Source organism: Callithrix jacchus, chromosome 8 (genome assembly GCF_049354715.1).
Source record: "Callithrix jacchus isolate 240 chromosome 8, calJac240_pri, whole genome shotgun sequence".
Taxonomy (NCBI): domain Eukaryota; kingdom Metazoa; phylum Chordata; class Mammalia; order Primates; family Cebidae; genus Callithrix; species Callithrix jacchus.
This window is the reverse complement of record NC_133509.1, coordinates 86,561,879-86,706,057: the sequence shown is the minus strand read 5'-3', so window position 1 is coordinate 86,706,057 and position 144,179 is coordinate 86,561,879. Positions and strand designations below refer to the sequence as shown.

Here is a 144,179-nt window from a genome sequence, read left to right as displayed (position 1 = left end):
CAAGTTGCCACTCTCTTCCATTTCTTGGTCATCATCCAACCCATCCTCCTTCAGCTCAGCCTCATAAAGCATTCCGAGTTTCTGTCCCTTCTACATTATTTGTTACATGCAGTCCCCAAATTAGGTTAATCTTTGTACCATATTTCTTTGTAAAATTATTTTATCTTAGTTTCTTTTTTTTAAGTTCTGGGGTACATGTGCAGGATGTGCAGGTTTGTTACATAGGGAAATGTTGCACCATATTTCTTATGCACGAATAACCTCACAGGAATGGCCCCCTGGAGATGACCAAGCAAGTGGCTTCCTTCCCCCTCCCCTAATCTCAGCTCCCGTGGCATTTCTTCCTTTTTCTCTCTCCTAATCTTCTCTGAGCTGACATGGAGACTGCTCACCTCTGCCCTGTGGGCATGGTTTGCTTTAGTTCTTATCTCACCACAGCATAGCTTGGCACGAGGGGAAGGAGAGGGAACTGGAGACAGTAAACGTCAAGGGCTCTCCTCTGCCTCTGCCTCCCTGGTGTCCCATACCAGGTCCTGTCTTCTTGCACCCTCAGGTCTCCACTTCCTCACTGTGGGTGATAGAGGGACCCCCCTGGTAACCTTTGTTTTCAGCTTTCTCTCAAATATCCAGGTCTGCCACGTCATCATGAGGTGTGAAAAGGGCCATTGCTAGAGCATCTGTTTGTGGATTTCATCTTTCTCTATGAGATTTCGATGAAAACAGAACGAGGTGCAGAGGAGAGCCTTGTAATTCCAGGTTGGCCTCCCTTTATTATCATAGATGAAGTAGAACCTTTTTCAATGAAAGCTTACTCTGAGGATAGAAAAGTGAGAGAAAAGCTCTGTGCTTATCACATGTTCCCTAATGGGAAGGTAGCCAAAGTTTTGACAGGCAGCCAAGCCCTGGGGCCACTGGGAGACAAGGGTAGCAGGGTTACACCCCAGAGTTAAGCAGAGACCCCGTTCTCAGCCTTTCTCATAATGACAATTCCCCCCCCCGCAGCTTTTAGTCACTAAAGAATCAAATACACTTTAGATCTAGAAGTGAATGCAGAAGTGTGGCTGTAAAAGAATGCTACTGCCACCTCAACAACAACAACAACAAATTTTCCTCCCAGCCTAACGTAGGTGGGTCCCGCCAGTGGTCCTGGTGGTCGACCACTGGGGGGCAGAAGAGGATAAAAGTTTTCCTTAGAAGGCGCCTTGTGGAAGGGAGTCATTGGTCTCCCTGGCGCTTTTCCAATTCTCTCTCTGTGATCTCTTTGAGGCTCTCAGAGGAGGTTTTAGAGGAAATTACAGTTTGATCTTCCGGGCAGGAAGGTTATGTAGAGCACTGGTCCTCAAATGCGGTCCTCAGATTCCTGGGGGATCCCTGAGACATTTTCAGGGGTCCTGGAAGTCAAACTATTTTCAGAATAATACCAAGATAGTGTCTTTTTTTCCCTGGGTTGATACCTGCACCAATGGTGCAAAAGTGATGATTAAATCTGCTGGTAGCTCAGCACAAATCAAGGTACTGGCACGAAACTCTTCTAACAGTCCTTGTATTCTTCACTATCACACATTCGCAGATATATATATATATATATATATATATATATATATATATATATATATATTTTTTTTTTTTTTTTTAAAAAGCCAGTTTCACCTAGGAATGGCCTTGATCAAGTGGTCAAAGTTACTGATTTTGTCAAATCTTGACCCTTGGATTTATTTCCTTTTACTAGTCAATGTGACAGAGGGGCGTGCACGCAGAACAGTTTTGCTGCTTACTGAAGTATAATAGTTATTCTAAGGAAAATCACTTCTGCAGCATATACAAGATTTCCCCCCTTTTGGGGAACACCATTTTTACTTTAAAAAAAAAAAGCTGAAAAAGTGACTGACAGACAAATTATGGTTTTTCAGACTTCAATATTTGGCAGATATTTTCTCAAAAAATAAAGTGAACTTATCCCTTTAAGGAAAACCAACTACAGTGTGTGTGTCAATGACAAATTTTGACCTTTCAAGCAAAACTTGGAAATCAGAAAAGTTGTATCTACCACAGTGAGCATCACAAGTTCTCCATATCTGAAGATTTTTCTGATCAATCTGATGGTGATATTAATAAATTTGATATTTTATATATTATATAATTAAATATGTCAAAGTGTCAATGATTTGCATAACTCGGCGAATGACTATTTTACCCTACACATAGTGAAAGAGCTATCCAAAATGTAAGATAATAAATGGATTTTAATATAACAGAGTACAAAAATTCATTGATATGGTTTCAGATTCCATATTACAACTAATCTTTTAATAACTAACATTTGGGGAGTTTTTTTTTTAATTAACCATAAAAATATCTGAAAAGCTGTCAAAATGTCCCATCTTTTTCCAGCTACTTATCTGTGTGAGGCTGGATTTTCTTATGTCAATCGAAACACTATATTATAGCCTACTGATATATGAGACTCTGTTAACCACTAACCACTAATTCTACCATGTTTTGAATAAACATTCAGGAAAGTAAGTGTCTTGATTTGTTCCCCTGTCATTTAATTACTGCAGATAAACATGACTTCCTCCTTTGTCTACAAATGCTCTTCTTTTGAAAACAAAATATCTTGACCAGGATAGTTTTACTAGGTGACCTATGCTTTGCTAACAGCAATATGATCATATCTCTTGTATTGCAAATGTTTTTAGTTTACAAATACTACACATACATTCCACTCAAATACCCTGAAGGAACTGAAGTCAAGATGGGATTTGCCCAAGGTTGTGTAGTAAACAGCAGCAGTGTCACTAAAACTCTGTTTTTATGACTCAAGGTCATTTGCTGCCCCACGACACTGTTTGATCTAGAAAGTGGCTCCCTCTAGGCAGTTTGCCAGAAGAGGGGGAGAAGAAATTAAAGAGGCCAGATAACTTTACATTTGGTAAAAAACAAATCTGTCAGCTGGGCCCTGTCGGTGGCTCACTCCTGTAATCCCAGCAGTTTGGGAGGCTGAGGTGGGCGGATCACCCAAGGTCAGGAGTTCAAGACTAGCGTGGTGAACATGGTGAAACCCTGCCTCTACTAAAAAAAAGTATATATATATACACACACACACACACACACACAAATTAGCTGGGCATGGTGGCAGGTGCCTTAAATCCCAGCTACTCAGGAGGCTGAGGCAGGAGACTTGCTTGAACCCAGGAGGCAGAGATTGCAGTGAGCCAAGATTGCACCATTGCACTCCAGCCTGGGCGATAGAGCAAGACTGTCAAAAAAAAACTGTCTCTCTTAGGCAGGAGTGAAGAGGGTGAGATTCTTGTGTGTGGTAGGTCATTGGTCTGAACTACATACCAACAATCAGATTCTTTTTTTTTTTAAGATAGGGTCTCTCTCTTTTACACAGGCTGGAGTGCAGTGGCACGATTTGAACTCACCGCAGCCTCGACCTCCCAAGCTCAAGTGATCCTCCCACCTCAGCCTCTGAGTAGCTGGGACAACAGATGCCATACCACCACCCTGGCGAATTTTTGCAATTTTTGTAGCGATGGGGTTTAGCCATGTTGCCCAGGTTAGCCTCTTAACTTCTAGACCCAAGAGATCTGCCCACCTTGGTCTCCTGAAGTGTTAGGATTAAGGGCATCAGTTGCACCTAGATAAACAATTCAGATTCTTTTTCAGACAGTCTCGCTCTGTCACGCAGGCTAGAGTGCAGTGGTGCAATCTCGGCTCACTCCAACCTCTGCCTCCTGGGTTGAAGCAATTCTTGTGCCTCAGACTCTCGAGTAGCTGGGATTACAGGCGTCCGCCACCACACCCGGCTAACTGTGTGTGTGTGTGTGTGTGTGTGTGTGTGTGTGTGTGTGTGTATTTATTTATAGTAGAAACGGGGTTCCACCATGTTGGCCAGGCTGGTCTCGAATTCCTGGCCTCAAGTGATCCGCCTGCCTCGGCCTCCCAAAGTGCTGGGATTACAGGCGTGAACCACCATACCTGGCACATTTGTTACATCTTTGTTTCAAGTATTAGTAGACAAGTGGGACAACATCAAGGGTGGGAAGCTGTACATAGAGTGAAAAAGGCGATTGATTCTTCAGGAGTTAAGGAGTAGTTTGCAGAATCTGTCACCAGCGTCTCTTCCTTGTATTCTGTTTTCCCGTTTCACACATCTCTTTCCTAAAGAGTTGGCAACTTTAACAATATTTACATTTGCATGGCCCCTCTCAATTTTCAAAGTATTTTCACAATTATTGTCCACTAAGCCTCAGACAGAGCATTCCCCTCTGTGAGGACAGCTCACAGAGTAGGTGCTATTGGCTCCTGGTGCCTTGGCAAGAGAAGTGTTTCAGGAGATATGAGAGCTCATTCTAGCCTAGTCTGGGTGATGAGCTGGTAGTATGGGGAGAACCTACCCCCACTCAGCCGCCCACAGCACCAGCACCACCCTCCACATGGAGAAGAGGAAGCACCAGAACCCAATGGTCCCCCAGACAAAAAGTCCCCAGAGTTTCTGATTCAGTCAGTTAAGGGTGGGGCCTGGGGATGTTCATTTCTATCATGTTCCCAACAGATACTACTGGTCTGGGAACTACACTTTGAGAACCATCGCTTTAATTCATACCATATGTTTGAAGAATTGGCCCACAAACTTGTTGTATATTAGGTGACACCTGATAAAAGAAAAACATCTGAATTGAATTTAAAGAAGTTTAATTGAGCAATGAACAATTCACGAATGGGGCAGCCCCCAGAATCAAGGCAGATTCACAGAGACTCCAGCGCAGCCACGTGGTGGAAGAAGATATATAGACAAAAAAAAAAGGGAAGTGATGTACAGAAACCGGAAATGAGGTGCAGAACAGCTGGGTTGGTTACAGCTCGGCATTTGCCTTATTTGAACACAGTCTAAACACTCAGCAGAGTGTGAGTGGTTGAAGCATGGCCGCTGGGATTGGCCAAGACTCAGCTAGTGTTACAGGTGCATACTCCTAAGTTAGGTTCTCAATCTTGTCTATTAAGCTAGGTTATAGTTCATCCACAAGGACTCAAACATGGAAGAATGGAATCCTCCTCAGGCCATAATTATTTTGCTTTAACACCCCTCTGTCCATGAAGGAGCCCACAAAGAGCCCTTTCATGAAGAGCTTGTTTTGCTGATGAGGAAGATGAATAGGAATAAGTGATTGTCAAGGTCATGCTGATAGAAATTTGGTAGAGTCTGAAATAGGCCCATGGTATTCTGATTCCTAACTGAGGGTGGTTCCTAAGGCTATTAGTCTTTCATAACTTTCTTTAATAGCAGACAGGGATGATTAGCAATTGTTATTTGAGAAGTGCCTAAGAGTTGATGCCTGGGTTGGCCCTTGCATTCATAACAGTGAAAGTTAACCCATCCCATCTTTTTTTTTGAGACAGAATCTTACTCTGTCACCCAGGCTGGAGTGCAGTGGTCTGATCTCGGCTCACCACAACCTCCACCTCCTGAGTTCAAGCGATTGTCCTGCCTCAGCCTCCCGAGTAGCTGGGAATACAGGCACGCACCACTGTGTCCGGCTAATTTTTTTTTTTTTTTGTATTTTTAGTAGAGATGGGGTTTCACATGTTGGCCAGGCTGGTATCAATCTCTTGACCTTGCGAGCCACCGTACCCGGCCCCCCATCACAACTATTTTATGGTCAGGGTCCCAGATTTAATTCACCTTTTTATCCCTGCAACAACCTACACAGTGTTTCCTACAGTCTAGGTGTATCAATAATACATGTTGGCTGAGCACAGTGACTCACAACTGTAATTTCAGCGCTTTGGGAAACTGAGGCAGGAAGATTGCTTGAGATCAGGAGTTTGAGTCTAGCCTGGGCAACAAAGCGAGCCCCCATCTCTAAAAAATAAGTAAATACATCTTTAGTTGAACCTTTTGCTGAGCATGACCTAATAGCAAAGAAAAAAGAATCCTCCCTATTTTTATACATGACACATTATAGAAGATAAAAATGTCCTTCAGTGTACCCAAGATCATTAAGGATAGAAGTACATAAAACAGTGGCCAGGTGTGGTGGCTCACACCTGTAATCCCAGCACTTTGGGAGGCGGAGGCAGGTGGAACACAATGTCAGGAGTTCAAGACCAGCCTGACCAAGATGGTGAAAACCCTGTCTCTACTAAAAAATTTTTAAAAATTAGCTGGGCGTGGCAGCGCGTGCCTGTAATCCCAGCTACTTAGGAGGCTGAGGCAGTAGAATCACTTGAACCTGGGAGGTGGAGGTGGAGGTTAGCCAAAATTGCGCCACTGTACTCCAGCCTGGATGACAGGGCAAGACTCTGTCTCAAAAAAGAAAAAAGTACATAAAACATTAAATTTCAGTTCTTCAGAATTATATCCCTAAACGCTGTTGGGTTTCCAAAGATAGTGGATTTCAACACAATTTGATTTTTAAAAATGATGTTTACACTAAACAACTGTGCTGGGGTTGTAAGTAAGATCTGGTTTCTGATTTGCAGGAATTTACTGTCTAGTGGGAAGAAGCAGAATGCTTGTAATTAACTACAGTATTACATGAAATAGAATGTGATACCTGTCAAAATAGAGATCTACAGTACAAAGAGACAAAAAGGTGAGAGTTGGCTTTCACTTAGGAGAATGAATGAAGCATTTGTGGAGGAAATGGGTATCTGAACAGGGCCTCTAAAGGGTAGGTGGATCTTGCCTGTTAAAGAGAAGGAATCTTCTGGGCAGAGAAAATCACATGGGAAAAGAGACAGGCAGGCACAGAGCTCACTTAGGAGCAGCTACTTTTCCATATGGACTGGGCAGGGCACACCAGTGAAGTATGAAATTCAACTAGAATGTCACTGGGAACGGCCAAGGTGGAGAACTATGGAATAGTTTTGAGCCAGGGGAGATATGATCAGGGCTGTGCTGCAGAGAAGGTGGCTGCAGCAGGGAGCAGTGTGGAGGACTGAGGGAAGTGATGAGAAGAGAGAGGTGAAGAGTTGGAAGCCAGTAAGAAGGACACTTCAGAATGTGACATGAGTGAGAGAGTGGGTTTGGGGTCCTCTGTGGCAAACTTCATTTTGAAACAGTTTCACTCACTAGCCCTGCAATTTAGGCTTTAAAATAAGACTGTCTTTGGACTTTGATTTTCTCACCTGTGAAAGGAGAGGGTGGATGCTAGCTAAAGTCGGCCATCTCTGAGGGTCTGTGATTCTGAGCATCTTTTCTGTCATCTGCTGCAAATCCAATTCTAGATGGCTGAGATCACTTTCTTATCCTTAAAATTTGCTAACATGAATTTGGTGCCGTTTGCGATTGGAAATCCCACTGATACGGCCATGATTTGGGGCAGGATTGGGAAGATGAAATTATTGAGTTGATTTTATTCGAATTTGCCTTACTGAAAACTTATTTCAGTTATACCAACTTTTCAAGCATGGCTGAAAAGACAAAATGTATCTTGTTAATTTTTCTAACTCAAAGGACAGGAAGTATGTTTCCAACTCTGAACATGTGGTAGGTTACTTAGGTTACTTCTTATAAACACAAGGGTTTTACATCAGGGGCAGAGGCCAGATTTCATGACTATAACTGGAAATCTTAGGGAACAGATGAATCATATAACCCATCACTTCGACTGGAAAGCAAATGTAACCTACTATTAGAGTTTATCTCAAAATGCTTTGGGAAATCTCAGGGAGCTGGAGGCACCCTTAGTTCAAGCCATGTGTGGGATGTGATGGTCTGGCAGACTCCAGCCAAAAGACCAAATATTACCTTTTGTTCTTTCCTGGTGGGTGGGAAGACTATGGACAACAATGATCTGGCCATGGGGAAGATTCAGTGGAATAAAAACGAATTATCACTGGCCACCAGGAAGCACCAGGAACTCTCTAAATAGAAGGAGTCCTCACATATCTTGGGTGGGTGAGGTAAAACAATAGCTGGTGGGGAAGACAGCCGTCGAAAGGGACACTCAGCTTTACTGAGGCTCACAACCATGGTGAAGGAACTAACCAAAAGAAATATGAACTTTCTGCTGCCCCAAATTTCAAAAGAAATCACTTTGGGGCTGGTTTCCTGTAGTGTCCCGTAGGGAGGTCTTTTTTTTTTTTTTCCCTGAGCAGTCCTTGGTGATTTCCTCATCAGCTGCCCCAGCTCTCTAGTATCCACTATGAGCAATGTCATCTGCATAAAAATGTGGAGAATGTAACCAGCTATTCACTCCATGTCCAAAAGGCCTCTGTGATCTATGAGGCTGCACGTGCATCCTGTTGCACAAAGAGCCTCCAACCAGAAGCCTGGAGCATTAATTGCTGCACTAGGAAGGAGGGTGGAGGGACATCTGCAGCCCAGTTCAGGTCCTCAGCTGTGGCTTTGAGGGAATTGTAGGCACACTCTGTTAGTTGCTAGACCCTGGAACATAGGATTTTAGCTGGATTCTTTCTTGCTTTCTTGTGCTTTTTAAATAATTTTAATTAATTAATTAATTTTTGTTTTTTGAGATGGAGTCTTGCTCTGTTGCCCAGGCTGGAGTGCAGTGGCACAATCTCAGCTCACTGCAACCTCTGCCTCCTGGGTTCAAGCAATTCTCCTGCCTCAGCCCCACAAGTAGCTGGTACTAAAGGCACACACCACCTTTTAAAACCATCCTTATAGCTCTGCATTTATTTTTGTCCTCTTTAATGTTCCTAAATAAAGTCTTTCTTTAACCTTTAAAAATTAAGGATATTTTCAAACATGGAAAAATTAGAGAGGATAGTATAATGAACCTATGGCACCTAACTTTGATATCTGACCAATTTGCTTCACTTATTTCCCTTCCAATTTTTTTTTTAGTTGTGTTAAAACACATCTCAATTATCACGTCATCTGTAAAATCTGCAAAACATATTGGTAGCAGATCAGGAGTTTTAATAAATAACAGTACTACTATTATATATAACAAAACTGGTAATTTTTTCATCTCATGTAAAACTCAGTGATCCACTTTCTTAATTGTCTAAAATAGAGTATCTTTTTTGAAACTGGCTTGAGTTGGAAACCAAATAAGATCTACGCAAAATACACATTAGTTCCTCCTAGTCATTTGTAGAAGAAATCAGATAAGTTCTGTAGAATTTCCCATAACCTAGCTTTGGCTTTTTGCATTCTTGTGGTGTTTTCCCAAGGAGCCCTTTTGTCCTGATGGTGGTCTTTCAATACCATTTCCCAGTTTTTTATGATTACAGAGTTTTTACTTATTTGATTTTATATTCATATCTTATTGCTCCTATGCTGAAAAGCTCAGTTTCTATATTAACATAATTACTTATCAACTTTAGCTTTCAACAGATATGTAGCTTAAAAATAATAGATTACTTACAGTAAGACTGCTTGAACATAGGTTAAGGTTTCTTTGCAATAATTCATGGAGGCATTATCTATTTTTACATCCCTAAGGATATTTACTATGGTTCCTTTTTGCACTGATGTTTTCCTTTATTTTATTTCTTGTTTCTGTTTTCACTTTTCAGGCATTGGTATACCTTGGCTGTTGCTTCAAATATAAATGATTCTAAAACATCAGAATAACTAGTAACAGTAAAATTACTGAAATAAGCACATAAGATCAAATACATTAAGTAAAAAATTTATAATCTAACATTTGAATTGAAAATATCACTATAAACTCATTTTTATCTTTTAAAATAAATTTTAAAATGCATATTTCATTGCTCTGTCCCTTGAAAAAGTCTAAAAGGAATGACAACTCAGTAGTAATTAACACAATAAACATCCAGATTGTGGTTTTCAAATTCTATTCCCCACTAACGGGAACTAGAGCTCTTTGGAAAAATGCCTGATTCAAAGTCGAGGGCAGAAATTAAAAAGTGAGTCTGGGACATTGTTTTGTGTCAAAGAAGAAACAAGCCTTTCAAAACGGGGCTGTAGTTATCCAGTGGGTTCTTCCTGCCCACTACAGAGACAAAACCCATTCACTGAGACCACAGTATTGAGGTAAAGAAGGAGTTAAATTAATATGAGGCGAGCCATGTAGAAGAACTGGAGTTATCATTCAAATACGTCTCCTAAAGGCTTGGAGGTTAGAGTTTTTCAAGGATAGGTTGGTGGATATGAGGCTTAAGAATGGGAAATGTTGATTAGTTGGGGATGCAGTCATAGGGGTCTGGAAAATGGTCCTCATGTGCTGAGTCAACCTCCGGATGGGGGGCCACAGGACCAGTTGAGTCATGAGTCTTGGTCTAGGTAGGGTTAGTCAGTTGCCATAAATGTAAAAGTCTAAAAACATCTCAAAAGGCCAATCTTAGGTTCTACAATAGTGATGTTTTCTACAGGAGTAATTGGAGAAGTTCGAAATCTTGTGACCTCTGGAACAACGTCTGGTTGTTGTTTAACTATGCCTATCTCTTACCAGAATTCAGGCCCTTCTCATAATCCTAATCTGGTGGTCTTCCATTATTTTTACAAAGGCAGTTTAGTTTTGGGAATGGCTGTTATCATCCTTGCTTTAAGGTTAAACTATAAACTAAAATCCTCCCAAAGTTAGCTTGGCCTATGCCCAGAAATGACAGCTTGGAGGCTGGAAGAAAGACGGGGTCACCTATGCCAGATTTCTCTTACTGTCATAACTCGGTAAAGGCAGTTTTAGGGTCTTATCAAAGAGACACAAGAACTGCCATTAAGGGGCTCCCACTGGTCAAACATGGGATAATCTGAGTGTGAGGAAGAATTAAAACACATCAGAAACCTAAAAACTCATGAGTATATAATGACTTTTAAAATTCTTCCTTGGTCATCTTTGGAGGTTGCTAAAATTATTCAAAAATGTATTGAAAAGGGAAATATAAAGGCCTTATTCTGCCTTTCTTGTATGTACTGTATTTCAGGGTAACTACACTGTTGATGAGGGAAAACTCTTTGTAGGATAATTCCAACCAATAAATGCAGAAGAAATGATAGAATTAGAAAATCATTGGCTAATACAGGTTAAAAGTTGATGAAGAACTTGATAATGGAAATATTATACTTCTCTCATCTAAACCCACTCACCAATCTTGGTATCATTAAAAGTACAACTGGGCCATGTAATGATGCTGTGCAGTAGAAAAAACATACCACCACTTAGGAAGTATTCTTGCCTAGAACTTTTATCAAGCCAGTAGGTTTAACTACCAGTTTACAGAAAACAAAAGAAATAGAACGATTTAAATAAGACGATGATGATGCAATAAACCAAATCCTGAATGAGATATTTTACAAACCAAAGGATCCAGTTTCTCCAAAAAATAATTACATAAAAAGGGAGGGATAAATTTTTGGAGAATAAAAGATACTTAAGAGACGGAATAACGAATGTGTAGACCTAGTTTGGATCCTGATTTAAACAGACCTACTATAAAATATGTCTTTGAGATAATCAGAGAAATTTGCACATAGACTTAGTATTCAGTTACATAAAGAAGTTATCTTAAGTTGTATTACTGTCATAATGGCATGATTGCCAGTTTTTTTAAAAGTTCTTATTAGTAAAAGATGAATACATATTGAAGTATTTACTGGTGAGTTGATATGATATCCAGGATTTGCTTTAAAATACTCCAGAAAAAAAAATAGGAAGAGAAGAGGTAAAAAAAGGAATGAGAATCGCGTTTTTAAAATGGCAGACTGTTGATTAATTGTTGAAATGGGGTAATAAGTACCTGCGAGTTCATTGTACTATTCTATTTCTAAGTTTGCAAATGTCTATTTAAAAAAAATAAATAAAAAGGTTTTCAGAAATAAAGAAAATAGTAAATTTTGGGTAAATAATTAAAAAACTAAACTATAAATAAGCATAATTTAAAAAACAATGAAAAACTAAATCTTAGTAATCATAAGGTAGGCAAAAAAGGAAACTGAATATTCAAAAATAATTTAAATGAGAAAAATTATCTCATGAAGTAACCATCTTGTCTATACGATGATTTATCTGTATATTGTCACTACCAATTATCTAGAACCCAGGAACCCTCTTTTCCATATGACTCTGATGGTACACAGACAAATTCCAAGTTTTTGGACTTCTTCAAGGTGTTCCTTCTGTTTACATTTGTAATGTCATCACCACTTAATCCATGCCATTATGAAATTTCCCCATGATTAATATGATTTATGGATTTCAGTTTGTTTAATATGGCAACATATTACATTTCCTTTTCCTGATGACACTAAAGGAGGCACCCAAATTGTGTTTGAATCACAGTGTAGGCTGGAGTACAACTCATTCCTTCCAAGCTGGGCTGTATCCTCTCCATTGGTGGATCCTGGCTTTGTCACTCCATCCCCAACACCAAATTAGGAACTCACTTTTCACTCAAGCCTATTACTTATTACAGTGACCAACCATCTACTTACTACAGTGCCTATATGCAGAAATGAATTTTTCAGTTTATGAAAGCAAGCCCATTTCACTACATAGCTGACAACTAGCCTGATTCAAGAATTCCAACTCTCCCAGTACAGACTTCTCTTCAGAGGCAAATGCTGGGGGTTGGGGCAGGGCGGGAACGACTGAGCCTTGTACTCTGCCCTAAAGGTCAGCAGATTGAATGTGGCCTTGTGTGTGTTGTGAATGTACAGTACATGACATCATGCATATTCAGTGGGCTTTTCCAACCGCCAGTCTCACTAATGATCAAAATTTCTTTTTAGAAAGGCACCTCTCTAAAAAGAGGCTTTTGAGATTATTTGACCATCTTGGTACTCTTACCTCCTTTTCTGTCTTAGCCATCCTGACTTGCTCCTTTTTCTCTCTCCTTTCCTCTGTTTTCTCCTCCTCTCCCGCTGTCTCCTCTGCTTGCCTTTTCTCTCTTTTCCTTTCCCCTTCCCTCCCCTGTCCTCCCCTCCCTCTTCCTTCCTCCCTTTTTTCCTTTCCATTTTCCGTACATTAAAAGAATAGAGATACCGGACCTCACCTCTCAATTTTAGGTGGGTAAATTTAAACCTATACCACTTTCACACAATTTCCAATTCTATACCTTCCATAGACTCTCAGATATTTACTTATTTTCAATTTTTATTTATTTATTTTCTGAGATGGGGTCTTCTCTCTGTTACCCAGGCTGGAGTGCAATGGCGCGATTTTGGCTTACTGCAGCCTCCACCTCTCAGGTTCAAGCAATTCTCTTGTCTCAGCCTCCCAAGTAAGTAGCTGGGATCAGAGGCACGCACCACCATGTTTGGCTAATTTTTGTAATTTTAATAGAGATGGGGTTTCACCATGTTGGCTAGGCTGGTTTCAAACTTCTGACCACAGGTAATCCACCCGCCATGGCCTCCCAAAGTGCTAGAATTACAGGCGTGAGCCACTGCGCCAAACCAACTGTGGGATATTTATACTCATATATCCCATTATTAAATCCAAAGTATTAGGTCGGTGCAAAAGTAATTACGGTTTCTGCCACTGAAAGAAATGGCAATTTCTTTAATTAATTTGCATCAACCCTAATAAAACTTAACTCCCAAAAAGATTCCCCTCCCTTTTCTTTGACTTTGTAGATGACTTCCTTTCTCCAGACTTGGAGCCATGTAGTCATCGTTAATTATTTCCTTAATCATTTTTTTGAGCTAGGCAATGAATTCCGTCCCTTCAACCTTTGAAACACATCCTAGCCCATTCCTCCCTCCATTTTTGCCAGCACCATGGTGGTCTGGGCCCTTGTCATGTGAATTATAATAATGGGCCCCATCATGCTTCTGCCCTCTATACAGTTTTTTTCTTGGGTCTCCTGGGCCCACCTTCGGCTGGATGATTCTCACTTGAACACTGCTTACCTTGCCTTGATACACCTAAAACCTGTGAATATCTAACTAAACCTCCTCTGCAGGAACCCATAGCCTTAGGCTGGCATTTGAAACTTTTCTTTCTTTTTCAGTTTGGACTCCTTTCCCTTTTATTAAAGTCCAAGTTATCATTACATGGTTTCGTATTCAGTAAAGGAAAACTTGTTCAAATAAGGTAATATGTTATCATCAGTATTTCCAGGTGACTGTTTATACTTAAAGTAGCAGCATCAATAAATCCTTGAAAAGCCCATCCATGAGGTTTACACTGTCAAGCCTCAGTTCCTGTGGAGTGGAGATGCCCAATTCATTTAAAGTTGGTCTAAGTTCCTGAATGAAATAGGAGCAGATTTTCTTATGAGGTCCAGCTTTGTCCTTAACAACCTCTAAAATGCAAACTGTACTAGCAAAACCACTTAACTGTCTGAATGCTCACAAAGCGGCATCAGTGATTTGGGTTCTGGAACCAGATCATAGCCAACAAGTGTTTTCACCCCTTTATGCAATGCCCAGGCATCGATTTCTGGCTTGTTGAAGTATATTACCTAGTGAGCTTCAAATTCCTCATGTGTCTCATGTGACCATGGGAATAGCAGCGAACTGACTGGACAGCCACGGCCGGGCGGGGGTTGCAGTGGGTGGGGTGTAAGAGGCATCCAGGGCCAGAGAGCTGTCCCCAGTAAGATGGTGATGGTGGTGTGCAGGCTGAGGCTGGAGAGAGGTCGAGCGTGAGCTTGTGGGCTGCTCTGGAGCTGGGGGGGTTGAAACTTTTCTTAATCACTTCCACCTGATCTGCCCAACCTTCTCACCATTCAGGAGAGTTTCTTCCTGACTCTGTATACATAACTTTCATTTTGTGTCCAGACTTCTTGCGTTTTCATTCCCTGTTAGGATGCCACTCTGCCTTCTTCCCACCCTATCTAGGACCTTTCCATTCTCCAAGTCCATATGAAAGCCCTCTTCCTCCAGAAGGGATTTATGGATGAAACAACTAGATATCTGGTTTTGCTTTAAAGTAATCTGGTGGGCAACGGAAAAGAGTGTGAGAGCTATAAGTGAGGCAACCTCAGCCATGTGTTGATGTGTTAGCTATATGGAGGCTCACTATCCCATTATCTCTACTTTTGTATTTGCTTGAAATCTTCCATAATGAAAAGGTTTTGTGTTTGTTTGTTGTTTTTTTTTTTTTTTAATGAAGGAAAGAAATTAGAAGTGTGGCTATGAAACCTGATGTTCTTTTTTTTTTGAGATGGAGTTTCGCTCTTGTTACCCAGGCTGGAGTGCACTGGCACGATCTCGGCTCCGCACGATCTCGGCTCGGCGCGATCTCGGCTCACAGCAGTCTCTGCCTCTTGGGTTCAGGCAATTCTCCTGCCTCAGCCTCCTGAGTAGCTGGGATTACAGGCACGCGCCACCATGCCCAGCTAATTTTTTGTATTTTTAGTAGAGATGGGGTTTCACCATGTTGACCAGGATGGTCTCGATCTCTTGAAACCTGATGTTCTATACCAGCAGGACTCAGCAGCTGGGGAGGATTCCAGCAGAATGGAAAATTGGTCTTAGGAGGGGTGGGAAAGAGGAGGCTGGCAGCCAAGTAATTTCCTGTGAAATGGACTCCACAAGCGTGAGGATTTGCCTCCATTCGGTTTATTGCTGCACCCAGCATATGGAATATTCCTGCCCCTCCGTAGTATGTACTGAGTTTATAGAGTGAATCGATGAATCTACAAATCAAGGTAGGCCTGAGAATATCCTGCAAATCCATTCTGTGGGAGAGGAGAGAAAATGACCATGTTTCTACTGGGCCCTAAATTTGCTCAGTGTGCCGCAAAAGTATCGATAAAGGTATCAGACAGCTCATCCATTCCAGAGGTCATCATTGTGTGCATCCCTTGCTTTCCATGAGGATAAGGCAGAGAACAAAGAAGTCTCTGCCCTCTGGGCTTATACACTAGTGGAGATACAGATAAGAAAACCCATTGTTAAAGCCTATTGTCTGAGGGATAAATGCAGGGTGAGGTACTTAGTGCTACGGGAGTACAGAAGAAGCTTCCCCAACTCTGGAAGCATGGGAAGCTTCCCAGAGCTGAAACCTGTTGGCTTTGTGAAAAGGGGAGGGAAAGCTTGGAGAGGAACAAATGGAAGAAGTTTGCTATGGGTGGGTTATTGAACAAAGGGGATGGGGTGGGGTGGTGGTTGAGATAAGACGAGACAAAAAGGCAGGAGCCAGATACTACAGGGTCTTGTAGGTCGTTTCAAAGAATGCGACTCTTTTCAGGCTACAGGGAGATGTTTAAAGTTTGGAGCAGCTGCAGTGAAAGATCTCTTTGGCTAACGTGTGAAGAATACATGGGCGGGTGAGAAGAGGGGAGCCTGGAGACTGCAAGAAGAGTTAGAAAGTGGTTGCACTGGTTCTAGAGAGATGAGGGGAAATTGACCTGTAAATTGAATGGGATACATAAATTTTAGGGTGGATAATAAGGTCCCTTTTCAAATTAGAAAATGAGGAAATGAAATAGATATCTATTTGTATGGGTATAACTCACTCTAACACAAGTTCTTTCTCCCAAATAGCTTTTATTGGGAAAATAAAGAAATGTCTTTAAAATTCTTCTACTGTATAGAGAGTGCCTGACTTAGGGAAGGAGGCAGTGAGGAGAAGGGAAAAGAATGGTGGCCTGAGAACTAGGAAACCAGGATTCAGTCTTGAAGTGCCGTTCTGATTGCTCCACTGCCTTTGTGTTATTATCCATAAGTTCTTCCATTTCTTTATGTTTATGTTTATGTTTCTTGATTGTGGGCTCATCTTTGTGGCTGAGATTTCCTGTTAGACTCTTTCCATCTGTTTGCATGGTCTTTTTGGGAGAGACAAGAATTGCCCTTATGATTTGCATTCTGACTTGCTTTCAGGAAGAGGGAGGATAGGATGTGTCACCTGGCAGGGCCATTTAGTGGTTGCTCTGTTGGGTGTTCGTACTCCCCACTCCTTCCTAAGGTCACCGGCCACCTGTTACCCTGTCTCTGACCTAGTGTGGCCCGGAGGCAGACTACCCATCACTGCTGTCTGGTAGCTGCTGTTTTCACATCTACACCCTGTCGTTTGCCTCGGACCCCTTTCTGCTCCAAGTGTATACAGCCTCCAGGCATAGCCCACCTTTCTCATTGGTCTCCTATAAGGTTGGCCTTTCCAGGCCAACCTTCTTGGGCACAATGGCTTATGCCTGTAATCCCAACACTTTGGGAGGCTGAGGCAGGCTGTCACCTGAGACAGGAGTTTGGGACCAGCCTGGGCAAAATGGAAAAACCCCATCTCTACAAAAAAATTAGCTGGGCATGGTAGCACTCACCTGTGGACCCAGCTACTTGGGAGACTGAGGTGGGAGGATTACCTATGACAGTACTACTGCACTCCAGCCTGGGTGACAGAGCAAGACCCTGAAGAAAGAAAGAGAAGAAAAAGAGAGTAAGAGAGAGAAAAAGAAAGGAAGGAAGGAAGGAAGGAAGGAAGGAAGGAAGGAAGGAAGGAAGGAAGGAAGGAAGGAAGGAAGGAAAGAAGCTGTGGCTTATCCCTGTAATCCCAGCATTTTGGTAGGCCAAAGTGGGCAGATCACTTGAGGTCAGGAGTTCAAGACCAGCATGGTCAACATGGTGAAACCCTGTCTCTACTAAAAATACAAAAATTACACTGGCGTAGTCCTAGCTACTTGAGAGGCTGAGGCAAGAGAATCACTTGAACCCAGGAGGTGAAGGTTGCAGTGAGCTGAGATCATACCACTGCACTCCATCCTGGGCAACAGAGCAAGACTCCTTCTCAAGAAAAGAAAAAGCAACCTCTCCAATTTTTATTCCTTAAATTATCTATAGCCAAATTCTTAATCTAGTTTTTAAGTACAGCTATTTCTAGAAATTTGGAGGAAACTACAGCTTGTACATGGTCTACCATTTTGAAATAAAAGTCTCAGTTCTGGCTAGACTAGCCAGATATCTCAGAAACCAACCCTCTGATGGTCATTGGGATTAGTGTCTATTCACCATTTTGCTGTAAGCAACATAAAGAGAGGGTGTGCAAAGTTTAGAAGAAAAGACAATTTATTTTCTTAAAGCTGATTTCTTGTTAATGCCTAAGTGGGAAGTAAGAAGTTTACATCCAACTGAATACAGTTTTGGTCATTGGGAAATGGGTCAATAAAACACACTCAATTGTCAAAAAAGTATCTCTAGTTGCATTTTGGAGTTTGGAATTATCTAATCCCCCAAATGACAACATTTCAGACTCCTGGGTTTGGCAGGGCCGCTCTTCTAGGCTGAGAAGCAGTTTGGTTCCAGGCAGCTGGAGGACTGAAGGACATCTGAGTCCAATCCAAGTGTGGAGGAGAAAAGCTTGAGAAGCATGTAGCCAGGTACATGGCCACAGCTGGGCAGAGGGCAGTCCTCCAGGGCAAGCCCCACTCTTTGGGGCTTTTGTCAGTGCAGAGAGAATTTGGAGGGCTCTGGGATTCTCCTTAGGCTCTGATGGTGAAATGGAATTTGGTCTTTGATCCTTTGGGGAGGGGCAGGCTCTGTTGAGAGAGATTCCAAGGAGAGCATCTCTATTTCATAGAAGGTGGAAAAAATGATTAGTCCTGAACAATTACAAACTCTTGTTTTTCCTTCTTTTTTCTTTCCCTCTTTTCTTCTTTCTTTCTCTTTCTTTTCTTCCTTCTATCTCTCTCTCTCTTTTTGTTTCTTTTGGATAAATGTGTCAGTCTACTCAGGTTCACTGTAAATAGAAATTAATGATTTAAGAAATCATTACTTTGCTTCCCTTCAAGAAGCTGTATAAAGAGATTCAGAACACTTAGTCATTTTTAAATGTGTGTGGTCTACACAAGGGTGGGCAATTGGACCTGCAGGGATTAATTAGGATGCTTAAACAATGTATTCACCTTGTCATATGTTTTTGTAAAATTTGTAAAAGTAAAACCAAGATCCCTTTCTACACCGACTTCCCCTCCATCAACATCCCTCCATATCATGTAGCATTTAGTGGCCCAGGGAACTTTGGGATGTGGCCAAAGGGATTTTAAATTAGGAATATATTTCATTTGGGTTTAATATATTTATGATATACTAAAAAATACAGTCACGCATTGATTAATGAGCATATGATGTTCTGAGAAATGCATCAGTAGACAATTTCTTTCTTATATGGACATTACCCAGTGGTGTACTTACACAAACCTAGGGGGTATATATAGCCTATTGCTCCTAGGCTACCGACCTGTAGAGCATGTTTCTGCACTGCAGGCAACTGTAATACTGAACACTGCAGGGAACTGTGACATAATAGTAAGTATTTGTGTATGTAAACGTATCCAAACAGAAAAGGTGCAATAAAATGTGGTATAATGGATTAGAAAATGATATATCTTGATAGGACACTTACGATGAATGGGGCTTGCAGGACTAGAAGTCCTCTGGGTGAGTCAGTGAGTGAGTGGTGGGCGGGTGTGAAGGCCTAGGACGTGACTGTACACCACTGCAGACTTTATAAACACCGCACACATAGGTTACACTCAACTGATAAAATAATACTTTTCTTGCTTCAATAATGAATTAACCTTTGCTTACTATGACTTTTCTACGTTGTAATTTTTTAATTTTTAAAAATTTTGAGTCTTTCATAATAACACAGCTTAAAAGACACATTGCATAGTTGTATGAAAATATTTTCTTTCTTTATATTCTTATCTATACAATTTCTGGTACTTTTTTTTTTTTTTTTTACTTTTTAAACTTTTCTGTTAAAAACTAAGATACAGACACATTAACCTAGGCCTACACAATGCCAGGAGCATTAAAACCACTGTTTTTCACCTTCATATCTTATTCAACTGGAAAGTCTTTAGGGTCAATACGTACTGGAAGCTGTCATTTCCTCTGGTAATAATGCTTTCTCTGGAATACCTTGGACCTGCTGGTTTTACGGTTAACTTGTTTTTAAACAAGTAGAAGGAGTACACTCTAAAGTTATGATAAAGAGTATAGTATAGTAAGTACATAAAATAGTGATAGAGTCATTATCATTATCAAGTATTACATACTATATGTAATTGCATGTGCTGTACTTTCACATGACCGGCAATGCACTAGGTTTGTTTACACCAGCATCACCTCGCCCATATGAGTAATGCATTGCTCTATGACATTATGATGGCTATGATGTCAATAGGAATTTTCCAGCTTCATTACAATCTTTTTTTTTTTTTTTTGAGTCTTGCTTTACTGCCCAGGCTGGAGTCCAGTGGTATGATCTGGGCTCAATGCAAACTCCACTTCCTGGGTTCAAGCGATTCTCCTGCCTCAGCTTCCCGACTAGCTTACATTGGAGGCATGTGCTACTATGCCTGACTAATTTTTGTATTTTCAGTAGAGATGGTGTTTCACCATGTTGGCCATGGTTGGTCAGGCTGGTCTCAAACTCCTGACCTCAAGTGATCTGCCCTTCTCAGCATCCCAAAGTTCTGGGATTACAGGTGTGAGACACTGCACCCAGCCAGCTTCATTATAATTTTATAGAAGCAGCATTGTGAATGCAGTCCTTCCTGGACTGAAATGCTGTTATGCAGCACATGACTGTATATATTTTGTTTCAGCCCCTGGTTCCTGGCAGTGGCTCCTAATACCATTGGAATCTCTGGAGTGAAAAGAGTGTCTTTTGCAAATGAATAAGATGACTGGTGGTTGGGGGCCTGTAAACAGCCCTTCTCCCGTACCTCAACCTATATATCTCTCCCATTTTTCTTTTGTCTGTATACTTTGCAACATTCTTTATAATAAACAAGCAGGTGTGTTTCTCTGAGTTCTGTGAGCTGTTCTAGCAAATTAGTTGAACCTGCAGAAGGGGTCTTGGGAACCCCGATTTTCAGCTGGTTGGTCAGAAGCACAAGTAAAACAACTGAGGGCTTGCAACTGGCATCTGAGGTGAGGGGAAGCCCTGTGGAACTTCACAATTGGCATATGGGATCTGATACTCTCTCCAGGTAGATAGCATCGGAGTGGAACTGGGAGAGGACACCCAGCTAACGTCTGCTGGAGAACTGGCTGGTGTGTGGAATCTGGTTTTATAAGTATTGTATTGAGTGGTATGTGAAAGTAGAAAACACACTTCATTTTTCTTTCATCTTTATAATATTTACATAGTTTTCAGGCACTTCTGGGTATAGCTATTTTTAGCTATTTGAATGTAGGAAATGCTTCCAAGAATGCCTCTCACTTTTTAAAACAATCGAGAGATAACTCACATACCGTAAAATTGACTTTTAACGTATATAATCTGGTGGTTTTAGTATATTCAAAAGGTTGTGCAACGATCACAACTAATTCTAGAGCACTGTCATTACCCTACAAAGAATGTCATTAGTGGTCACTTCCCATTTTTCCCTCCCCCACTACCAGCTTCTATCTCTTAATCTACTCTTATTTTTTGTCTCTATGGACATGCCTATAATGGACTTTTCATATAAATAGAACTTTTCACATAAATAGGTGCGGTGGCTCATGCCTGCAATCCCAGCACTTGGCGGGCAGAGGCAGGCAGATCACATGAGGCCATGAGTTTGAGACCAGCTTGGGCTACATGGTGAAACCCCATCTCTACTAAAACTGCAAAAATTAGCCAGATGTGGTAGTGCATGTCTGTAATCCCAGCTACTCGAGAGGCTGAGGCATGAGAATCCCTTGAACCCAGGAGGTGGAGCTTGTAGTGAACCCAGATTGTGCCATTACACTCCAGCCTGCATAACAGAGCAAGCCCTATTGTGTCTGGCTTCTTTCTCTTAGCATATTTTCAAGATTCATTTATGATATATCATCAGTCAATACTTCATTCCTTTTTAAAGTTGAATAATAGTCCATTTTGTTTCTCCATTCATCAGTTGATGGACACTTGGGTTGTTTCCAGAAATAGGCTCTCTGACCAACATGTTAACTAATCCAATGAGAAGGTCTAGGGCCAGAGGGAGTATCATACTACGAACAAGGCCCAGGGTGCCTGATGTCAGAAGTATGAGGGCTGTGGAGAAAGAACGAGTTTGAAATACCTAGAGTCAGAAACTGTCATGATGGAAGAATGACTGAATCTATCTTTTCTCTCTATAGAAAATGAAATTACAAAATTATTAAGTGAAGAGATTATCAAAATATTTGCAGTTCTCAAATGTAGGAAAACATTATAGAGGTGTCAGATGTGTCAGTTAAGATATCTTTTCTGGATTTTAATATATTTTTGGTAATTATCAGTCTTTGTGTGTAACTTATGGTTTCTCTTTCTTTTCCCTTTTTTTTTTTTTTTTTTTTGAGATGGAGTTTCACTCTGGTTGCCCAGGCTGGAGTTCAATGGCATGATCTTGGCTCACCTCAACCTCTGCCTCCTAGATTCAAGTGATTCTCCTATCTCAGCCTCCTGAGTAGCTGAGATTACAGGCATGCACCACCATGCCTGGCTAATTTTGCATTTTTTTTTTTTAAGTTGAGACAGGGTTTCTCCATGTTGGTCAGGCTGGTCTCAAACCTCAGGTGATCTGCCCCCACCTCAGCCTCCCAAAATGCTGGGATTACAGGCCTGAGCCAATGTGCCTGGCTTATCTTCCTATTCTTAATAAACACTTTTTTAATCTAATTTATATTTGTAATTTTGCATTATTTTTCTTTTTTTTCTTTGCTCACATTTAATTTTTATTTTGATTTTTCTAATGCTGCACAACACAGTCTTTATTTCATTTGTTTCTTTTATTTCATTTTGTTTGTTTGTTTGCTGCTGTTATTTTATTTATTTTTACTGAAAGTGAGAGGGAACTTTTGTGGCCTTTTTTCTTCCTTTTTCTTTTTCATCTATATAAAAGCCCCTCAAAACCAGGATCCACCTTGCTTTCAGGCAACAGTTTCAACCCACTTTCCTTGTGGTAATACTCAGTGGCACTTAAAAACTTTGTGAGGGGTTTCATCTTTGGAAATTACATGGCAAGCTGCTCATTTCATTGCTTTCCATTCTTTTATTGTAAGTCATTTTCTTTCTCAGCTTGAAGCACTTTCAGGAAAAACTAGCTCATGCAACACCTTCATTAAATGTGTAATATCTTGCAGCATTGCTATGGTTGATTGAATATTATTCAGCAAAAATTCCCTCTCTCTACTTCCCTTCCCTTTAGAGTAGAGCCTACTTCCTCATCCTTCTGACACTGGGCTTGGCCATGTGTCTTGCTTTGGCCAGTGGAAACTAGACAGAGAAGATCATGGTGGCAGTTTGAGCACTCTTCAGGGTCTTCTCTTGTCTACCCTATTGGGAACTCATGCTCTGGTAGCTGGTGAGTCTTCATTGCGAGTTCCAGAAGAAGATACACAGGAGAGACCTATATCTTGAATCCAATATTCAGCATAAAGAAGAGACACTGCTGCTGACCTGAAGACCATGAGCAAGAAATAATCATTTGTTATTCTGAGCCACTGAGACCTGGGGGTTGTCTTAAACCTAGTAGAATTGCAGCAGGGGCTGACTACTACAGTGATACATTTCTAACCTGAACAGCAGAACTAACAGCACTTAACCTCCCATGAGGCAGCTAAGCTTGAACCCAAAGCTCAAACTTCCAAGATCTCTGACAGCAGCTCTCAATACAGTACCTTTGCAGGTTCCCACTTTAGCATCCTTCCACCTTACAGGGAAAACTATGTCTGGGAAAACGTCCTGTCTCCTTTCCCTTCCTCCTTCTGCCATAATTATAAATGCAAGGTAGTTCATGGTTTCTAATCTCTATAATCGTATTTTTGTCACGGCAGTTAATCTCCTTCCAGGTGCAGCCCACTACACTTCCCCTAATAAATCCTCTATTCTTTAGCTTCAGTTTGGCAACCCAATCAAGCGTCTAAAAATATCTGGAGGATTCTTTGACCAAGCAGTTACATTTTCAGAAATTTAGCCTGAAGGAATACTCATGCAAATATATAATATATATGAGGTTATAAAATAAAAGAAACAACCTAAGTGTCCAACCACAGAAAATTTATTAAATAAATAAGGTGTAATGGAACACTCACATTGCATCATTAAGAGTGATACAGTAAAAATGTATCACTTGACAGAAAGGAGAGGGTTGTCAAGAGGAATGCATAGTATAAATTCATTTGTGAACAAAAAAGTGTATATTATATATATATATATATATATATATATTTAGAAGGATATATGCTGATTTTGTAGAGTTGTTATATCTAGTTGTTAGAATTATGGGTCATCTTTATTTATTTCATTTTGCTTATGTTTTTCTTCTTTTAAAATCATATTTTCTAAAATGCCACATTTAGCTTTTGTAATAAAAAGTAAACAGAAAGATGTATTGTTACTTTTGCCCCTCACAACTATTTTAGATGAATAAAGAGGGTTTCTTATTATGAAGCTGTCTACTTTTTTAGAGAAGTCATTTCAAATCCAGTGTTCCCTATCTGAAATAAACAGCAGTAAAGAAACAAAATTAGGCCAGGCTCCGTGCCTCTCACCTGTAATCCCAGCACTTGGGGAGGCTAAGGTGGGAAGATGGATCACTTGAGCTCAGGAGTTTGTGACCAGCCTGGGCAACATGGTGAAACCCCATCTCTACAAAAAATACAAAAGCTTAACCGGGCAAGATGGCATGCCCCTGTAGTCCAGCTACTCTGGAGGGCTGAGGTGGGAGGATTGCTTGAGCTCAGAAGGCAGAGGTTGCAATGATCTCTGATTGTGCCACTGCATTCCAGCCTGGGCAATGGAGCAAGACTCTCTCAAAAAAAAAGAAAACGAAAAAAAGGAAATAAATAAAATGAAAAGATAAAATATAAGGAAAGAACTATAACAGTACAAATAACTTGAGATAAAATGGTTAAACAATCCAAAGTTTTAAAAGATCACAGAGTAAGACTGTGCTGTGTCTAAACAAAGGTGGTGAAGGCCAAGAGAGCTGGACTTTTTACAGCAGGAGCTTCCTAACCGGGCTGAGGAACTCTGGAAAGCAACAGACCCACAGGCTGGACCACTGGGAATCAGAACAGGTAAACTAGTGGAGTGCTGGAAGGGCTCTGGATCTCTTTCCGGCTTGGTATTCAGTGACATCAGGCTGGTAACTTAAAATCAGCTACAGTGAGAGTACTGACAACATAAAAATCAGCAAATGCTGCAAATCAGGACTCTCTTTTCCATGGAGAATCGATTGTTAAACATTTACATGAGACAAACCATATAAACCTTCCAGGGAATAATCCAGGAACCATCAGAATCCTGGCAGAAATTCAAAGTTATACAAACACCCTCCCCAATGGCTTCTCCTCACTGACCCCACCCACCACAGTGCCGGAGGACTCCCACCAAGCCCACCTCCCCAAGCCCTGCTCTTTATGCCCCAGTAAAAGCTCCTCAGGGGCTCTGAATCAGGGCCAAAAATAGGGTACATTCTCAAGGAGAAGCAAAATAATGAATACAAAAATGACTTCCACCCTGCACCGGCCATGCCGCTTCAACTCTCTATCCCTTTGAACTTACAAGGAAAATATAAAGGGAATTTAAAGTGCTCTTCATGGCACTTGAACTTGTAGAAGAGTCCATCTATCTAACTTCCTCTGTGTTTTTTCTCTAACATCCGTAGCTCTATCTTGAGTGGAACCACAGATGTTCTCTTGTTACTTTTGTTGTTGTTGAATATCTGGAAAAACAGCTCAGCTTTCAAAGTAGAATTGTTATAATAATTCCAATTAGAATATAAAATCTTTTGCTTTTTCCAAGTCATCAACTCTTCCTGCATTATCATAAATTCTGTAACTCGACCTACTTCTCTCCCCATCTTGACTGCACTCTTCTTATAAAGTAGGTTCAAGTGATTCCTTCTTCTGATTGGGTTTTGGTAGGAAGAGGGAAAGAGGGTGGGGGTAGAGAGATGAGTAGGCAGCTATGATAAAATAACACCCCATTTCATTGTCCACTTGACATGGTTCTCATGTTTTATGCTGGTGTCTGTAAGTCTTGCATCTCTGTATGACTCTGTCAGTGGTATCTGTTTAACATCTACCTTTTTTTTTTTGAGACAGTCTCGCTCTGTTGCCCAGGCTAGAGTGCAGTGGTGCAATCTCAGCTCACTGCAACCTCTGCCTCCTGGGTTCAAGCTATTCTCCTGCCTCAGCCTGCCACCGTGCCTGGCTAATATTTTTTTGAATTTTTAGTAGAGATGGGGTTTCACTATGTTAGCCAGGATGGTTTCGATCTCCAGACCTTGTGATCTGCCCACCTCGGCCTCCCAAAGTGTAGGGATTATGGGCCTGAGCCACTGCACCTGGCCTAACGTCTACTTTTTAGCATCCACTTTTAAGAACAATTGAAGGGAGGAAGAGGGGAAGGGTTGAAAAACTAACTATTGGGTACTATGCTCAGTGCCTGGGTGAGGGATTAATCATACCTGAACCTCAGCATCACACAGTGTTCCCAAGTAACAAACCTGAACATGTACCTCCTGAATCTCAAACAAAAGTTGTAATTATTTAAAAAAAATAACAATTAAATATTTAATGTAATGACTATTGTATGTAGAGAGAAACAAGAAAAAGAAGCACCAGGTTTGGGGCAATATCTTTTTTAAAAAAAGAAATTGTACTTTGGTGAAAAGCAATGCTTTAATAAAACTATCCATGCATATCAAAGAAAATTTAGGATACATAGAAGCATTAAAAAAAAAAATAGAAATCACCGGAGTCCCATCATCCAGCCACAATGGCTGTCTCCATTTTGATCTGATTCTGTCTTATAACTATTCATGCATGCAAACCATTATTCAAATGTAGAGAAGGTATAAAAAACAGCTTTTTGGGGAAAAAAAGTCTGACTTGTTCTATTTGGCCTAGGCAATGTATTTTTAATTTAAAATAGATCTTGACATGCAAAAATTAAGAGATGTCACATTAAATCTAGACACAGGGTTTTTCTTGAAAAACTGAACCTACATTCCGAAATGACTGGAGTCGAGGAAAGGTGACCACTCTCAGAGAGGGACATGCTTGCCAATTTGCTGTAATCTCATTGTCCCATTGTAGTTTATTTTATTTGTTTATGCTACCTGCTTGGCTGGTGCAGGTATTTATGTTTGATGCCCCTGTTGAGTTTTCCTTTTGTTTTTAATCCTTGCACTCTTTCTATGTATGCGACTTTATATTCAGGTGCTTTCTCTGAGCAATCTATTGATCATGTTGCCATATGTCGCCCCCTGATTATACCATTGTACCTGGTAGTACATATCAAGTATTTAAAAGTATAAAGAGGAACATAACTATCATTTGGAATATTTTCTTCCAATTGCAAATATCTTTTTAAGTGGTGGAAATAATACAGCACACAATCTTGTATCCAGCCTTTTCAGTTTATTGTATTATAAACATGCTACTCTTCAAATACATACAATGTTGCTAAGTCCTTTCCCCACAGTTGGATACTTAGATTATCCTTTTTTCCATTTTTTTTTTTTTTGAGGTGGAGTCTCACTCTGTCACTCAGGCTGGAGTACAGTGGCGCGATCTCAGCTCACTCCAACCTCCACCTCCTGGGTTCAAGTGATTGTCCTGCCTTGGCCTCCCAAGTAGCTGGGATTATAGGCATGCAACACCATGCCTGGCTAGTTGTTTTGTTTTTTTTAATTTTTAGTATAGACAGGGTTTTACCATGTTGGCCACTCTGGCCTTAAATTCCTGACTTCAAGTGATCTGCCTGCCTCAACCTCCCAAAGTGCTAGGATTACAGGTGTGACCCACTGCGCCCAGCCTAGATTATAATTATGCTATGGTGAATATTTCTGTGCTGCAGGATTTTTTTCTATATTAAAGATTTTTCTCCTAAGATATATTCCAAAAATGGGCTATGCAGTTGAAGAATGCAAACGATTTTAAGGCTTTTGATGCATGTTGTCAAATTGTATCCTAAAAGGTTATCCAGTGTTCTGATTTGCATGCCCACCTGCATTGTGTGAGAGTATGTTTCAGGACACATTGACAGAATTAACTATATATATGTACACACACACATATATACGCACATCTAGTTATGATTGTATATAATGAAAACACATATGTATATATGTGTTACTGATTTGATACAGAATATGGTACCTTCTGGGTTTAGCTTGCAGTCTTTTCCGCTCCAAAAACCCAACCTTGCCCTTTGAAAGGACCAGAACAGCAAGGATGGAGACTCACTAATTCAAAAGGATGGCCATAACAATGCAGGTAGAGGCAAGTGTGGGGGCAAAAACCCAGAATCCCCCACGTTAGACAGAACCAGAGGCAGAGGCTGGGAGCAGAGACACCTGAGGACAGGATGAGGCAAAGAATTCGGGGCCTCAAAAGTCAGTCCTGAGCAAACCAGGAAGGTTCACATCACAGTCTACGATCCAGACCTCACAGCTAAACCCAAAATAGCTAAACCCACAGGATCCAGATTTCTCATCTTCTAGTGTACAACATTGTCAGGTCTTAAGTCCTAATGAGGCTTATAGTCTGGGAGGCCACTTTAAAATTTCTGCCACAGGCAATTTCTTTTTCACTATCAGCTCTTTCTCCCTAGTTCATTCCATCAGCTTGAAATTCCTCTTGGAAAAGGATTTGTCCAGAACCAAATGTCTTGAATAGAATTCATTTCTTCAACTCACAGAAGCACGTAACCAGTCTAGAAACTAAGTACCACAGACCTGGACTGCCAGCCTGCATTAAAACTACCCAAAAGAGGAAGGAGAATGCCACGTGGCCCATTAGACTGGTGCCAAGGACAACCTAAAAAGTGGCCAGTGCTCACTGCCTAGAGCTATTTATTATCAACGTGGAGTGAAAAATCTCTTCACATTTTTTTTTTGTGAACACTTTGTGAAGTCAATGTTTGAAGGGAAAAGGGAAGTATGAGTATCTGAAACCTCATGTGAATAAATGAGTATACTTAGCTACAGCCATCTGTAATCAAACTTGAAGAGAACAGTTGTTCCTAGATAGAATATGGAATCTTTTTCATTAAAGGCATTTTTATTCCTTTCCACCTCTGGGTTTTTGGATTTGATACTAGTGTTTTTATTGCCTGGTAAACTGATTTGGGGAGGATGAGAGTTAGAGCTGTCTCTTACCAGAATTATGTTAATATAGGTATTGATCTCTACATCAGGGTTAGCAAATCTAGCCAAATTCTAGCCTGTGTTTGTACAGTCTGTCAACTAAGAATAGTTGTTAGATGTTTGGAAGGTTGAAAAAAATCAAAAGGAAATTTTTTTTACATGTAAAATGATATAAAATTCAAGTTTTAGTGTCCCTAAGTCAAGCTGTTTTGGAACACAGCCATGCCCTTTTCCTTATGGATTCTCTGCGGCTGCTTTTGTGCTACAATAGTAGAGTTGAATAGTTGCAAACGAGATCATACAGCCCGCAAAACAAAAAATATTTATTCTCTGCCTTTACAGAAAAAATGTGCTGACCCCTGCTCTAATACATTTAGAGTCAGAGCCTTATGTAACTTAACACCCTTACCAGGGTTTCTATCGTGACGGGAAGATACAAGAGAAAGACATTCATGTGACTTGAAATTAACTATTGAGCTTATGTTTGTTAAATTTGTAGATGCTGTTAAATCAAGCAGGATGAAGACAATTGTTAATGGAGTGTCAGAAAAGGAATTAAAAATGAAGATGATAAATGATTAAGTTTAAGTGAGCATTTAGGATCTAAAATGAAATGCGACTGATACAAAATGAGGAAAGCCAGAGAGTAAGTATGGCATTAATATTCTGATGAATGTTGTCAACTTGTGTTAAATAGCAGTATCACATCCTCAAGAGAGGGAAACCTGAGCAAGCTGTGGGACTTTGCTCAACACTGAGGTTGCTCTTCTTGGTTTGTGTTGACTCATTAGTTAATCTCAGCGTTGGTGTCCAGATTTTGGACCTCCATGCTCTAGAGAAACTTGAAGCTGAGAGTCCCACAAGGACATAAGTGGGGAGAAATAGATACATGAAAAATGGTCAAATGTGCTGGTATTTAAACATCAAAGCCATTATGGAACAAGGACTGGATGTGAAAAGGCTTATTTTCTAATACCTGGCCTTTCCATCTTCCAGCCATGCACTTTAATCCCTTTAGGCTTCCTTATCTATGAAACAGATAATATCTCTTTAAGTGATTCTTGAAGGAATTAAATGAGATACTATGAAAAGAGCTTTGTAAACTCTCAAGCTCACTGTGCAAATGGGAGATACTGTTGTTTTTGGAAAGCCATGCTTTGATAATGAATACCTTTAGTACTGAAGAATTCTCCCAGACAGTTGTGGAGTTTGTGCACTGCACAAAGGGTTGCAGCCAGGAAGGCCAATGGGGCCTTGCAAAATGGCTCTGGCTCAGGCTGGATTCATCTGGAGGAGAAGCACTTTCTTCTCAAACTAAGGGATCGTTTGCTTGTAAGAACATGTACCCACCTAGAGGAGGTATCTTTCTCCTTCATTCTTATAAAGGTGCTGGGTAGGTTTTACACATTTACATATAAACATACAGCAGTGTTATATATCTCAATGATAATCAAACATTAGACTACTTGAATAATAATAGAATGCCCATTTTTGCAAAATCTTTTAAGACAAAATGGAAAACGCCCTCAGTGTCTGCCAGTTAAATGTCTACTTAATACTCCTGGTTCTCTGATTCTGCCATTCATCCTGAGATTAAAAGACACACAGGCTTCTAAATGGCTTCCCTGTGCTTCACTCACAAGGAAATAAAACTTTCTTTTTCTTTTTCTTATTATACTTTAAGTTCTGGGATACATGTGCAGAATGTGCAGGTTTGTTACATAGGTATACATGTGCCATGGTGGTTTGCTGCACCCATCAACCCATCATCTATATTAGGTATTTCTCCTAACGCTATCCATCCCCTAGCCTCCCACCCCCACTAGCCCTCCCCTAGCCCCCGACTCCTGACAGGCCCCTATGTATGATGTTCTCCTCCCTGTGTCCATGTATTCTCATTGTTCAACTCCCACTTATGAGTGAGAACATGCAGTGTTTGGTTTTCTGTTCTTGTGTCAGTTTGCTGAAAATGATGGTTTCCAGCTTCATCCATGTCCCTGCAAAGGACATGAACTCATCCTTTTTTATAGCTGCATAGTATTCCATGGTGTATATGTGCCACATTTTCTTTATCCAGCCTATCATCAATAGGCATTTAGGTTGGTTCCAAGTCTTTGCTATTGTGAACAGTGCTGCAATAAACATATGTGTGCATGTGTCTTTATAGTAGAATTATTTATAATCCTTTGGGTGTATACCCAGTAATGAGATTGCTGGGTCAAATGGTATTTCTATTTGCAGATCTTTGAGGAATCACTACCGTGTCTTCCACAGTGGTTGAACTAATTTACACTCCCACCAGCAGTGTAAAAGCATTTCCTTTTTTTTTTCCATTCATAAAACTTTTATTCCATTTATATGAATTTAATATATGTGTTCTTAACAGTTTCTCTTGGATTGTTCATGAAAATTTCATAAGATGTTAAACAAAACTAGCCATCACTTCAAGTTATTTCCCTGTTAACTATTTTTACAGCACATGTGTGTTATGCAATTATCAAAAAAAATCACAAAAGCAAAAAACCTAAAAAAGTTAAATATATGGGTTTTTGTTTCACTGCTGTGCTTGATATACATGAAATAATGAATACCAAGCAATTCATTTTTACTACATCTTTTCTTTTACATTTGTTCTTGGGTTGTCTAAAACATTTAAATAAAAATAAAATGAGTGTAGCAAAAATAATGAAAGCTAGCAGGAGGTAACTTTACAAATAATGGAATGTGAACTGTTTCTGCCCTTATCCAGAGTAAAATGGGTCACAACTTTGTCTAAAGGAAGACTTCTGCAGCTGTAGTATTGAGTATTCCACAGATAGACATGGTTTAACATTTGGTACCCATGGGATATCTGTTTCCACCACAGTCTTGTAAGGGCTCCAGACCTTAAAGTACCCACAATTACTACACCTGTGACTGGAACCAATGATCCCTTTTACTCCCCACCAGGACAAACCAAAATGTAGGCAGTTTTCTTTGCTTAGACATGGAAGCAGTTTTAACACTGGTCCTTGTGAAGCCACAATGTACCAAACGTACTATGTCAAACATTTATAACTTGTATAAAAATTTCACATCCCCATATTGGCCACTTCAAGATGAAAACAGATTAACCCCCTAAATGTTACTGGATCTATTCCCTTAATATTAAACATTAAAACCACATGGGAAATATAGAAATTCAAAAGAAGTAACGTAAACCTGTCATAAATTATAAACTATTTCTCCACATCCTCTCCAGCATCTGCTGTCTCCTGTTTTTTGTGTTTTTTTTGAGACAGAGTTTCGCTCTTGTTACCCAGGCTGGAGTGCAATGGCGCAATCTCGGCTCACCACAACCTCCGCCTCCTGGGTTCAAGCAATTCTCCTGCCTCAGCCTCCTGAGTAGCTGGGATTACAGGCCTGCGCTACCATGCCCAGCTAATTTTTTTTTTTGTATTTTTAGTAGAGACAGGGTTTTCACCATGTTGACCAGGATGGTCTCAATCTCTTGACCTCGTGATCCACCCGCCTCAGACTCCCAAAGTGCTGCGATTACAGGCTTGAGTCACCGCGCCCGGCCTGTCTCCTGGTTTTTTAATGATCACCATTCTAACTGGTGTGAGATGGTATCTCAGTGTGGTTTTGATTTATATTTCTTTAATAACCAGTGATGATGAGCGTTTTTTTGTATGTTTGTTGGTTGCATAAATGTCTTCTTTAGAGAAATGTCTGTTCATATCCCTCGCCCACTTTTTGATGTTTTTTTTTTCTTGTAAATTTGTTAAAAGTTTCTTTGTCTTAAATTTGTATTTATCCAAACATCAAACTGCATTGTATTATCGATGGGGTGGTGAATATAAGTAAGAAGAAAAATAGATAGGGAATATTTGAAACTTTTTGGAGTCTTCATAAATGTTTTGTGTTCTGTGCATATATCTTATTTGCAAAATTTTCCTAATGTTTATTGATTAAGCTATTCAGCTTCTTAGTCTAGTCCATAAGAAGTGCTTCCTGCCTTAGCACGAGGCTGAGTGATATAATCTGTAGGCACTGGTCGTGATAATGCTGCCTGTTCTGAACTAGGAGTTGAAATAAAAGCCAACAGATGAGCTATTGGCTTGAGCCAGATATAACTTCCAATGACCTGGCATGTTGATTTCCCTTCCACTTACAGAAAGGCTGTGGAAATTGTTGCTGAATATTTCTGGGCTGAAATAATGGCTTCCCTCACAAATACTTTGTGCAGAGGACTGTACTTTCAACACATTTTTGCAAAGCAATGACCTTGTTTTCTGTCTGACTTTGCACCATAGAGAACTGTCTGTTTTTTTCAGTAATAGCAAATGGCTTACAAACTAAATACTGCTTAAAATCCATGTGAGATCTGATGGGAATATCGAACACTTTTAATATAGTATAGTTTATATTATAAGTACCTTTCTATATTACGTAATCTTTTATTAACCCTTGTAATAACTCTGAGAGACACAGACAAATATAAGCGCTGTTTAACAGATGAAGGCATACAGTTGAAAATAAGTTAGATAATGAATTCAGGATCACACAATAAGTCAGTAACTAAATTAGGTTTGACCCATTGCTCTTGGTCAGTTTCTTTTTGGGCTACTGACTCTGAATAACAGAAAAAAGTGGCTTATTTTTGGCTATTCTGAAAGATGAACAAGCAGATATCACCATCAGATCACATTAGATGTTCAATTATATTAATTCAGTCAACCTCCTTGCTGCTGCATATCCTAATATCACATGCTTTAAAAATTATTTTCAGGGGCTCAGAGTACTGCATAGAATAAGATGGGAAGATCTTGACCTGCTTTTAATTGTTCTTCATTTCCCTGGATTTAGACCTCTAAAGGATGTTTTCATTCCATTATCAGCCAAATAACCCCCCACGCCCCAAACATACTAAGTGTCTGCCATTGAGAAATTTACAATTAAGTCAGGAAGGCTGATTTTACATATTCAAAATGGAAAATACAAATGTAATGCCATTATCTAAAACTGGTGTTTTTAGTGCCAGTATCTACAACTGTGGTCTCTTTAATGAGCCTATCTAAGTCTTGATGGCAATTGACTGCAAAATATTCAATCTTTTCCAAAGCCTCTCTTCTTAAATCGATCTTGAAATTCCCAGAGATGCACACTTGTGTCCAAGACACAGTCTTGGTAATTGAAGCAACAGTGAGTGACAAAGCCAGGGTTCTGAGCTCCTGGTTCTGACCGCCTCATAGTGGTGTCTCTGCTTGGCTTATGAAGCACTGCTTGCCCTGCATGGTCACCACTACGGCCACACATGTGGCCACCACCAAGATGCCAGCTGAGCTGTTCTGTCCAATTGCTGAGAATACTTCTATGTTGTCCTTTATCTGTGCAAATGAGGAAAACCTATTTATTCAACAAATTCTTATTGAGCATCATTATAATACATCTAGGCAGACTGAAGTTTCAATGGCAAACAAGGCAAAGTTCTTCTTCTCATGAAACTTAGATTTCTAGTGTGGTAGAGAGACAAAAAACAAGCACACAAGCCTTGTTTGTGTCAAAACAAAATCTTGTCAAGGCGTGGTGGCTCCTACCTGTAATCCCAGCCCTTTGGGAGGCCAAGATGGGAGGATCGCTTGAGCCCAGGAGCTTGAGACTAGCTTGGGCAACATAGTACAACCCTGTCTCTACAAAAAAAAAATTTTTTTAATAGCTAGGCATGGTGGCATGTGTCTGTAGTTCCAGCTACTTGGGATACTGAGCTGGGAGGATCACTTGAGCCCAGGAGTTTGAGTCATGGCATTGCATTCCAGCCTGGCTGAACTCATGAGACCCTGTCTTAATAAAGAAAAAAAAATCTTAAAGAAGCAAAATTTACCATGAGGGCCCCAGTCTGTTTTTGTGCAGTGTCATCAATAAAAGGCAGAGAAATACACACATGTATGAAAATAATTACATATACCAAAAGAACATTGGAACCGATTTTTTCCTCTATGGCTCTTTTATTTATCTGTTTTTAATTTTATAGATACATAATAATAGATGTACTGAAATAATAGACATACTGATTAGGCCTAGGCTAACTAAAAATTAAATGCAAATTAATTTTAGTTCACCTAGGGCTAATCACGAGAATATGCTCAAGGATTGGTTTGATCAGTTTTAATTGAGTAAAAGACTTTTATCCCTTTTATTGATTGTTTTTGATGTATTTACTTAGGAAAAATAAAATGCATTAAATATCAGACTTCATATTCCCTGACCAGTAAATAGTCTTGGGAAATTTTATTATTTAGGATAATTTTCGCCACCAAATTTATACTAACCACTTGAACTCAAGGTAGAATATATACACACACACACACACACACACACACACACACACACACACACACTGCTTTTTTGATTTCTCTATTGTCAGAGATAAATTGTGGATGAGACATCGTATGTTCGAGAATCCTAGTGTAAAACAATGAAATACACTGTACTGAACCACTCTTGATAGGTTACCGTGTCAAGCTCTCAATAAAATGTAAACACATGAAAAAAAATGGCTTTGACTAATTGGGAAAACTAGATTACCAGTCCAAAGAACAGATCACATTTTGGTATGATAAGGACAAGAACTCTGTCATTATTTGAAAGGAAGAGACTGAGGTAATATCCACTGAGGTACTGTTTAATGAGATAGATACTAATACAAATATAATATTAATAGGTCTAATTTTGAATGATAAAAATCCCTGGGAGAGTTTTAAAAATCATGCAGTGATTCCTGCATAGCTTTATGAGAAAATGATTGAACCACAGTTTGCATAATTAGGCTTATATTCCCTTATTTCCTGATGTCCTTGGATTCCTCTGGGGCTCTGAGAAATGTCAATAACAGCAGTTAATTGGTGGGGACCTATCATCCCATTAAAGTATATGGATGTGTCAACGTTGGAATATACATTTTAGTGAGTTTCGAGAATGTATATCAAATCTAATACTTAGCAAGATTGGTAGTTACTGAAATTCCTTGAGAAAGACAAATTCAGTTCAGAGAATTTTACAGGAAAATAAGCAGTTAAAATGAGAGCAAAAGGATTAACACAAAAGGAAAGAGGGAAAGAACAAAGAGAGAAACAATAAAACCTAAAACCAGTTATAAATCCTTTGACGTAAACACAGATGTTGATCTAAAGGTATTGAAAGAAAACTGTCTACACCTAATGTAATCTTTTTCATCTCTGGAGAATTGGGAAGGAACCTGAGGATTTCCAGAACTTGTCTGCTTCTAGAGGGTTTTCAGTGAGCCTTTGGGTCAGATGTACAATGGTGCGGTGTCAGATCCAAACTGAGGATCCTAAGCATGTTTACTGGGAAGCATATATCGACAGTGTGTGTTGTGGAACTTCAGAGTAGTATTTGTGGTTAAGAGTACCTAAAATGGCCCTTTTCAGTGTAATTTTGAGGCTTTCATTGGGGTCATTGCATTCAATGACGGGTCCGTTTGAATGTATTTGGTCATTTATATCATGTGGTGAATCCAGCAAGGTACCTTTTGAAGGCACGGTTCACATCTATTGGATTTATGACTACATGTCCTCCTCATCATGTCTCACAAGACCAGAATATTCCAAATGATATTGGATATCTGTCAGAGGGAGAGTCAAGTTGATCTCACGGGGCTTTAGGTAGCAATTTTGTACAGTGAGAATTTATAGAGATTTTGAAAAAAACCATTAAGTGGAAAACAGGGACAGTTTTGATTATAAAATACCATTAACTCATTTTATATTCTTAGGGCTTCAGAAATAATAAGACATAGTTTTTAAAAAAATTATATAAAATTTTCTGTATTATGATTATTAGAGATAAGGCAAGATTTGGTCACCTATTGAATCTCTCAGCTAAAATTTTTTTTCCATCCATAGTTTTGTAAAGTCTGAACCAATTTCACCCTGATTTTGTCCCCCTTTTTTGGGTATATAGGTATAAAACATAAGCCCTATAGACAGGGCTTGGAAAGACATTAAATGGTTTGAGAAAATTTTGCAATTGTCATTATATTTATATAATGTAAATACATAGTTATATTTGAATAAGTCTATTGTATTATGAAATCAAATTGAACAACTGTCTTTTAACGGCAGTAACACCATTAAGAACTGTATATTTTGGCCGGGTGTGGTGGCTCACATCTGTAATCCCAGCACTTTGGGAGGCCGAGGCGGGTGGATCACAAGGTCAGGAGTTGGAGACCAGCCTGACCAACATGGTGAAACCTCGTCTCTACTAAAAATACAAAAATTAGCTGGGTGTGGTGGCACACGCCTGTAATCCCAGCTACTTAGGAGGCTGAGGCAGGAGAATTGCCTGAACCTGGGAGGTGGAGGTTGCAGTGAGCCAAGATCGTGCCACTGTACTCCAGCCTGGGTGACAGAGTGAGATTTCGTCTCAAAAGAAAAAAAAAAAGAATTGTACATTTTGTATAATACAGTTGACCCTTGAACAACACTAGGGTTGGGGGGCTGACCCTCTCCACAGTTGAAACTTTGGACTCCCCCAAAATTACTAATAGTCTAGTTGATCAGAAGACTCACCAATAATATAAACATAATTTGTATGTTACATGTATTATATACCATATTCTTACAATAAAGCTAAAGAAAATATTATTAAGAAAATCAAAAGAAAAACCTATTTACTATTTATTAAATGGAAGTAGATCATCACAAAGGTCTTTATCCTCATCATTTTCATGTTGAGCAGGCAGATGAAGAGAAGGAAGAAGAAGGATTGCTTCTGATTGTCTCTGGAGTGGCAGATGCAGAAGAAACTGTGTGTAAGTGGACCCATGCAGTTCAACGCTTGTGGTTCAAGGGTCAACTGCAGTTGGCTGGTGTGTTTTCTTTTAGAATAAGCTTTAGTCTTAATTATTGAGATTTTCTTTAGATGGTAGATTGCTTCCAATAAGTAAACAATATCCTTTACAAATTTTTGATTGAGGTGCCCACAGAAGTTAGAAAAAATCCTTTGTTTTTTTAAACTAATATGTCAAAATCATAAACATGAATTTAGTAGACCTTCTTAATTGTAGCATATGTGAAAAGAAAAAGTTATTGGTAATAGAATATTTAGAATATATTGTTTCAACAGCAGAGTATACATTGATTATTCTTAAGATATGTGCAACCACCAAATAGAATCATATTAGGATTACCATCAGGGTTGAATGTCAGTCAAAACAGAACAGGGCATGTTTAGAGTGGTTGTTGAACATTGTGAGAGTCATCTAAATTAGGAAGCGAAGTTAGGGTTTTTGGGTTTAGATCAGAGCAGCATTTGATCAATGTTTAGGAAGCAGACAACACAAAAATTGTATAGGTGACAATCAGCTGGCTTATATGTGCTAGTCAGTGCTAGGATTCCTGCAGCAGATAAACAACGTGGATAAGCCTTAGATGAGGGCTCAGGAGGAACAGTAAAGTAGGCAACGGGTTCATGATAAATTTCTAGTTTTTAGTAAGTACTCTTAAAATTAGCATTGTCTTTAATGTACGAGTTGTGAAAAGCGTTTAGCATAGTTAGAAATATCCAAAGTAAGGGGTTGGTCTAGTTTTCACTTAAGAAAGAAAAATACTGACTTGGCTTCTGGATCCCCAAGTCAGGCATTGACATACTTATTTCAGTCATTCATAGAGTTGATAAAGCTAACTAAAGTATGAATTTCATTAAATATACCGTATTATTTTTGTATCTCTCCTTTCATTAGGTTAGGAGATAAATCTTTCTCTTTGCCTGGGGACCATCTGGAAAGCCTCAAAGATAGTTCAGATGTAAAAGAATCTTAACATTTAAAAAATACTCACATTTTGGGCTTAAATTTAGGAAAGACCAAACAAGGGAGTTTATAGGCATTGGGAGGTACTTTAGGAATAATGATCCAGCATCTATATGATGAGTTGTAATGGGGAAAGTCTACAGCCAAGGAAGATAGTTAGGAAAATGTTGCAATGGTCTAGGCATGAGGTGATGAGGGCCTGAACCAGAATCTGGCATTGAGAATAGAAAGGAAGGGGCACACTTGTAGCAGTAAATGAAATGAGGACTGGTCAGATTAGTGACTTCCTAAGAGAGAAGGCAAAGAAGAAGCCAAAGATGACTTCTGGCTTTTCAGTCCCCAGTCATTGGGAAGAATAGGGGAACCCTGAGCTGAAATAAGGATATAGTGTGGTACAGCTAAAGTAGAAAATTTAAGGAGAAAAGTCGGGTATAACCTTATAAAGGAGGAAATAGAAGGAAATATATGTGTGTTTCTACTCATTCATTCATTCACTATACCACCTCATTCCATAATGAATCTGAAACCATTTATAAAATTACATAGAATATAAATAGATGAGAGAATTGGTAAATGAGAAAAATAAACATAGAAAAAATCAAATCCAGATGTGATATTAGCACATTGTTTTGCACACTGTAGATTCTCTATGCATGTTACTGGAGTTATGGTGTCAATTTGGCTGTAAATTTCTTAATGACCTGTGCAGACACAGAAGCACAACCCATAGAGGATTGCCAGTATCTATAAAAATGAATCTGCTGTTCAGCAGGAGCATAGGTTTTCATGCTCCTGAAACCTGTGTATTTTCTTTTGCTCACAGAAAGGGGACACAATGATATAACAGATGACATGCTTTCTTGTCTAACAAATCCTACAGGGGTGTGATGGAGCAAATTTATAATGTTTAATATATGAATGTCACCAGCCTTTCCCACTCCCCCACACCTCAAGAGTATTTTGGCTTTGCTCACTCCATTTCTTCTCCTCCACCATTTGAAGAAAGCTCTGCCTTTGTGGATTTTTTTTTTTTTCTGGATTTTGTTGATGACTAATTGGGAAGAAAGGGAAAGAGATTGAACTAAGGTTGGGAGAGGGGCCCTTTAAAGAGTTTTTGGAGGAGAATTTGGCTTGGAAGAGTCAGGAGGCATGAAAAAAGTACAAAGAGAATAAAATAACTTTAAGAAACATTTACAATATTGGCTATATGTCTCTCTCACAGTGTTTGAAAATACTAGTCAGGGATTGCATTATTTTGACATCTTAGCTGGTTACTGGAGTTTTTTTCTTGGGCATGGGCACCACTCTAAGACAGAAGGATGGGGGTCCTAGACTCATGATGAATGTATGAGGGGGCTGAATAGCCAGGTTGAAGAGTAGACCTATGGTGCCATAATCTAACTGTGTGCTAGACTTAACCTACCACTGCAGATATGACCGGACAGCGCCACTTCATTGTAATGGTTAGCCAAGAGCACAACAGTTGGTCTTGAAACTTAGGAACAAGGGCCAGTCAGACTTAAGACTTTATCCACTTGGAGCTGCAAGCTAAGGGATAATGCACTGGCACGTGTTCACTAAATAGAGGTTGTTTTATTAGAAACCAAAGAAAACAAAACAAGATCTCTCAAGAAATGGCCTACTTGAAATTGGTTTCCATGTTAATATATTTGAATACTTTCTCAAGAAAACCCCAAGAGGCACAGGCCAGAACCCCACTCTGCATGTCTGGTATTGTCCTAGTGGCACATTAAATAAGATATTTTTTCAGGTATAGACATTTCTTTGTGAGGGCTGCAAGTCATACATGCTCCTAGTCTCTCCTTCCCCTGGCTTCACTCTTCCTCAAAGAAGATTCTAGCTTTGCTGTTTAGTTTTTCCTCTTCCCTTACTTTCTAAGCAGGATCCTGTGGTTAGTAGACTAGTTCTTCTGGGTTTTATGATGAAGAATTGGTAGGAAAGGAGGTGGGTGGTATGATGGTTAATTTTACATGTCAGTGTGACTAGCTAAGGGATGCCCACATAACTGATAAAAGGGAGTTTCTGCATGTGTCTGTGAGGGTGTTTCTGGAAGAGATTGGCATTGAAATAAGCAGACTGGATAAAGAAGATCCCCTTACCAATATAGGTAGCCATCATCCAATCCATGGAGGGACTGATGAGAAGAAAAAGGCAGAGGAAGGGCACGTTTTTTCTCTGTCTAAACTGGGACATCCATCTTCTGCTTCCCTTGGGCATCAGCACTCCTGTTTCTCAGGCCTTCAGACTTGGACTGAATTACACCACTGGCTTTCCTGGTTCTCTGGCTTATAGGCAATGGATGTGGAACTTCTCAGCTCCCATAATTGCTTGAGCCAATTCTCATAATAAATATCTCTCTCTTCTCTCTCTTCTCTCTTCTCTTTCTCTCTCTCTCTCTCTCTCTCTCTCTCTCTCTCTCTCTCTCTCTCTCTCTCTCTCTCTGTTTTGTTCTCTCTCTATAGAAACAGAACCAATAGATTATCTATATCTACATCTATCTAAAAATATGGAAATTCTATTTCTCCGGAGAACCTTGGCTCATATAGGTGGCAAAAGAAAATGGGTGGGCAGGTTAGGACAAGTCAGGAATTATCCCAGAGATTTGGGAGTTGAGAGACTCTGAAGGAAGTGTAGGGTATGATAGTTGAACACATGTGGCTTTTCTTTCTGGTATTTTCATTTATTACTTTTTACAATGTTGGGCCGTGCGCGGTGGCTCACGCCTGTAATCCCAGCACTTTGGGAGGCTAAGGCGGAAGGCGGGTGGATCACGAGGTCAAGAGATCGAGACCATCCTGGTCAACATGGTGAAACCCCGTCTCTACTAAAAATACAAGAAATTAGCTGGGCACGGTGGCGCGTGCCTGTAATCCCAGCTACTCAGGAGGCTGAGGCAGGAGAATTGCCTGAACCCAGGAGGCAGAGGTTGCAGTGAGCCGAGATCGCGCCATTGCACTCCAGCCTGGGTAACAAGAGCGAAACACTGTCTCAAAACAAACAAACAAACAAACAAAAAAACCAAAAACCGTAGATGTGAAGAGTTCCAGTCACTTTGCGGACTGGGAAAAATTACATTGGGAAGGAAGTTAAAAAAAAAAAAACACAAAAAACCATCTGAGCTGCAGACACAGGTAACTAACAAGCTGTGCAACCTCGGAAAAAAGTTAACCTCTTGGGGTTCTGTCAGGGGAACAAAGTACAATTGTAACATCGTCTGTCTTTCCGCTTCCAAGCAATGAGGCAGTGGTGGTGCAGCTCATGGTATGGTGTGCCAGGGAAATTCTATGTATGAATGAAGGGGCAGCTGCCCACAGAGAATCTTGTATTTTACCCTGCTCTTGGGTACATCGAATGCGTTATGTGCTCTTGGTAGTCCTTCCAGCAAAAGGAGGAGACAGATAGTAGGGATAAAGAGGAGGTGGTGGAATTTCCCCGATACTGGAGGACCTTCCAGGGGCCATTCCTTCTATATCCTTCCTTCATCTGCTAGGGGTGTGGCTTCCAGGCTCCATCATGTCTGCTCTCTTTCTTTCCTGCTGCATATTTTGCATGGCCTGGCAACAGACTGAGAAATGAATGGCTGGCCTTTCCCCTACCTGCCTAGTTGGATTGCCTTGAACTACTGCAAGGGACCAGAGGCATCTACAGGAGGATGACCAGCTCCTCCCTCAATGACAAGGGAACTGAATGGGGCAGCTTGGGAATGGACAAAGAATTCATCCCTGTGGTTTGGGCTATTCCTGCCATATGGCAAAGAGGACCTCAGGCCTAGGTCTTCCATTCACATGCCTCTGAGCTACAGATTTATATATTTGAGCATTCGCTATTTCTCTGTGTTCTGTGCCCTGGGCTATTTTGAAGGCTATTAAATTGCAGGTTTTTAGCTACATTTAAAAAACAACAACAACAACAAAGAAACAAAAAGGATGAAGGTTTTAAGATATTCAAAGGAGGAAGATTCTCTTTTAGGCATTGTATCCAATTCTTTTCCCTAGGGGGAAGACTGCTGTTGAGGCAGGGTGGGGTGGGTTCAAAAAGCTTGTAGCATGTTCTGGAATTGGGCCCAACATTGTTGAAAAATGCTCAGAGGAGATTCCCAGAGCACTTGGATTTTTGGCTTTAAAACTGTCTTTGTTTAGATGTTTAAATTTGTTTAAATATTTTCTCAAACAGAAACAATAAAAGAACCCGAATAGAATTTTTTCCCCATAAAAAAAAATTCTTTCCTAACCTATGCTGTCAAGTTCACTCTACAATCATATTCAGGTTCTTCATTAGTACCATTCCAGAGAAGTGAAATATAGAGGACACACCTCAGACTTAAATTACTCCAGACTGTCTACCAGCAATAATAGTAACCACTGTCATCCACTACTTGACATGAGTATTTGCTAGGTCCTGGTCTAAGTGTTTCAAATACCTTACACCACTTACTCTTTCCAACAGGACTTCAAGTACCCCATCTTACAGTTGAGGAACTAGAGAATCAGAAGACTGGAAGAGCTTCTCTAGGAGGTGCTATAAGTACCAGAGCTTAGATGCGAACCTTGATTTCTTTAACTTTAGACCTGATTTCCATCAGTGGTGTTCTGGGGAATATTTAACAATCAGCTCTCTGGGTAGGGAAGGGGAGGCTTGCTTTACAGTGTTTGCTGGTTTCCCATGGTGTAAATATTCCCATCATGGCTGATTCAAACTACCAACTTGACTTCACTGAACACCGAATTGCAAAGAAATTCACAAAACTGACTCTGGCTGGTATCAGATGCCTCTAGCAAACACTCTACCTTCCATATTGTTACCAAATACATTTGGAGCCTGGAACAGCTGGTGTCATCTACTGTTTGGTGGAACGTCCACAGTCCCTCTAATATTTGTGTCTCCATACACTCGTTCTTGCAGGGCATCCTTTTGGAACACTGCTGCTGAGCACTTAATCCAGTCAGGCACAGCCTCAGAGATTTCCTGGGAATTTCCTCCCTTAATTTTCTAGACAGCCATTTTGAGGAGACAGCTCATATTTTTCAAATTTCACAAAATGAGGAAATATGGGCTCAGAGAAGATAAGTGAGTCGATGAAAGTCACACAGCACACACTTGAGGAAGATGTGGCTAGACTAAGGCTAGACCTAAGTGTACAACCCCTGTAGGTGATGAAATTTTCCAGAGGGACCGAGGAATGAATAGGAGTTGGAGAGAAGTAATGTTAGTCAAGTAAGATTGGAAAGATTGGACACAGATGAAATGTTATCTACATAATGCCAAAAAATAATACATCAGTCGCCTATATCTGGGTAATAGCAAATGTCAGAAGGATTAGCTGTGTTTTTACTTTTTAATCTGGATATTCTGAGTAAAGCAATCATAGTACAGTAGAAAGAATATGGAGGGATCCAAGGGTCTGGATTTGAGCCCATCTTCAGTCACTGCTTATGCATCCTTAGCCACTTGGATGTGTCATTTGACCCCACCTGGCTTTCACTGCCTCATCCCTAAAATGGTTGAACAGGCTGGGCATGGTAGCTCACGCCTGTAATCCCAACACTTTGAGAGGCTGAGGCAGGAGGATTGCCTGAGCTCAGAGTTTGAGATCAGCCTAGTGAACACAGTGAGCCCCATCTCTGCTAAAATAAAAAATTAGCTGGGCCTGGTGATGCACACTTGTAGTCCTGGCTACTTGGAAGGCCAAAGGGAGAAGACTGCTTGAGTCCAGGAGTGTGAGGCTGCAGTGACCCATAATCACACCACTGCACTCCAGCCTGGGTAACAGAGTGAGACTCTGTTTCTTAAAAAAAAAAAAAAGAAAGAAAGAAAAGAAATGGTTGAACAAGTGCCAACTGAGACAATGTAAGGGAATGGAGTTTATGATTTATGCTCCACGTGTTATAATATTAAGTTTTGGGTTTGAACGGACACAGCTGAATGAAAGGAACTTCTTTTCTTCATAGCCATTGAGCTTTAGAAAAAATGTTAAGAGTTCAGAATTAGCTCAGTTTACTTTGTACTATGGGGGTTTATGATTTTTAAAATTATGTCTGATTTTTTAAATTTTCAAGGGCTTTACAAATGTGTCCTAAATAATTGTTTTTCCTGGAACTGAGAAGTTGTAAACTTTTGGATGAGAGTCAGTCTCCAGGAGAACTCGTTCCAGTGGTTTTATTGTTTTTTAGATTTTTTTTGGTTCTTGTTGATGTTCAGGTTAAGATGGACAACTGCCCAAATCCAGATGAACTAAAGTCTTGCCCCTTGGCACTGTCATCCAAAATTTACTCTGTATGGAAATGGTAGGCACATCTCACCACAAGCTTATGAAAGTTTTCTCATATAACAACACATGCAAATCACAGGCAATATTGGGTTAAGACTTGACATTTAAGGAATTAAATCTTCTACATTCTCCTTTGACCAGAAGGAATGTTGAGAAAGAAAAGATGGTTCTGTTTCTGCATAGATGTGACAAAGTCTGAGACTTGCAAAAGAGCTTAAGTAGTACAACTTGTGTGAGAAGAGTTCTTTGGGTGCAGTTAGTATAAACAAAGGGTCCTTGGCATGAACAGAGAACTAAGCAGCTGCAAAAGATTTGCTTAGAAAACCAAAAGATTAAATACTCTTAAAAGAAAAGAGAGAGAGGAAATACCCACTAAGGTCTCTGATATTTCCTTTTTCTTTTCTAACTCTGTATAGCCTTCTAGGATTAAATATGCTTATCTATGCTAAAAAGGCCAAAAAAAATTCTACTTAAGAATGAACATTGTCAGTATTTCCCCGTTATCTCTAAATTTAAGTAAGCATAGAGACCTAAGTTTAAGTTACTAGAAAGAAATAAAATAAATAAAAAAGAGGACACTGATAGTACTTTGACTCCCATGAGAAAATTATGAGGGTCAATAGGAGTGATTGATGCAAAAAGAAATTGCCTTTAAATGAAATAATTTAAAGTACATACCATAATCAGTTTGCTTACTATGGAAAACCCAGAGGAACAATAATACAGTGTCATAAATTTTGGGTGTTCTCGTTATTTCTCACAATAAAGCAGTTACTCATATTCCAAGTTTCTTAAAATAGTAACATAAAATTAACTGGAACTTATTTCATATTTCCACATAATTCAACTGATCAGACTTCTCTAAAGTAGTCCTTATTGCTGCAATGCAATTTTCAGCTCAAATCTGGGATATATACAATGCATCACTTCATCATGAAGTTTGTATAACTTCACATGTTACTGGAATATATTTGAAATACAACTGCTATTACATTGAAACATATGAAATTGTCAAAATGAAACATTTGACCTAAAAACAGCAAATTGATGTTTTACTGGGAAATACAATGTGATAGACAGTTGAATAAAGCATACAACTGAATACAGGCTTACCTCATTCTATCAGGCTTCATTTTACTGAGCTCCACAGGTACTATGTTTTTACAAATTGAGGGTTTGTGGCAACCCTGCTGTGGGCAAGTTTATTGGTGCCATTTTTTTTTAACAGCATGTGTTCATTTTGGGTCTCTGTGTCATGTTTTGGTAACAACCAATATTTCAAACTTTTTCACTTTTGTTACATCTATTATAGTGGTCTATGATCAGTGAGCTTTGATGTTCCTACTGGAATTGTTTTGGGGTTCCACAAACTGCATCCATATAAGACAGCAAACTTAATGGATAAATGGGTGTGTGTTCTGGCTGCTCCACCAACAGGTCATTTCTCTATTTCTCTCCCTCTCCTTGGGCCTCCCTATTCCTTGGGACACAGGTATATTGCAATTAGGCCAGTTCATAACCTACAATGGCCTCTAACTGTTCAGGTGAAAGGAAGTGTCTATCACTTTAAATTAAAAGATAGAAATGGAAGTTTAGTGAATAAGGCATGTCAAAAGCCAAGATAGGCTAAAGCTAGGCATTTTGTGCCAAACAGTTAACCAAACTGTGAACGCAAAGAATGGTTCTTGAAAGAAATTGAAAGTGCTACCCAGTGAACACATGAATGATAAGGAAGCAAAACAACTTTATTGTCCGTATGGAGACAGTTATAGTGATCTAGATATAAGGTCAAACCAGCTATAACATTCCCCTAAGCTAAAATCTAAGCCAGATCAATATCCTAACTCTCTTCAATTCTGTGAAGCCTGAGAGAGGTGAGGAAGCTGCAGAAGAAATGGTGGAAGCTAGCAGAGATTAGTTTATGAGGCTTAAAGAAAGAAGCTGTTCCTTTAACATAAAGTGCAAGGTGAAGCAGTTAAGTGCTGATGTGGAAGCTGCAGCAAGCTATCAAGAAGATTTAGCGAAGATCATTGATGATGGTGGCTACACTAAAAATAGATTTTCAGTGTAGACAAAAGAACCTAATACTGGAAGAAGATGTTACCTAAGACTTTCCTAGCTCTTGAGAAGTCAATCCTGACTTCAAAGTTTCAAAGGGCAGGCTGATTCTCTTGTTAGGGGCCAAACCAGCTGGTGACTTTATGTTGAAGCCAATGCTCCTTTAGCATTCCCCAAATCCTAGAGCTCTTAAGAAGTATGCTAAATTTACTCTGCCTGTGCTTGACAAGTGGAGCAACGAAGCCTAGATATCTGTTTTCAGCATGGTTTACTGAATATTTTAAGCCCACTGTTGAGACCTAGTGCTCAGAAAAAAAGATTTGTTTCAAAATATTGCTGCTCAGTGACAAGGAACCTAGTCACCCAAGAGCGCTAATGAAGATATACAAGGAAATGAATGTTGTTTTCATGCCTGTGAACACAATAGCCATTCTGCACTCCATAGAACAAGGAAACATTTTGACTTTCAAGTTTTATGATTTAAGAAATACATTTCCTAAGGCGATAACTGCTATAGATAGTGATTCATCTGATGGATCTGAGTAGATTAAATTTAAAACCTTCTGGAGCTGGGCGTGGTGACTCATGCCTGTAATCCCAGCACTTTGGGAGGCCAAGGCGGGTGGATCACCTGAGGTCGGGAGTTCAAGACTAGCCTGGCCAACATGGAGAAACCCTGTCTCTACTAAAAATACAAAATTATCCGGGTGTGTTGGCACATGGCTGTAATCCCAGATACTGGGGAGGCAGAGGCAGGAGAATCGCTTGAACCTCGGAGGCAGAGGTTGTGGTGAGCCGAGATCATGTCATTGCACTCCAGCCTGGGCAAAAATAGTAAAACTCTGTCTCAAAATAAATAAATAAATAAAATAAAATAAAACCTTATGGAAAGTATTCACCATTTTAGACGCCATTAAGAACATTTGTGATTCGTGGGAAAAGGTCAAAATATCAACATTAACAGGAATTTGGAAGAAGTCGATTCCAGCCCTCACGGATGACTTTAAGGAGCTCAAGACTTCAGTGGAGGAAGGAGCAGCAGATGTGGTGGAAATAGCACCACATCTAGAACTAGAATTAGAACATCTCGGATTCTAGAACTAGAGTTAAAAGGTGAGCCTGAAGATGTGACTGAATTTCTGCAACCTCATGATAAAACTTCAGTGGATGAGGAGTTAGCTCTTATGGATGAACAAAGAAAGTAGTCTCTTCGGATGGACTCTAATCCTGGTGAAAATGCAGTAAATATCATTGAAAACGGATTTAGAATATTCCGTTAACTTAGTTGATAAATCAGCAGCAGGGTTTGAGAGGACTGATTCCAATTTTGAAAGGCATTCTATTGTGCATAAAATGCTATCAAACTACCTCACATGCTTCAGAGAAATCTTTTGTGAAAGGAAGAGTCAATCAATGCGGCAAACTTCATTGTTGTCGTATTTTAAAAAATTGCCACAGCCACTCTAACCTTCAGGAACCCTCACCCTGATTAGTTAGCAGCCCATGGAGATAAGACCCTCCCTCAGCAAAAAGACATAACTCGCTGAAGTCTCTGATGGCTATCAGTAGATTTTAGCAATAAAGTATTTTTTTAATTTTAATAAATTTATGGTCACAAGTTAAAACAATGAAGTATTTTTAAGTTGAGGTATGTATATTGTTTTTTAGACATAATGCTATTGCACACTTAATACACTGCATTATAGTGTAACTATAACTTTTATATGTACTAGGAAACCAAAAAAATTTGTGTAACTTGCTTTTTTGCAGTATTTACTTTATTGAAGTGGTCTGGAACCAAACCCACAGTATCTCCAAGATAGGCTTATACTACAAAGTCATCAGAAAAAAATGAGTGTTAATCTAAATATACTGATGTGGAAAGCTATACAAGATTATTGTTAAGCGATAAAAGCACAATCTCATGCAGTACAAATAAAATGCCACCATTTTTGCAAAAACAAATTCTTTTATAAATAATAAATATTAGCATATACATGGAAAAAATATAGAGAAATATACATGAAGTAGTTGTTAATAGCGGCTATATCTAGAAACTAATATAGGAAACTTTTGTGTTCTATATAATATCTTTCTGTAGTATTTCAATTTTAAATAAGCATATATCATGTTTGAAATAAAGACTACTTAAAAACTTTGAATACACTTACAGCAAATAATAAGAGAAACGCAAATTAAAACCACAACGAGATACGTACATATGCATCATAATGTCTTAAAGTAAAACATAGTGACAACCAAATGCTGGAGAGGATGTGGAGAAACCAGATCATTTATACGTTGCTGGTGGGAATGTAAAACTGCACAGCCACCCTGGAAAACAGCTTGGCAGTTTCTTTAAAAGTTAAACATACACTTAGCATATGACCCAGCAATTCCAGTCCTAGAAAAAGTGAAAGAAAAACTTATCTGCACACAAAAATCTGCACATGAATGTTTGTAGCTGATTTATTCATGAGCACTAGCACATGGGAAACAGGTCAATGTCCTTCAACCAGTGAATGGATAAACAAACTGTGGTACACCTATAAAATGGAATACTGCTCAACACTGAAAAGGAACAAGTATCCAGGCACCATGGCTCACTCCTGTAGTCCCAACATCTGAGGAGTCTGCAGTGGGAGAATAGCTTGAGCTCAGGAGTTCAAGACCAGCCTGGGCAACATAGGGAGGCCCAGTCTCTACAAAAATATACAAAAATTAGCTGGGTATGGTAGCACATGCCTATGGTCCCAGCTATACGGGAAGCTGAGGCAGGAGGATTGCTTGAGCTGATGATCACTCCATTGCCCTCCAGCATGGGTGACAGAGTGAGGAAGAAAAAAAGGAATTCAAAAAACAATTTGATTCTATTTATTTGACAGTCTGAAAAATGCACCACCCTAGGGCTGGGAAACACATGGATTAGTGGTAGTCAGGGATTAGGGTGGAATGAGGAAAGTGGAAGCAGTAGCAAATGTTTTAGGGCCACAGAGCCATTCTGTATCTTGATTGTGGGGATGGTTATGCATCTCTAAGTATTTGTAAAGACTCAGAGAATCATACACCAAAAAATTTGAATTTTTCTATATATAAATCTAAAAACAACTTTAAAAAGCATGCAGTTGGAAGAACAATTTAATTAATGTTTTACTTTTAAAAAAGTCGCCACAAGTCTCGATTCATCCTGTAAATTTTCTGGATACCATTAGGGGAAACTGCTTTTAAATTGACAGGGATAGTTGTCATCAGTAAATTAACTCTGATATTCTTGCTATTTGAGTTAAGATTGGGAGTTCAGAACCATAGCTTGGAAGCTCTCTATGTGGATGCAAACTGTGTGGAGTGGAGGTCAGGCTCCGTTCCTCATCACGCACGACGGTGGTTGTGGAGCTTGTCCATCAAGTCTTGAACACCAGAGATCTCCTCCTTCACGTGGGAGGGCTACCTTTCCCTACCCAAAAGGTGTATTGATTATGTTTCTCTTAAATTCTTCAAACTCCTCTTTCTTCTACCAAATCTATGAACTAAAAAGGCACTTGAGGGGCAGAACCAGGGTCTCTCTCCTCTTACATTCTTGGGGACCCTAACTGCTTAGGCTCCACAAGGTAAACTGCAGGCCTCAGACAGCAGGAGAATCACCTCTAGCAGTTAGCATCAGATTTGGCAAAGTAGCAGCACTGTTCCCAATTATATTTTTTCTTTAAGTTTGTGTGTCAGATGGAGGAGCAGTAAAAACAAAACAAAACAAAAACAAGAGGAGGAGAAAGAGAAGAAACCACACACACAAATAACAACACAACAGAATCTCCCGGGCCCAAGGCTGGGAAGCTAAGCTGAGATTTGTCAAGTTCATTTTCCAGCTGAGCCTAAAAAAGAGACCGACTGTATTTATATGGCTTATTAATGATTCAGGTCTGACAAATTTGGGTTTGTAAATAGGAGAGGCTGAATCAGACTGTCCTGTGTAAATAAGTCTTTAAAATTGCACTGTAAGTAATGGCGGTGGTCCACCAGATGTTTTTAATGAAGTGACCACTTCACATAACAGCACCCTGGGGGTCTAAGCTGATGGGAAGGCCCTCCCCCAAGCTCCTTTTTACTGTCTTATTCCCCTTCTTGTAATAAACCACCTTTCCCCTCCTGCCAGAAAAGAACAGTGAGAAGCTGGCTTTCTGCTTTTTTAATCTACCTGCTATTCTGTTTACTGTGGCCTCCAGATGCTTCAAGTAGGAGCTAAAACAAGGTCTTTTTAATCCCAGCTATCAAGTTAATGCCCCCACATCTAAGTCAACTGAACAAGGGTCTAGTAAGCCCTTTCTATATACTTTACGTTTGAAGAGACAATAGCCAGACAGCTCAGAAAGAGTGCATTGCGAGTGTTTGGCACTGATCTGGCAGTAGCTGTTCTCTCCTCTCTGGTTCATTCGTGGCTTGAAGTGCAACAGAAAGAGCTGGAACTCGGGCTCACTGGCCACTGGCCTATGGCACCAGGGACCTGGTTTTCTTCCTATTGGTGCTAGGATGCTTGAACGAGTGACTTAATCTTACTGAGTCAGAGTTTTGTCACACAAAGATGTGGAGGTTAGATTATAGGATTTCTCAGGCTCCTTCTGGAAGGGAGAAAATGTAAGAAACCCAATTAGACCAAATCCATAATGAAGCCCAAAGATACCTAGTGCTCAGGATTCTTTCTGAGTCAACTGATAAATGTACCTGTTTATTCAATATACAGAACAAAAATTATAGAAATGGTAAGGAGGGACAAACAACACTTTTTTTTTTTTTTGAGACAGGGTCTCACTCTGTGGCCCAGGCTGGAGTGCAGTGGCACAATTAAAGCTCATTGTAGCCTCAAACTCCTGGGCTCAAGCGATCCTCCTGCTTCCACCTCCCAAGTAGCTGGGACTACAGGCTTGCACCACCATGTTCAGCTAATTTTTAGCAAATGACACTTTTAAAGGACAATTTAGAATGGTGGAGATGTTCCTAAGTTCTAGAGCATATGGGATAACGATGTAAATATGCAGGTTTTGAGTCGGACTACTCAGGTTCAAATCAGCCTCACTACTTAGAGCTGTGTAACCCAGCCCAGTTTCTTTCTCTGAGCCTCAGCTCAAAAATGCAAAATGGGATAATACTATTCTCCCTAAGGGGTTACTAGGAGGATTAAATGAAATAACGGATGCAGGCCTGGGTCATGAAACATTATAAATGTTATGTTACTACCGCCACCACTGCTGCTGCTGCTGCTTACAGCGCACAGTGAACGGTCACTCCGGAAGTGCTTACAGCACGGATGGTGCTGCAGAGAAGAGACAGCTGTGGTGGAGAGACCACGGCACCTAATTTCACATCTGAAGTTCACGGTTTTAGTTAAAGATAACGGAGAAGTAAAGAATGTGTCCACAAACCAAATTCCACCATGAAAATTATATAAGGTACTGCCACTTAATGACTGGGCATGTCACCCTCCCTTTCCACAAAGATATTAATGCCCGTCTCTTAAGGGTGTTGGAATGAGTTACATGAGATAATGGCTGTGAGGCCTGCATGGTAAACCACAAACTCCTCTACAAATGTAAAGATTGTTAAAATCTAGTAAGATTATGAACCAAAACCTATAACAGCAGCCTTTCTAAAATGAGACAGCTGTTTGTCTGACAGGCTGAAATACTTTGCATTTTTTTAATGACTCCGGGTTATCTTCATGGACATCGAATACTAACAAATACAACCGCTTTATTCATTGTGCTCTGCTGTTTTAACTTGCTTTCATGTACATGACCTCCTTTTAGTCCCATGACCTGAAAGGTACAGAGGGGATTTGTCCCCATTCTGACCCTCTCCCAGTTCCCTGGCCTGCCATGGGATGGCCTCTGCTCCCATTTTTCTTTCCATGTAGAGACTATTGGAAACAGACATAAGAATAATATCAAACACTTATCTTGAATTCTAGGTCAAGGGGCGCCTTTGAGCAAGGAAGGAGCATATTCAGGAATTTTAGAAGGCTTAATGAGCAGCAGCTGACCTGAGAGAGACTGGAGTGTGTGGATTGAAGCAGGGGTGGATTCGAACGCAATGGACCAGTAGTGTCATATTATGAGAGGAAAGGTGGTGAGACCTGTGCCTCTATTTTGGAAGTAAGAGTGAGAAGGAGGCAAGACACTTTGCAGGAAGTAAATCTGTGAACTTCATTTCTTACAGAAATGTTTATTGAACATTTACTGGGAATCAGGTATCGTGCTAGGGGCTGGAAATATTTTGGGGGTGTAAAATAGACAAAATCTTGATCTCTGTGAATTTATGATCTGTGGATGTCAAGTAACTGGATGTCAATGAGAGGGAAAGTGGGAAGTCCAATGGCGAATTCCAGCTTGGCTGTCAGGGGAAATAGTGGTGCATTGGCTGCACTGGAAGGTGGGAGGAAGACTGGGTTTGTGGGAATGCTGACACGCTCAGTGTTTAGCACAATAAAGTCGAAGAACTAATATCAAAATACTTTTGTACCACAAAATGAGCACTGGATTAAACTCAGGTTTTATGGCTGGCACCAAGTGACCTACATGGCATTATACAGTGACTCAAAGTCTAATTAAAGCGGCACCCAGTTTGACTTCAAATCTGCTTAGTCCTGGTCCCATATTTTAGGAGGCATTTTTCTTGCAAACCTTATATGAGAAAATTTATTAAAATAGTAGTAGACAGTGTCTTTGAGTATAGTTTTACAAACATGTACTGAAATGAATATCAAGTTGATTTTTCTCATAAAGACCTTCTGTAAGAGCTGAAAGCACTACTCAGGAGGCTGAGATAGGAGGTTTACTTGACCCCAGAGTTCAGAACAGCCTGGACAATGTAGGGAGGCCCCATCTCCTGAAAGAAAAAGTTGAAAGTATAAAATTAAATCCTAATGCAGTCAAGGAATATTTTGGAGTGGTAAAATAATACAATCCAAGTACATTATTTTCTGATAATTTAGAAGGAATATAGAGAAACGATATTAGGCTGTGTCTCAATTATCAGGTATGTCCAGGAAACCATTGTTAAGGGCTGGGTTGTGGTTAATTCCTGACCAAATTCTCTGCCCGTTGCCTGACACAGCAATATTTAGTGTGGTTTACAGGACACATCACAGGCCACTGATGTACATTAACAGAGTTGACACATTATTGGGAAAACTTAGAAGCCTTGCTTTTTTCTTCTACTTCCCTAGAAGTAGGGTCAAGCCATGGATCATTCTACTTCCTCACAGATCTGGGCCATGGAGATGGTGAGATCATATGTTTCCCCTTACAAAAGTATTGAATCTATGCTGACTCTTAAGGAACTTGTTTAAATCTCACTGCTTTGCCACATAAACTATAAAGATGATTTTATCTTGAAAAAAAATATTCAAAGTAGGTTCAACCAATCAGTACCAAAGAAAACCCCATTTATAAGGTGTTTAGAGAGAGTAGTTCTCAGCCTTGGATACACTTTGAATCACCCAAAGAATTTTAAAATCTACTGATGCCTGAGTCTCACCCCTAGAATTCGGATTTAATTGTTCTGGGGTATTGTCTAGGCTTTGAGAGTTTAAAATCTTCCCCAGGTGATTCTGATCTCCATCTATGGTTGAGAACCATAGCTGTTTCTGAGGTCTGCTCAGGCTTCTTGGTAGTAAAACCATGGCATCAGCGCAGACGAGGGGCTCCTTTTCCACTTTACTTTTGTAGTGGATATGCACCTATGCAACTCCTGGAGTATTTTTATCTGTCAATCTTTGGGTCTGATATGAACATTCTACTTTTTAGGGGTCTACATATGTGAATAGAATCAAAGACTGGGGTGATTTTGTAGTCTTCACATTTCTCTTCATTTATTTATTGTAATTTCTGATGTTCATACTTGGAGGATTTCTGATTCATTTTGGAGATCACAGTCATTCTGAATGGCTAATGAACCAGGTTTCTGTCACCAGATTAATGAAGTGTAACTATGTTTATATGTGAATGACCCCTTGGGGCCATTCATATCCAACTTTAGTTAGTACTAGTTGTTATAGCCTGAGCAAGTCACTTAAATTCTTAGAATCTCATTTTCCTTATCTTGTAGGTTGTTGTAAGGATTGCAAATAATATAGTGTCTACTGCATAATAAATACTCAATAAATTATAGCTATTATTATGTCCAAATCTAGATTGCAAGCTCCTTAAGGGCACGAGGTCATGTTTCCTCAACAAATTTTAGATATTTATAATTTTCTAGGCATTTATGAAATGGTATTTGATACAGATAATACAATTCCAGCTTTATAAATGATAGAGAATACTAGACAGAATTCTTTCATCAGATTGGAAGAATTAGAGGTATAGTCTAGGACCATGTTACTGGTCTATCAGAACATCAGCTCTATCGTTTTAAGTGGTTAAGAGCCTGGGTTCTAAAATCAAACCTTTTGGGTTTGTTTGGGCTGACCTCCTGGGTTTGAATTCTGCCTTCCATTCTCACTGTCTGGGTTCTTGATCAAGTTGCTTAATCCCCCTCAGCTTAGTTTCCTTATCTGCAAACTGGGCATGTTCCTTGGACGAATGAAATATTGCACATATTGCACACATGGTCCTTAACCAGGGCATACTACATTATAAAAGTTCAATTAAGGCTTGCTATTATTATTACTATTATTGGCTTTATTCACTTTGTTCTGACTCATGCATCAACTTCCAGAGGAGGTGACAGTGGCTAGCAGGTCACAGGCAACAAAAATGAGATGACTCGATTTCATAAGAAACAAAGCATACCTAAGAAAGAAGCACAGAAGAAGCCAAGGACAACAGCCTCTGGAAACTCAGCTGTGGCCACTACCCAGTGGAGACAGCACGTGCTGGCATCATTCTTGGGCAGTCACCCAACTCATTAGAAGTTGACCAGACCTTATTTATTCAACATTGTGTAAGGTAGCTATTGGAATCTTGAAAGAAGTGTAAAATAGAACCTTTGAGGTACTACAGTCTGGGTGGGAAGAGAAGTCTTTGTGAATAAGATGGATATTCATGTCATATCCATGCTAAGTTGTGTGGTTCAGCCTGTTCTTTCTGTAGAAGTTACAAGAGGGGAGAGAGCAATAGTGGCCTTTCTGCACTATTCTTTCTGGAGGAAAATAATGCCACTAGCAACAACATTTTCAAACATAATTAGTAGGGAAGGTATCTCTCTACTAATATAAAAGCCAAACCATTTAATACGCATTTTTCAGCAGCAATCCAAAATATAACAAATATGTAAAGAATCAGGGAGTGGATTATTCAGAAAAAAATTACAGGAGCTATGAAAGATTTCTTTAGAGGACGTTTTTCCTAATTCAAATCACCAAGGGTTTACTGACAGCCCTTCTGTAACAGATAGGCACGGTGCTAGACCCATGAGATGGAGAATAAGGAAGATACAGTCCTGTTCTCAAGGGTTGGCTCACATTCCAGTGACAATGTGGGACTATCAAGCCTCAGTACATTTCTAAGGCCCTTCTCTTTTCCTATGCTCATAGTAAAAACAGTCTGAAATAGAGAACCTGAGTGGATAAGACAGCATAGGGAAAAAAGAAGTAAATAATGTATCATTCCATGAAAACTATCCTTGAAGACCTTTAGCCAGTGGAAGGGACAGACATAGATAGACCATTTCAGCCACATAAGTGAGAAGCTGGGCCAGGGGGTGACCCGGGTGTTGCTCATGCACTCGGGGAGATATTCTCTGTGGAAGCTGCAGCTGAGAGAGGCTGCCAATGTGATGTGACATCTGAACTGAGTACTAAAGGGAATGAGAGATCATCAGAAGATGGGATGAGCATTCCAGGCAAGGAACAGCCCAAGCAGAGGCCCACCAGGGTCCAGACGCTTGTGTGGTTCGTGACCTAGAAGTAGCTCATTATTGCTAAGACGTAAAGCAGGAAAAGGCAGGAGGTGAGACAGAAGCCAAGCTACAAAGTGTTGAGAAACCTTAAGTTTACCCTGCCCCCATGCCTCCTTTGCGGAGAATACCTTTTAGTTTGCAATTAATGGTAGGCAGGTAACAGCTGCCTACTTGGTATATTTCTGAGTTATGAGTAAATACAGAACACCTGTTTATTAATAAGAATCACCTGTTTAAGAGAGACTAAATACTTGGATGAGAATCTGCTCAGGGCCTTCAGCCTGACATGCTGTCAACGCCTGAGGCTCTCAGCTCCATAGGCTGCTGGCCCCCAGATAGATCCACTCTGTTGTTCTATCTGGGTGTCTGCCTCTCATTACCTTTGGCACCACCTGGGTAGGGGGTCTCCTGACGGAGCTGGTACTCAGTAATAAAGGGCTTTCCCTGCTGGATAGCTTTAGCTTTCCCCAAAGGTGAGGGAGATCCATGAAAAGAACGTGTGGTGGTCAGATTGTTTTTAGACAAATGTAGAGAAAGAATTGAGGGAAAAACTCGATCGTGAGGAGCGGGTGCTGCTGCATACAACAGTGGACTCGGCACGTAGGAGTCTGTCTGCTCACATGCCGAAGAGTCTGGTGACAGCAGGTATTGCTGACTGGTTCAGATACTCAGCTCCCCTCTGTGTTTTTGCTTGGTCATGCTTTTATCCTCATTGTTGTACCTCACAGTCAAGATGGCCGGCCACGCTCAAAACATCACCTCTGTGTTTAAGGTAGCAAGAATGGGGAAAGACAACCATTCCCCTTTAATCACCAACACAAAATCTTTCCAGAAATCCCCAGACTTTCATGAGATCTCTGGAAGCTAGATCAGAAGTACTCCAAATGGTCACCTCTGGCTGCAAGAGAGGCTGAGAAAGTAATAATCTTACTTCTATAGTAGATGGGGGCCAGGAAGTAGGAGATTGGAAGTAAGGGTTGAAGAAGAGAACCTATGATTTTTGCCATAAAAGCTAGCAGGTGAGAGTTGGTGAGGGCGTGAGACAGGCCATAGGTAATGGAGAAAGAGTGAATGTTGTTGCCATGGACTGCAATGGAAAACTCAGAAATCCTGAGTATTGGATCTAGTTATGCTAGATGAAGGCTTAGATATTGTCTCAGGGAGATGTTCAGCAGGGAAATGGACATTAGTTCAAAACCTAAGTGAAGGCTCAGGCCTGGGGATATATTGGAGAGTCATGAGAATATAGTTGGGATGCTGGGCCATCAGAGGAGTCGAGATACTCTAGGACAGAGGCATGAGAAGAGCAGTAGGCCATTATCATGCCATATATTTAGACATTGGAGGCAGAGCGTGAGAAACTCAAAGGAGGTACTACAGTGAAATGGCCAGAAAAGTCAAGGGAGTAGAGAATGTCTAGAAATGAATGGTCAGTAGGGTCAGAAACAAAAAGGCACAGTAAGATAAAACCTAAAAACTACGTATAGGGTTTGGCAGTATGATTTCACTGTTGGTCTTTGCCTGAGCAGTTCAGTGATGGGGTTGGGAAGATTATTTTTGCAGGGAAGGAGGCAGCAAGAATAAATTCCTTTCCAGTAGAGCTTTTGAAAGTAAGAGAAATAAAACTAAGGCAACAAATAAGTAGGAAGATCTGTTTTTTCTTTGTATGGGTAAGACTGTATTTAGAGGTAGGGAGCAAAGGCCAATAGGGAGGGAAATGTTGGAGATACAGGAGACTGTATCGCTGTAAGGCTGAAAGGCATAATCATGATTGGCTTCCACCAGTCTTGGTGCATCTGCCGGGGCTGAGGGAGCAATCCATCATTCCTGGGCTTATTGCACCCTTTACCTGAACAATATGGGGTTTCTAAAACCAAAAAATAAGAAGGGATGGCTGTTGGGAAAGGAGCCAACAGTGTCTGCCGCAACAAACCTCTCTGTGCTTAAAAATGTCACAGCAGCCCAGGCGCGGTGGCTCACGCCTGTAATCCCAGCACTTTGGGAGACCGAGGTGGGTGGATCACGAGGTCAAGAGACCGAGACCATCCTGGTCAACAAGGTGAAACCCCGTCTCTACTAAAAATACAAAAATTAGCTGGGCATGGTGGTGTGTGCCTGTAGTCCCAGCTACTCAGGAGGCTGAGGCAGGAGAATTGCTTGAACCCAGAAGGCAGAGGTTGCGGTGAGCCGAGATCGTGCCATTGCACTCCAGTAACAACAGCGAAACTCTGTTTCAAAAAAAAAAAAAGTCACAGCAGAATTGCATCTGCAGGGATTCAAACCAAAAGCTTGAACAGAATCTTTTGATATTGCATATTTTAATTTAAATATTCTCTCATATCATGGTTCTCCTTAGGGCTAACCTACTTTTAAGTAAGCCTGAGTCTGCGAAGACATACTAATTTGTTCAAGTCTATTTTTTCTACATGCTAGTCCACACACCCTGGAATTTAATGTATAGTAAAATTATGCAAAGAATCACTGTGGGCAACAAGAACTGGGGCATTTTCTGCCAAGCCTACCTCCAATACAAACATGTACACACAGCCGTTGGTGCTATCCATAGAAGTTGCTCTTAAATACCAACATCCATTTGCCACGCTGTGCAGCAAATGTGTTTCCATTCTCATGATTAAAATAATAGGAAGTCATCATTCTTGAAGTCTTGATATTTATAACAAAAATAGAATCTCAAAAAATATATAACTGTGGAGACTCTTGCTGAGGTCTATTGGCAATGCATCTGGTAGCATCCTTGGCTTCATGAAAGTCCTGCATCTAAATAATCTTACTTCTCAAGCAATGCTCTGATGTACCCTGAGGATCCAATCCAAGATGGCTAAAAACTGCTACAGAAGTCCTCTGTAACCTCCAGCCTGAAAGGGGCCTCTGCCTCTTCAGCCAGTCTGGCAGGTCATGGAAATTCTACTCTTGCAAAGAGAGCTGTGGATACAAGCAAAGCATTTCTTTCAGTATTTACTTTGACTGGTGAAAGAGCCACGACAGAGTTTTTTCTTTTACCCAAGACACAAAGTGACATTTTAAAGGAGAAACCACTCTTGGTGCCATAGCATCTTTTAAAAATGATATTAGAATAAAAGCTCAAAGTCATGTCCTATTAAGCACAGCTGTCCAAACCCTCCTACTTTAGGGAGAATTCAGCCACTTTATGCAGACAGGGAAACAAGACTGTTCATTTTAGCTTCTTCTCTATTGGATCTATATCTTTGTACTGAGATCACATCAGATTCAAAACTAGCGACATCCTCTTATGGTCTGTTTCCCCATCCAGATCATGAGCTCTTTAAGGTCAGGGGCCACATCTTGTATTCCTTTATTTCTCGAAGAGTTGTGTTTGTCATGGTAAACTTTCAGGAATGAAAGAAAGAATGACAAAAACTGGAGAGCAGTGGTAGGTGAGTTGCTAGGCAGCCTGGTAAAGAGGATTACAAGAGTCAGGTCAGATTAGCAGAAAAGGTGGTATAGGGGAAAGAATGTTGCGTTTTGAGCCAGCAGACATGGGTCCTAGTCCCAGGCTGGCTTGCTTGTCTTCACTCATTCAGCAAATATTTATTATACTTCTAATGAGCCAGGGAGGCATTGCCGCAGACACTGAAGGCAAAATCCCTGTCCTCCAGGTATGGTGGTGGTGGTGAGGGAAGCATGTGGAGATCAGGATTATGGGAGACATGTATGAAAGATAGGAGGTATGATCACGGCAACTACAGGGCACATGGAAGCAAAGAGAAAGGGCTTCTAAATCAGACTAGATTCCAGGAAAGCTGCTTTCAAGGAAAGGAAAAGACAGAGGCACAAAATGTAACACGTTTGCTTGAGCCAAAGTGAGGACAGTTGCCCGGATGACTTAGACCCAAGTAACCTGGGATATGAGTTTCACACTGCCTTTATTACAAGCGGGTTTTTAGAGGCAGAAAAGGGGAGCAGGGAGTAAGCTGATACAAAATAATTTGTCAAGAATTCACACTGGTTTACAGCTGTAACATTGCTCACTGATCGTCTACTGTTAAGTTACAGGGTATGTATGGGTTACAGTGTCCAGTGTGACATTATTAGGTTAATTTATAGCTTCCTGTGGCAACAGCAAGCAGTTTCAAAGATGAATACATAGCTCAAAAGGGGGCAGTAGTTATCAGAAAGGGTTACTGATCCAGATCCCAAGAGAGGGTTCAGGGATCTCATGCAAGAAAGAATTTGGGGTGAGTCTACCAAGTAAAGTGAAAGTGAATTTATTAGTAAGTAAAGAAACAAAAGAATGTCTCCTCTATAGTCAGAGCAGTGGCATGGGCTGCTTGACTCATTATACTTATGGTTATTTACTGATTATATGCTAAACAAAAGGTGGATTATTCATGATTATTTATTTATTTTTTTTGCAAAAGGTGTGCAGAGTTCTTTTCTTTTCCCAGATTCCTGGAGGAGGGTTTTGATTCGAGTCTTAAAGATGAGAAGGTGTAGGCTTGAAATTGACCAAGAAATCTAACTGTAGGTAAAAGGACTTACCTGTGAGGATGTTGCATTTGAGAATTAAAGCCTCAGCTTCAGGTGAGACTTCAGGGTGGCTGTGACAGGAGATAAATTTAGAGACATAGACTAGAGTTACTTTCCAAAGGGCCTTGCTGCAATATAATTTAGTGGTTAGGAGAAGAGGTTTAGAGATCAGACAGAACTGGGTTCAAATCTCAGCTCTAGTACTTACCAGCCATGTGATAATAACTGATTTTTTAAAAAATCCCATCTAAGCTTTAGTTTCCTTAACACAGTGACTACCTGTTATCAGTTGTCTATTGCTGTATAATAAATTATCCCAAAATATAATAGCTTAAAGCAACACATGGTTATAATTCTCAGTTTTGGTGGGTCTGGAATCTGCACCTGGCTTAGCTGGGTCCTCTGCTTCAGGGTCTCTCGCAAGGCTGCAATCAAATGTCAGCCAGCCCTGAGGTATCACCTCAAGACCCAACTGGGGAAGGATCTATTTCTAAGTTCACTGACATGGTTGTTGGCAGAATTCAGTTCCTCGCTGACTATTGGCCAGAGGCTGCCCTTCTCAGTTCCTTGCTGTGTGGGCCTCCCTGACATAACAGCTTGCTTCCTCAAAGTCAATGAGAGAGAGAGAGTGTCAGCTAAGAAGAGAGAAGCCACAATCTTATTTAGCCTTCTTCTCATCACTATTGCCACACTGTTTGTTAGAAGTCACAAGGCCAGTCCACACTCCTGGGGCAGGGATTATACAGGGGAATGAACATGAGGAAATGGGGATCACTGGATACCGTCTCAGAGCCTGCCTACCCCAAAGCTAATAGCTTAGTACCACTAAATAAATGTTGAATAAATGTTATGCTGAATTGAGAGATAAAGTAAAACTACAGAGGTCCAGTGAAGGCTTCCAGATCAGAGAGTAACTTCAGGTGATGTTGGGCAAGTCAAGTCATCTAAAGTCTTTGAACCTTCATTTCATCCTCAGTAAAATAAAAATACCTGACCCCAGAAAGAATGAGAAAATATACATGTAAGCATAAATATATTTTTATAACATCAAACATACAACTGTCCACTCTGAGGAGCAAACTGCTTTGGGCCAGTTTTCCATTTGGTGTCTGCTCTGTGAGTCTCACAGTCTGATGCCTTCACGGTTTTTGGTCCAGTGGGCCCATAGGCAGTGTCTTTGGAGAGTCCTTTAAGGCATTTCCAAGGATTTGCTTTTTTGGTTTCTTTCTTTCTTTTTAAATATCTTTGCTTTTAAGGACCCCATAGGGGGCCTGGGAGAGAAAACAGACTATCTGGGAAATCTCAAGCTCTTGATAATAAAAATGGCAATAAAATCTCCTCCGGCTCTTGAGGCTTCGCAGAGGGGATGTTTATGGTGCAAGGGGTTCCCCCTCTCCTGCGCAGCTGGTTTCGAGGTTGTGCGGTTTCCAGTCCTGCTGAGCAGCTCAGGTTACCGCCTCCGTGGCCGCGCTGGGCAGGCAGCTCCGACGGTCGCAGCAATGGGCGAGAAATCAGGGTCTTCCCATCCTGGAGCCTCGCCCATTTCTGCTTCGTGCCCAAACGAGCTGCCTTGTCCTACTCCCTAAACGGAGCGGATCACGCACAGTCGCATTTCATGGTCTTCCCTGCTGAGGTTTTCCCCGGGGCAGGTATTTCCAGAGGATGGCCAAGTCTTCCCCAGCGGCCGGCCTTCTGGAGGGGAACAGAACTTAGGAGCCAGTCCCTCTGGTTTCCTACGAAGGCTTGCTTCTTCTCGGGGCGTCTCTAGGTGGAGCGAAGCAGCCCAGGGGACCGCGATATTGCCCCTTTGCTTCTTGGACCGACGGCTGGGCCTCCAGGGCCAGGGGCGCCTGGGACCCCAGGGCAGGGCGCAAAGCTCATACCGCCACCCCGCAGCCCGCCCGCGCCCTGCCAGCCTGTCGGGGCCACAGCGAGCCGGCCAACAGCCGCACTCGCCGCCGCGGGGTCCCCTTGGCGCTGAGCTCATCTCCGGCACTGCCGAAACCCCAGACCTCGCGGGCCATTTGGTCCCGGGGGTGGGGCTCGTCGGGGCCACGGGGCAGCCCGGATGAGAGGATGACCCGGGAGCTCCCTGGGGACGGAGTGGAAGCAGCAGCTCCGCGCAACCCTGGCCAGGGGCTATTTCCCCGCCAGCCCTGCCGCTCCCGCGGCCGCTGCCTTAGAAAACTTAACGAGATCCATATGTGACCACGGCCGAACTTTCTCAGAGCCAGTGATTGGCTCCAGCCGAGGACCTCAGCGAATTAGCGCGCTGGGCGGGCCTGGAGTCCCGCCCCGCCCAGGAGCCCGCGGGGATCCAGGTTCGAGGCTGGCGCGGCGCGGAGAGTGGGCTGGAGGCCGGGGCGGGACGCGCGGTGCAGCGGAGCAGTGCAGGGCCGAGCGAGCATGCAGGGGGACCGGGTGGCCGGAAGGCCGGTGCTGTCGTTGTTGCAAGTGCTTCTGCTGCTGCTGTTGCTGCTGCTGTCGCGGGCCTCAGCGCTGCACCCAGACGAGCTCTTCCCACACGGGGAGTCGTGGGGGGACCAGCTCTTGCAGGAAGGCGACGACGAAAGCTCAGCCGTGGTGAAGCTGGCGAATCCCCTGCACTTCTACGAAGCCCGATTCAGCAACCTCTACGTAAGTTCAGCACTCTCCTGGTGAGCGACTCGGCACTTTTCCCACAGCTTCTTCCCAGGGCTCAGTCTCTGGGAATCCCTGCCTGCAGAGGGGAGGAAACAGCCCCCTTGCCCGGAGCCCCCCTGAGCCCTTGCGGTGGGACCCGGTCAGAGAGCGATGCCGCTGCGTGCCTTGCTGCTTTGGGGGAGTAAGAATGACCTGGACGGGAGAGCGGGACTTGTTCGCAGCCACATAGGCGCCCCAGGCAGAAAAGGTGGCGTTGCTAGGGCGGCCAGCGGGGCTTGCAGATCGGAGCTCGAGAAGGCTGCGCCGGTCTACAGAGCTGGGGTGTTCCCTCCTCAGACCTGGAGGCTTCCTCTCCGGGTAGAGGGGGCTCCCGGGTTGTGAGGGGAGTGAGAAGATAGGTGAACGACTTTTAGGGCCCCTGGACCTATTGCATCGCGGTGGCGGGGAGGGGAGCGGGGACAGTTGCAAAAGTTGCCCTTGTTTCCCTGAATCCAGACTCGCCAGCCGGTGGGGAGGGAGAGGCTTTTTGCCTAAGGCAGTTTCTTTCCCTCCCTGCGCATCAGGGTAGTCGTCCTTGCGCTTGAGCGACCGTCACCTTTTTGTCCCTCTCCTCTCTCAGGTGGGCACCAACGGCATCATCTCCACCCAGGACTTCCCCAGGGAAACGGAGTATGTGGACTATGATTTCCCCACCGACTTCCCGGCCATCGCCCCTTTTCTGGCCGACATCGACACGAGCCACGGCAGGGGCCGAATCCTGTACCGAGAGGACACCTCCCCTGCAGTGCTGGCCTTGGCAGCCCGCTATGTGCGCGCTGGCTTCCCGCGCTCTGCCGTGCGCTTTACCCCCACCCACGCCTTCCTGGCCACTTGGGAGCAGGTGGGCGCTTACGAGGAGGTCAAGCGCGGGGCACTGCCCTCGGGAGAGGTAAGTGACCAGGGATATTTGACTGTGAGCGAATTGAAGGATGGGCTTGAATTCTGGGGCAGCAACCCGGAGACTGGCTCGGAGTTGTTTCTGAGCCTACTCTCGCGCTGAACCTGATGTTGGAGGCAGCAGAGCTGGAGTGGCTTGTAAGTGAGGAAAGATGTCATCTCTAGGCATCTTCTGAGGCCTTGGCAGGTGGTCACTCCATTGAGAAAAAAAAAATGCTCAGCGGATATGAGAGCGGGAGTGCAGATGTGGAACCCCTTTGAACATAAGGCAATTTGCTGTTTGGTTGCTTATTTTTAGAACCATCTCTAAGTACACAAGTACTTCTAATTATATGTTCATTGAAGGAAAAGAAATCAGAAAATACAGAGAATTTTAAAAAAGAAAACAACCACTCATTTTCCCACCACTGATAAACATTTTTCTGTGTACCATTTTCAGAGTTTTTTCTTCTGCATATCTTTATTCCTGTCTATTAACAATGATGAGTGCGATGTAAATTGCACATACTGTTTTATAACTTGATTTTTTTAATGGAACAGTATATTGTGAATATGTTTCAATGTCAAAAAATGTATTTCTACAACATCATTTATAATGATGCATAATACTGCATCCTGCTATTATCCTGCATAATACTGTGGGTTTACCACAGTATACTCAACGAGTATTCTCAGAGGTCATTAAGGCTTTTTTCTGGTTTTTCATTATTATAAAAAATAGCACGAATCACAAAAAGCTAAATCTTTGCACATGTTCTTGGTTGACATTCCAGAAAGTGCAATTGGTAGGTCAGAGAATATGCACTTTTGGTAAAGTTCTTTATAACTTTTGCCTAATTGCCTTCCAGGTACTAGTTTACATGTTCCTTAGTTTATAGGAGTCTGCCCTCAATGTGCTTTACACTCCCTACCTGTGGAAAGTAAAAAAATCCCGGGCTCCTGGTCTTTAGTCTTGTCATCAACATTTGAAGTCCTCCAAATGGATATGAGTGGGGCCAGGGTGGCTTGGTGAATGACCGACTGCCTCATTCCTGGCGGAAGTTATGGCTTCCTTCTATGAAATTAGACCTGAATCCGAAATGCCATACTCCAAGCGCTGAAACTATATGATTCATCTCAGTTTTTTAACTCATGAAAATGTTTCTTTACTACAGAAGGATGGCACATGCCTCCTGTAAGAGGTGAGGTTTCTTGCCCACGTCACTGATCTCTATCTTGTAAGGATGCTGTGATATAAATCCTTTGCATGAGGACTCTATTTGTTTAATTTTTGAGGGTACATAGTAGGTGTATATATTTATGGGGTACATGAGATGCTTTGCTACAGGCATGTAATGCGTAATAATCACATTGTGGAGAATGGGGTATCCATCCCCCTAGGCATTTATCCTTTGTATTACAAACAATCTAATTACACTCTTACTTATTTTAAAATGTACAATTAAGTTATTATTGACTATAACAATCTGTTATCACTGGTTATAGTCACCCTTTATGCTATCAAAATGTAGGTCTTATTCAGTTTTTTTTTTTTTTTATAACCGTTAACTGTTCCCACCTTCCCCTGACCCCCACTACCCTTCCCAGCCTCTGGTAACTGTCCTCTTATCTTCATGTTGCATAAAGACTCTTTAAATGCAAGGTTTTCAGAATTAAAACTTTTGTCTGGTCCTTTTTTGGGGGTGGAGGAGGTTTAGCGTAGTAAATACTTGTAAACTCAGTCTCTCTTTTACTTTTCTAATTAAAATTCACCTTCAAGACATTGCCATGTGCTAGGTGGCTTCAGAATATTTCTGAATGTTCAGGAGGATTCTGTTTGGATAGGGGATGTTCTTTCAATTACCCACGTCGAACGTTCTTCTGATATTTTAAAGAGCTCTGGGACTTGAGTTCTTGTTTCTATAGTTCTTTGGAGACAGATTTTGACAAACAGTGATCGAATTTGCTTGAAGGACTGAGTTTTACATGACGTTCTTAAATTTTGGCTTACTAATCTTATATCGCAAAGTTACTGGAAACTGGAAGATTCAAAGCAATGGCATCTTTGCCATTAAAAACAATTGCAGTTGGTGCCCTTTTTCTCCATGGATATTCATGTTCGGTGTGACCAGATGTTGCACCTGATAGTGCAGGAATGTCAAGGTGTAATTGTATCTGAAAAAAATGTGAACAAATAGTGTTTGTCAATTCAGTTAATCTGGGATTTCTTGAACTGTCACAGGTTCACAGAGCAAAAAGGTTATGATGTAGACCTTTGAAATACTTATGAATGGGATTAGAGGACTAGTGTGTACTTTAGCTGTGCTTTTTTGGGGGGAAAGAGGAGTGTTTTCTTTTTGTCATTTTAGGGATGGGGTTAGGGACCACTGAGTTATAGAGGTCTCTGTAGTGTGGGGAATGTTTTGTTTACCTGGAATTTAAGTTGGGTTGAAAGGGCTAAAAAGAATGGATATTGAGAATGAGGCAGCAGGAGACTGTTCTGAGATAGAACATGACGTGAGAGAAGGTTGAGAGCTGGGGCCAGAGAAATGGCAGTAACATATGACAGATGAGTGGAAGGTTGCCTACTAGGGTTGAGTATTTGTCCCCTCTGAAAATCATGTTGAAATTTAATCCTCAGTGTGGCAATATTGAGAGGTGGGGCCTTTGAAAGGTGACTGGGTCATTAGGGCTCTGCCCTCATGAATGGATTAGTTTATTCATTCATGGATTACTGGATTATCATGGAGTAGGACTGGCTGCTTTATAAGAAGAGGAATTGAGACCTGAGCTAGCACCTTAGCACAGTCAGCTTTGTCGCCATGTGATGCCCTAAGTGTCCTGGCACTCTAGAGTCACCACTGGCCAGAAGGCCCTCACCAGATGTGACCTCTCAACTTTGGACTTCGCAGCTTCCGTAATTATAAGAAATTAATATATTTTCTTTGTAAATTACCCAATTTCAAGTATTCAGTTACAAGCAACAGAAGACAAACTAAGACATTGCCCAATGGAGGCCTCAATGTGGGGACTGAGACATGTTGACTTGGTTCAAAGATTGGTAGTCATTGATGGAGGTGGTTGGATTCCACAGAGAAAATGAGAGGTAAAAGCAGGACTTTACTGTAGCTTTTTGACTTCTGGAGATGAGGTCCAGAAAGAGGGAGGTCTACAGTCTATCCTAGAGAGTTCAGCATGAGTCTGAGATATAACTGTGAAGATGAAGGGAATAGAGACATATTGGTTAATGCCAAACCATATGCGGAAATTAGAAATGCTGACATTTGCTGAAGAGTATTGGGAAGGATATAGTATTAGGGATGTGATAGCACTCAGCATTTGTCTTTGAGTTTTTGGCAGGATCTGTAGGATTTAGTGCAGTAAAATAAATGAAGACGATCCCGTAGGTAACAGTGCCCTACAGGCAGTGGGAGATGAAGAACTACACTAAGGAATGGAGGTTAGTGTTCACAGCAAACCCTGGAGGCCAGACCCAATGATCCTACAAATCTAGAGGACATGTGGTCCTGAGGAAGATGACCAAAGAGAACTTTGTGACCCCTATAACACTCATCCTAATTCTTAATTTTCATTTTCATTTTGGTAAGCCTCTAGAGGCAAGCCCCTTGAAGAAAAGGTTGCCACTGTTCTGATTTTTGGCCAGATAGCTGTTGTTAATTAAATGAATAGCAAAAATTAGAAACTCTTAGAGGGGTGTATGTTGTGTGCGTCAGCCTGGCTCTGCTGAGTGTCACTTCAACATTGATTGGGATGTCCTGTACCTGGGAGGGAGAGTCCGTCTCTGGTTTCTGCAGAGGGCTCTGGCTTTTCTCTCTTTCTGATAACAGGGCCTGCAGCCACTCACCCTGATCCTCTCTGTGCTGCTCCTCTCCCTGTGGAGGCCCCTCTCTCCTCTCTGGGATCCTGGGGGAGCTGGGAACCAGTGACCCTTTTGTCGGGTCTGGCAGCCCATCTGAGGGCTTCTCTTTGGAGGCAGAGCCTGTGGGGTTCTTGCAGAGGCTTGTATCTAGGAATGTGAAGACCTTTCCTGTTTGGAAGCCAGTCAAGGAGTTTTTTGAGAGGGGGAGCCCTTCAAGACTTCATGAAGTGGGCTCTTTAGCAATTAGATGTAGAATTTTGTAGAACTGAACGAGAACTTTACAAGTGATCATTTACTGTGTGGGTGGCTTTTAAACAGCCAGACTCCTTTGGCGTGTACTTTGGGATCATAAATTCTACTTAAAAGGAAGTTGTTTCCTTCCTCTGATAGTTGCCTATTTTGGTGGAGACAAAGAAATTAAATACTTGCCACCCGTAATAAGTGCTCATCTCAAGGATGGCACATAAAAGACATTGAGTAAATTTTAACTGAAATGAATTTGTTGGCTGATTGGCTGAAGGAATGAATAAAATAAAGTGCTAAATGCCTAGTGTGCACAGCAAAAAGCCAGACTCGCCTGGTCACAACTCTGTTTACTTCTCTCCTCCCCACTTCCCCATCCCCTTTGGTTCTTCACAGTCTATACAACCTCCCCATCTTATAGAATTCCTCTAAATTTAGAACCAGGATGCTCTCCTATCTCACATTGATTATGGGAGATCAATGCCAGGAACTTTGAAAGCTTAGCGTTTTTAAATGGAGCTATTTCTCCTTCCTCGAGCACTTTCCTTTCCCTAGTTGATTTTTGTTTATTCTGAATAATGTACAACTCTGAAGTTATTGAATCCACATTAGTTGATGATGGAGACTATCTTATAGATAGACATGGTGCAGAATAGCCTTTGTTTATATTTGGTGGTAATTGTGGCTTCCTAGCATTGAGAAACTCTAAAAACATTCCTTGCTTTTTGTTTTTGGAAAAGTAAGCTTTGCTGATGAACAATCAACAACTGGAACACTAACAAATAGACTAGGCTTTGTGAACTGAATGAATGAATGAATGAAAGAAGCAAACCCAGATGTTGTTGTAGAACTAAAAGAAGGGCTAACTATATTTCATTTTCTCTTGAAAAGTGTGTTACATCTATGTTTCTTTATCCTATTAGCAAAACCTCAAAACTCTACTTTGAAATTAAACATTGAAAGGAAAAATTAACGTTAGAAAAGAGCTAGAACGAACTGTGGGAGGAGACCTAGGACCGAACAAAGGAAAGTGCCCATTCCTTCCTTGCTGTTTCATTCTGTGAAATGTGACATTCTTCTCTGTGCCTGAGTTTGTCTGTCTAGCAGAATGGAGAGGTAATAATACTTACCAGTAAATAATATTCCTAGGAGTCACATTATTTACGAAGTAAGTTGTATTTAAAAAAAACCTTCCCAGTTCCTTACTAAATTGTGAAAGTAGTGTGATCTAGTGAGAGAGATTGTTTCAGAGGCCTAAACAGAACACCTTTTAAGAGAATCAAGCACTGTTAACAGATCTTTTGGAGGAGTGGTCACTGAATGAAGGTAAAGGCAAAAATCTTGTCTTGTTGAAAATATGAGGGTAAACGGAATGTTAGGGAGTGATCCTATAAGGACCTGGGTGTTGAATTTGTGGCTAATTTAGACTCCTGGTCTCTCTCTGGTCTGTGTTGGCTCCTGTAGTATTTATAGCATTCACTGGCTGCCTCTGTGACACCTCCCAACCCCCACCCTGAGGTCCTGGGCACACACACCCGCTCTGGCCTCTACAATCTTCTCCAATGACTCTCCTACAATTTCAGTTGTGGCTGTTTCCCCGTCCTACACAGCGAGACTCTCCTGGAAAGAGTCTGTCCTTTCTGCCTTCACATCCTCAGCATCAAGCATAATGTCTAGTACTTAAGTAGACACTTAGCTGTTTGAATTAGTGTACAAATGAATAAATGAATGGCATTTACAAACATGTAAACAACTAACCTAGCAAAATGAGGAGAATGCTCACTAGAGACACCCATAAAAGTATTACAGAGGTTCAGAGAACAGAAATATTCTATAGGGAATCACAAACACCTCCGAGTGGCAGCATTTGAAAGTTAGGAGGGTTTCTAGACACAAAGAACCATGAGCGAAGTGCAAAAGCATCTGAGGACATGGTACAAATGGGGACTAGTAAATAGTCTTAACAGACATGCAGTGGAGCTGAGCCTGGGATGAGCATATGCAGCCAGGTTACAACTTACCTTAAATGGCACGTTGAAGAGTGGTTAGGATGTTCTAGGGTGTGGGCTCTAGAACTGCCCAGCCTGCCACAGCATACTTGCCACCTGACCTGAGGAAACCCTGTTAGCCCTGTGTCTTTTTCTCATTTGTGAAATGAGAGCATTTCTGATACTCGTATGAAAGGGTAGATGGAAGAGGGAAGAGAGTGAGACTGTGAGACAGTAAGGAAGCCTTTTGATCAGCTAGTGCCTAACACAGTGCCTGTCCATAATGGGTATTTAATAAATGGATGAATGAATGAATGCTGCAGATGAGAGATGCTGAGTGCCAAGGGTTATAAACTAGGGCAGTGACTGTGGGATGGACAAGTTAATTTTGCTGATTGCTCTTAGCTCGAAAGAGGTTTGGTTGAGAGAACTTTGAAACCTTAAAAAGTACATATTTTTTGTTAACCTATGTTTACTTATGCATATTTCAACTATTAATCTAAATGGACAAATGGTGTTTGCAATAATAAATAATATCACTGATGATATGTTAGTAACCTGAAGAGGAAATTTTAAAGAAGATTATGTTTAAAAACAATTTGGAGCCAGGTGCAATGGCTCACGCCTGTAATCCCAGCACTTTGGGAGGGCAAGGTGGGAGTATCACGAGATCAGGAAATTGAGACCAGCCTGGCCAATGTGGTGAAACCCTGTCTCTACTAAAAATAGGAAAAAAAAAGTAGCTGGGTGTAATGGCACATGCCTGTAGTCCCAGCTGCTCGGAAGGCTGAGGCAGGAGAATCACTCGAACCTGGGAGGTGGAGGTTGCAGTGAGTGGCGACTGGACCACTGCATTCTAGCCTGGGTGACAGAGCGAGACTCCGTCTCAAAAAAAAAAAAAAAAAATCAATTTGGAGGAATCCTGAGAAGGGGGGAAATTCTTTGCACTTTATGATTCTTTGCTTGCATTCTGTTTGTTCGTTTGTTTGTTTTTTAAAGAATGTCTCACTCTCTCTCTCTTTTTTTTCCCACAGCTGAATACTTTCCAGGCAGTTTTGGCATCTGATGGGTCTGATACCTACGCCCTCTTTCTTTATCCTGCCAACGGCCTGCAGTTCTTTGGAACCCGGCCCAAAGAGTCTTACACTGTTCAGCTTCAGCTTCCAGCTCGGGTGGGCTTCTGCCGAGGGGAGGCTGATGATCTGAAGTCAGAAGGACCGTATTTCAGCGTGGCTAGCACTGAACAGTCTGTGAAAAATCTCTATCAGTAAGTAACATTGAGCTGAAGTCCTTTCCTATTTGAATATAAGGACTTTTAGGAGGTACCTGAACACAAGTGACCACAAGACCATTAAATAATATCTTGGTGGCTTCTAAGCAAGGAATCAAGGCAAAATGAAGGAACTAAGTTAACCCCTGGAAGGATCAAGTTCACCAAAACATAAAAGGTCCTTTATTTTTCCTGCTCTATTGGGTATAGATACTGGAAACAGAACAGTATGCGTGTATATTTGTAGAGCCACTGAGGCTTGCTATGAAAAACATTGCTCTTGGAACCACATAAAAATATCCAGTCACATAACTGCCCAGTTTGTGGTTTTCCAGATTAATCATTTCACAGGGGGAAACATTGTGATTTAGTCTTTTGGACAGATACTGTTAAACATTAAATCGAGTAATGTAATTGGCAGGAAAAATAACTAAGATTTATAGGTTTCCAGAAGTCTGAGGATGTCTCTCTGGCTTCATTACCTGCAATGAATTGAACCCGTTCCTTAGACGTTATCACTGTCTGCCCACAATGGGCATTTAATAAATAGATGGATGCATGAATGATCCAGAGGGCTTACTTAGCTAGTGCAATAATAAGCTCTTCTGCATTTTGCCAGTCCAGATAGTGCCAGTAAGATATTTATTAACTTCAGCATTGTTTTTTTTTTTTTTTTTTTTTTTGAGGGGGTGGGATGGGGCCTGTCCTTGGTTTTATTCTTTTCCTGAATACAGAAGCCAGACAGAATACACTGGCTACTTCCTGACCTCCCTTAACTACTTCTCAGTTTCATTCAATCGTCCCAGGTAGTTATAGGAACACCTTACACTTTTGCATGCCATCTGCTCTGCTCGGCTACCCGAAAGAGACCATTATAGCCAGATTTGGTTACTGAGAGCTGACATTTATTGAAAACTTACTATTTGCCAAGCATTGTGCTAAACATTTTCCAGATGTTATCTTAATTAAAACTCACAGGAATTGTAGGAGGTTAGTACTACTATTTTCCTGATTTTATACAGCAGCTTAGGGAAGTTATGTAAATTGCCTATGATCTCAAAGTTAAATGGCTAAGCCAAAATCCAAGCTCAAGTCTGAGGTGCTGAATTACTTATTTCATTTTATGCTGAGTTCTTGTTTCCTTTCCCATCCTTGTGATCCACACTGGGCATCTTTAGGGCTCCATCTAGACTGCTGCTTAGTCTGGACTCTGGAGCCAGCTCAGTTCCTTACTCTCCCTCCTCTGGTTCTGTCCTCCTCATCTGCTTGGGAGTGCATAGATTTATCACTCCTCAGGCATTATAGGGCGCTCACAATGACCAAGCACATAGAATACAAAGATTTCTAAGACACTGCATACCGGCAGCTTGTACCCTATTAGGGTTGATAGACAAATAGATCAACAATTACAGGACCCTGGGTAAGTGCTGGCATCTACACAGGAGACAGGAGACAGTGGGGCCAAAAGGCCTGTGGGAAAAAGTAGCTGTGTTCCCTGAGCAGCACTGTAAGGGCCTCTTGGAACTAATACCCGCAGTGACGTGTGACACACAAACACACACAGACAGCATTTCCATTTACCTGCCTTCATGCCTTCATGCATTTTTATCTTTGATACTTTCCAGAAATCTCTGAATTGCTTGATGAAAGCAGAGTGAGATATGGGGCTGAATGACTTGCATATTTTTCTTTAGAGTAATCCATGCTTAATATAAAAAATAAAGTACAAGCAATGCAGAATGATGTGAAATAAAAGTAAAAGGTACCCATGATTACTACTTCAAGTGACAACTAGTGTTAATAGTCCTTCTAGGATTTAGGTATATACAAAAACTTTTAAAACAAAAATGATTCTTTTGCTATATAAGTGGTATTTTCACATTAATCACTTCTTATAGGGGTCTTTTAGTCAGATGTCTGTCTATATTACCATTTTAAGGCTATAAAATATTATGCATATATGTTCTGAATTATAAAGACAGCTTATTAATGAACATTTCACATATTTCTGATTTCTCTTGTTATAAATATCATTGCAGTAAGCAGCATAACAAACATTGCTCACAATCTCATTTCTCTCTAAAATAAATTCTTAAAAGTGGAATTGCCAAGAAAGGGTATATGCAAGTTTAATGTTTTTATGTATATTAATAAATTGCCCTTTAGAAATGTTGCACCAAACCATATCCTCACTAGTAATATACAGCTGTGATCAACAGTGTCTGTTCTTTATAGGCTTTTACTCTTTTTAATATTTGCAAATATAATACATACAAAATATTCGTTTTTCCACATTAATTTCTTTGATTACTAAGAGATAGAATACTTTTTGTGTGTTTAATATCCACTGGCAGTCATGAGCTGCATAATGACATTTTGGTCAATGATGAACTGCGTTAATATATGATAGTGGTCCCATAAGATTAGAATGCTGTATTTTTGCTGTACCTTTTCTTTGTTTATATATGTCTAGATAAAAAAATACCATTGTGATATAATCACCTTTGGTAAAGCAGTAAGATGGTGTACAGATTTGTAGCCTAGGAGCAACAGGCTATCATATATATGTATTATAGAGTAGGCTGTACCACGTAGGTTTGCGTTAAGTACACTCTAGGATGTTTGTAAAACAGCAAATTTGCCTGATGATACATTTCTCAAACTGTACTGAAAAATGTTGTTACTATAGAAATCCACATGAACTACCCAAATGAAGAAAGAGCTTTTGTTCTTATACAATTCAGTGAATTTTTCATTATCTTATTAGTCATTAACTCTTATCCCTCATTGACTGACTTTGAGGAAATTCCATAGCAGGGGAGAATTTGCGTATAGCATTTTATACAAATATCAGAAGAGTATACAAACTGGCATATTCAATTGTAGCCAGACCCTTGTTCACTCAAGTTTTCCCATATTTTTAGAAGTCCCATGTGTAGTTGTTCTCTTTAGGTTATATCATTGACTCTAAAATAATGGATTAGTCGGATATTTGGAAACTCAATGGAGTTCATGTTTTTCTCGTGGAGAAAATAAGTGAGCTGTTTCCAGAAGTCTTTAAAAACCTCTAAGCTACTTTCTTGTTTGCCGCTTTAGTTTTCACTGCAAAAAAAAAAAAAAAAAAAAAAAATGATATGAGGCTTTGGCATTTGTACCTCTTGGAATTTTTTGACATTGCTTCACCAATCTTTGCGGATTAGTGAATTGATCAGTTCAAGTGAATAAACAATGAAATGTCTTTAACATTCTGTAGAGTAATGATAATTCAGATGCTTATTGACTGTCATAATATAACATAGATGTGTAGAGCATGGGCTTTGATGTTAACTGAATTCAGGTCCAGTTGGTTGTTCTGTGACCTTCAGAAGATCAGTTGACCTTTTAAAGCCTATTGTATCCTCTATAAAACTGAATATGATCTCCTCTAACTTGCAGATTGTGTGGAAGAATGTGAAACACTTGGGACAGAAAAGTGGCATCACCGACTCTTGAGAGCATGTAGTAGTCATCAGGTGTCAGTGTTTGGTTAAGAGTTTTAAGCACACATTTTTAAAATGTGTTATAAGTTTTCAGACAAGTAGAGGAAGGGTAAAACATGCCTACATTCCCTGTTTGTTTTCAAATACCCAGATTTTAGTTAAACCATTTTGATTGTAGAGCAGACTGATGATTTGATGGTCTGGCATTCCGTGGCATACAGCTTTGAAATATAATGCTAAATAAAAGGTGGTTCACATCAAAAGTCCCGTATGATCCTTTCAGTTACCATGTAAGTCTGCTTTTATCTGGTTTTATATACCAGTGAAAACTGAACCTGATCTTAATAACCTTTCTGGTTTTTGTTTTTTTGAGACAGGGTCTCACTCTGCCACACAGGCTGGAGTGCAGTGGTGCACACAAAGCCCACTGTAACCTGGAATTCCTGGGTTCAAGTGATCCTCCCACCTCAGCCTCCTGAGTATCTGGAAGTGCAGGCGTGTATCACCATGCCTGGCTAATTTTTTTAGAAAAGTTTTTTGTAGAGGCAGGATGTCACTGTGTTGCCTAGACTGGTCTTGAACTCCTGGGCTTAAGTCATCCTCCTACTTCAGCTTTGCAAAGTGCTGGGATTATAAGTGTGAGCCACCATGCCCAGCTGTCTTTCAGTTTTCAAATAAGTTGCTCCCTTTCTAGGAAGGTGGGTGAATGGACATGTTTGTTACATTTGTTACAATGACTGTTTCCTTTTTATTTAGACTAAGCAACCTGGGGGTTCCTGGAGTGTGGGCTTTCCATATTGGCAGCACCTTGCCATTGGACAATGTCAGGCCAGCTACAGTTGGAGGAGACCTTTCCGCTGCCCACTCTTCTGTTCCTCTGGGACGTTCCTTCAGCCATGCTACAGCCCTGGAAAGTGACTATAATGAGGACAATTTGGATTACTACGATGTGAATGAGGAGGAAGTTGACTACCTTCCGGGTGAACCAGAGGAGTCATTGAATGGCCGCAGCAGCATTGATGTTTCCTACACCTTCAAAGTGGATACAAGGCCTTTAGAGGGTGGGATGTCCTCTCCAGATTCTGATCTGTCTTCCCCCTTGCATCCAACACCTACTTATTGGTCATTCTATCCTGAAACAGAATCTGCCACCTTGGACTCTCAAACCAAAGAAGGAACATCTCTGGGAAAGGTAGAGACCCCAGATTTAAAAGACCAAGTTGAGCCTTGGGCTGAGAGAAGGAACAGAAGCCCAGCTCCACCAAAGATAGACAGAGAATCACTGGTTCCTTCCTGGAAAACCCCACCACCCTCCCCTGAAAACAGAAGCATCCAGCCCTACTCAGATGGAGGGCCAGTGCCTTCAGAAATGGATGTTCCCACAGCCCATCCTGAAGAAGAAATTGTTCTTCGAAATTACCCTGCTTCAGGTCACTCTACACCCCTAAGTCGAGAGATGTATGAGGTGGGAGTGGAAGACAACATAGGTTCCAACACCGAGGGTGAGTGCATTAGAAAACTGGGTGCTGAGATTTCATCTTAACCATGCTGGTTTTGCAGAGAGTTGTGATTTTTCTCTTAAGTGGGTAGCTGAAAAGTTTAGAAAAAGATCTAATTTTTAATCCCTGTGCTTCAAGAGATAGAGTGAATTTCCTTTGCCAAATAAATCTTGGCAGGCAGATTCTGTATGGAATCTCTTGATCATTAATAATGTTTTTTAAAAAAATATGGGCCTCATGAAGTGAGTGGGGGAAAACTGGGTTTGTTATGCCAGCTACGCTCTCAAGTGTAATGAACTATTTCAGTTTGAAAGTTCAGCAAAGGTAAAACATTTTGTGGCTTCGTTCGCATTCCAGTGATGGAGGGGTCTGTGCTTTTTAAAGTGGTGAGTTGTGCTGGCTCAGATGAACATGCCAGATTCAGACTCTGTTACAGGACATCCCTAGCACTGCCTTTCATTAGGGAGATATGCCTGTGATGTGTGGGAGAGGAGCGTCCACGGGGAGGGAAAATGACTAAACACCTGTGTCTGCTGTCATTTCTGGTTCATGGCTATGCAGCTGTGGCATGCACCTCCCTGGAGCCTTGTCCTCATTTCATGACTCACGGATCGGACTGAGAGGCGAGGAGGGAGATGCCGAGAGCAGGCGTTGGTTAATTATTGTGGACACGGGGCCTATGCCAGTCCTCGTTGAGACTTGTCATGCCAGCTGTTTCTTTCCTATCAGGCATGGAAACGTGAATGGGAAACTGACCCCAGATTTACTCCGTTTGTTCCAGGGACTGCTCCTCTGACCTCTGATAGGAAGAAAGAGGTCAGAGGTGACTGCTTTGTTCTCAGTCTCCATGTTTTTCCACCTTTTCTGTTTCCTGTCACTGTTGTGGCAAAAACAAGGCTGACCTAGCAGAAAGGACCTTCTGAGCTCTGCTCCGGTATTATCTGCAGGATATTGCATAGAGAAGTACTTATTTCAGAAGGGAAGACAATATTTTCTGCCTAATGTGGCATTGTGTAAGGATTCAGGGCAATGCATTGGTGTCCACTTCGAGTTTGAATCCTGGCCTTGCAAGCTCGCCGGGTGACCGGAAGTAACTTATGTAACCTGTAAGCCTCTGATTTCTCATGAATTTCTTGGGAGGATTCAATGAGACAGGATATTTGTGAAGTTCGTGGCTTCATGTCTGTAACTCACTGGTTCTTAATAAATAGTGGCTGCTGTTACTAATTTAGAAGATTTAAAACAGTGGGAATGGGGCAGATGATGGGTAGTGAAAGAAGAATGTTCTTATTAAAGAGTTCTGTGTTAACTTGTGCCTAAGGGATCACATTTCCGTAAAGTTGAAGATGTAAATTTTATTGGAAGTCTTTAGAACCTTCAGATCCTTCTGAGAATCTCCAGAATTTACAATATGAGTTTCCTCTAAATAAATTTTAAAGCCATGTATCAAAATTTTTCTCAAAGGGATTTGAGGGAAAGATGCATTCCTGATTGGCGTTCTCATTTGGGGGTTGTGAGTTCCCTCCCTGGGAAGAGCTTGGAAATATTAAAAAGCAGATCCATGGAATCGTGTGTTATAGAGTTAAGAAGGGGCTGCACACTCTGCTTCAGGCTGTGAGAGGTCGAGATGACTGGAGTCACAGTGCAGGAGGCTTCAGGAACTGGCCATACAGAAGAACAGAGGGACAGCTATAAATCTCTTGTGGGGCATGAACTATGATATTTATCAGCTGCCAGATGCAAGTCTACTATAGACATCTTGGAAATGGCAAAAATGCCTATGAAAAGCTCGTTAATACATATTTAGGGAGAAAAAAATCTAACTAGAAGTTCTTGTAACCTAGACAAAAAAAATCCAGTTTTTTTTTTTTTTTTGAGGGATTTAGGGGGGTGTATGAAGTATAGAAGCATGCTATGGTTAAATACTTTTGAGAGGATGCAGTGACCATTTTTTTTCACATAACACACTGGAACCTCAAAGAGCTATCTTTCAAGCGTGGGCTTACTCTGGGAAGCCGTGTGGGAGTGACAGAGACATAGAACATTGCCCGGTATTAAGGACCCAGCCTTGTGGTATCCAACTGGCTTCTTTTACTGATGGAATAGAAAGTACATGGTTTTGGTACTAGGTGGACTTGACCTTGACTCCCAGCTCTGCTATGTGGTTTGGGGCAAGATATAGAGTCTGTTTGACCCTTGGCTCTCATCAGCTTTAAAACAGAGTTAATGAAGACCTCATAATGTACTTGCGAAAACTGAAATTGGGCTTCGGAAGCACCTGCCCAAAGCATCTGCCCAGGAAATTTTAGTTTCCCTTTGAAGCTTCATAGTAGTCAAGATTTAGGTGGCTGGGCATGATGGCTCACGCCTGTAATCTCAGCACTTTGGGATGCTGAGGCAGGTAGATCATGAGGTCAGGAGTTTGAGGCCAGTCTGGCCAACATATTGAAACCCCATCTTTACTACAAAGAAATACAAAAAATTAGCCAAGTGTGGTGGTGTGTGCCTGTAATCTCAGCTACTTGGGAGGCTGAGGCAGGAGAATTGCTTGAATCTGGGAGGCGGAGGTTGCAGCGAGCCAAGATCATGCCATTGCACTCCAGCCTGGGTGACAGTGCGAGACTCCATCTCAAAAACAAAACAAAACAAAGATGTATTTAAAGGCCCAGAAAATATCACTCATTTTAAAATTTATTTTTTAATAAATGAGTCCCCCTTTAGGGGGACTCATTTTAGGACCTTTCTTTTTGTTCAGAAATGTAGATTCTTTTCAGGTCATGTCTACACTAGGCAGGAAGGTCCCGGCCGCACTCGAGCTCTGTCTTTCTTGGCCACAGGACAGTGAGCGGTACGATGGATGTGCAAGCATGCTCTGTCTGAGGAGTCTTGTCTCCAGGGAGCTCTGGTAGTTTTGTTTTAAAATCAAAAAGTTACGCCAGCACCTGCCATGTACCTGTCTCTGACTTGGTGCTAGTAGCAGTTTTGGCTGGCATTTGCTGAGTGCTGCCTGCTGCTCTAAAGTGGGAACTTGGCATTAGATTGCATTGCCACGGTGAGTCCTCAGAATCGCCCTGTGAGGAGTTCGAGACCAGCCTGGGAAACATAGGGAGACCCTGTCTCTATAAAAAATTTAAAAAATTAGCTGGGTGTGGTGGTGCTCACCTGTGATCCTAGCTACTCAGGAGGCTGAGGTGGGAGGATCACTTCACCCCAAGAGTTCCAGGCTACAGTGAGCCATGATGGTGCCACTGCATAGCCTGGGCAACAGAAGGACGATGTCTGAAAAAAAAATTGTCCTTTAGAGTGGGTACTATCATCCTTTCCATTTTACAGAGATGGAAACTGAGCTTCGGAATACTTAGCAACTTATCTAGCAAGGGCAAAGACTTCAACAAAGCCATGCAGAAATTAGAGAAAGCTGTAGGGTGACACAGTCAAAGGTGCTGTCCAGGAGTCACTGCAGTTGGGGAGGGGAAGTCTTTGTGAAGAAGCCGGGCTTGAGCCAGGCCTGGGGTCAGAGTCTAAGAGGGAGAAAGTGTGAAAACATTATGAACAGAGAAGTGACAAGAGAGGAGGTGCAGAGATGGGAATGAGGAGGGAGGAAGGGAGGGAGAGAGAAAGAGAAAGAGAAAGACAAAGGTTGTTAAGGCAGTGGGGTTTGAGAGGGTTGCCAGTGAGGGCTTCAGCTGCCTGGGACCTTGGGACTGCCTGTGCTGTGAGAAGAATAGGGAGAATGAGGTTTGCCTGTAAGGGTCTTATTCTTAAGCCTACTGAGGCAGTGCTATATGCAGCTGAATTTAATCTCAGTCTGCATGATGAGTTAGAAGGAGGAAGGACACCTGGCTTTCAGAAACTTCATGTAGTCGCACTCCACTTTTGGCCTTGGGACAGGTTGCAGGAGTGTGTCATAAGCTTGACTTCCACCCTGAGAAGAATTCAAGCAGGTGCTGCTGCCAATCCAACCCTCCAGGAGCCAAAGACCATCCCCTGGGTGCACCTCCAGGTTACAGAGGGTCTTTGACCAGGAGGCCCCCCCATACCTGTGAAGACACCTGTATGAAAAGATTTCCTGGTAGGGGCCCTCTCTCTTCACCAGAAGTGGGGAGAGCTAGTGTCATGCCAACAGTTATAAAAGGCCAGCCCCAGGGTTCTGATCACTGTTTGCCACCAGTTCATTACATGCCACACACATTCATTAAAATTAAACATGAAACTGGAGGAAAAAGCAATCCACCGGCTTTTAATTGTAAAGTTGGATATGGTTTTTCTAACTTGTCTTGTCATTCTGGGAGATGGGGAAACTTAGAAAAACCTGTCCTGCAGTGAAAATGCCCTTTTTTTTTTTTTTTTTTTTTTAGGTAGCAGTAAAAATTGTTAATAGTGGCTCTAGCTCTCCTGAGGCAGCCCAGTGCGGGAAGCCTCCTGTGTCCCTGTGTTGGCCCAGTGAACCCGGTCCATACCAGGGAGACTTCCCTCTGGCTGGGCCAGGGCCCTCCGTGAAGGGCAGCACTTGCAGACAAGTGCTTAAGTGTTTCTGGGAAAATGAAGATTGAAAGATGGCTCAGAACAACAAGGGCAGAGGAGAATTTCCCACTTGCGTTACCAACTCCCAGCTAGGACAAGTCTCAAGTCCTTTGGCAGGGCATTTGTTTCTTTCCTCTGATGTATTCCCACCCCATTTTTCTTTCTATTAAGGACATGAGAAAAGTTTTTTTTAAAAAAGCATTAAATGGAAAAATTAAAGTGAGACTTAAAGTGTTCATATTAAGAATCCCTTAGCAACTATCAAACCTCAGTTAACAAATCTGTGACAAAATGAGGTCATTCAAACCTGGCCAGCCTCCACCCTCCTGCTGTGTCCCGAGGTGCCAGGAGACCTGTTTCTCTATGGGCTGACCCTCTGTGGCAGGAGCTCCTTGGCAGAGTGTGAGTCCCAGAGGAGGCCATGGATTAGAAAGTGTAATTCTCAAAGTGTGGGCTCTCATCCTGTCACTCGGCTGGGAACCTGGTTAAAAACACTGATTTCCAAGCCCCTCCTCTACCTTCTGAACCAGAATCTGCATTTTAAAGCCTGCTCCCTCCTTCACCTCTTCCAGGCCTCGGCCCAAATGTCCCCTTCTCCAGAGGTCTTCCCTGACCATACTATTTAAGAGTCAAGTGCGCCTGCCCCTCTTACCCTCTTGTCTGTCCCTGCCATATTTCTCTGCACTTCAATGATTCGGATGCCTCCTCAATTTGATGGGATTTAGAGCCAAAAGATTATTTAATCTCTGTGGGCTTCAATTTTCTAATCTATGAAATGGAGATAATTAATACCTCTTACTAGAATAGGAAGAAACACATGAAAATATACTCAAAACCACGATGGGAAGGAACATACAAATGACCAACAAAAAATAAAAGTGCCGCTTTTCCTTGGACTTGTTCATGCACATCTCATCTAGCTGGGATCCAGATCTTCATTCCAAGTCTTCAAGAAATTCAGCGTCTTTGAGTCTAACTGCAATTCCCATAGAAATTTGAGCAGTCACGTTGGTGAGAGGTCTGGCTTTTCTCACCCTGGATAAATAGCTGCACGTGGGATTACCACGGTTCCAGCTCCGGCTCTCACCCTTATTCAGGGAAGGGATATCTGGCTGCCGTGCTTCTGTTTAACCTTTGCTAAAGGATCTTCACATTGCATTCTTGTGGATAAATGCCCCAGTGGGCCGTGAGCACTGATCTCCACTTCTCAGATGGCCAGGAATGAGCATAAGAGCATTTCCTAATGTTCTACCCACCCCAGGAGTTGCTAATTGGTCAGATTAAATTTGCTAATGATATTAATGAGCAACACTTAGCTCAGAAATCCAAGGTTTGTGAGTATCCCAGCAACACCAATCGGTGTGAGAATCACTTGCAGGGGCGGCTAAAGTGTAGATGGGGATGCATGCAGAGCGTGGGATTGGTAGGTCTAAGGTGGGCCCTCAGGTGATCCTGATGCAGTGGTCCCTGGAATCTACCGGCAGAAATGCAGCTCTCCGTGTGAACGACTGCATGGTGCTGTGCTGAAGGCGTAAGTTGTCATTCACCCCTTGGTGAATTTCCTTAACACCTCATGCTGTCAGAACTGAGCCCCACAGACCTGTTCCTCCTCAGTCTCCCTATCTCAGTAACTGACAGCTCCACTCTTTTGGTTTCCCACATAAGGACTGAACATCATCCCACATCCAATCCATCAGCAAGCCCTCTCGGTTCCACCTTCACAATATCCCAGGCCTGGGCCCTTCTCATTCTCTGTACCAGCACTTCTTACTACCAAGGCACCAGCTCCTGCCTGATTTACCGTAGTCAGAGCAGGCTACTCTTCTGCTCAAAAACCTCGAGTGCTTCCCATCTCACTCAGATGAAAGCCGAAATCCTTTCTGTGATCTCTGAGGCCCTGCATCGATGACCCAGGCCACCTCTCTTCTCACTGTCCCTCCCACAGGCCCACACACTCCTCCTGCCTGACACAGCATCCTGTCTGCCCTCATCTATGGGGTTCACATCCCCACTTCCTCCTGGCCTCTGCTCAGTCACCACCTCCTGAGGTCTTCCCTGACTATGCTATTTAAAAGAGCCGCACGTATACCTCCCCACTCCCACCCTCTTGTCTTTCCCTGCTGTATTTCTCTGCACAGCTCTTAACATATCCACCACACTAAGTAATTTCCTTGTTTATTGACTGCTGCTGGGGAGAACGTAAGCTTCAGGACGGGAATTTTTGTCTCTTTTGCTCCCTGCTATATTCTCAGTTTCTAGACCAGGGCCAGGTCTATAGTGAATGGTTAGTAAATGTTTGTTGAATTAGTGAATGAATGAACAAAAATCGTAATAAGCATTTACCTTTCACCTAACAAGCCGCCATTGTAAATGTGAAGTGTGCAAACCTGTGTGTGCACCTGGGTATGAAGGCAGGTGTGAAACAGGGATTATAAATGGAGCCTTGCCTTCCCCCGGATTAGCGGGCTGGTTCATCCTCTTTCCCCGCCCCCACGTGACTGTTGTGAAGCTGGGAGAGTGAGTGTGGGTTCTTGGCTCAGTAAGTACCACCCTAAAAATACAATATTCCACAAAAAAACTGTTTAAAAAGACTCCCAAGTTAGCTTACCAGTAACTAACCTGCTGTAATTACGGTTTGAGTCTCATGATAGCCTTTCATGGGAGCCTATTCATTGTTATTATTTCATGTAGTCTGGCATCCAGTCAATTTCTAAACCTTTGCACAGTTGCACTTGTAAGTTGCTGGCTGCATCGCTGTGCCTCTTTTTACCTAGATAAAAGCTATGACTCCACCTAGTTTTTTAAGTTAACTTTCCACATCTGTACTTTATCTCCTCCATCTTCTCTCTCCCTGTTTTGTAATTCAGTCTTAAAATAAGAATTCGGTTGCAGAACAGGGCCTCACAAAATAACTGAGATAGGGTACAATCCAAGCCCATTATTTCCTTAATTTGTGGGCAGAACAGTGTGTAGAATTTGGATTGATTTTTTTTTTTTTAATCTGAATATTCTGAAAATGACTGCTCTTTAGACCTGTAGCAAATTACCTTTTTATTTGGTGTTCTGAAGTATTAAGAAAGGCAACTTCAGGCAGTGCAGGTGTGAGGAAGAGGCGTTACACTGATTTTAGAGACGAGGAAGCTGAAAGATGGTTTCCACAGTCTCCACAGAGCCCCCAGGACAGGCTGAGGTTGAGTCCTAGAGCTTGGCACCTCTGCAGCCCCTCATCCCTTGAACTCTGGGAGAAAGTCCATGAGCACACTGAGAGTATGCGAGTTCCTTCAGGGGCTGCTTCCTTACACTTAGCTGTGAATTTCTGGGCTGGAGAAGCCTGATATTTTGACACATCTAAGTTATGTTCCTTTTATTCAAAATGTTTTTTCCCCCCTTTCTTAAACCAACTATAGTGATACAGTTTTCTTCTCAGCAGTCTGTTTTACCATGATCCATCCTGGGTGTTTTTTTCTGCCTTGAGTTTTATATTACTTTTCTTTTTTTTCAAGTTAAGCCTGTCACTTTCTTATTTAAATAAAGTTGAGTCATGCCTAATTTTTTATTTTTATCGAACTGGAATTTCTCAGCCAAGTCATCAAGCCCTAAACTAAATCTTGAGTCCCAACTTCATTCCTACTATGTTCCAGTCAGATTTTCCACTTGAGCCGACACTGTCTGTTCTGCCAACCCTCAGCTTGCTGCTTTCCGAGGATCTGCAGGCAGAACTCCAGTCCTGTCCAGAAGCTAATGCCGCTGCTGCTACTCTCACTTCTTACCTGTGCTGTTTTTCAACATGCTGTAAGATTCATCTACCTCATCTTCCCTGCTCGCTTCTACCATTAAACCTGATTTATAAAGTATGACTCAAATTATACTTGAAGTCTGTACTGATTAACCCCAGACATGTGATCATCCCTAATCTAGTGCTCATGATCTCCATACTTGGGTCCCACTGAAGGGGTCATGGAGAGCAGCAGTTAAGATTCTCGGACTAGACTTCCCAGGTTCACATCCCTTCTTTGCCACTCACTGCCTGTGTGACTTCAGGCACTTCAGTCTGTTGTGTTTCAGCTTTATCTGCAAACAGGCATTAAAAAATTGTCCCTGGGCAGAGCAGTGGCTCACACCTGTAATCTCAGCACTCTGGGAGGCCTAGGTGGGAGGTTCACTTGAGTCCAGGAGTTCGAGACCAGCCTGGGCAATGCAGGGAGGAGCTCCACCCCCCACCCGTCACACACAAAAATAAAGTAGCCAGGTGTGGTGCCTGCTTGTGGCTGTGACTGTAGCTACTCGAATGGCTGAGGTAGGAGGATCACTTGAGCCTGGGAAGTCGAGGTTTCAGTGAGCCAAGATTGTACCACTGCACTCCAGCCTGGGTGACAGAGCAAAACCCTGTCTGAAAAAATAAAGTCCCTGCTACGTAGGGTCTCTGTGCAAATTAAGAGTTAATAAACGTAAAGCTTGTATATGTTAAGGACTATTTAAGTGGGAACTTTTTTGTATTTTGCTGATGCAAGTCTTTATCCTCGTGACACTGTTACCCACATGGTGCTATGTCTCATTACTTTGTTTTCTGTTCACCTTGGGAATACTGGGTAAATATTGATCTTTGGATTTCTTCCTTCATATCCTGTCTCCTCCTTTGCAGATCCAGACCAGGAACACAGCTACCACGTGGTTTTTCCTAAGTAGGGCGTCCTTGACGCCAGTGTCAGTGTCTCACACTAGAATTCCGTGCCATCCCTGCTTAACAGCATGCTCCTGGAGTCTCCAGTCAACCCCAGCTCCTGGGCATGGGGAGGCAGAGGTGTGTGCAGTCACTTGGCCTACTAGTGGCCATGCTTGGGATTGGCATAGTCCCCATTGTCCTGGAGACCTTCCTGTCCATCCGCAACCCTCACCACACCCTACCCCCTTGTGCAGTTCCTTTATGAACCATGGCATTTGCCCCAATATCCCCATTTCTCTGCAGCACAGATGGCCCTCTTCTTTTCATGGGCAGAATAAGTAGGAAATGGAAAAAACAGCTGCTGGGGCATTGAGTTTATCCTGGTTCTCTATAATTTCTTGGGAGATCTGTGAGTGGGGTCCAAGCTGTAATGGAACTGCATGGAAATGGTACTAGAAATGGTACCAGTATGGAATGGTACCGGTATGGAAATGGTATGGTACTGCATGGAAATAATGCTTGTACCATATCCATCATAGTAAACTGTCACGGGCATAGGGCATTGTAATAGCTTGAGTCCCTGTTATTTTGCCCTCCACCATCTCCTCCTCCCCATGCCCTTTCTTTGAGGTAGGTGCGTGTGTTCTTTAAGATGCTTCCCTCAAAACAATCTGGGTAGTGAGACTGGCTATTATCTTTTTTTTTTTTTTTAAGTTCAGTATTACCTAAAAGAAGGATGGTTGGACGTAAGATGTTTGTTAGCTTTTCTATTATGTCTTCCTATGAGGATGTCTTTAGGTTGAACCATATAAAAAGTTCTGATATTTGAGCCAGGTATGGTGGCTCATGTTTGTAATCCCAGCACTTTGGGAGGCCAAGGTGGATGGATCACGAGGTCAGGAGTTCGAGATGAGCCCAGCCAAGATGGTGAAACCCCATCTCTACTAAAAATGTAAAAATTAGCCAGGCACGTTGGTGGGCACCTGTGATCCCAGCTACTCGGGAGGCTGAGGTAGGAGAATTGCTTGAACCAGGGAGGTGGAGGTTGCAGTGAGCTGAGATTGTGCCATTGCACTCTAGCTGGGCTACAGAGTGAGACTCCATCTAAAACAAACAAGAAGAAAAAGTGCCGATATTTGGCCCTTTGTGACCCACAAAAATATCGGTTTCATGAAGTTCAACCTAATATGTACTTACTGGTTTGCTTTCATTTTACTGTACTGAAACCCATGGGTGCAGCCTCGTCTTAGTTCACCAACTCTGCAGTGAGACCCAGTCGGGAGCAGTAAGCAATTATTCTTGCTAGCAGACAAAGCAGGTGAATTCCCTTGGGTTGAATGTTATGCCAGCCTCTTACACATCAAAAACGTATTTATTATGATCTAAGCTGCTTCTATAGAGCAGATGCTGTGTCCCTGATGAAGCAATGACACTGGCATCATTTAGTTCTTTTAAGGCAAGTTTGTTTTATTTTTCAGTCTTCACATATAATGGTGCCAACAAGGAAACCTGTGAACACAACCACAGACAGTGCTCCCGGCATGCCTTCTGCACGGACTATGCCACTGGCTTCTGCTGCCACTGCCAATCCAGGTTTTATGGAAATGGGAAGCACTGTCTGCCTGAAGGTGAGTGACTGGGGCTGGGGACTCCTGTGTCTATTCCTACTGCTTACCTGTTTCTAGCTACCACTGTGGGCTCTGCTTTACGGACCAAACATCTCCACTACTTAAATCAGAGTGCTGGCAGCTTTCAGGTGCTCACTAAATGTTTGAGGAATGAACTGGTTTGGGCTGATTCCCAATTTGAGGATTATCCAGAAATGCTTCCTTCTGCCAGCTCATTAGAGCCAAAGAGGAGTGGAGACGGGGAGGAGGGGAGAAAACAGATTGGAGGCGGGACTGTTTCATAGATGGATAATTGATTGGTTAGGGAATCATTAAAGTGACTTGCTAAAGAGTGAGTTTTGAAGTTGTCTGTGGAATAAATATACCTGTGTGTACCCATCTCTAGCCAGGATGATACCCAAGCCTAACTGGATTTGCTGTCTTTTAGGGGCACCTCACCGAGTGAATGGGAAAGTAAGTGGTCACCTCCACGTGGGCCACACACCTGTGCACTTCACTGATGTGGACCTGCATGCTTATGTCGTGGGCAATGACGGCAGAGCCTATACGGCCATCAGCCACATCCCTCAGCCAGCAGCCCAGGCCCTCCTCCCCCTCACACCAATTGGAGGCCTGTTTGGCTGGCTCTTTGCTTTAGAAAAACCTGGCTCTGAGAATGGCTTCAGCCTCACAGGTGAGCAGGGCCTCTGAGAAGGCTGGTAGTCGGAGTTGCTTTGGCAGTGGTGCCCCTAGGGGGAAGGGTCTTAGGCTTTTACACAGTGAAAGAGGAATCCCTTGCTTAACGTGCTTGAGCCACATGTGTGTAGTTTTCTGGCCAGAGGTTGTGGGGAATGGTTTGACCTCCCATCACTGATTTTTGAAAGGCACTGATTTCTTCTCGGTGTTCTCCCAGCTGTTCTGAGAAACAGGATGTTTCCATTCAGAGCATTCATGTCCTCTCACCCCAATTTGTTGAAGCATATTTGTCAGGCTTTTAAAATTATGCACAGATGTCAAATAAATGCAAAAATAGTAGTTGGGGCACCTGGGGATGATTTTACTTCATGGGGAAGGGGTGCCCTTCTCCCAGCTCCAAAACTTGTAATAGTATAGGCTGGTGTGCCCCAGACTTGAACCTGCACACACATCACCTGGAGGTCTTGCCAAAATGCAAATTCTGGTTCAGCAGGCCTGGGGTGGGGTCGGTGACGTTGCTTTTCTACCCAGCTTCTAGGAGGTACCAGTGCTGCTGGAAAGCGCACCCACTGACAAGGATTTAGAAGAAGCTTTTTGGATTCTTACCTTTTCCAATTGAAAGCTTGTTTCCCAGTGGTTTTATCTTAATTGCATGAAAACCAAAGTTCTGTGAGAAAAGTTCTTCCCCTATCTTTAACTGCAGAGCTCAGTAGCTGTTTATAGGTTCTTGCCTTTCATCAAATTTTGAATCAAACCTTGGGTCAAAAGTAGATTAAACATGGTACACCTGGTTAAATTCGTATTTCATATAAACAATAATTTTCTAGTAAGAGTATCCCCCAAATAGTGCATGAGACATACTTACCTGAAATTCAAGCAAAAAACCCTGGGTGTCTTGGGTGGTTTTTTTGTTGTTGGTAGGCTTGTTTGTTTTTGCTAAGTCTAGCAACCTTAGAGAAAAGTCGAGGACATTCCCAAGAGTGTGTTTCTCAGAATACAAGCTTGTGCAGAGAGAAGCTGGGTGAGGTAAGGCCAGATGGAACCATATTCTTCAGTGGAGAAGTCTGGGAAGGTGTGGTATCAACAGCTGATAGTGCTTACTCTCAGATATCAGATAATCTCCTTAGGCACAGTATCCAAGAGCAGTAGAAATTGGGAGGGCGCAGCGTGTACTGGTAACTGTTTCAGTAAGGCCTCTTTTCATCCCTGTGCTGAATGTTTCTCATCTCCAGGTGCTGCCTTTATCCATGACATGGAAGTTACATTCTACCCGGGAGAGGAGAGGGTTAGCATCACTCAAACTGCTGAGGGACTTGACTCAGAGAACTATCTGAGCATTAAGACCAACATTCAAGGCCAGGTGCCTTACGTCCCAGCAAATTTCACAGCCCGCATCTCTCCCTACAAGGAGCTGTACCACTACTCGGACTCCGGTATGTGTAACCAGTCTTCACAACTGTAAATGGGGATTGTACCCATCTCACAAGATAGTTTTAAGACTTAAATGACTTACTACCTGGCATGTCCTAGAACAGTCAATGGAACATAAAATGAGCTGTTATGTTATTACTCTTATTGTTAGAATAAAATATATAGTGTAAGTGAGCAGAATGCTGGCTGCTATACAAAGGAATATCTATAATCCTACCCAGTACTTTCAAATAACAGCATAATCAGTAGCAACATGGTCCATGGGGGTGGCTAGGGATGGTATAGTTATGTACAGTTTTTAACCATCCTGCTTTCTGCAACATGGAAAATACTGATTATTGGAATTTTTATTTGCCTCAACCTTGTTTCAGCTGATGAGTTCAGGCTGCTTTAAAAATCACAGAGGCCAGGTGCAGTGGCTCATGCCTGTAATCCCAACACTTTGGAAGGCTGATGCAGGTGGATCACCTGAGGTCAGGAGTTGGAGACCAGTCTGGCCAACATGGCAAAACCCTGTCTCTACTAAAAATACAAACATGAGCCGAGCATGGTGGCAGGTGCCTGTGATCCCAGCTACTTGGAGGCCTGGGGCAGGAGAATCACCTGAACACCCAGGAAGTGGGGGTTGCAGTGAACTGAGATTGCACCACTATACTCCAGCCTGGGTGACAGAGCAGGACTCCATCTCAAAAAAACAAAAAAACAGAGAATGCTGTAGTTTACTCTAAAAATAATGCTAGATTTGGAGTCAAAAGATAAGAACTTATATCCTGGATTTGCTTATCTGTAGGGAAAGGCCTCTTAATATCTGAGAATGTATTTTTTCACCTTTAATGTAGCAATAAAAATGCTTTTTCTATGTTATGTGGTCAGTAGTATGTGTGAAGCATGATGTGTTCTGTGAAAATACTATCTGTGTGCAAGAGGCTGCCTCCATCACAGTTGCTGTTGTGCAGCACGGCAATCTAGACTGAGTTGTGCCTTTCCTCTGATCCCTGCTTCTCCTGTGCTGAGAGCTGGCAGCCTGGCAGGAACGGAGAGAAGAAATGGGAAGCAGAGACCTGGGCTGTGAACAAAATGGTCAATGCCCAGATAACTGACCTGGGCTTGTTCCCAGACTTAGATTATGAGAGACAACCCTTTCCTTTCTCTGGAATTCTTCAGATTTACTGAAGTGCAAGGTGCTGGAAGTCGTCACTTCTGTGCAATGTAGATGAGGGACCTGTTTAAAATTTAGGGTGTAGAGTCAAACCAGTGTGAGTTTCAGTTCTAGCTCTACCATGTAGCAGCATTGCATCTTAGCCTACTTCACCTCCGTAAGCCTCTGATTGCATGACTTAGTGCCCACCTACCTGTGCTGTTGTGAGGAATAAATGAGGCAGTCTGTATAGAGCACTGTCGGCACGGCTGGCACTTAGTCGCACTTATTCTTTGCATATAATGACATGGACCATGGTAGTGCCTTCTCCCTCTCAGCACTGTGACTTTGTATCCACTCAGGTTCTTGGGATTTCCTTGCTAATTTTTTCATATAAACTCAGGAAGTTCCCAAGGGAACATGCTCCAAGAATTAGATGAAAAAAACTGCATAAAAATACACCCCACCTGAAAATCTCTGTATTTAATATATATATATTTTTTAAATTACCAATGTGTTTATTGCAGCTGTAACCTCTACAAGTTCCAGAGAGTACTCTCTCACTTTTGGTGCAATCAACCAAACATGGTCCTACCGCGTCCACCAGAACATCACTTACCAGGTGTGCAGGCATGCCCCCCGACGCCCGGCCTTCCCCACCACCCAGCAGCTGAACGTAGACCGGGTCTTTGCCTTGTATAATGATGAAGAAAGAGTGCTTAGATTTGCTGTGACCAATCAAATTGGCCCAGTTGAAGGTAAGGTTTTCTTTGTTGTTCTTGGGCAAAAATGACATCCTTTTAAGTAGAGTTAGAATAATTCACAGAGGTTACTAAGGGTTACCTCGTGCCGGGCTGTGTTAGGTGCTAGGTATAAGGATGAATAAAGCAGATCCTTGCCCTTGAGTTGGAAACAGGCAGAAATGGAGTTTTAGGGCAAGGAACAGTGTCCCTGCTAAAGTCAGGAAAGAGAGGGCACAGTATGTGAGGCTGGTTTATAGCAGTACCCCGCTGTGTGTGCCAGTCAGGAACATACCTGTGAACAAGGCGGACTGGAATTAGGACAGAGAGTGGTGCCAATAAGTATTTGTTACAAGTGTGATAAGTGCAGGGAGCTCCGAGTCTAGTTTGAAGATCAGGGAAGATGTCCCCAAGAAAGTGATGTTTTAGCTAGAACAGATGAGAAGAATTTCATCCAAAACCAAGGTGGGGCAAAGAGCTAGTACTTGGAAAAAGAAAACAATATAGAACTTCATGTATAACTTCCCCCTCCCCAATCCCCAGAACATTATACTTAATAGTGAAAGACTGGATGCTTTTCCCTGAAGCGTAGGAAAAAGACCAGGATGTCTACTCATGCCACTTTAATTCACCTCGGTACTAGAAGTTCTAGCCAGGGGGATTAGGCAAGAACATGAAATAAAAGCCATCTAAAAAATTGGAAAGGGAGAAATAAAATTATTCTCGGATGACATGATCTTTTATGTAGAAAGTCTAAGGAATTCACTAAAAAACTATTAGAACTAAAGAAAAAATTCAGCAATGTTATAGGATATGCAAGATTAGTATACCAAAATTATATTTTTCTATAGTAGCAATGAGCAAACTGAAAATTAAGGAATTCTATTTCAAAAAGTAATTAAAAAAAAATAAGTGCAGTACTAGTGCATTGCATCCCACAAAACATTTTTGGGAAAAAGATAAGACCTAGTTAAATGGGAAGATGTTCCATATTCATGGATTGGAAGACTTAACACTGTTAAGATATGAATGCTTCCCAAATTGATCTATTAATTCAACATAATCCCTATCAGAATCTCAGCTAGCTCTTTGCAGAAATTGGCAAGCTGATTGTAGAATTTATATGAGAACTCAAAGAACCCAGAATAGCCAAAACAGTCTTAGAAAAGAAGCATAAAGTCAGACTCATATTTCTCAAACTCAAAATGTAATCAAGACAGTGTGGTCCTGGCATAAGGATACACGTACAGATCAATGAAATAGAAGTGGGAACCCAGAAATAAACACTCACATTAAAAGTCAATGGCTTTTTCAACAACAGTGCCAAAACAATTCAGTGGAGAAAGAACAGTGTTTTAAACTCTTGTTGACTATGGTGCTGGGACCGCTGAGTGACCACACACAAAAGAATGAAGTTGAATCCTTATCTCACAGCATATCCAAAAATAAACTCAAAATGGGCCCACAGACCTAAGTGTGAGAGCTAAAACTTTTCAGAAGAAAACACAGGGCTACATTTTTGTGACTTTGAATTTGGTAGTGGTTTCTTAGGTATGACACAACAACAAAAGAAACTGGATGCCATCAAAATTTTAAATATTTGTACTTCAAAGGACATTATTAACAAAGTGAAAATGCAACCCATAGAATGGGAGACAGTATTTTAAATCATGTATTTAATAAGAGACTTGTTCTAGAGTGTATGAAGTACTGTTACAACTCAATAAAAAGACAAAAAGCCAACTAAAAGATGGCAAAGGATCTATAATGTCCTTTGTCCAAAAAGATACATAGATACCCAGTGAATATCTGTAAAGATGCTCGACATCATTAGTCATCAGAAAAATGCAAATCAAAACCACAATGTGATACTACTTGACATCGTTTGGTTGAGTATAATCAAAAAATAGGTAATAACAAGTGTTGGCGAGAATGTGGAAAATTCAGAACCCGCATACGTGCTGTTGTGATTGCTGTTTTTCCCAGTAGCCACATTATTTTACAAATAGCAGTTTCTCAAAAAGTTAAACACAAAGTTGCCATTTAACAGAGCAATTCTACTCACTGTGTACCCAAAAGAAATAAAAACATAGGTCCTCACAAAAACTTATTCATGTATATACATAGCAGCATTATTCATAATAGCCAAAAGGTTGAAGCACCTCACATGTCCATCAATTGCTGGACAGCAAAAAACATTGATATACTAGAATATTGTTCAACCATGAAGTATGAATACATGCTACAACATGGGTGAACTCTGAAAACCATTTTTTTATTTATTTTATTTTTTTTGAGACGGAGTTTCGCTCTTGTTACCCAGGCTGGAGTGCAATGGCGCAATCTTGGCTCACTGCAACCTCCGCCCCCTGGGTTCAGGCAATTCTCCTGCCTCAGCCTCCAGAGTAGCTGGGATTACAGGCATGCGCCACCATGCCCAGCTAATTTTTTGTAATTTTAGTAGAGACGGGGTTTCACCATGTTGACCAGGATGGTCTCGATCTCTTGACCTCGTGATCCACCCGCCTCGGCCTCCCAAAGTGCTGAGATTACAGGCTTGAGCCACCGTGTCCGGCCCTGAAAACCTTATGTTAAATGAAGGTAGCTGGTCGGTCATAAAGGACAGCATACTGAATGATTGCATTTATATGAAATATTCAGAATAGGCAAATCCACGTACATAGCATATTCCTGTTGCCCAGGGCTAGGAGATAATGAGGGAATAGGGGGTTAATAGCTAAAGGGTACAGCATTTCTTTTGGAGGTGATTATGTGATTATGTGTATGGTATGTGAATTACATCTCAGTTGAAGGCTGAGCATGGTAGTTTATGCCTGTAATTCCAGCATTTGGGAGGCCAAGGTGGGTGGATCACCTGAGGTCAGGATTTTGACACTAGTCTAGCCAACATGGCAAAACCCTATCACTACAAAAAAAAATACATATAATATATGTAATATACACACACAAAAATTAGCGAGATGTGGTGGCATGTGCATGTAATCTCAGCTACTCAGGAGGCTGAAGCAGGAGAATTGCTTGCCCCCAGGAGGTGGAGGTTGCAGTGAGCTGATATTGCACCACTGCAGTCCAGCCTGGGCAATGACATAGCAAGACTCTCAAAAATAAAAATAAAAATAAATAAATTGAAGCAAACAGTGGTGGAAACAAAACTGTAGAACCATTCCCATCAGGCGCAGTGGCTTGTGCCTGTAATCCCAGTAATCCCAGTAATCCCAGCTACTCTGAAGGTTGAGGTGGGAGGATCACTTGAGCCCAGGAGTTTGAGACCAGCCTTGGCCACATACCAAGACCCCCATCTCAAAATAAACAGTGGTTCCCAAATTTCAATGAGCAGCAGCATCCTCAACTATGAAGACTGATTTAAAAATACAGATGAAAGTCTTCTAGGCATATCATGTCACAAAAAGACATGAAACTGAAAAGCATGTTGCTATGTGAAAGCAGCTAGTCTGAAAAGGCTACGTATAGAAAGATTCTAACTATGTGACATTCTGGAAAAAGTTACACTATAGAGACAGTAAAAAGATCAGTGGTTGCCAGTGGTTCAGGAGGAAGAAGGAGCAGGATGCATGAGTGGAACATGGGATTTTTAGGGCAGTGAAACTATTCTGTATGATACTGTAATGTTGGATGTAGGCCATTGTGCATTTGGAACTATAGAACTGTCCAACACCAAAGGTGTTGTCCTAATGTAGACTATGGGCATCAGTTAATGATTCACTGAGGATAGTAAATGTACCACACTAATGTACAATGTTAATAATAGGGGTAACTGTGCACATGGGGGGCTGGGGAGACATGGAAGCTCTGTAGTTTGTTCTATTTTTCTCTAAATGTAAAACCACACTAAAAAGCAAGGTCTTAATTTAAAAAAAAGTTTTAAGCAAGCCAGAGAATGAGCTTGTGAAGTCAGGGAACTCTACAGATGGGAAGTGACTTCGTCAGATTGAGGGGACACTTCAATTCTGAAAACCAGAAGGTCATGTTTTCCCCTGGAATGTAAGAGCGGCACCGTGAGAAAAAGACCATCTTCCTCGTTCAGCCACTGTATCGTTACTATTGAGCCCAGAATTTGCTCCTCAGAGAGGTGAATCTGTAATATGCAGTTCTGTGGTTTGCTACTGGAGCTGAGGGCCCCTGAAGGCCTCAGCAGGCTCCATAGAAGTGTTACTTCAGCTATATAATATTAAGGTACAAGGATTGGACTCTTTTCTAGGATGCAGAAGTAATTTGTAACGAGAATCGTAAGTTGATTTGGTTGATTGGTTTGGTTTTGGGAAACTTGGCTGGGAGCGTAGGCATTGGGTGCCCAAAGGAGGTTTTGTAAGGTAGTGAATTAATACATGAAAATGTGAGTTGATTTTAGAGGAACATGTAAATCAGAGAGGGAAAGATTGCAGTAGTAGATTTCTCAATGACAGATTTAAACAAAACTGCTGGGGAGAATGGTTTTTCCCTCTAAATGTCCAGGTCAGCCCTTCATTGGGTATAGGTGTCTGATAAGTAAAAGCAACCATTTGCAAAAGAATCTCCTGGGCTGTGGAGTCCCATTCAGATTCTGGAATCATTTAGGAAAATGATACATCTCTGGGTGTACTTTTCCTGGAGACATACCAGAGAGTAGAAAGGATCAGAGAAACCAAACTGGCAGGCACCAAGTTGTTCATTGTCTTTAGAATTTGATACGATTTTCCCTCCCACCCCAGTCAAATATTAATTAAGAAATAGCAAAGGATGGGTTACTTGGTGCCAAGCACTGTTCTAAGCACCTTATGTGAATTAACTCATTTAATCCCCACAACAACCTCTACCCAGTGGTAGGGTTATTTGTTATCCTATATGATGAGAATGAGGTATAGAAATCAAGTGATTTGCCTGCTCATAGCTCCTAAGTAGTGAGCTGGGATTCAAACTCAGGCCCTGGCTCTACCACTCACACCCTTACCCCCATGGCTCTGCTGTTCCACACTGGTCTTATGACTGCCTCATAATTTAGACCAAACTTTAAAAGAGACAATATGTGTCTTTTATAAACGCTTTGTGTTTAAACCCTACTTCATCTACCCACAATAGTACTGTTCATTCTACCTGAATAGGAGAAAAACAGCCACAACAAAGAGACACCCAAAGGAAAAGTTCTTTTTTCTTTCCGCTCTCAGCGCATAGCAGTATCTTCCTAAGAGCTGCTTACTTTTTCCAGTGGGAACCATCATCTGGTTGGAACGCATGTGAAACAACACAGCTGCCCACACCTGATGTGGGTGTGTCGTGATTTCCCAGGGCGAGAATGCAGAACTGAACTGGGGTGTCTTTCCCAGTGAGTGACTGGAGCCTCTGTCCCTTGTTGACTTCTCAACCAGCAGTGCCACTTCCCACCAATTGCTTGAGCTTTAAGTGGGTTAGCTGGTTTTTTTTCTTTTTTGGTGGGGTCATAGAACAGGATCCAAAAATGCTTCCTGTCCTTCCACTTCAAGGGTCGTTTTGGTGAGTTGAGGAGGCTCTAGGCAGAGGGCTGTGCAGTGAAACTGAACGGACTGTTCCTTTAAGGAAAACCGCTCTTCCCTTGATTGAATGAGTAAATTAGTTCCAGATCCTCTGTCAGAGAGTCAAGGAGTTTAAGAGGGTGAGGGTGAAATAGAAAATGTCTTAAGAAGGACACTGCCATTCTTTACTTACTATAATAGGAGAAAAGCTTACAAGTCATAGAGAATGAGTAGTGAAATGGTTTTAGAAATGTATTTTTAAAATGTTTTGGGAAGCCAATTCAGTGAACGAGGCCGTGCCCAGAAGAGCTCCATGCTTGGTTACACACTTTGCTTTGAACCGTGGGCTCCACATTTTCACTTTGCACTGGGCATTGCAAATGATGGAACTAATTCTGTCAGTCACATACATTTTAAATCAGTATTAAGTAATTATGGACACTGTCTTCTCAATTTTAGGTAGGATAATATATCCTGTCCAAGTTTACAAGTCAACTTTTGAGTTGCGTTTTTTTTTTTTTTTTTTTTTTCTTTTAATGCCTAGCAGGGTGGTAAGCTCTTGAGTTCCATGTGAATTCACTAATCTTTGCTGGAATGTGCCATGGCGAAATTATGATGCTGGAAAGTACTGAATAAGAAGGCTAAGCATTAGTATTCATAAACTAAAATGTGTTGATTACTTCCCGCTTTGGTGGGGTATGCCAGGCATTTTGTACAGAATCTTCTCCTAAAATGGAGAAAAAACCATGTGGGAGAATCACCTTCTTGTCCTACATTGGGTCCTCATGGATGAGGACATAACCTTGTCCTTGGTGTGACCTGCTGAGGACTGACTTGGGAACCTGGTCTATGCTCAAGTTTACTCAGCAACTACAGCCTCAGTGCCGTGCCTCCTTCCAGTCAGCCAGGGGATTCAGAGGAAGGGACTTTCAAGGATGTCTTCGTGCTCCAGGAAGCTAGGCTTTTGCTTACATAGTTCATCAGGTTTAAAAAGTGCTGGGATTATTTGTTGGTCCTTTGTTTTGGCAAAGATTCTGTGTACCCCAGCCAACATCATTGCGGTGTACTGAGGGAAAACCCATAGCCCTTCTTATTTTCAGCCAATAATGTGGGAATCAATAATATGGGAATATTCCACTACAAGAATTCACTGTGGTGTTTCTTATAAAGTGGGATGGAAAGTGTTTACCAGAAAACAAGGGCATCTTGGTTCACAGCAGGCTATGAGAAAACACTGGAAGAGCCATAACATGGGCAGTAGGACAGGCAATGGGGAGAAGCCAGACATCCTGAAGGACTGTGAGTGAGTCCAGTCTATGAGGTCAGCTGCAGCAGTCAGCCCTTGGGGTCTGGACTAGGAGTCACTTTGGGCAACTCTCACCCCTGGCAATGGGGTTGTGGTTGCTGTTACCTTGAGAGTATAGACCAGGTTCCTGAGTCAGCATCTGTTGCAATGGAGAATGACGGGGTCATGTCCTCACTGAAGGCTCAATGTAAGACAAACACCTGATCTCCCTCATTATTTCTCCATTTTAGTAGAGATTCTGTACAAAGCAGGGGTGGGAGAGAGTCGTGGGTCAGACAGAGTGAAATGATAGAGAATCCAGGAGGAGGTGGTAAAATGGGTGGTACTGCCAGAGTCTGCCTACAGATGCCATGATGCTGGTGTCTGCGGGTAGTGAGAACTGGTGAGCAGGATGGGACTCGGGATGCTAAGCTGGCTATCAAGACAAGGCCTCGGGCACAGACGTATATGGCAGAAGCCTGAGTTATTACAACTTAGATGGAGCGCCCTTTGTAACAGAGATGGCTCAATGTAGAACCTGACAGGCTTAGCTGGGGCTCCTGAAATCTTTTGAGCCTAAGATTAGAGTTAATTCTAGGAACTGAGATGAACGGCGGCACCTGTGAGAAGGAAGGAGGAATGCAGTCAGTGGAGACTGGGTAGACTTGCCGCTGGGGAATTGCCTTTCAAATACATTGTGTTGGGTTTTCTTAATTTAGCAGTAGCGGCAGATGTATATATTATTTCCATTTTACATGGCAGAATCGGAAGTGCCAGAGTTGATAGATTCATTCTATTTGAGCATCCGGCACTCCTTCCAATACCACTATGCCACTAGGTAATTTCATGAAGTTCCCTCGGTGAGGGTTACAGCAAAGCACAGGCTTTGGAGCCAGACTGCTAGATTTTTATTCCAGCTCCATCCACCTGTTCTGACTGTGAATCCCTGGGCAGGTTATTTGGCCTCTCTGTGATGCAGCAAAAGTGGAGATGATGACAATTTACTCACCATGTAGTTAGGAGAATGTAATCGGGCATCCTCCTGTCTGTTCAGAACAGTGCCTCACACATAAATGCTCAGTGAGCATGGACTATTATTTTCTATGTAGAAATAAAGATTTTTTTTTAAGACATGGTCTTGCTGTCACCTAGGCTGGAGTACAGTGGCATGATGATGGCTCACTGCAAGCTTAAGCTCCTGGACTCAAGTCATCCTCCTGCCTCAACCTCTGGAGTAGCTGGACTACAAGCATAGTTTACCATACTTGGCTTTTTTTTTTTTTTTTTTAAGTAGAGATTAGGTCTTGCCATATTGCCCAGGCTGGGCTTGAAGTCCTGGGTCAAGCAATCCTCGTGCCCTAGTCTCCCGAAGTGCTGGGATAACAGGCATGAGCCACCATGCTCAGCCAAAATAGACTTCTCTAGGGAAGGTTTCATTTGTTAAGTAATCCCTACCCTAGTGATGGATCCTTGGCAAGGCCACTCCTGAAGAGTAAGTACTGGGAAAGTCATTCCCGTTTAGTCTTAGGAGTCATTCAGAAGCAAGATTTTTAAAAAATTAATTAGATTTACCCATAAAAAATTGTGAATTTTAGTAAGAGACAGACAGATTTAGAACCAGAAATTTGGAATTTGAGTCCTTGCTGTACCACTTCCTGACTTAGTGAGCTTGGGCAATTTTTCCCATGTCTCTTTCAATTTCCTTGTCTGTGAAAATTACTCATAATGAGGACAATAGCTCACCACAAAGAATTATCCCAAGAATCACAGGAAGAGCAAAAACACTTTTAAATAGACGTGTTGGACGTTTTCATTCCCTGGACGCAAACCTACTGAAGGCAACAAAAGGTACTAACTGTCTGTAGGGTAGGCAGTCTGGAGTTTAATACTGAGGTGCAGACAATCCACCCTAGCTTCGGTTAGGGATGATTTAGTAAGGTCTCCAGGTGTGCCACAAAACAGACATGCAGTCAGTTCTGAGGACTCTTCTCCTTCTGTGTCATTCTCTTACCAGTAGCCACATTGTGCTTTTATTTCCCCTCTACTCATGCAGAAGATGCAGATCCCTCTCCAGTGAATCCTTGCTATGATGGGAGCCACATGTGTGACACAACAGCACGGTGCCATCCGGGGACAGGTGTAGATTACACCTGCGAGTGCGCATCTGGGTACCAGGGAGATGGACGTAGCTGTGTGGGTAAGAGTCATGTTCTTGTGTCTTCTTCATGTAGCTCTTGTTCTTCCTCTGCCTTCTCCAGCATTATGTTTGTAGAAGACAAGTACCTGTCACCTTTACAGTCACAGTTGCCAATGATTTTAGCAGCTGTTAATCTGAATATAGTTACTTAAAAATTAAAGTACAGCTGTTTAGGTTTGAAAAGATGGTTTGGAATGGAGTATTTTGTACTTGGGCTGTGAAAAGAAAACATGTGTTGCAATTCCTGGATATTTTAAGTTTTGTAACTTTGAGCCTCTAATAAGTAGTTCTGGCCAGGCGCGGTGGCTCACGCCTGTAATCCCAGCACTTTGAGAGGCCGAGGCAGATGAATCACCTGAAGTCAGGAGTTCAAGACCAGCCTGACCAACCTGCAGAAACCCCGCCTCTACTAAAAATAAAAAATTAGCTGGGCGTGGTGTGGTACATGCCTATAATCCCAGCTACTCAGGAGGCTGAGGCAGAATTGCTTGAACCCAGGAGGCTGAGGCAGAATTGCTTGAACCCAGGAGGCAGAGGCAGAATTGCTTGAACCCAGGAGGCAGAGGTTGTGGTGAGCTGAGATTGCACCACTGCACTCCAGCGTGGGCAACAAGAGTGAAACTCTATCTTGGGGGAAAAAAAAGTTCTTAGACTTACTAAAAAGCACATTTTCTGGTTTTCTTTAAATTTTAGACGGCCATTAAGTTTCTTTTACTTGTTATATCCCAAAAAGGCATGGTAGAAATTTTAAAGGCATGTTAAAAAAATTGTTGGTTTTCTTCCAAGTATCCATTATTTTTAAAACAGTTAAAGAATTCTTAGAATATTCATTTAAAAATTGTCTTCCTGTGGCTTTTACTTGAATGGCATGAATTTTTACTATTTCTCATGGTCTACAACATGCATTTATATCTGATTTAAAAAAATTCTATGTCTGCTACCCATTTGTCCCATTGAAGCATCGTACTCATGAGAAAACATTGAGTTTTTAGACCCTCCACTTCTGGGACCCTTGAGTTAAGCAGAATTTTTCTGTTCTCATTTGGTCTTAGATGAAAATGAATGTGCAACTGGCTTTCATCGCTGTGGCCCCAACTCTGTATGTATCAACTTGCCTGGAAGCTACAGGTGTGAGTGCCGGAGTGGTTATGAGTTTGCAGATGACCGGTATACTTGCATCTGTGAGTTCCAAAATCATTTTCTTGTGTGGCCAAAATGGTGCTTTTTAATGTTACTCTTTAGTCTTATCAGTGTTTTGACTTCTGTCATTCAGAAGCTCTGCTTTATGGTTTTCTTGAGAACACAGTTTATGTCAAAATAGCCCAAAGCTAGGTGGATGTGGTAGCTCATGCCTGTAATCCCAGCACTATGGAAGGTTGAGGCAGGTAAATCCCTTGAGTTCAGAGGTTCGAGACCAGCTTGGGCAATGTGGCAAAACCTTGTCTCTACAAAAAATACAAAACATTAGCCAGGCCTGGTGGCATGCACCTATTGTCCTAGCTACTCAGGAGGCTGAGACAGGAGGATTGCCTGAGCATGGGAGGCAGAGGTTGCAGTGAGCTGAGAGTGTGCCAGTGCACTCCAGCTTAGGTAGTAGAGTGAGACACTGTCTCAAAAAGAAAGAAAGAACACAAAGCTTTGGCTCAATTCAGTCCTGTTTATTTTCATTGTTTTTCTCTAAATAGATATTTTTGGTGTTGAGTTACTGAAGGATGCACACCCCAGTTAGGATTTCTGGCACAATCATGTAACAAGATGATAAACCTCTCTAGTAAACACCTCTAGTTCTTTAGATAGAGCCTAAAGTATTTCTCTAATTAGAAGAGATGGATTCATAATTCACCGACACATGTCCTACTAGACTGGCTAAAGAGCTCCTTCTGTAAAAAATACACCCCTTCTATTTCTCCAAAAAATACTGCAGACCTAAAAATGGATGAAAAGAACTATCCCAATGCATCCCATTGTTAACACTGGATGAGAGTAAAGAAAATGCACTCTTTAATCCATTGGGATGAGGAGGGTAGAAGTGATAGGAGAAACTGTGTGTGTGTGTGTGTGTGTGTGTGTGTGTAGCAATTGCTCTGGAGTGTTATAAACTTTGAGGACTGCTTGGATGGCGGATTTTTATGCTTAATATTTTAAGCACAAATTCATACCAGTACTTGTGAACTTTAATAACATAGGAACCATCTAGGAATCTTGTTAAAATACAGATTCTGAATCATTGGCCCTGGGGTAGGGTCTGGAAACCTGCATTCCTTGGTCTGTTGCTGTTTGTGGATCATGTCATGAGGGGCCTGTAGGCCTAAACCCTTGGACACCCTTACTGCCTTCTCTTTTCAGTGATCACCCCACCTTCCAACCCCTGTGAGGATGGCAGTCATACCTGTGCTCCTGCTGGGCAGGCTCGGTGTGTTCACCACGGAGGCAGCATGTTCAGCTGTGCCTGCCTGCCTGGTTATGCTGGCAACGGGCACCAGTGCACTGGTGAGTAACTGCAGGTCAGCCTCAACGACTGGAAAATCGCCTTGGAGGCATTTCCCCACATTGATGGAGCTCTCCTAGAAAGGACAAAGGACTTTTACACTTGCCAAAAGAGTGAGAAAAAAGCATCCTTTGAGGTGGGAAGGGGAGCCAAGGGTGATTTCCTCTGGACTACATTGGTGACCATATATGGAGTCCTTGGTGGAGACATTCCTAGAGCACTCAGGAGCTTCTAACCTTGGTTCTTTGGAACCAGGGTAGGCTGGAAGAATTTAGGGAAAGTTGCATACCTTCCTGTTAGGCAGTCTCTATCTTTCAGTCTCTTTGGTTAATTGCTGAAGTCAACACTTAGGTTTGTGCTTTTCTGCTTTAAGTGATATTTTAAGCCATTTCTAAACACATTTATAATTCTTACTAATTTTTCTTCTCTTTCAAAATAGAGAACTGCACACATATAAAAAGACACACATATCAAAACTTTTCTCCCAGAATTCTAACTTCTTTAAGATTTAATGTAGTATTTTATAAAAGCACCAAACCAATTGCAAGTCTGGCCATTGCAATTTAACTTAGAATGTGTGAGACTGTTATTTAAAGGATAGACATAACTCTTGAGTATAAGTGTCCATGAAACTAGGATTAAGAGTTCTTTAAAATCGAAATCATTCAGTAAATCTACTTAAACCACAAAAGGTTTTCCAAATATACCCTGTGGTATGTGATCAGACTGAACCTCAGTTTCATGTGAGTCACACATAGAGTCATGGTAAAATGACACACTGGGGATAAGAGAATGGTGGGAAAAGTATTTGTAATGGGAAAGGGCCTGCTGGGGAACATGAACCTGAAAGGCAGACTTTCCCCTGCTCATGGTATTGCTGTCTGCATCTGCCACCATGCGCCCAGGCCCACTGAGCTGATTTGCTAAGGAGTAGCTTTGCAATTCCTGGGAGCTTTATACCAGATCCAAATAGCACAAGCCTCCCTCCTCCTCAGCAGATGTTTGGTTCTTATCCCTCTTCCATTCCTTTTTCCCTTTGGTTTCCGCAGGATGGGCTGAGGGGACAGCAGGCTGAGGCCGTGTGTAACTGACAGAACGGAGGTCACTGTGACAGCAGCTCAGCCCTCCACTTCTCTCTGGATGGGGCAGGCTACATGGTGGTGTCTGAGCCTCATTCTTACTCTTTCCACGTGTGCTGTACAGAAGCTCTGCTGCATAGTTTTCTTGAGAATGCAATCTATGCTGAACTGATCCAAAGCCATGGCTCAGTTCAGCTCCCCACCCCCCCACCCCCCAGCCCCCGCCTTTTTTTTCCTAAACAGATATCTTTGGTGGTGGTAGTAAAAGTTGAGGCTATGACTTGAGTCTTCTTCAAAACTCATGTTGAGACTTACATTGCAATTGTGGCAGTATTGAGAGATTGGGCCTTTAAGAGGTGATTGGATCATGAGAGCTCTGCCCCTATTGTTGGATTAGTGGGTTATCATGGGACGGGAACTAGAGGCTTTATAGGAAGAGAAACCTACCTAAAATAGCATCTAAGCACACTCAGCCCCCTCACCATGTGATGTCCTGTACCACCTCAGGCCTCTACTGAGAGTCTCCACCAGCAGGAGGGCCCTCACCAGATTTGGCCCCTTGACCTTAGACTTCTCAGCCTCTAGAACTATAAGAAATAAATTCCTTTCCTTTAGAAATTACTCGGTTTCAGATAGTCTGTTATAAACAACAGGAAATTGACTAATACAGATGGTAACCCTCAGTTGGGATTCCTGTGTGTCTTGGTGTTAGGCCCAGTAATGTAAGAAGACTATGGACCTCTTGAATAAACACCCCTAGCTCTAGATAAAGAGTATTTCCCAATTAGAATGAGGTAGATTTGTAATTCACAGATGTTTGTCCCACTTAACCAGCCAGGAGCTCCATCTGTAATAGATATACTGGTGAGAAAACATTGAATATATCTGTAATAGATATACTCTTTAAAGATACCCTCTACAGGTATGGAATTCAGGGGGAGGTACCAAAGTCTGACAGTGGGAATGCTGCTTTTCTGTTCTTGTGAAATATATCATTTGGTTTGGTTTAACCCTTGTACCAGCTCTAAGAAATGAGACTTCCTTGAGAAAAATCTTGTCTGTAGAATTTATTTAAACATCTGGCTGCTCAGGTCAGCAGAGATGGTGCTTTAAAAATATTTAGTTCCTTAGCCCTCTGATTAAAAGCAAGGAAGTTGATATTAATTTCAGCCTAGATGTGGTGAGTTAGTAAGAATATTAGATTAGATGCTGCCCAGTTTGATCGCTTCTAGAATGAGGATTCTCTCCCTCTTTTTTTCTTCTACTTGTCCTGCAAGACTTTGATTACCTTCTAAGGGCATGTTAGGGCTCTGAAATTGGCTACTTTTCCGTATTGGGAATTTTTAACTATCGTCATTTTGTTTTTATTGCCTTCTCTACTTTTGTCATTTTCAATTATCCCTATTTTATCTCTGGTTCTTTACCTTTTAGGATTCTCTCTAAAGCCTACAAACCTAAAATATGCCAACCCATCAGGTGCTTCCCCAGTGTATTGGTTATCTATTGCTATATAATAAATTACCCTAAAATGTAACAGCTTCAAACAATAGGCATTTAATATCAGTGGCCAGGGACCTGGGAATGGCTCAACTGGATTCTTTAGGATCTCTCACAAGGCTGCAGTCAGTGTCTGGTGGGTCTGTGGTCTCATCTGAAGGCTTAACTAGGGAAAGATCCACTCATGGTTCTGGGCAAGATTCAGTTCTTTGAGGGACCATTGGATTGAAAGCCTCAGTTCCTTGCTGGTTGTTGGCTGCCTTTAGTTTCTTGCCACTTGGGCCTCTCCAGCATAACAGCTTACTTTATTAATGCCAGAGAAAGTCTGCTAGAAAGATGGAAGCCATAATCACGAAAATGACATCCCTTCAATGTTGCTTTATTGTATTGATTAAAAGCACATTACTAAAGGGGCGGAGATTACACATGACCATGAATATCCCTAGGTGTAGGAATCATTGGGGGCCTTAGAGGCTGCCTCCCACAGCCACTTACCATGTGGTTGCCTTCTAAACTTTCATATTATGCGGTAGGAGAGAATGAATGGCAATTTTCCTAAAGACCCATGCATAAATCAGGCTAGGTTAATCATGAAAGTAACTTGAAGAATAAATATAGAAATATGTGTATGTGTGCATACTTAAAGGCATTCCATAATGTACTTGTGTCTCAGTGACCAAAAAATATTTAGAGGCTCTATTTTGTGGGAAATATGCATTGTTAAAGTACACATGTTTTTCCTCCATCAAACTAACAATAAGGGGCTGTGTGGGTTTTTCTCCAGCCACAGTTTGTTAAAAACCCAGCTCCCTGGAGAGGGCCGCACTTGGATTTGGGTTCTCAGTCTGGTGTGAGTCACTAGCCAGAAGGATTTTATCCAAGTAGAGTTAATTCCTTTCCAACTTCCCTCAATCTGGAGTGATTTCAAATGTGTGTTGGTGTGAGCTGGATATTTCTCAGGCATGTTTGTCCTTTTGGATTGTTGTGACTCGTCCAGGTGCAAAAGCAGATTGTCTTGAGTTGGGACCTTCCCAGGAGGAGCAAGTGTGAGTGGAGGAAGCTGGGTTACAGATGGCCCATTACCCAGAGCCATCATTACTCAGGAGGGGCTTGAGGGTAAACACACTGACATTATTCTTTGTGGGGTTTTCTGTGCTTTTGTTTTTGTTTTTTGAGGCAGGGTCTCACTTTATCATCCAGGCTGGAGGGCAAGAATGTGATTACAGTTCTCTGGAGCCTCAACCTTCCAGGCTCAAGTGATCCTACCACCTCAGCCCCCCAAGTAGCTGGGACTACAGGTGCATACTACCACGCCCAGCTAATTTTGGTATTTTTTTTGTAGAGATGGGGTTTCATCATGTTACCCAGGCTGGTCTCAAACTCCTGAGCTCAATTGATCCACCCACCTCAGCCTCCCAAAGTGCTGGGATTATAGGCATGAGCCACCATGCCTGGCCTAGCTTCTCTCTCCCTCTTTTTTTTTTTTTTTTAAATAATGAAAGTATAATCTCCATTACGTGCCTGGCCAGGTGTCCTGTTCCAAAAATGTAGGTAAATGTTGGGTATGGTATGGTAAAGTCAGTGTGGTTACAGGAGGAGACAAGGGTGAAGCTTGAAAGGAAATAGTTTGTTACACTCACAGGTCTGGAGTGGGGTCACCACATGCCACCCAGGGGTACAATCAGCAGGGTGCTGAACAGAACAGATGATGGAGTAGAGAGAGAGTGGGGCCTGTGGGCTAAAGCCTTTATTGTGATATGGGATGGATTTGAGGTTAATTGATGCCAGGAAATTTCACTGGGCTCAAAGGCAAGTGAGCAGTGGTGAAGGGGTGGGAGACTGGCGAACTTGAGGCCAGTGGTTAGGTTTATCATCAGGCAGTTCCTGCTGGTTTTGCTCAGCATTAGGGCAGTAAGAAGGATGTTGAAGTACAAAAGCATGAACTCAAAAGGAAGGATTTATATCACATTTTCCAAACAGGTTCTCTACCAGCTTAATGGATGACAGAGTGGAGGATGGCACTGAGATTAAGCTACCTTTCGTTACCTGAGTGATAAAGGGGCTCTACTACTTCTTGAATGTTTCTTTCTAGCAATCCCTACAGACCCCTGCTAGTAATTACTAAGCATAAGCAGTGGCCTCCTTCTCCAGTGGTACAATAAAGAAAGTTCCTCCCTTGCCAGGGGGCTGAAAGTCTTTCCATGTTTTCTCTCTTGACATCTGATGTCCTGTGCATGCTCAGGCCCTGGAGCAGCTGGCTGGACTCTAGTCTGTATCATGGTATGAGGCCCTCCAAGGAAGAGTCAGGACTGTGATTCAGGGAGCCTTAATCTTTGGGGCAGGAATTTCTCACTTGTGATATCTTCATTCTCTCTGGGGACTTTCTCCTCCTTGTTGGTGATTTATAATAGTTTCTGTCTACCCAAAACTTCAGTATCTTTGATGATGCCAAAAGCATCTGTAGGGAGGAAGGCTGGCCTTTCAGATTTAGTCAGAATTCCTAGGCCGTAGGTTCTGAGCACATCAGTGATTTATTTGGTAGTTCTGGGGAATCCCCTCTCTCTTTAGTTCAAAACTAACAATAAGAAACTGCTCTATGGGCTCCAGAAATAGGCCCTGTGTCTCAGGAATTCCTGCTTCCTGTCATTGCTTGGGGTTCCTGTTACCCTTAGAAGTACTTTTAGCATGTGTATTGTGAATAGCTTTAATTTCCTGCATGTGGCTGGATGTTAATTTTTACAGCTTTGGTGTTACAGCTAGTTTTACATCCCAGTATTGGATGATCACCAGTTTTGCCCAGCTGGGCATTTCAGTTGTCCATTTGAAGAGGCAGAGCCAAGCTCAAGGGTTATTATGACAACATTGGTGGATTCTTGGGTAACTGAGGAGTCAACCAGAACACCTAGCTTGTTTCTACCCTTGTGGTCGAATTGATATCCCCTTTCTTGACTTTGTAGATGAAATGATGATACCCAGGGAAGCCAACCACTCACCCGGGTGGAGCCTCTCTAGGTTGCATTGAGTATTCAGAATTTTTTTTTTTTACTCCAAAGAACTTATATATGCTGACTAAACTCCCCAGAGACGGAGAATGAGCACAATGCTTATTTTCTAATTATAATGTAAGAGGTTCCTCTCCAGTGAACAAAACACCTTACGCTTAATGCCCAGTGTGTGTACTTAGTGGTACTGGAGAAAGCACATTAGTTATTAGAGGATGACAGCGTGGTCAGGACAAAGGGTGGTGCAAGTAACCCTAGAAGAGGTTCCATGTGGGTCATGAGTGGCTGGGTGAGAAGCTAGCCCTGTTCCCAACCCATTCACATCAAATTCAGAACTTCAAATCTCTGCCTTCCCAGGCTGATGTGTCTCTTCCATGGGCTGTATCATACTGATGCAGCACTCTCATTTTCTAGGCTTCCCACTGATCACACTATTCCACATTTTGTTTGTTTATTTTTCTATTCACACATTGTAAAGAAAGTTTTGGTAATTATTATGGATGGAACTACTGCTTTGTTTTCAGCCGAGCCTGAATCAGTCCTGCACCCTTCGTTTATCCTCCTTTTCCTCAGAAAGATTTCTCATCTCTTAAGATAGCTTATCTCATCCCTTGGTTAATGTTAGTTTTAACCATTAAATTCTCAGAGTTTCTTATTTTCTGTGGGGGCTAGGGGCGACTTGCTATTGTCAGCATATGTGGATTTCATTAAATAAAAGGAATATAAGTTGGCTTTTGTTTGAAGTGTCAGGATTTTGTAGTTTTGAGAAATAGGATGGTGAAAGTTAATCCTCATGGTGCTGTGTGGAAAGTGTAGGGTCCTAAATTGTTTGTACTGACAGGCCTGGCAAATTAGGATTTTCATTTCTTATGTATTGCCTCAAAACCATAGATAATATTTTTTTCTTATATTTCTTCCAAAAGTGGAAAGTAAAGAAAATACCTGGTTAATGGAAGGTAGGGGGTGGTTCTAGATAGTAAGACCCTGATTAGGCGAGACGGAATGTGCTGCTTAGATGGAAAATATATGGGGCCTCATCTGGCTCCTTTGCATCTGTAGATGAATGTTACAGGGAGATGGTGCCAACACCAAAAGGAAGAACAAAACCCATTGTTGCATATGTTTGTCTGTCTTGCAGCATTGCTGAAAGGAAGTTTATGACTTACAGTCTAAAGGTTAGTTGAAAGGTAACAACTTCCTGGAATTCACTGTCCATCAAACACGATCTAGGATGTGTGTGTGTGTGTGTGTGTGTGTTTTTTTCCTGCGAGTGACTACCCATTTGATTTCTACACTGAACATGTTTTGTCTAATGTGTTAACTCACATGTTCTTTGATTTTTTTTTTTTCCTATTAAGCTTACCAGCATTTTTCTGCTCATGTTCAAAGGTCTTCTGAAGCTGACACCTCACTGGATGTTGACCCACGCGTACAGAGCCCATGCATTAGCACAGACTGTGTGAGTGAAGTCATTCATGGTTGTTCTTTCCTTCCTGTCTTCCTGTTTCTGACCTCTGCAGATGTAGATGAATGCTCAGAAAACAGATGTCACCCTGCAGCTACCTGCTACAATACTCCTGGTTCCTTCTCCTGCCGTTGTCAACCTGGGTATCATGGGGATGGATTTCAGTGCCTACCTGGTAAGAGTCGGAGGACCAGATTAGACACATGAATCTCTTAGCTTCTTCAAGGGTATTTTTCTGTGACAGCCCACTCTTGATTTAGCCTGGTCTGAAGCCTTAGTTGGGGGATTTTTCAGGCTTTGGATTTTTTTACTCGGTTACCTCCTGCTGCTTAATTTACTGGTAGTTCACTGATTTGTAGCATTCCTGGAGGCATGCAGAAGAGGACCCACCCATCATTCCCACTCATAGCAGCTCTAGTTGGTTAACTGCCCTAGTGATCTGCTTGACCTTGACGAGTGCAATTTGGATGAACTATTGAGTCGAAGCTTATTAAACAGGAGCCATATGCTCTGGTAGCCAGGAGTAAGCCCATGGTGACTGTGTTAGAGGAGCTTGGCCAGCTTGGCGCAGTCTCATGACTGCCATTAGCCTGCAGCTTCTCAGACTTAACCTCTCGGCCTTGGGGTATGAACGGGCTTTGGCTTGTTTTCTCCAGAGTCTCTTGGGATGTTGGAGTGAATGGCATAGCTGCCCCTCATTTTCCGCAGATGACAATAGGGCTAACAGAGGCACTGGGCTGCTTTATGCTTAGAGCCAGATAGGGACCTATGGGATGAACTGGAAGAACTGGGGAAAAACAAGGTAAATAGTGGCAAGGTATTATAAAATAAGAATCTCAGGCTCCAAAATCCCAGCATCTTCCTACTTTTTCCATGCCATGCTGTTGACTGGTTAAGTGAATGGGTTGCATTGCCTTCTTTCTCTCTTTTGTGTCTTCCTCTGCCTTGATCCTGGGAGACTCCGCCCCAGGCCTGACACCCTGTGAGCAACAGCAGCGCCATGCCCAGGCCCAGTATGCCTATGCTGGGGCCCGGCTTCACATCCCCCAGTGCGATGAGCGGGGCAACTTCCTGCCCCTACAGTGTCATGGCAGCACTGGCTTCTGCTGGTGTGTGGACCCTGATGGTCATGAAGTTCCTGGTACCCAAACTCCACCTGGCTCCACCCCACCTCACTGTGGACCACCACCAGGTGAGCTTAGGCCTGGGGCTCAAGGAGCAGAATGGCACTGATGGTGAGTAGACCACACAAGCACAGGACGATTCACCATTCTTCATAGCCTCTTTCCTCCGGGAAGACTGGAATGATAGTGCGTACATATATGCATGTTTGTGTCAGAAGGACATAGAGATATGTATACATGATACATATGATCTGCTACACAGTGGCCTCTTAGACCTTGTCCAGTACAAACCAGAAGTTGAGATTGCATATGTACGTCAACTGAGACCATTACCCTAGATCTGTTATGGCAGCTTAGAGCGATCTGACAGTTAGAAGATCTGCCAGACTGGTGTTTTGTCCAGAAGGAAAACTGCCTTCCTATCTTACTATCTCGCTTACTTCTGCCTTCTGAATTATAGGAAATGGTATGAAGCCTGTTGGTATCAGTAGGAAAAATAAGAAAAATGACACCTGCCGGTGGATCCAGCTAGTTTTCTGTAACCTGACAGTCTCAGCCCTCTCTAGCCTAGCCCACCATCTCTGAAGAGGCACAGGCTTCTGGCTTTTGTTAGCCTATTCAATCTGAGAACATGCCTGCTACCATCTGGGTGGGGCGTGGTGGTCAAGTGTTCACAGTCGATTCCAACAGCAGGCAGATAAGGCAACTTTCTGTTCCTTGTTGAATTATTCAGGGATAGGTAAAACTTTTTTCCTTAGTTATTACAGAAGAATTTTATTTAATGAAGAGCAGATTGTCTTGATACCATTTTAGCCATAACGATTCCTATACAGCTTGCTATCCAAAGATCCGTTTTTACTATCAAGAAGGGTTCCATAAATACTACTCTTGGCTTTTAATGTGTGAGAGTAAGAACTGGAGAATTACCAATAGGTTTTTTTTATCCTTTTAATAATGTTAATTGTTATGGCCAGGACTTAGTGGTTCCCAGATCCACATAGGTAAAAATGGTAATGGCTTGATCCATAGTCCCTCTTTGTTTCTATTTTTAGGAAGAGATTTTAAAGGGGCAAAAAAGTTCAAAGAAATTCTATTTCCCTCATGCCTTCTCTTTGAAATGTCTCGGTTCTTACTCCATCTGGGATTTGAAGAAATCAGATGGTTGGGGGTGCCTTTGGGGAATGGTTCAGAATTTGATTAAATTTATTAAGATAAGCATGTGTTGCTGGGCACAGTGGCTCAGCCTGTAATCCCAGCACTTTGGGAGGCCGAGGCGGGTGGATCACGAGGTCAAGAGATCGAGACCATCCTGGTCAACATGGTGAAACCCCGTCTCTACTAAACATACAAAAAATTAGCTGGGTATGGTGGCGCGTGCCTGTAATCCCAGCTACTCAGGAGACTGAGGCGGGAGAATTGCTTCAAGGAGGTGGAGGTTGCGGTGAACCGAGATCGCGCCATTGCACTCCAGCCTCAGTAACAAGAGTGAAACTCCGTCTCAAAAAAAAAAAAAAAAAAATAAGCATGTGTTAAGGACAGTGATTTAAAGGGGAACCAAGAGACTGAGCAGTCAATGACGAAAATTGTGTGGACTTTCTCCTGCCCACACTCCTCTCTTGGTGCTGGTTCGGCCCTGGCTGCTGTCTCTGACTGGTCTCATCTGTGTGATGGGGTCAGCTTGAGGGAGGGTGAGGATGCTCTGTGCCCAGGATTTCAAAATACTTAAACCTCTGCCAACCAGAAGCAGAAGGGAAAGAAATCCACGGTCGGGTTGAAAAGTAGCTGCAAATAGTAACGAATGAAAGGGATGCCCCCGTATGAGTTATTTGAGACACCCCTTTCCCAGCAGTTAGGCACGTCTCTTTGTTTGGAATGCAGACACACAGCACAGGGTGGTCCCTTAAAGCAAAAATGGATTCTTGGAGTTCAGAATGTGGAGCAGGGTTGGAGTTGGGAACTTCTCCAGGGAATCGTGCAGTGTTTGAGGAAGTAGCATTTCCCTCTCTGTGTTCCTTGAGACCCATTTGGGTGAAGAAGTCAGAGTCTTACTTTCTTCACGGGGTCTTAAGAAGAGCTTTGCCTTCCATGGGTCATGAGCTATAGCGGCAACTAAACGGCAGTGGCTTTCCCCCAACTCTGGTGAGTCGTCCAGTCAAGCTAGTTGGATTTGAGCTCTGACAACTTCATTACAGTCTTCCATGTTCCCAGAGGAATTGCAGGTGCTGGAGCCCAATCATAAGGTTCCCAGCTTTGTTCTTTGGAGTCATTGGAGGGTTTTGAGCGGAGTGACATGAAATGCTTCTGTGTTTTAAATGGGCCATTCTGGCTGCTGCTAATTGAGTTTACACTGGTTTTGGAGAGAGAGAGAGGGCAGAGAAGGGTGGAAGCAGGAAAACCAGTGGGAAAGCTGTTGAAGAAATCCCAGGGAGAGGATGAGGCTTTGACCAGGGTGAGGGGGGTAGAGTGGTGAGAAGTAAAGATATTCTCAGTGGATTCTGAAGGCACAGTTAAAAAGAGTTTTGGATGTATCAGATGTGAATGGTGAGAGAAAGGACGGTCAAGGGTAATCAGGTCTGGGCAGAGGAAAAATGGAGGTGCCATTTACTCATATAGGAAAGACTAGGGGAAGAGCTGGTTTGATGGTGAAGGCAGGGGCTCAGTTTCTGTTAGTTTCTCATTTCTATTACACATCTAAGTGGTGGTAGCAAGTAGGGTTATTGGCTATGTGATTCTGCAGACCATAGGCTTTAAGTTGCAGGAATTAGAAAGGAAGGAGAAGCGCCTCCGTTGATGTTCCTTTAGGTAGTCCTATTATGAATGAACAAGTTATCTCAATAATCTGCTGCAGCCAGAGTCTTCTCAGCACCACCGTGTTTTGGACAAAGCCTCAATAGCCCTGTGGAAGCAGCCTGGGAGGAAACTGCTTTGCAACCGAAGCCAGTGGGACTTTAGCCTGGAGAGAACTGTGAGGGAGGGGACAAGAGGAGAGGATGCTGGAGAAAGAAGGGGAAAGGCAACATGGCAGGAAGCTAGAGCCTGCAGGAAGATTCAGCTTTGAGATAATTGCAGGCACAGGGTGGCTAAAGCACTTCTGGAAACCGGGCTATGTAAGAACCACTTTGAAGCTGTTTGCCACCACCTCTGCTGTCCCTCAGTAGGAATTCCACTCGGTGTTACCTTTACTCCATACAGTTTTCCAACGGATAGATACAGAAGGGTGCTGTGGCATAGCTGGGCTTTCCAAATACTTTCTAAGACACACTGTCCCGTCTCAAGATGGCCCTCTCCCCACCAGGTCCTGGAACTGGAAGCAAGTGGGGAAAGAACACAAATTGGCTTTAAGCATGACCGGGGCCACTGATTCCTCAAGGATCGCCCGCAAAAGTGCTCAGTCAGCAGAGGCGTCCCAGGTGCAGGCAGGACGGGCCTTGTGGGCCTCTCCTGGCCAGAGGGAGATTATGCCTCCTCCCAGGCTGAGGCAGCTGCACTGCAGATCTCTCTCCTTGTTCTTTCTTGATGTGGCTGGGTCTTGATGACAGACCCTCCTGGCAAAAAAGAAGCATCAGATGATCTCTGATTCCCATGGTAGAGAACTACTTAGAACACGTTTGCTTCCCAAGCTGGGTGTCCACGGGCTTGGCTGAGACCTGGACAGTAGGAAAAGGAAGGCCAGGAGGCTAGGTGTGTGGGATCTCGAGCTACATTTTGCATTCTGTCCTTGGCTCACAATCAAAGGCTTTTTCTTCTTTCCTCTTCCCCATCTGCTCAGAGCCCACCCAGAGGCCTCCAACCGTCTGTGAGCGCTGGAGGGAAAACCTGCTGGAGCACTATGGTGGCAGCCCCCGGGACGACCAGTACGTGCCCCAGTGTGATGACCTGGGCCACTTCGTCCCCTTGCAGTGCCATGGAAAGAGTGACTTCTGCTGGTGTGTGGACAAAGATGGCAGAGAGGTGCAGGGAACACGCTCCCAGCCAGGCATCACCCCTGCGTGTAAGCACCAGGCTGGCCCCCGCTCCCCTCAGCTGCATCTGAGGCCTTTGCTAGGGATGCTGTCAGCTGTGGTGAAGTGGGGGGACATGCGGGGTCACCAGGGCTAATGAAAGAAGTCACTATGTGCTATGTTGATTTATAATCTGGTTCACGCAAGATCCCAATTTGCGTTTGGTGTCTGGTTTTTGTCATTAGCAGTTTCCATAATTGGAACATCTGGAACTCATTCAGTAGGCAGTTACTCCCCCTCCCCAGCCCAGGGTGACAGGGGACACATGTCACTCTGGAGTCCTAAAAAGAAGCTGACACAATACTAGCTCTGTGTTTTTTTTTCCTCTCTTGAAAAACAACAAAAAAACCTGTTCTGCTTTGTTCTGAGGGAAGTAGGGAAGTGTTTTGCTGTCTTCTTCCCTAGTAAATGGCAGATTTACATAATTGATCCTTTAATAAAAACCCTAGAAATTAGAATTTCTTTTGAAGAACATCTGGAGCACATCTGGATAGGGTGAAGAACTTTTGATATTTTTGGAGGCTCTGGTATTTGGGAAAGTAACTTTTCTTCCTGTCTCCCTGCCTGCCCTTGTTCCCCTTCCTCCTCTCCCACCCTCCATCCCACAGGTATACCTACTGTCGCTCCACCCACAGTCCGACCCACACCCCGGCCAGACGTGACCCCTCCATCCGTGGGCACCTTCCTGCTCTATACCCAGGGCCAGAAGATCGGCCACTTACCCCTCAATGGAACCAGGCTTCAGAAAGATGCAGCCAAGACCCTGCTGTCTCTGCATGTAAAGTGGATTTCCCCTGTGGGGGTGGCGGGTGGAGCTACGCAGCTTTCCCAGTGGGAGCCACTTCACAGGCCCTGGTGCAGTGCAATGGACTGGTGCAGGGAAGTCCTGGAGGGTTTCTGGGCTGCAGCCCATTGGAATGGGCCCGAAGCCACCACCACAGAACCAGGGCTCTCTGTTGCTGGGAGTTACCTGTCACTGACCAAGGCTGTGCTCTCTCATTGGTTCATGCGGTTTCAGATGTATGGAGAGGGAACTTTCGAGTTGCCAGGATGTGGAGTCTGTATGGTGATCCAAGGGAAAATGGACAGACTGTTACCCTAAGTCACCAGGGTTCTCTCATGTCACAGTGTCTCCATAGAAATCCTGGAAGTCAAAGTGACAGGGGGACTAGCCCAGCCACAAGGTGTGGTCTCTGCGATTTCTTGGGGTCTCCCAAGTGGAAGTCAGTTAATGACTGCCTCACTGTTGCAGCCCTTCCCTCTCGCCTGGATTCTGCCACTTTGACCCACTTCTTTCCTAACCTTCCCTGACACCAAAAATGAAAACTTGGAGTGTGTGACACTGGGAGAGGAGTGGACAGAGCCTTCCCCAGGGGATGCTTGATGCTTCCTGAGTCAGCAGTCTCCCTAATGCAAAGCACCCCATTTTGGGGAGAGGGTTTTCTTTTCTAAAATGCGGAAAGATGAAGCTGGCGCTCTAGAACGGCATTGACAGTGGGAAATAATCTAATTTCATTGTTAAACTTATGGTGCAGGCACTTGCTTATCTGTGAGAATAGTATGGTGTTCATGTTTATATTTACTTCTGTTAATGCACTACTTATGTGGTTCCAGAAAAGCCTAGAAGCCAGTGTTTAAGAAGAGATGTGTCCTTTTTAAGATTCAAGGGGTCCTGTCCCCTCCCCCAAGGACTCGCACATTGTTTTGTAAAACCTTCTCTGGAAGAGGTAGAGACTAAGAAGTTGTCATCACTTTAAGCTAACCCTCTTTTATTCAAGTCATATGGCTTGACTGCCTTTCTGAACATGCCCCTGACGGGGACAGGGTGGTGATGGTAGTGGTAGTAGAAGTGAGAGAAATGGAACATGGGTTGTGCCTACTTTAATTTACTTAAACTGGGACTTTTTCTCTAACCTTGAGATTATGACATGGGTTTATGAATCCCATTATTCCCCAGGTTAATGGAAACTCATTTGAATGTGTACTCTTGCCTGGGACAAATGACCTTTTAATTTTAATTTTCAAATAAAAGTGTAGTTGACCTTAGGTCCCCGCATATAAGCTGCCTGTTTTTCCACAGGAGCCAAATCCTGCTTTGCATAATCTTTCTCGTGCTGACTACTCTCCCAGGGGGCATAAGCGAAGCCAAGCCCCTGGAGGCTGTTAGGCAAGGCAGGAACTGGTGTGACCTCAGGGATAGCCAGATGACCCCTGAATGTGGGCTTTGCACATCTGCTGGGTTTCTCAGAGCAGGAGCCTGGATTGGAAACTAAATGAAGCAAGTTCTGCATGGAGTTGAGGAAAAACAACGGACTCAGCATTTGTTTTCTTTTTTAAAGACCGTCAGTTATTTAGCAATAAGGAAGGAGGAGAGACTTCACTAGCCATAGGTTGGAGGACCACCGCTCCCTAGTTCCTTAACACAACAAATTGCAGACTTTTTTCTTCTTAGACAGGTGTAGCTCTGTGGCCCAGGCTGGAGTGCAATGGCACCATCTCAGCTTGCTGCACCGTGACCTACTGGGCTCAAGCGATCTTCCCACCTCAGCCTCCTGAGGAGCTGGGACTATAGGTGCATGCCACCATGCCCAGTTAATTTTTTTTTTGAGACGGGGTCTCACTTTGTTGCTCAGTCTCAAACCCCTGGGCTCAAGCAATCCTTCTGCCTTGGCCTCCCAAAGGACAGGGATTACGGGCATGAGTCACTGTACTTGGCTACACTTTAATGCAGAATGTAACCAAGTCAGGGGCAGAAGTTTAAGTGATTGCACTTCAGATAAAGAAAAGATCTCTTCACATTCATAGAGGAAGGGAGAGTAGATTTTGTTGGCATATAGTAGCAAATTTTATCAAGGCTCTTTGAAAAGTGCTGATGATATTGGTTGGGAAAGGATTTAGTTTTTACCCAGTAGAATGCTAATAACTTATTTTGCTTAAGGCACTCTAATTACTGAAGGCTTAACCATCAGTCATAAGGGCTTACTGTACCAATACAGTAAACCCTTCAGTAGGTGCTATTATGAATTCTGATTGGTATACAGTAAGCATTTATATTAATTTTTATAGCAACCATATGAAGCAGGTACACTATTGGCCTCATTTCGCAAATGAGAACAAGGTATAGAGAGGTTAAATGCCCAAAGCCACATAGCTAATAACTGGCTGAGCCTGGGTTTGACCCAAGCGCCCACATATGCAGCCACTCTGCTGTGCTGCCTGCAGGATCACAGTGCAGGGTTGCTTACTGCAGCTGTGCGTGAGCAAGGCAGCTGACTGTGAACAAAGGTGAATGCAACCTCATTATTCTAATTCTATGATTTGGTACACAAAGGGTTCCATCATTGTGGGAATTGATTACGACTGCCGGGAGAGGATGGTGTACTGGACAGATGTTACTGGGCGGACAATCAGCCGTGTCAGTCTGGAACTGGGAGCAGAGCCTGAGACAATTGTGAATTCAGGTCAGCAGCTTAACTCAGCAGAGTCCACATTTTATTTGAGTCTATGAAGTCACTTGTCTATTTTACGCTTTAGTCTTCCCCTCGATTTTTCTTCACTAAAGGAGGTTAAGTTCTAGGCAAGTCATTTTATTTAGCTGTATGAAGACCAGCCTCTCTGTAAGCAAACATCTTCATACATATGGAATGAAATAGGTGATTCCTAGTGTGAGCACTTTTCAAAAGAAAAGGATTCATGGTCAGAATTCAGGGTGTGGCCTTAGTCTGTTCAGCCTTCCTCTGGCACTGTGGACACCTGGTGTCAAGCTGGTAGGTCTGCTAGTCTAGAAGCAGCTAGAGGTAGGATACGTAACAAAGTACCTGTTTCTCTATTAACCTGGTTCTTGGGACTTAGACACACTTGGGCCTTGTTTCCCTGTCCCCTCTCCCCCACAAGCTGTTAAAACAGATCTTTCTGCTTCTGGTTTGTCCTCCAGGCTGTGCACACACTCCAGTCCTGACTTTGCTTTATTTCCAGGTCTGATGAGCCCCGAAGGACTTGCCATCGACCACATCCGCAGAACAATGTATTGGACGGACAGTGTCCTGGATAAGATAGAGAGGGCCCAGCTGGACGGCTCTGAGCGCAGGGTCCTCTTCCACACAGATCTGGTGAATCCCCGCGCCATCGCTGTGGATCCAATCCGAGGGTTAGCTGGGCTCCCCTAATTCTCCTCTTACCTGTAGATCCTGCTGTGAAGCCCTTGGGTTTTAATTACAATGTGGGGAAGGCCAGAATGAGAGTAAAAGCTCAAATGCATTCATGTAACAAAGATTTACTAAGGATCGACTAGGTGTCAGGACCTGTTCTAGGAAAAGACAAGGTCTGTTCTTTTATGGCACTTATATTCTATTAGGAGTAAATAAGACTGCATATAAACAATAGTAGTGAGAACTAGGGGCTACTCTGGGTCAGGCAAGGCCTCAGATGACACTTAGCTGGAAGTGAGGTGGGACTCCTTCAGCAGCACATTTATAAACCAGTGTTGAAGCCCACGGTAGGGCTGACCTCCATCAAGTAACATTAACCAAAGTCCAGATGCCTCCGTGTTACTACAGCAGAAATTAAGAAACATTTTCCCTGTCTGTGATAACTGCTAAGGTCATTAAATTTGATATACAGGATTTGTTCAGTGTTTCCGTACTTGTTAGAACCAGGGAGAATTTTTATACCTTGAGAAACTCTTGCCATATTTAAGTGGAGTTCCTACCAAATGAAATTCCCAGATGCCCTTCAAATCAGTAAAAGCAAACCTTCAGCTTTAATTTGCAGGTAAGTGCTTTTTGACTCTGAAATACTTAGTACAGAGCCTCAAAGATGGTTCCAAGCTTAGGGTTCTACACACAGAGAAAGGTGTATCTTTCTCTATTCCATCGACTTAGCCACAGGAATTAATAGCCCTCTTAAAAACGTTCTATAGGCTTAGGCCTGTCTTTCTGACATTTGGAAGGGCATTTTTTTTTTTAAGACAAGATCTCACTTTGTCGCCCAGGCTAGAGTGCAGTGGTACAATCTCAGCTCACTGCAACCTCTGCTTCCCGAGTTCAAGCGAATCTCCTGCCTCAGCCTCCCAAGTAACTGGGATTACACGCACACACCATCTGCACCCAGCTCATTTTTGTATTTTTAGAAGAGACAAGGTTTTGCCATGTTGGCCAGGCTGGTCTCCAACTCCTGACCCTGGGTGATCCCCCTGCCTTGGCCTCCCAAAGTGCTGGGATTATAGGTGTGAGCTACTGTACCCAGCCCCTCATTACTTCTGGGTGCTTGATCTGAAAATGGGAGAGCTGCCATTTTGTGAGCAATGATACCTTGGTCATATCTCCGTGGTCTGGGGAAAATGTGTACTTTTAAGCTGAAATCCACAACACAGCTATGAGGAGATTAAAGATGAAAATAGGATTTTCTTATCCAGACAATGCTAAAGGACTTTAAAATTTTTTAATGAAAAGAAAATCCCCCTTGAACCAGATTTCAATATAAGATATGTAATTAAATCTCCCACAACTGCTTAGCAGAATGGTTGTCGAGCTTTCCTGGATATTTCTCATTTGCTTTCTACAGATTTCACCTTTATAATCTTCTTTCTCTGGCAGTCCCCAAATAATTTACACCAAATATGTGTCAGCTTGTTCTGGATGTACTGTTTCAATGGTATTAAATCATTTTGGGGAGGAGATTGATCAGAAGGCATGAAACAATGATACACATGCTTCACTCTCTGGCCACCTCCACCTTAGCACAAAGTGGAAACTGCTTTCTGGCTTTTGCTTTCAGCTTTTCTCCGCCTCTCTCCTCTCACTGAGGTTCTCTGTAGCTCAAGTGATTTATTCAAGCTTCTACAGCTTTTATAAAATAGCATTTTATGAAACTGCTTTCAAAATTATTTCTGCTCTTATAAACCTGTTTGTTCCCTTATAATAACCTGTTTCCACTTAACAGGACCATATTATTTCCTAGTCAGTATCTGTTAGGAATATCTTTCATTTTTAACATGGCATTTAAAAGGTAAAGTGCTTAACTTAAAATGTTTCCATCCTTGGGTGCCAGGTACAGAACAATCGAGATTCCCCTTCAGCAAGTACCAAATTGTATTTTTGGCAGAAGAAAGTAACAGCTGTTTCCTTCTCAAATCCCTGGTCCACATCTCTTCAAGTTCCATAGTTTTTATCAAAGCCATGCCTAACAGCTGTATTTCTATTGTAAACCCAAGATCCAATTCAAGATTTCAACCAATGGAGTTGGGTCGGTTGAGTCAGGGGTATCTGGGAGGCAGGGATTGTGACAGGAACTTAGTAATGACTTCTTCCACATAGTTATAATAATCAGAAAACCTTGTGATGCAGGTAAAAGTGGAATATGGCTGTGTGTACTTACTTACCTACTGCTATGTAAGAAACTGCCCAAACCTTAGCAGCTTAAGACAATATTTAGTCTCAGTTTCTGGGAGTCAGGAATCCAAGTGTGCCTTAACTGAGTTCCCCAGGCATGGAGTCTCTTGCAAGGCTGCAATAAGGTAATGGCTAAACTGCAGTAATCTCCAGGCTCAGCTGGGAGAAGACAGCCCAAGCATGCTCAAATGGGCCATAGGCAGGACTCACGTCCTTGAGGGCTGTTGGCTAGAGACCTCAGTTCGTTGGCACATGTTCCTCTTTATAGGGTAGATTGCAACATGGCACCCAGCTTCTCTCAAAGGGAGTGAGAGAGAGCACCTAAGGCAGAAGCCAGTTTGAGACCTAATACTGGCAATGATAGCCCATCACTTCTGCTATATGCTCTTCACAAGAAGCAGCAAGACATTAAATGCAGCCCAAACGCAAGGGGATTGCTTAAGGCTGTAATATATGAGGAGATGGGGATCACTGGGGGCTGTTTAGATGCTGCCTACCATGGGCTACATAGCTATTCTTTTATAATCTTCATTTTTAATTTATCTACAGCAACTTGTACTGGACAGACTGGAATAGAGAAGCTCCTAAAATTGAAACATCATCTTTAGATGGAGAAAACAGAAGAATTCTGATCAATACAGACATTGGATTACCCAATGCCTTAACCTTTGACTCTTTCTCCAAACTGCTCTGCTGGGCAGATGCAGGTAATACTACCGATGGAATGTAAATAGAAAACCCCTCATTAAATGAGTGTGAGCACTAACAGATTTTACTATAAAATCAAATCCCAACACTTAGATCTTTTGGTTTAAACATATTGATAACAGTATGGCACATAATCTCCTTTCTTTTGTCTGTAAACTTTTAAATACTGTTCTTAAATGAGTCTTAAAAATGAACTCTCTTGGGTTTGGGTGGAAGGAAGCCTAAATCAGTTTGTACTGCTTGCCTGACCATGAGTGCCTGGCATATTCTTAACAGTTAAATATTAGCCACTGTTGAATTGACAAACTTCAATGAATAGAAACTATTCTTGTGGGGAAGAGGATCACTATAACCATCTGTTATAAAGCTAAGGACATTCTTTGAACAGTACTGTAGCAGGGTGGCTTCCTTCCGTAATGACCTGGGCATTAGCAACCCACATTTGTTTGCTTTTATCAGCACAATTGAAAAAAATGCTGTGTGTCTAGTTCTTCATTAAGAATACAAAAACTGTTCTTGAAGAATTTGTAATCTAATAAAAGGGCCTATAATGCAGATAGGTTACCTTTATAACCCAGTTGTGTAAAACAAGTTAGATTTCTGAAAAGTATTTGAAATTTAAATTGGGGCTCTATGAGAAATCTGAAACTTGAAATAGCTACTGTAAAAATTTTAAGACTGATTCATTTACACTCAAGTATGAGCTGTTTACCATTTTAGTTGCTTTTTTCTTCCTAGCTAGAAAATATTTTTAAAATATGTAAGAATTTTGGTTAACACATTGCTTACAAAGGGCAAGTATTTACCCGGATGTTATAATTTATAAGCTAAGGCCTGAAATCACACAAATTATAAAAATATTTATGTCTAATGCCCTACTGTGGCAGAAACTTACCAGATTTCAGTAAATGCAATCCTGTCTTCCAAAAAAGGACTGAAAGTTTGAATCTCTACTAAAAACTGGAATGTTATCCAACAAACTTAGAGTCTAGTAATAGACCGGGTCAACTTACTGCTGCTAACCTATGACTGCAATGGAAGTAAAATATCCTATTTCCCATTCTTCCCTTGTTTCCTTAGAGGAGTCTGTCACTATCATTTTTGGCAAAGCAGCTTATTACTCCGTGGTGTCAAATGATCTCATTTTCTCCGTTTGTTTTAAAAGGAACCAAAAAACTGGAGTGCACATTACCTGATGGAACTGGACGGCGTGTCATTCAAAACAACCTCAAGTACCCCTTTGGCATTGTAAGCTATGGAGATCACTTCTACCACACGGACTGGAGGAGGTGAGCCTCACACATTCTGGTCAAGCCTGAAAAGGCCAACTATTTCAGAGAACATGCCACTTGCTTTAAAAGTCAGTATGTGACTTTCCTAATTAAGCCCTCTGAGGCTTTTGTTTCATCACCTCTCCTCACTGGCAGATAAGATCCTTCAAGGATGTTTCTTTTCATCCTTTCACCTCACCCAGAAATTGAACAGTATTGCTCACATATAGCTTAAAAGTAGCAAAGGTTTTTGATAAATAATCTAAAAAGGAAGCATATTAATCTAAATATGTTCTTCAGAGAATAAGAGACTACCCTTAAGTGATAGCATGAGCTGTATTAGATATAGGGCTTAAGTTGGTTTTTTCTTTGACATTTGTGGACATGTTGTCTGACAGACCGAGAACTACTATTTAGACTAGTTCTCAACTGTGGAACATTAAAATCTAAGCCCTTTACCCCATGGCCTACAAATCCAATTTGATAGATCATGATGTGATTCTAACATGCAGTTACAATGAACAATGAATTTAGAGCAGTGGTCTTCAAGCTTCAGTGTGGCTTTAGCATCACCCCTTGGACAGAGAAGGCTGGCAGAAATTTTCCTCTACTGAAACTGACTCTTCATAGCTGGCCTTTTTTTTTTAATCTAGTAAATGACTCTCCCTAAATTCACTTTTTTTTCCTTTGTTAACAGGGATGGTGTTGTAGCAGTAAATAAAGACAGTGGCCAGTTTACTGATGAGTATCTCCCAGAACAGCGATCTCACCTTTACGGGATAACTGTGGTCTACCCCTACTGCCCAACAGGTAAAACATGCTTTAGGATGCTCCTTTAAATTAGCAGGGTAAAGAAGGGATATATGAGATACTTGATTATCCCTGCTGTCTGCGACACTGCCACCATCGCCTTCTTCCTGCTCTGAGAGCCACTTTTGAGCTGGGAAAGTTAACGGCCACTACATGGGGGAGGGCCAGTCTTTACTGCCTTAAATCTACCCAAAATGAAAAAGACTTGCTGTTGCAACTTGGTTACAACACACTCACACCCCAGTCTCTCCTCTCTCACAGGAAGAAAGTAAATACAGTAATGTAAAGGAAGACTTGGAGTTTACAATCAGAACCTGGATCTTAAAGAACAGTGACTGCAAAGGCAAAGAAAGTAAAAAAGGAATAGGCCATTAGATGTTCCTGAACATAAAAGATGAACATTTTTTAGTGCAAAAAGACTTCTGTGAAAAGTTTATACCTCAATCTTTACTACTGTATTTCTAAAAATGAAGGTTGTTATTGCAAGTTTAAAAAGGTAATAGAATTTTAATTGTTGCTTATTAAAGCAACTTCTTGTAAACATTTATATCATATTTAAACGGTCAAATGCAACAACTAAGAATTAGAGTTTAAGATTCTGACTTTTGCTATGGATTTTTTCTGGCCAAGAAACTAAAGCACATGTGATCAATATAAAGATACAATTGTAAACCTTGAGAGTTGGAGAAGCCAATGCAGAACTGATGGGAAAGGATTGATTATTTATAGTTTCCCAACCAAAGTTCTAAGATTTTTTTTTTTTTACCTCTGCATCAATACATTTCTATTTATATCACAAGGTGCTAAAATGATTCAATCTGTATTTTCTGATCCTGTAAGTGCCTCTATAGAAGTACCCACAGAAAGCATTACATTTTATTAATACCAAAGATGTAACAGTTTTAAAATTTTCTAGATTACTCCAATAAAACATTTTAAGTTTTCCTATGACTTATGGATCTATGTTGTCTGTAGGACAAAGCTGGGGGTTGGCATATAGCTTAACCACAAAGGAGAAAGAAGATTTATGTAAACATACAGTACATAATAAAAATTCTACTTTCCTAAACTTTATTAAAGAAAAAAGCAATGGTGGTAAATCTCTAGCACATACCCAATTTTCTGGGCTTCCTCCCCCGAGAATGTGACATTTTGATTTCCAAACATGCCAGAAGTGTACGTGGTTCCCAACTGTACTAAGTAGGTGAGAAGGAGAAGTTCTGAAGCGTTCATCTTCCAACTTTTCCCAGTCTGTGGTCTGTCTTTGGATCAGCAATAATTGCCTGAACAGCTACTATGGCTTCATTGATTTTTGTCTGTAGCTCTCTGAGCTCTTCTATATGCAGCAATCGCAGAATTTGAGCAGCTTCATTAAGAACTGCATCTGTTTTATGAGAAAACACTGCTTCAATACATAATTTTTGCATTTAAGATCATTTATTAATTTTCCTCAAGTATTCAGTCTCTCTCTAAAAAAAATAGTTTGAATTTAAAACCAATCACTTACCCCCCGTGTCAAAACCAAGAATATGTTTGTCTAAAGCAACAGGCAAGCCCTTAAAAAAAGCAAAAAAGAATATGGTTACCAATAAATTCTTTTCTCAACTAAAAGTGAAACACACCTACCTATTCTAGTGTTTTAACTCTTTTAGCTGCAGGAGCAAGGGAACTAGGAGTTTTGTTGAGATTTGCCTTGTGATCAGCGAGTTTTCCCTATTTCAATGGGTTAGGGGGGGAAGTTACCTTTAAATGTACCAGTAGCCTCTGTAGCTCATCCAATTCTTTAGACCTGGCAATACAAACACTATATCCTTACTGCTGCAGCAGTGCCTTGTCATTATTGCTGAGAAAGGCAATATGAGCGGGGCTGTTACTGTCTTATTTTGGCTACAGTAGGCAACAGTATACAGGGCAAAAAGAGTACCTTATATTGTCTTCCATTTCTGAGCACATTACTTTGTTTTTAGAAATTGTACAAACCTATCTAAAATGTAACCACTTTTTCAGCCAGCATGGTGTTTACCAAGATTATGTATAATTTAACTTAACTTTCAAGAGTTGACTTGGAAGTTTCTTTGAAACAGTCTAGGAAAATGAAGAAAAACTAAACCACTCAGTACCTATGCACATACTAAAGATGGTAACTATGATGATACCATTTTGTGATGCCAAACTTCACAGAAACAAATATTTAAAATGAAGACAATCAGTCTGTATTCCCTGCTGATTATATAAAATCACTGCCAATAAAAAAAACACACTACCTGTACTTTCAATGTTAAAACCTGTTACTATTCAAATGCTTTAATCACTGCTTAATTCTTGCCTTATCTAGTTAGGTAAATCTACCTCGGCTCCATCTGCTTTAAAACAGCTAATAGATGTAAAGGAAGAAACCAATGGGCAAGAAAGCATAGTGAGCAAAATTAAAGAGCAGAATTGTACTGAATGGCTTTATATGTTCATCTAGTACCAGAGGCTTGCTTTTTTCCTTTGTCTGCCAAGAGACCACCAAGAACAGCTACCCCTGAAAACTACCACATGCCTCAACTACTAGTTTATGAATGGTTACAAGTACACTAAACTATAAGAATGCCACTAAATTAGAGGCTGTTGTCTTTTGAGACACCAAGATTTGGAGCATTAAAAATAAAACTAAATTTTACTTTCAAACGAGAGTAAAGAGATTTGGCTAAGCCTTTATTTACACTGCCTTCCAAAGCAGACATAGTTTTGCTGAATGAATCATTTTATTACAAGAGAACAATTTACTGTCTGTTTTCTAGTGTGGGTGACATAAGCTGATCTTTCATGCAACTTCCAGTGGCCCAATTCATACATAATGAGCCAATAAGAACCTTTAAAAGAAAACAGTGTCTTTCAGAAATACTGCCCTGGCATTAGTAACCTTTTAACACTTCTGGGCCTGCCTAAAGGGGTTGGAGGACAAAACACATTGGAGGAAGGGGGAAGGGTGCAGGGAGGACAAAAAACATAGTTGTGCCCAAGGCATTCACTACAACCTCATTGCTGCAGGAGGGAGGTGTTATCAGATACTGGAGGACAGTCTCTCCACTGCTGCAAAGCCAATGAAACTTTAGGCATATTTGGATTTCTGATATAATCTAAAAATATTCCAGAAGCATGTATTTTTCTCTTTAAGGGGAAGGTAGTCACGTGATACAGCTTTCTTGGCCTACAAAGTAGGACTGAAAGATACCATTGTAGTCATCTGTATCTTGAACCTTACACTCCAACAGAACCCCCATCCCTTCACTTGGGCAGATTGACAAGCTCATGCTGAGATCCACGCATGGACCCTTGTCCCCATCCACCATAAAAGCACAGGCTCTCAGATCAGACTAGTCGCCTGAGCTCAATCATTTATCAACTAGGTGACCTTAGCCAAATTACTTTCTCATGTTTTATGCCAGGAAATTGAATAAAACAGTAATTTATTCTGAAGAAATAAGAAAAAAAAATAGAATTTAGATGGAAAAAAAACTAATTTGTAGTGAAGTGTGTTCCTTCTTCCCAGCATGAGTCAAAATAATCAAATAAGTTTCATTAAGGGTAAAATACTTTAAACTTCAGCAGGCCACAAGTATGATTTATGGACTGTGGATGAGCTACTTGTAGCTTTCTAAAGTACAAAGTGAGATGAAGATGAAGTTTTTCACTCAAAAATGACCCCCCAGCCACAGAATACATTCAATTTGCTTTATGAAGTACTGAAGTAAGCTATGCTTTCTCTAAGCTGTTTATGTAGAATGGATCTCTGAAACAGATACATGCAAAGTTTAAAATCATGGCAATAGCAGAAGAAATGTTCATTAACAACTTATTTAGGATTTATAAAAACATACCTCTTTTGTTTGATTTGCCTTAGCAACTGCATCCTGTGTCAGGCGCTCCTGAACCAAAATTCGAATTGCCTAAGAAACCCAAAAATATTTTCACTTTTTATAGGTTGTTTACCTGTCATCCTTTTTTCTATGAGCCTAGAGAATAAGGACGCTCAATTTGATGAAGTCAGAATTACCTAGTTCATTAATAAACTCTCCAATAAATTAAAAATAAAAAACCAAACCACTAATATAAGGTAACCTTTCACACTTCTAGTATTTTAATAATGTTGAGTGATGCTTGCAACAATTAAAACTATTTTTGAATAGGTAATGCATGTGCCTATTAAATACAGCAGGATACATGGCAAAAAGTAGGTCTCCTTCCTAGCCCTGTGATCCCCTACAGATTCTTATGTACGCTCACCCTAAAACTGTGAAATGATGAGCATGCTTATGCACGAATACACATTTTTGACACAAAGGGTAGCAGATCATGCATAGTGTCTTACACTTTGCTTTTATCACTTCACTCTAGTAAAATATTTTCTTACCTTTCAAAGGACACTGTTGGTGGTTTTGATCACCAAGGCATTTCATTATGGCATGCATGCATGCAAGTATCCATACACACTTAAAAGTCAAATTTTTTTAAAATGAATTTTAATTAGAGAGATGACAGTTACAACTCAAAAATAAGTGTGAAAACTTTAAATAAAAAAACCAAATGCTATCTTTGAAAAAGAGAATTCAAACAATGTTTAACAGTGACTGCAAACATATTAAACATTCTGGTTGCCAAATAGTTAATATACTGATTCTTGTACTTGACAAATGTACTAAGATGTTTTCCATATTATGTTACTGTTTGAAAGCCTCTTAAAATAACTCAAAAGGAAAAAATGTGCAGCTAGGACTAGAATTTTATAGCTTTTTGTTGTAGCTGATTTATACTTTATCTCCTTGGGTTTTGAAGTCTAACAAAAGAACCCCAAATACACTATCCATTGTCTGATGCTCCTCTCACTTACTTTATGATTAAAGCTGACATGATCACTGTAGAACTGTTCCAAGGCAATTAACATAATTGTCTGAATAAAGAACAAGCCTTCGAAATAGCTAAATTTCACTACAAACATTTTTGTCTTTAGGCATGCAATCTGTTTTGAGAAAATCCAAGTTAACATTCAGATACAGTACAGAAAATTTTAATACCTTAGGAATACAACAGTGTTGTCAAAACTGATATTTAGTACATAAAAATCTAAAAAGCATGTTAAGTTATAGCTTAATCTCTTCTGGGTAGAGTGAAATTTAATTATTCAACTTATCACAAAGTAGTTTATATGCACAAGGTCTGGCTTTTAATCTCTTGTAAAATCGTTAATAATTTCTAAAATAATTTCCAAGTCTGGTATCTTAAGTACCACTCCCCTGATCCACACCACTGTACCTGCATGATTACTAGGAATAAATCTTTTGAAATTTATGATTTCTCTCAGAAACAAGAGACCTCTTTAAGATTACTGGGCTCCCTGAAGTATAGTTATAAACTGAGTGGACTATGTAGGATGGGGGACAGAAAGATTCATTTCTCAAAGAGATTTTGGGGTTATATATATTTCTGACCAAATTCACCATTACTCATTTGGCAGTTTTCACTGTCTTAATGAATACAGACCATGAATCATTAAAAGGACTAACTGAACAGAAGTAGGGTAATGTGGGAAAGAGAATGGACCACAGAGTTACAGTGCTCAAAATCCTGGCTCTGTCATTTTAGACACATTTACCTATCCTCATTAAGTCTCAGTTTCTTCATATCATATATATTTTTAAAAAGATATTAGCATTTGTCTCTAGGACTGTTGGCAAGATTGAATGAGAACATCTTTGCAAAGGATTTAGCATAGTGGCAGGCACAAAACAGACAATCCAAATTAGATAAAACCGTGAAATCTGTTTTATATCCCACATTCTTCTACTGTATTTTAGTCATTTGATCATAAATTTTAATATCAATAGTTGATATTTAGAAAATAAAGACATTTATCTACATGCAGTTTCTGTCAAGAATCCAGACCATGAAGCTGACCTTAAGCATTACCAGGTAATCATCATGACGTTGAATCTGAAGCAGGTTAGCCAAAGCCATCACACCAGCCTTAAAATCAGGATTATTTACTATAGAAGATTAAAAATAAAGAAAAACTTACAACTCTGCAAATGTATAATTACAGACATATTTGTGGACATACAAAAATATTTTTCACTTTTCGGTAACAACAAATCTCTTAGTTTTTAAAACTGCTACTCACGAGATAAAAAATGAAGCCCTGCAGACTATCAACAACTAAATAAATTGGTAAAAGATAAAATGGTTTTCCTATGACTGTATGAGACGGTCCCCAACTTAGGATGGTTGGACTTACAAGCTTTTGATCTTAGAATGAATTCAGTGGGATGTAACTCTAATGCAAGGTGAGGAAAATCTGAACTTACAGTGCTTCCAGTTTCATTTTTCAACTTTACAATGGGTCTTTTGGGGTGTTACATGAATTCTGATATTCAGGTAATGATTTATGATATTTTCAAAATGATCTCATCATCATTCAAGGAGCATCTGTACTTCATCAGCCAACTTGAATAATTCAATAAATGACTAATTTAACTCACATTAGGTTTGTCCTGTAACTTTTTCTGCAAGGCTAATTTATGTAGCACTTTTAATTAACATTTCTTCTCAAGGCTTTTAATTTTAATACACAGATCCCCTCAATGGATAGTTTTCCCAAAACCTTCTCTCTAAGCAGTGGCCCAGGAGTGTCTAAACGCCTCTCTCATTAAAAAGGGTTAACTCCTAAATTAGAGGTCACAATGAATTAGCCAGTGAAGGAATATTTAACATATTATAATCTAGGTAATTAGATTCTTCATACTTTTAAAAAGAGAAATTACTCAAAGACATCTGAGACTTAATGGAAAATTTTACCACGTCTCACCAGTCGCTGGATTAAAAGAAATTTATACATTCAAAAAGGTAAACAATGGCCCCATGATTAAATACAAATTAAAACCTCAAATTTCTAGAAGCAAATCAAATTAACATTCAGATGTTCAAATGCAAGGGGAAGAAGAAAGCACACTATAAAAACATAGAGAATAAAAGGTCAACATAAATACTGTCTGCATGGATCCTTGTTAATTTACTAAAACCAAGTCAACGTGGATTTCATTCTTTAAAGTAAAAAACATTTAAGCAACCCAAAATATTGATGTTCAATGTTACGCATTATATACTCACCATCCAAATTGATCAATGGTTCTGCATTTTTAGTTGCATTGTCAGCAGTTTTTGCATTATCAGGTACTAAGTCCTTGTATTTTTCAGCTATAAAATTAGGCAAAAATATAATTTGTAAGAACTGCAACCTAAGGTAAAATGACTACTATTTACCAAATTTAACTGAGCTAAACTGATTACAGGTTGAGTACTCCTTATGCAAATGCCAATAATCTCCAATTTTTAATTTTTCCAGACTTTGGATTATCTGCATATATAAAATGTGGTATCTTGGGAATGGGACCAAAGTCTAAACATAAAATTCATTTTCATGTTCAATATACAACTTACACACATAACATGAAGGCAATTTCAGAGAGTATTTTTAATAATTTTGTGCATAAACAATATCTGCGTTAAGTACCTATGTGTGAAAATTTCTACTTGTGTCCTCATGTCAGTGCTCAAAAAGTTTCGGATTTTGGAGCATTTAGGATTTCAGATTTTCGGGTTAGGGATGCTCAACCTGTATAAGCATAAACAATCCATCCAATCAAACTTAATTTTTACTATAGAAAATATAAAAAGACAATGTAAACATCTTTTCAATTAAGCTAAAGCAATTACTGGACTACGTGATACAAATCTCGTTTCATTAACATTTCTGAAGGCAATCATTTCAAACGTAAATTTTAGGAAGGAAAAAAATCTGTTTTTAAAGCTTCCTCTGAAATTTGAGGTAGAAGAATGGGAGGAGGGTTAAGGATAGGTTACATAAGATTAAATACAAGCTCATTAAAAAAACACACTCCCCCACCCATATCATCTTTTGAATACTGTATATAAAATCCAAAAACCTTGCGTTACAAAAAAAAAATCAACACATCAAATACACCATCATATATACACCTCAAACTTATTTCATGAAAATGTGATATTCAGAATTCCAAAGGTAGATTTTATTTTCATTTGAAAAATAATGCTCAAGTTCACAAATAAAAACACTTATTAATAATTCACTAAACTTAATGTTCAAAATGTCGTCTTAGGCTATAGAGTGCTTATGTGATCTGTTAATGAAACGAGGAAAAAGTAAAAGCATTAAAATTTACGTTGGAATTCAAAAGGCTCCCAGGAGCCACATCTGGAACACTATAAACAGCAGAATATGTGATGGACAGAAAAGATAATCCATTGAGTAAAATAAGAATCCATGTATCTACACTGATTTAAACAAACAACTAAATTAGAGATGGGAAAGCTTACAGGGGAAAGCCAACAACAATGTAGAAAAAATGATGAAAGTAGAAAAACACCTTGTTGATAACAAAATAAATGATTCAGGCAAGAATCATCATATGGTTGCTAAAACTAGTGGGGAAAATTTGAGGAGCAAAAACGTAATGGATAGTCTCAAAGTACCTCCCACAAGATATATTACAAAGAGGAAAACAGTAAACTTTACAGTGGGGAAACCATAACCCAGCAATCAAAGTGACATAACTAGTAATGCGACATATCACTATCACATATCTCCTAATATGACACACTAAAAAGAAGACATCACTTCTGTGTTTTTCCTAACAAAAGTATAAACCCCAAATCTAATCATGAGGAAACATGATATAAATCCAAACTGAGAGACAAAATAAATGTCAGTCTCATGAAGCACAAATCAAGGCAGGAACTGTTCCAGATTATAAGATACTAAGAGATGTAACAACTAAAAGCAATGCATAATCCAGGATTGCTCTGGGTTTTTTCTGTCGGGAGAAGTGGGGGCTTGGTAAACTGTGAACAGCATCTAGAGATAACAGTAGTATATCAAAGATAACTTCCTGATTTTGATCATTGTACTTTGGTTATATAAGACAAAGTTATTTTTAGGAAATGCACTTTAAAGTGTTTCAGACTAAAAAGAAATCATATACAACTTACTATCAAATGGTTTAGAAAAAAATGATGTGTGTGTCTGTGGGTAGAGAGAAGGATGAAGCAATGAGGTAAAATGTTATATTTGTAGACTTGAGGTATATGAAAATTCTTTGCACTATTTTGTAATTTTTCTATACATCTGAAATAACGTATTTTAAAAATTTCAGTTATCAATAACGTTAATTGACAAGCCACCAAAAGGCTTCAAAAAAAATAGTAGAGCACAAATAATAAAAACTCACAATGGTTTCAGCAAATTTTAAAATAAGTAACCTAAAAGTCAAGGAGGCAACATATCAATGTAAAACCACGAAAGAATATCAGCACCTCCTACTGATTAGAGACAGTATTATTTGACCAATTTTCAAGTCTGTTCTTGCAATTCTAAACAAATGAAACTTGTTTTCTAATTTAGACTTTTAATACACTTTTGATACCATACACCTTCAACTATGTTAACTTCCTTTTTCAATACTGAAAAATTTACACTTCACACACAAGCTTCTTTTATTCATTAAAAGAACATGCTATTACTGAGAAATAGGTATATATAACCATATGCATCTACCACTGAAGGTTAATAGATTAAAAATGGAACAAACAGAATAAAACAAATAAACAGAGATGTAAGAATTTATTTGGCAATAACTGAAAAACTACAAATTTATTTGACAAGCTACAAATTGGCTCATATACAGTTCCTACCAATACAGAGCAGGGTAGATAAAAAGACCTTGTTAAAGGCCCTAGAAATCAATACTACACCAAAGCCACAAGGCGTATGAATACATTTATTTTCTAAAGGAAGAAAAACTAGGTTCTTTTTTTTTTTTTTGAAACTGTATAGAAAAGTAAACTAAGTCTCAAATTAGAGCTTTCCTTAAGATTTTTGCCATAAGGCTTCTGAAATTTAAGTCTGATGCACCAGCAAAAAACTGGCTGATGCTCCACATCACTGTATATAAGTACTCACATAGACTGCATTCACACACAATTACTGAAACTGACAAGCACTTGTGTGCAAGAAACTATGTCAGGTACTGTGACACACAATACTGACCTCTACCCCACCAAGATGTCCACGTCCAATCCCCGGAACCTGTGTGTTACCTTATATGGCAAGATTTGCAAATATGATAAAATTAAAGATCTTGAGATGGGGGATTATCCTGGATTATCCAGGTGGGCCCAGGAGGATCAGAGCCAGAGACAAAGTTATGACAATGGAAGCAGAGTCAAAGAGAGACTGGAAAATGCTATGCTGCTAGACTTGAAGATGGAGGAAGGGGCCAGAGTCAAGGAATCCAGGCAGCCTCTAGAAGGTAAAAAAGCAACGAAACAGATTCCCCTGAAAAAGCCTCCAAAAGGAACCAGCCTTGCTGACAACTTGACATTAACCCAGTGAGTTAATGTCACTTAACCGAGCTTTGGTGTAGTATAAATTGATTCCCAGGGCCTTTAACAAGGTCTTTTATCTACCCTGCTCTAGATTGGTAGGAATTGTATATGAACCAATTTGCAGCTTATCAAAAGTGGTTTTTGGTTGGTCCCAAATAAATTCTTACATCTCTATCTGTTTTATTCTTATTCTGTTTGTTCCATTTTTATAATCCATTTTTAACCTTCAACATCTAATGTTGGCCTTCTCACTCTAAAATAATAAATTGTGTTTTTAGTCCCTGAGTTTGTAGTAATTTGTTACAGCATCAATTGGAAGCTAACAGAGATACCATGTAGGAAACAAAGCTGAATATCAGCTTACAAATTACTGGGACAAATAAGACAGAGAAGCAAAACGGAAAGTGGTCAATGACTTAAAAGGTACAGAGTTAAAGCTATGGCAGTTCAGAGGGAAATAATACTGCTGCTAAGGCAAAAGCAGCACATGAGATGGATCTTTAAAAAGATGATTAGGATTTAGATGTGAAGAGAGAATGAAATGGTATATTTGCCAAAGGAAGAGTGTGAACAAAGAAACAGAGGGGAAAAGGGATATAAACAGGAAACCGTATTATTCTAATTTGGCTGGGATGTCAAGATGTGAATACTGGTTGGGTATCAGTCATTAACTACCAGGTTGGAGCTTAAAATTCTTTTTGTAGCAAATGGGAAATTAGTGTTTATGAATATGTATGATGTTTATTAATATGAATATGTAACTGGAACTGTTCTTCGGAAACAAGGAGTAAGTGGCAGCCTAAAACAGATTTATGTTTCAGAAAGTTAGCTTGGTTGGCCATGCAGTTAAGAAAAGAAGGTGACATTAATGGGAGATATTACAATACTCTTGGCAGAAAGTAAAAAAAGCCTAAATTACAATTATGCCAATGGGAATGAAGACACAACAAGCACGAGGAAAGGTCAGTATAGGCAGGATGAAGGGATAGGGATAAGCCAAAGATATAAAAAGGCTTCCAAAGTAAGTAATCAAAAGGACTGGAACTAACTGAAAAACACAAAATGCAGAGGATGGAGGTAAGATAAGATAATCAAATCTTGCATTTAGATGTTGGCAGGCCTTTAAAAATGAAATGGTCTAATGACACAAAACACAAGTTTAATGGAAAATTGTTTTCACTATAGATCCTAATACTCAGAAGCTTCCAACCATAGAAGTATCTGATAAGACAAAAGCATAAGTAACATATTCTGGCCTATAGAGTATTAATGTACATTAGCATTAGACATGTTTCAGTATCCTGAGACAATGACCTGCTGCAACAACACTTCAAAGTCTCATCAATTCTGAGACACTAACAACAATTTCATTTGAAAGGCTAAGGTGCAGACCATATTATCAAAGTGGTGTTACTTTGTGAGAAGAGGAGTCAATGAGCCTTCTCCAAAGTGCACCATTTCCAAATTCTAAAAGAAACATACACACAAAAGAAAGACAAGAAAAGTGTTTTTAACTTGTGATAAGAATGAACAAAGGTAAAATAGTATAAGACAAAACAAACTGGTAAGTTCCCTACATTTTCACACTGCCTTTCCCACCTTTCCTCTTTAAAATAAACATTCCCCACAAAACGTACCATTATCTCCGTATTCAAGTCTAACAGCTAAACCAAGAAGCCAGTCAATGGCTTCTTGTCGCTCTTGAATCTTGAAAGGACAGTTAACATCTCTGAGATACTGTGAGGGGGAAGAAAAGAACCACCAGTTTCATTATTACCATAAAGTCACAGAAGAAAGAACAGTAGAGCATAGAGACCTTAGTTTGGATCTCTAACAATATTTTAGCAACATTTATATTACTACACTTTAGATGCAATTATATAACCCAACAGAAGGGAATATTTAAGTGTACCATCTTCAGGAAAAAGATAGAATACAACAACTTCCTCATTTTATAGATGAGAAAGCTGAGGCCTAGAGAAACTGACACTTGCCAAGGGATACAGGACTTACACCTGGGACTAGAATCTAAGCTTTCTGATTCCTAGTCACAATATACACAGAGCAATTAACTAAAAAGGGTACCTTTAAAAAGGATATACAATAAATCATTATCTAAACCTTAATTTTCATACTACGGAAATGCCACTGCAAAGAGTAGCCATGCAACATGCATGTCGGGTGTAACCAAGTATTTTAACTAAATGCCAGAAGCTGTACATTCAAATAAATGTATTATATTTATATTCAACATTGTATATAACATTATAACATTATAATAATATAAATGTTGTCCTTCAAATGAGTCTCTCAAGAACTTAAAACCTAATTCTAGCACAATGTTATCAGTCAAAACTGCTGGAACTTTGTAAAAATCCTTTCAGGGATAATTAATGAATCAGTACCTTTTAGTCGTAACACATTTTCTAACCAAAAATCTTAACCCTTCAACTCACAAGATATGGTTATAATCCAAAAGGCAAATCTACCTTCAAAGTATTCAAAAACTGTCAATACTTAGGGTATTTAAACAATGTAACTCATGATTTAAAAGCAATTCCGAAAGGGAAGTTCCAAATGTGCTTTAACAATGACATCACCATTCTGAAGAAACCAACTTGAAGGATAATAATTGCTTAGGTAAGTTCTGATATGTTTAAGTTATTTTACCTTATCATTCCAGGTATTTCACATCAGAAATGTGTGCGCGTGTGTGTACGCACACGCACACACAGACACACACCCCTACCCACCCACCCCTATATATATATATATATATATATATATATATATATTTCAGACAGAGTCCTGCTGTTGCCCAGGCTCGAGTGCAATGGCACAATCTTGGCTCACTGCAACCTCTGCCTCCTGGGTTCAAGCAAGTCTCCTGCCTCAGCCTCCTTAGCTGGGATTACAGGCAGTTTCCTTCTTGTTACCCAGGGCAATGGCGCGATCTCAGCTCATCACAACCTCTGCCTCCTGGGTTCAGGCAATTCTCCTCCCTCAGCCTCCTGAGTAGCTGGGATTACAGGCACACGCCACCATGCCCAGCTAATTTTGTGTATTTTAAATAAAGACGGGGTTTCACCACGTTGAAAAGGATGGTCTCGATCTCTTAACCTTGTGATCCACCATGCCTCCATGCCTGGCTAATTTTGTGTTTTTAGGAAAGACAGGGTTTCATCACGATGGCTAGGCTGGTCTTGAATTCTTGACCTCAGGTGACCCACCCATCTCGGCTTCCCAAATTGCTGAGATTGTAGGTGTGAGCCACCGCGCCCAGCCCAGAACATTTTTTATGATCTCCAAATACCCTTCTACATATAAAATTCCTTATTGTCTTGTAACATGAACAGATCATAAAATGTAATATAAACAAAATAAAATCCTAAAAATTTATTTCAAAGTGTTAAGAAGCCCATTGAAAATATTAAAAATATTTTCTAAGAGCAAAGGAAAGCATACAGTAGTATTAACAGTAGCAGTACAGAGGCATTGGCAGTAGGAAGCATATCACACTTGGTAAGCACCAGGCACTTCTGTGAAGTCACTCATGAAAAACAGAGCCACGGGCCGGGCGCAGTGGCTCACGCCTGTAATCCCAGCACTTTGGGAGGCTGAGGTGGGTGGATCACAAGGTTAAGAGATCGAGACCATCCTTTTCAACGTGGTGAAACCCCGTCTTTATTAAAAATACACAAAATTAGCTGGGCATGGTGGCGTGTGCCTGTAATCCCAGCTACTCAGGAGGCTGAGGGAGGAGAATTGCCTGAACCCAGGAGGCAGAGGTTGTGATGAGCTGAGATCGCGCCATTGCCCTGGGTAACAAGAGGGAAACTGTCTCAAAAACAACAACAACAACAAAAAAAAACCAGAAAAACAGAGCCATACCTATGAGATAGGTACCACTGTCACCCTTACTTATTGATGAGAAAATTGAGACACGGAAAGGTTATTAACACTGAGGTAATTTATACAATCCCTAATTTATAAAATCATTGATTCTATGGAGAAAGTACCTAATCACATTGTCCTAGCATATCAAAAACTTAGTCTTTTTCATATTTTTCAAGAAAAATATCTCACTCATCAAAGTAACATAACTGATGAAAATGTTTAATGGAAGTAATGACACTGTGAAAGGATTTTTTCTGAGAATTCTTTTTTATGCAGAAAGTTACTAAAACTAAATCAATAGGAAAATTATTCGAGGCACAAAAATATGATATACCAGAGATGTTTCAAGGACTATTTCTCTAGTATACGACAACGGATATCTATGTTAAATATAAGTATAAACATGACAATCTTAGTTTTCAAGCATGTCAGTGTCTTTTTTTTCCCTTTTTTATTGAGACAAATTGTTACTGTTACCCAAGCTAGAGCACAGGGTTCTAATCATTGCTCAGCACAGCCTCGATCTCCCTAGGCTCAGCTGATCCTCCTACCACAGCCTCCTAATTAGCTGACACTACAAGCGCATGCCAGCACACCCAGCTAACTTTTCTATTTTCTTGTATAGACAGGGTGCCCAGGCCGGTCTCAGAACTCCTGAGCTCAAACGATCTGCCACTTCAGCCACGCACACCTGGCCAATGTCTTTAATAAAAGAAATAGCACTGTAAGTGTATTACTGCTCCATTTTCAGTTTAACAAAAATTCTGATTTGGGCCATCAAAGGAAAGTGAAATATTTATATCGTTAATTAAGAAACGTCATGTTTCTAGAGAAAACTATTTATATCTAACATTGAAAGCTTGGTAGGAAGCCATAAAATAATTTGCTCTAAAAGCAAAAGAAACAGAGTAAGAAAATAGCGAAATCCCTGAAATCCAGCTTTCCTAACACTATCATTATCATTTTTATCTTAAGAAAGTAATTTTAAGCTCATCTTCATATGATGTTCAGACAAGCTCTCTGTACTTTTACTTTACTTCCTGATTCATTACCTTTTCAAAGAACTTGGGCCAATCACTGCTGTGGATGTTTCTTAAATTACCTCTGTCTTCAATCTTGTAGTGTCTGATTTTCTGGTCTTCAAGCCAAACAATGAAGTTTCTAAATTCTGTTTCATCTGCAATTAAAAAAAAAAAAACAAACACAGAAATAACTAGAAGCACTACATAAAACACCTCCTTCTCCACAGATATATGTTCTTGTGGAATTTCCTTAACCTCAAAATACTAAATTAATTGAACCAGAAGGAGGAGTTGAAAGTACAGATTCTGGAGTCACAAATTAACAATTATCTGTTCAAATCCTGGCCAGAATTCAAATTCTGGGTTCAAATATTCAGCAGCTGTGTGAACTTGTGATAATCACCTACATTTTCAGTGCCTCCGATTCTTCAGCTGCGAAATGAGGGTGATAATAGAACTTACCTCACAGAGTTGTTATGAAGATTAAATAAAATAAATATGGATAAAAACAGTTCCTGGCACACAGTTTTGCTATGTAAGAGTTAGATATTAATATTCCAGTTCCTTTGAGGGCAGTAAGGGGAGAGAGGGCAAGGTTAAATTTACAGCAAAGTAATAAAGTAAAATAAATAACAAATAAGTACAAGAAATTAAGTGACCACTGTTGTCATGTAATGTTAACTGCGCATTAAGTGCGTACATTATTTTGTTTAATCCTCTCCATACTTCTTTTGAGGTAGGTAATACCCTATTTTACAAGTAAGAACATTGAGACTCAACAACTCCAATCCAGATCTAGGCTCTATTGTCACGGATCCTTTTTTGGTAAAGTAAAACAACAGATTATAATTTGATATGCTTCTACAGGAGATCAACAAAACACTGTAATCTTGCTGAGAAATTTTCAATTTGTGAGTCAAATTCAAGCTTCCATGAGTATCACAAGTAATACTTGATCACTTTCAAACTTACTTATCTACCACAGGCCAGAACTACCAAAAGTAAATGAGCAGTGGTAGGCAGTTGCTGAGTTACCGTGAGTAGCAACGTAATTACTTTTTTAAATTCTAATGCTGTAAAATCCCAAATACCTTTGTATTTCCAATTCAACCTCCCCACTCATGTGTTACTAAGTTTTTTGCAAGACCACACAACACAATTAGCCCGTTCCTACACGCGCTTACTCTCCCACTGTGATCGGTTTTGATTTCACTGTGTACTGTTTTTTGGTCTCAAACCGTTCAGTGGGCTCTGACTGCTTCCACCCCTTGCACCCCCCGACCCCTTGACTCCTGGCAGGCAGTGAACTAGTCTTCAAGTTACTCAGCACCTTCCTCAGAAGCCAGCACCGCGCTGGCTCACAATTAGCAGGTGCTCAAGGTATCGCCTAATTACCCGGGGAACCACGAAGTAGAATGGTGAATGAGAAAGACGAATGTTCTCCCTTTTGTGTGCTGAGAAAATAGTTATGTGGTGTTAGGAGTTAAGCAAGTGCAGAAAGTGACGATGCCGAGACAGGAGTTAAGCAAGTGCAGAAAGTCACAATGCCGAGACAGGCCCCCGGCGGAGACAAGGCCGCCGAGGGTCCCGGCGGGGAGGTGGGGGGGCGGCACTGAGGCAGGGACCACCGCCCGGGTCCAGGACACGCGGCCGGCCCGAGGCCGCCGCCTCACCTTTGCAGTTGAAGCCAGAGGGGTTGTGGTAGTCCAGAGCCGTCAGCTTGCGTCGGAACATGGTCCCCGCTTCTCGCTCTGACCCCCGGGCCTCGGCCGGGAGAGGAGAAGCGAGGTGGAGCGGGCGGCGCAGGCACCGGCGACGCGGCGAGAGGGCGGGCTGGCGCTGGGACGCTCTGAAAATGACGGCGGCCTTCGCCAATCGTGGCTTAAGAGCGGCGGCCGCCGGCAAATGCCTACCAATCGCGGCTCCAGCTGAAGAGGCGGGGCCACGTCGGCGGACGTCGACGCTCAAACAAACTTTATTGTCAGCTTCCTGGTTGTACAATAGGCAGAAAACCCCTGGGAAGCCGCTTTCCTTTCTTTCTTGCTGTAACGTACAGAGAATAGTATATGTAGGCTTTTGGTATTCGCTCTACCTTCCGTTGGATTACAGACTTACTGTTTAGCGTTTTGAGTGCATTCATTCATTACTCCTCCCACATAACAGGTGCTCTTCTAACACTGGTAATACAAAGACTACAAAGCAAGGTCTCTGTAGTAAGATGTTTTTAGACTAGTTGGTAGTGATCCACAGGTAAATATACAACTGTTAATACGATGCGATAGTTCCAGATACCCTCAGCCAGAGTGAAATCTGAAACTAAGATCGTCCCTCACTCCCCCTCCCACTAAGTCACAGCATCCGGTAGGTCATCAATTCGTTCTGTCTCTCCTAACTCTCAAATCCCTCACCTCTTTCCAGACCCCACTGATAACAGCCACAAATAAGACCGTCAGCACTTTTGCTTACTCTAATTATCTAACTGATTTCTTAGGGTCAGTCCTGACTTCATCAAACCATTCCCCAACACAGCAATGAGAGAGATTTTCTAAAGCCAAAACCTGTCCATAACTTTGTCTGCTTATGTTTTAGTAGTTCCTGTCTGCTTCCTAGAAAAAATCAAAACTCTTTATTGTATTTAATATCTTTCCTGATCCAGTCTCTACTTGGTTTTCAGGCAGTGGGGAGAGCAGTGAACAAGACAGACCAGGCGCCTACTTTCATGGAGTTTAAAAGGCTAATGAGGGAAACAATAAGTATAAACTAAGGCTTGAAGATGGGGTGGCATTCACCATGCAGTCAAAAGGGTAAACTAGTTTGAGGGAAGAGGATGTATAAAGTCAAGAAATGATCAACAGCATAACAGAGGGACTAGAGCTTATAGAGGCTGGAGGGTGAGAGGCAATGATAGCTGATAAGGCTACCGACAAAGGCAGGGGTCTGATTAGGAAAAGTCTCTCATGGCAAGCTAAGGGAAGCTATTGAAATTCCTGGGGGTAAACCAACTATGTATGTTTCATTTCATTTCATTTCAACAGATTTTAATTAAACATTTAGGATCTGTGGAGCATACAAATGAGTAAGCTACGGTCTCTATTTTCAGTAAAATTTAAGTATAATAACAAACATAGATGTGTAAATAAATACTTGTAATCTAGAGTTAGAAAGGGATAAGTGAACTACAAGAAGTACAAAGTGTACTACAAAGAAGTACAGGCCAGGTGTGGTGGCTCATGCCTGTAGTCCCAGAAGTTTGGGAAGCTGAGATAGGAGGATAGTTCAAGCCCAGAAGTTTGAGACCAGCCTAGGTGACATAGTGACATCTTGTCTCTACAACAACAACAAGAACAACAACAACAACAAAATTAGCTGGGCATGCTGGTGTGTGCCTGTGGACCCAGCTACTCAGGAGGCTAAGGGGGAGAGGATCGCTTGAGCCTGCAAGGTTGAGGCTGGAGTGAGCCATGATCATGCCAACCTGGGCAACATGCAAGACCTCATCTCAAAAATAATAATAATAAAAAGAAGTATAGAGGCCAGAAAACGGTTTTAGTTTTAAGGGGGCACAATAAGACAATCTATATTTTCCAATTAAGATGCTTATCGAGTGAATCAAGCAAACCAGTTCAAGAGTGTCTCATTTCCAACAAAATTTGATCAAAGATGCAGCTATAATCTCATATTGTGGTACATGCTAGCCGTATAATTAGTGAAGTACTAACCAAAAAAATGAAAAAAAATGAACCAATCAAGGA

At 41.4% G+C, this 144,179-nt stretch overlaps 2 protein-coding genes across 6 annotated transcripts; one reads left to right on the top strand and one right to left on the bottom strand.

The window, feature by feature from the left end:
• The first annotated feature begins 63,849 nt into the window (after positions 1 to 63,849).
• NID2 (nidogen 2) lies at positions 63,850 to 125,998 on the top strand. Of its 2 annotated transcripts, XM_009006025.5 has the most exons (21): positions 63,850 to 64,145; positions 64,771 to 65,079; positions 72,212 to 72,444; positions 76,683 to 77,428; positions 88,091 to 88,240; positions 88,668 to 88,913; positions 90,148 to 90,348; positions 92,012 to 92,242; positions 101,070 to 101,213; positions 102,266 to 102,394; positions 103,560 to 103,703; positions 110,800 to 110,919; positions 111,703 to 111,936; positions 115,638 to 115,859; positions 116,478 to 116,647; positions 119,201 to 119,330; positions 119,845 to 120,016; positions 122,808 to 122,965; positions 124,132 to 124,255; positions 124,935 to 125,047; positions 125,309 to 125,998. In XM_009006025.5, exons 1-21 carry the CDS (start codon positions 63,915 to 63,917, stop codon positions 125,317 to 125,319), a joined length of 4,218 nt encoding a protein of 1,405 aa, XP_009004273.3. In that variant the 5' UTR covers positions 63,850 to 63,914; the 3' UTR covers positions 125,320 to 125,998. The 2 variants fall into 2 exon arrangements, with proteins under 2 accessions (XP_009004273.3, XP_035116412.2); XM_035260521.3 differs by lacking the exon at positions 103,560 to 103,703.
• A 103-nt stretch (positions 125,999 to 126,101) lies between these two features.
• RTRAF (RNA transcription, translation and transport factor) lies at positions 126,102 to 142,254 on the bottom strand. Of its 4 annotated transcripts, XM_078334917.1 has the most exons (9): positions 142,101 to 142,254; positions 140,458 to 140,582; positions 137,146 to 137,245; positions 132,197 to 132,283; positions 130,988 to 131,076; positions 129,924 to 130,052; positions 128,914 to 128,982; positions 126,555 to 126,603; positions 126,102 to 126,431 (listed from the first exon to the last, which is right to left on the bottom strand). In XM_078334917.1, exons 1-9 carry the CDS (start codon positions 142,159 to 142,161, stop codon positions 126,277 to 126,279), a joined length of 864 nt encoding a protein of 287 aa, XP_078191043.1. In that variant the 5' UTR covers positions 142,162 to 142,254; the 3' UTR covers positions 126,102 to 126,276. The 4 variants fall into 4 exon arrangements, with proteins under 4 accessions (XP_078191043.1, XP_002753948.1, XP_009004276.1 ...); XM_002753902.7 differs by lacking the exon at positions 129,924 to 130,052; XM_009006028.5 differs by lacking the exon at positions 129,924 to 130,052 and having other exon boundaries at positions 131,000 to 131,076.
• Positions 142,255 to 144,179: the final 1,925 nt, after the last annotated feature.

Excerpts from the sequence above, each read along its gene's own strand:
- NID2 (XM_009006025.5), top strand. The coding sequence starts at position 63,915 with ATGCAGGGGGACCGGGTGGCCGGAAGGCCGGTGCTGTCGTTGTTGCAA. Across the intron at positions 65,080-72,211 it reads GGGCACTGCCCTCGGGAGAG|CTGAATACTTTCCAGGCAGT; the intron begins GTAAGTGACCAG and ends TTTTTCCCACAG. Across the intron at positions 120,017-122,807 it reads GCTGTGGATCCAATCCGAGG|CAACTTGTACTGGACAGACT; the intron begins GTTAGCTGGGCT and ends ATTTATCTACAG.
- RTRAF (XM_078334917.1), bottom strand. The coding sequence starts at position 142,161 with ATGTTCCGACGCAAGCTGACGGCTCTGGACTACCACAACCCCTCTGGC. Across the intron at positions 140,583-142,100 it reads CTCTGGCTTCAACTGCAAAG|ATGAAACAGAATTTAGAAAC; the intron begins GTGAGGCGGCGG and ends TTTTAATTGCAG. Across the intron at positions 128,983-129,923 it reads ATGTCAGCTTTAATCATAAA|GCAATTCGAATTTTGGTTCA; the intron begins GTAAGTGAGAGG and ends TGGGTTTCTTAG.